The 133,751-nt window shown below is 36.7% G+C and overlaps 7 protein-coding genes and 3 long non-coding RNA genes across 18 annotated transcripts in view; 6 read left to right on the top strand and 4 right to left on the bottom strand.

Annotated features, from left to right (window-relative positions):
* The window catches only part of col4a3 (collagen, type IV, alpha 3), a 49,165-nt gene extending 25,895 nt beyond the window's left edge, over positions 1-23,270 (top strand). For 2 of the 3 annotated variants that reach the window (XM_058744970.1, XM_058744971.1), the window contains exons 6-52: positions 492-554; positions 644-697; positions 1,194-1,220; positions 1,336-1,410; positions 1,551-1,613; positions 1,699-1,734; positions 1,810-1,857; positions 2,023-2,097; positions 2,231-2,275; positions 2,408-2,470; positions 2,852-2,896; positions 3,056-3,109; positions 3,311-3,352; positions 3,559-3,640; positions 6,631-6,666; positions 7,693-7,857; positions 8,025-8,114; positions 8,374-8,469; positions 9,247-9,317; positions 9,481-9,669; positions 9,802-9,970; positions 10,123-10,215; positions 10,307-10,411; positions 11,041-11,135; positions 11,559-11,709; positions 11,871-11,984; positions 12,176-12,343; positions 12,481-12,570; positions 12,655-12,789; positions 13,867-13,965; positions 14,033-14,122; positions 14,220-14,359; positions 14,508-14,634; positions 14,742-14,822; positions 14,950-15,051; positions 15,136-15,183; positions 15,269-15,454; positions 15,737-15,867; positions 16,449-16,521; positions 16,639-16,710; positions 17,044-17,169; positions 17,254-17,352; positions 17,716-17,910; positions 18,062-18,239; positions 18,371-18,485; positions 20,214-20,386; positions 20,610-23,270. In XM_058744970.1, the coding sequence (XP_058600953.1) occupies positions 492-554; positions 644-697; positions 1,194-1,220; positions 1,336-1,410; positions 1,551-1,613; positions 1,699-1,734; positions 1,810-1,857; positions 2,023-2,097; positions 2,231-2,275; positions 2,408-2,470; positions 2,852-2,896; positions 3,056-3,109; positions 3,311-3,352; positions 3,559-3,640; positions 6,631-6,666; positions 7,693-7,857; positions 8,025-8,114; positions 8,374-8,469; positions 9,247-9,317; positions 9,481-9,669; positions 9,802-9,970; positions 10,123-10,215; positions 10,307-10,411; positions 11,041-11,135; positions 11,559-11,709; positions 11,871-11,984; positions 12,176-12,343; positions 12,481-12,570; positions 12,655-12,789; positions 13,867-13,965; positions 14,033-14,122; positions 14,220-14,359; positions 14,508-14,634; positions 14,742-14,822; positions 14,950-15,051; positions 15,136-15,183; positions 15,269-15,454; positions 15,737-15,867; positions 16,449-16,521; positions 16,639-16,710; positions 17,044-17,169; positions 17,254-17,352; positions 17,716-17,910; positions 18,062-18,239; positions 18,371-18,485; positions 20,214-20,386; positions 20,610-20,676 (4,641 nt within the window). In that variant the 3' untranslated portion in view covers positions 20,677-23,270. Of the gene's footprint in view, positions 1-491; positions 555-643; positions 707-1,193; positions 1,221-1,335; positions 1,411-1,550; positions 1,614-1,698; positions 1,735-1,809; positions 1,858-2,022; positions 2,098-2,230; positions 2,276-2,407; positions 2,471-2,851; positions 2,897-3,055; positions 3,110-3,310; positions 3,353-3,558; positions 3,641-6,630; positions 6,667-7,692; positions 7,858-8,024; positions 8,115-8,373; positions 8,470-9,246; positions 9,318-9,480; positions 9,670-9,801; positions 9,971-10,122; positions 10,216-10,306; positions 10,412-11,040; positions 11,136-11,558; positions 11,710-11,870; positions 11,985-12,175; positions 12,344-12,480; positions 12,571-12,654; positions 12,790-13,866; positions 13,966-14,032; positions 14,123-14,219; positions 14,360-14,507; positions 14,635-14,741; positions 14,823-14,949; positions 15,052-15,135; positions 15,184-15,268; positions 15,455-15,736; positions 15,868-16,448; positions 16,522-16,638; positions 16,711-17,043; positions 17,170-17,253; positions 17,353-17,715; positions 17,911-18,061; positions 18,240-18,370; positions 18,486-20,213; positions 20,387-20,609 lie in introns of those variants that run through there. The other variant, XM_058744972.1, reaches the window with a different exon arrangement.
* Positions 23,271-23,398: 128 nt separating this feature from the next.
* sst1.2 (somatostatin 1, tandem duplicate 2) lies at positions 23,399-26,918 on the top strand. The gene is made up of 2 exons (XM_058744978.1): positions 23,399-25,756; positions 26,643-26,918. Exons 1-2 carry the CDS (start codon positions 25,604-25,606, stop codon positions 26,850-26,852), a joined length of 363 nt encoding a protein of 120 aa, XP_058600961.1. The 5' UTR covers positions 23,399-25,603; the 3' UTR covers positions 26,853-26,918.
* A 14,614-nt stretch (positions 26,919-41,532) lies between these two features.
* sst1.1 (somatostatin 1, tandem duplicate 1) lies at positions 41,533-43,110 on the top strand. Its single transcript, XM_058745007.1, has 2 exons — positions 41,533-41,797; positions 42,618-43,110. Exons 1-2 carry the CDS (start codon positions 41,660-41,662, stop codon positions 42,822-42,824), a joined length of 345 nt encoding a protein of 114 aa, XP_058600990.1. The 5' UTR covers positions 41,533-41,659; the 3' UTR covers positions 42,825-43,110.
* Positions 43,111-48,257: 5,147 nt separating this feature from the next.
* LOC131520765 (uncharacterized) lies at positions 48,258-52,226 on the top strand. The gene is made up of 3 exons (XR_009266129.1): positions 48,258-48,582; positions 50,994-51,042; positions 51,766-52,226. It is a non-coding gene; the product is annotated as an uncharacterized LOC131520765 (long non-coding RNA).
* On the bottom strand, positions 50,209-56,547 carry LOC131520764 (uncharacterized). The gene is made up of 3 exons (XR_009266128.1): positions 56,238-56,547; positions 51,510-51,675; positions 50,209-51,191 (listed from the first exon to the last, which is right to left on the bottom strand). It is a non-coding gene; the product is annotated as an uncharacterized LOC131520764 (long non-coding RNA).
* On the top strand, positions 55,913-70,734 carry masp1 (MBL associated serine protease 1). Its single transcript, XM_058745232.1, is given in 15 exon segments — positions 55,913-55,930; positions 59,050-59,236; positions 59,929-60,151; positions 62,149-62,326; positions 62,412-62,543; positions 63,990-64,186; positions 64,639-64,786; positions 64,894-65,012; positions 65,127-65,205; positions 67,323-67,373; positions 67,376-67,441; positions 67,523-67,594; positions 67,902-67,973; positions 68,795-69,651; positions 69,653-70,734. Coding segments are annotated over 14 exon segments (2,247 nt in total). The 5' UTR covers positions 55,913-55,930; positions 59,050-59,222; the 3' UTR covers positions 69,692-70,734.
* A 392-nt stretch (positions 70,735-71,126) lies between these two features.
* ostn (osteocrin) lies at positions 71,127-77,640 on the bottom strand. The gene is made up of 5 exons (XM_058744758.1): positions 77,314-77,640; positions 75,346-75,444; positions 74,442-74,662; positions 71,660-71,775; positions 71,127-71,517 (listed from the first exon to the last, which is right to left on the bottom strand). The coding sequence occupies exons 2-4, from the start codon at positions 75,442-75,444 to the stop codon at positions 71,691-71,693; spliced, it is 405 nt and encodes a 134-aa protein (XP_058600741.1). The 5' UTR covers positions 77,314-77,640; the 3' UTR covers positions 71,127-71,517; positions 71,660-71,690.
* Positions 71,784-105,255, top strand: gmnc (geminin coiled-coil domain containing). Of its 4 annotated transcripts, none has more exons than XM_058744755.1 (9): positions 71,784-73,070; positions 75,310-75,397; positions 86,556-86,684; positions 89,409-89,477; positions 100,718-100,765; positions 101,886-102,057; positions 102,342-102,427; positions 102,526-102,642; positions 104,209-105,255. In XM_058744755.1, the coding sequence occupies exons 6-9, from the start codon at positions 101,892-101,894 to the stop codon at positions 105,007-105,009; spliced, it is 1,170 nt and encodes a 389-aa protein (XP_058600738.1). In that variant the 5' UTR covers positions 71,784-73,070; positions 75,310-75,397; positions 86,556-86,684; positions 89,409-89,477; positions 100,718-100,765; positions 101,886-101,891; the 3' UTR covers positions 105,010-105,255. The 4 variants fall into 4 exon arrangements, with proteins under 4 accessions (XP_058600738.1, XP_058600737.1, XP_058600739.1 ...); XM_058744754.1 differs by lacking the exon at positions 71,784-73,070 and adding an exon at positions 74,591-74,687; XM_058744756.1 differs by lacking the exons at positions 71,784-73,070; positions 100,718-100,765 and adding an exon at positions 74,591-74,687.
* Positions 105,256-112,131: 6,876 nt separating this feature from the next.
* si:dkey-23k10.2 (NACHT, LRR and PYD domains-containing protein 12) lies at positions 112,132-120,664 on the bottom strand. 4 transcript variants are annotated; one of them, XM_058745202.1, is made up of 14 exons: positions 120,602-120,646; positions 120,427-120,464; positions 119,542-119,596; positions 119,268-119,355; positions 118,938-119,036; positions 118,634-118,732; positions 116,417-118,210; positions 115,975-116,148; positions 115,492-115,665; positions 115,207-115,380; positions 114,932-115,105; positions 114,675-114,848; positions 114,203-114,376; positions 112,132-114,121 (listed from the first exon to the last, which is right to left on the bottom strand). In XM_058745202.1, exons 4-14 carry the CDS (start codon positions 119,294-119,296, stop codon positions 113,926-113,928), a joined length of 3,261 nt encoding a protein of 1,086 aa, XP_058601185.1. In that variant the 5' UTR covers positions 119,297-119,355; positions 119,542-119,596; positions 120,427-120,464; positions 120,602-120,646; the 3' UTR covers positions 112,132-113,925. The 4 variants fall into 4 exon arrangements, with proteins under 4 accessions (XP_058601185.1, XP_058601186.1, XP_058601184.1 ...); XM_058745203.1 differs by lacking the exon at positions 120,427-120,464 and having other exon boundaries at positions 120,602-120,664; XM_058745201.1 differs by having other exon boundaries at positions 119,542-120,633.
* A 2,315-nt stretch (positions 120,665-122,979) lies between these two features.
* On the bottom strand, positions 122,980-126,815 carry LOC131520741 (uncharacterized). The gene is made up of 3 exons (XR_009266121.1): positions 125,625-126,815; positions 124,977-125,114; positions 122,980-123,931 (listed from the first exon to the last, which is right to left on the bottom strand). It is a non-coding gene; the product is annotated as an uncharacterized LOC131520741 (long non-coding RNA).
* Positions 126,816-133,751: the final 6,936 nt, after the last annotated feature.

Raw genomic sequence — 133,751 nt, forward strand, 5'->3', positions numbered from 1 at the left:
TTAAAACCATAAAAAAAATCTAATTTCTCAAACAAAAAAAATCTCATTTTCATTTAGTTTAAATTGAAGTATTAAAATAACTAAAACTAAAAACTCAAAATTTAAATAAAATCCATATAGACATACATAAGAAAAATAAACATGACAAAAGCAACACATAATTACTAAAATTTTAACTAAAATACAATGAAAACAAAATATAAAAATAAAATCATAAAAAAAAAAAAAAAAAAATCTATAATAGTATATCATTGATACTAAAATAACACTAGAGTGTATCTGTTTATGTTCTATTTCTGGACATAATTCATAGCCAAAATGTTTAAAAGAGGAATTCAGATGCTACTTACTGTACATATCATACATTAGGTCTCATCATTACTTAATGTAAATACTTGTAAATACACATTTTTGTGACACCAACATTAGCTGCTTTGTCCAACAGACTCATTTAGAGATGCTCTTGTGAACATCATGTTTTCCTCTTTCAGGGGTTCCCTGGAAAAGAGGGGCCGAGGGGGCCTCATGGTCTCGCAGGATGCAATGGAACAAAGGTAATGCACAATTATTTTTTGTGAATAAATTGTAATTAATTGTTTAACCATATGAAAGGTCACTGTCATCCCTGACTTTCTTCTTTCAGGGTGAGCCTGGTGCCCCAGGTTTTATAGGGCCGATGGGAGCTCCTGGGTGGCAGGTGAGTTAAGTAAGCATATATAGTGAATTATTATACCGTATATATATTTGCATATATATATATATATATATATATATATATATATATATTTGCATATAATATAATATAATATATATATATATATATATATATATATATATATATATATATATATATATATATGCAATAAACAGAATGTTGTCAATATGAAAACTTCACATCTAAACTGAACATCACACATCAAATATTTTGAAACCTCAACATAAGTGGTGAACAAAGACAGTGGTAGTATGAACCTCTCATAAAATGCCATGGAATGATCACTAACATGCCATAGATGTTCCGTATTCATATTTTCTTTCAGTAAAGGTTAAAAATGTGGGTATTGTGGGAAATGGAAACACTGAATGCTCTTTTTTTTTCTCCTTTGGGACTTCTCCTGTGTGTGTCTGGATTTGAGCCTCACTCTGATTTAAGCTGTCAATTTAAACAGCAAACGTTTTGTTGTTGTTTTCAGGGAATGCCAGGAATCCAAGGACCTAAGGTGTGTTTTATTCAATCAACTTGAGTCCTTAATGTTAATAAGCTTAATTACATATTTTAAAAAATGCATTCACGTCAATGATAATATTAGGACCATAAAGAATTGTTATTTTTAGGGAGATAGCTATTACTTGCCACCCTCTGGACAAGAGAAAGGACTTCGTGGTTTTCCAGGCAGAGATGGAGATAAAGTAAGAGAATTCATTATGAGAATAAAGTAAAAAATGCGGATTGAAGATTTGGACAAGCACTTTATGGCTTATATTATGTATTTTGTTATATTCTGTGCCAATATTTTGACTGAGCTTTCTAATTGGTTGTGGATCTCCAGGGGTCACCGGGATTGCCAGGGTTACCAGGACCATTTGGACCAGAGGGGCCTAAAGGTTTTTCAGTAAGTCAATGTTTTTATATCTCATTCGTGATTAAGATTTCGATTATGTTATTGCCATATTGATTTAACTGTTTAATGCTTTTAGGGAATGGACGGCATCCCTGGACCACGAGGAGAGAAGGTTTGTTCTGGTTAGCTAATGGTAACATGTCAGGTCAGTGTAATGTGTACATCAAAATCTTTTTGTTACATATAGGGTCTAGAGGGTCGAAGCATGGTAATACCTGGACCCACAGGTCAAAAGGTCAGTATTATCAACTTTTGAGCTTTTGCTTTCTCCTACAAAACATGTCTGTGACCTACAGAAAATGAATGTACAAAGTAATCCATTTGATTTCAACTTTTTAATAATGGTCTCTTTAATCTGATTTTATGAACTCTTAAATGCATTACTGGGGCTCTGCTATAGGGGCAGAGGGGACCACCTGGTACACCTGGAAAAAAAGGCGTAAAGTTATTTGTAACAGGACCAAAGGAGCCTAAGGTAACATGCTCCTTAATTAAAAGTCATGCATTGTCATTTTTATGTGTTTTTGCCCAATATACCCTGTTGTACACTGTAATCCAAATGAATGAATTGTGAGTTTTGTGAAAAGTCACCCTCTTTTTGCTTTCAGGGTGACTCTGGGGATCCTGGAGACAGTGGATGTCCTGGCCCAAGTGTTAGTAGACAAACACTTTTTTTTTTTTTTTTTTAAGTTTGTTGTTGTTGTTACTGTTGTTTAAATTATTTAATTGGCATTGCTTTAAATGATGTGCAATCACTCACAAAGTCTAAATGCTGTATTCTGCAGGGTTTTCGTGGTCGTCCTGGTCCTAAGGGGAAGAAAGGGGAAATTGGGGAGCCTGGGGGTCCGGTAAATAACTAAACAAAGAGAGAGAGAGAGAGAGAGAGAGAGAACAAGTTCTCCCAATGTCCCAATGTTTGGCATAAAACGAGATTTTAAAAATATTTTATTTACTTGGCAACTAGTTTCACTGGCTTCAGTTACATTTATTTGGATGCCAAACATTCATTCATTCATATTATTTATTTATTTATTTTAATCTTGAAAAATAATTGCTTACAATTATTTTTTATTATACTGTTGTTTATGGTATATATAATATGGAAATATGTGTATCTATGTGTGTGTGTGTGTATGTATGTATGTATGTGTATATATACTGTATATATATGGATTTTTAGTATTATTATTTAGTTGTTGTTTTTTTTTAAATGAATGACTGATTTTCAGGGTAAACCCGGAAAGGATGGGCTGCCAGGAGAGTCAGGACCTAAGGTGAGCACAAAGCCCACTAGAAAAAAAGCCTACAGGTCACCAGGCAGTTTTTGGTTTAAACCATCATGTTCTTTAAATTGAATAATAAAGGTGAAGGAAAAAAGTATTTCGATGGAATGCAGTTTTTATGATAATGAGGTTTGTGTTTTGTCCTCCCAGGGAATCCCTGGAGAAAGAGGATATCCAGGAGTTACTGGAATAACAGGGGAAAAGGTATCTCTCTGTCTGTCTGTTGTTCAATCATGTGCTACATTCTATGTTCAGTGCTGTCTCACTTTGGCTCAAAGTGCCATTTTAAGTGCAATTGAATAGCACCCTCTTGTGGATGCTTTTTTCAGATGTAATCTCAATCTTGCTTTTGATTCATCATACTTGAATTCATTCATTCATCTGTTTCTTTGTGTGTGTCTTCAGGGTCTAAAGGGTGACCTCGGTTCCCCTGGTGTCCCTGGAGAGGTAGTGATATATTCACTTGGAAGTCATAAAATCTCCAAATGTTTAATCTCACTTCAATCACATCATGTTGCCAAAGGCTACACATATTATTCTATTTCATTAGCTGATGAAGTAATAATAAAATATGGCTCTATATATTTTAATAGGGAATTTATATTTTTGTAAATTACAGATGAAGTGTTATTCAAATTTGTTCTGTATTTTAGTTCATTGTAATAGATAATGGGATCAAAGGTCAAAAAGGTTTTCCTGGGCCTCCAGGACCTCCTGGTCTACGAGGTAGTGAAGGTTAGTAAACAAATTAACTACTTTCATGCACAAATAACAACCAACAAAAAACAGCTAAAATTATTTTCTTTCTTTTGTTAAGAACCACAAAACTGCTGTAAACACAATATTCATACACAAACCATGGCTTTGTTGACGTAGTTGTTGTATACTAGCATTTAGCAAGAATGCATTTATGTGATCAAAAGTGACAGTAAATACATGTATGTTACAAAATGAATGTTACAAAAGATTACTATTGCAAATAAATGCTGTTCTTTTGAACTTTCTATTCATTGAAGAATCCTGAACATAAGTGTTTCTACAACCAGAATTCCGGAAATGTTGGGACGTTTTTAAAATTTGAATAAAATGAAAACTAAAAGACTTTCAACTCACATGAGCCAATATTTTATTCAGAATAGAACATAGAGAACATAACAAATGTTTAAACTGAGACATTTTACACTTTTATCCACTAAATAAGCTCATTTCAAATTTGATACCTGCTACAGGTCTCAAAAAAAGTTGGCAGGGGGGCAACAAAGGGCTGAAAAAGCAAGTAATTTTGAAAAGATTCAGCTGGGAGAACATCTAGAAACTAATTAAGTTAATTGACATCAGGTCTGTAACATGATTAGCTATAAAAGGGATGTCTTAGAGTGGCAGAGTGTCACGGGACGGGCGAGAGATGAGGCGAGGACTCAAGTGCAGGAGAAAGTGGGTCTTTTTTTTTTTTTTTTTTTAAATAATAAAGAGAAACAAAAATGAACACAGGCAGGCAGGCAGGCAGGCAGGCAGGCAGGCAGGCAGGCAGGCAGAGAACTGCAGTACATGCAAACATACCCACATCTGACATTTAAACAACGAAACAGCACAGGAATGCAGACACCAGGAGAATAAACGAGGAGACAAACGAGGAGGACACAGGTGAAGTAACTGAAACGATAATGAGATAACAAGGAGGGCGGGGTCAGACAATAGACAGGAGAGCACATGGCACCAACAAACAACAAGCCATGTGCTTAAACAAACAAACAGTGACATCTGGTGGCCAACCAGGGCACACCGGCAGGGCCGTGACACAGAGTCTCTCAGAAGTAAAGATGGGTAGAGGCTCTCCATTCTGTGAAAGAGTGCGTACAAAGATTGTGGAATACTTTAAAAACAACGTTTCTCAACGTCAGATTACAAAGGCTTTGCAAATCTCATCATCTACAGTGCATAACATCATCAAAAGATTCAGAGAAACTGGATAAATCTCTGTGCGAAAGGGACAAGGCCGAAGACCTTTGTTGGATGCCTGTGGTCTTCGGGCCCTCAGACGACACTGCATCACTCATCGGCATGATTCTGTCATTGACATTACTAAATGGGCCCAGGAATACTTCCAGAAACCACTGTCGGTAAACACAATCCACCGTGCAGATGCCAACTAAAGCTCTATCATGCAAAAAGGAAGCCATATGTGAACATGGTCCAGAAGCGCCGTCGTGTCCTGTGGGCCAAGGCTAATTTAAAATGGACTGTTTCAAAGTGGAAAAGTGTTCTATGGTCAGACGAGTCCAAATTTGACATTCTTGTTGGAAATCACGGACAAAGGTGTCGTCCGAGCTAAAGCGGAGGGAGATTTTTCAGTGTGTTATCAGCGTTCAGTTCAAAAGCCAGCATCTCTGATGGTATGGGGGTCCATAAGTGCATACGGCATGGGCAGCTTGCATGTTTTGGAAGGCACTATGAATTCAGAAAGGTATATAAAGGTTTTAGAGCAACATATGCGCCCTTCCTGATGACGTCTACTTCAGAGAAGGCCTTGTGTATTTCAGCAGGACAATGCAAAACCACTGCAGCTATTACAACAGCATGGCTTCGTAGTAGAAGAGTTCGGGTGCTGAATTGGCCTGCCTGCAGTCCAGATATTTCACCTATAGAGAACATTTGGCAGATCATTAAACGAAAAATACGTCAAAGATGACCACAAACTCTTCAGCAGCTGCACTGTAAAAAGTGATAAGTTGACTTAACTTAAAAAAATTGAGGAAACCCGTTGCCTTAAAATGTTTAAGTAAATGATAATTTAAAAAAATAAGTGAAGTGAATTGTCAAGTTCACTTAACTTTTTTTTTTTTAATTATTATTTACTTAATAATTTTAAGGCAACAGGTTTCCTCAATTTTTTGAAGTTAAGTCAACTTATCACTTTTTACAGTGTGGAAACCTATATCAGGCAAAAATGGGACCAAATTCCAACACCAAAACTCCAGAAACTCATAACCTCGATGCCCAGACGTCTTCAAACTGTTTTGAAAAGAAGAGGAGATGCTACACCATGGTAAACATGCCCCTGTCCCAACTATTTTGAGATCTGTAGCAGGCATCAAATTTGAAATGAGCTCATTTTGTGCAAATTTTTTTAAAATTTCTCAGTTTAAACATTTGTTATATTATCTATGTTCTATTGTAAATAAAATATTGGCTCACGTGATTTGAAATTCTTCTAGTTTTCATTTTATTCAAATTTTAAAAAATGTCCCAACATTTCTGGAATTCGGGTTGTACATAAATATTAAGCAGCACAACTGTTTTGAACACTGATAATAATAAGACATGTTTCCTTTACAAATGTGCATATTAGAATGAATATGAATGGGAATATATGATTAGATTAGAAGGATCATGTGACATAATCACATCTGCTACGATTAGATTAGAAGGATCATGTGACACCGAAGCCTGGATTAATGACTGCTGAAAATTCAGCTTTGCCATCATAGGAATAAATTATATTTTATAAATATATTTCAATAGAAAACTGGTACTTTTAAATTGCAATAATATTTCACAATATTAATGTTTTACTGTATTTTTATCAAATAAATGCAGTCTTGTTAAGCACTTCCTTCAAAACAATTTTAAAATCTTACTAACCCTATACTTTTGAATAGTAGTGCATGTAATAAGTAATTATTTTTGTTTTATTGTTATCATTGATTTTTTTTTCTTTTCTAAAGGTTTCATCGGAATTCCTGGATATGCGGGTCCTCCAGGTAAATTATGTATCTGCATTTATTCCTCTATTTTTTGCACACACACAAATGCATATACAGTCATGGCCAAAAATATCGGAACCCTTGGTAAATATGATCAAAGAAGGCTGTGAAAATTAATCTGCATTGTTAATCCTTTTGATCTTTTATTTAAAAAATTCACAAAAATCTAACCTTTCATTGGATAATAAGAATTTAAAATGGGGGGAAATATCATTATGAAATAAATGGTTTCAAGAAAAATTCTCCTCGCTCATCCAAAAACAAACTCCAGCATATTCAGTTATCAGACACGACTGGAACTTCAAATGAGACTGGCTTCTATGGTCGGATGAAACTAAAAAATGAGCTTTTTAGCAGCAAACACTCAAGATGGGTTTGGTGAACACAGTGATAAAAAGTACCCCATGTGTACAATGAAATATACTGCTGTATTTTTGATGTTGTGGGCCTATATTTCTCCTGGAGGTCCTGGACTTCTTGTTTAGACACATGGCATCATGGATTCTATTAAATACCAACAAATAAAAAATCAATAAGTGACTGACTCTGTTAGAAATCTTATAACCCCAGGTGAAAAACAAGTACACTTCCATAATGTACTTAAAGTGCTCTATTTTCACGCACTAATTTTGTACTTGTATACTAAAAATGATCCTTTATTACTTCTTCTCAACTGTGTTATTTTGAGACACCATGAATATGAACTAGTCTAAAATGCACTTTTAACATACTATCTTTGTATTTAAAAAATTTATTTAGCTACCACTAGTAGTACACTTGAGTGTACTAGTGTATGAAAGTGGGTTCAAGTGTACTACAAGTGGTAACTAAATACATTAGTGCACGAAAATAGAGCACTTTAAGTTCATTATGGAAGTGCACTTGTTTTTCACAAAAGGATTAACAATGCAGATTAATTTTCACAGCCTTCTTTGATCATATTTACCAAGGGTTCCGATATTTTTGGCCATGACTGTACATACATAGAAAAACAAATACTCGCTCTTCACCCAAATATGTTAGGAGCCAGCATACCAGGACCTATTGGAAAACCAGGTCCCCCAGGGTTTAGAGGTGTGAAAGGGGAAAGAGGAGATCCTGCTCCTAACCGCACAGGGCCCAAAGGACAAGATGGCCCACCAGGGGAAAGAGGACCCCCTGGTGACCCTGGACCTCCAGGAATTCCAAGTAACTCTCCTTTGTTAAAATCCGCCATCTTTAATTTATTTTATTAACCAAGCAATACAATTTCAGTAAACAAGTATGATAAGCACAAGAAAAGGCACAGAAAATCACCTTAGTATAGCAGTTATGTGGATGATATAATTGTTTGTGCTCCTCTCCTGCATCCCCAGAAGCCAACGCCCGCCTGGGAGCAAAAGGGTTCAAGGGTGACAGAGGCCTAACAGGCCCTCAGGGTCTGCGTGGAGATCCTGGGATACCAGGTAAGTTTCACCTATGTCATGGCGTATGTTATGTTCCAGGTTAAATGGTTAAATTAAAATCAAGTTAAGCTTTATTTATTACCATAAAAATATTTAGATTCATCTTTTGTAATGTCCTTTCCTATAGAAATGATTATTAAGGCAATCGGCAGCATGCCACAAATGTTCCCCCTAAATAAAGTCTAAATTACCTAAATGCAAAAAACCAAAGAACATGCTATACACACACATAATGCTGTTGTCCGATATTTTAATATAGGCGAGCAAGGAGAGCTTTGCAAGCTGTGTGCTACTTCTTTTGATGAACCTGGACCTCCAGGACAACGTGGAGATTCAGGCAACCCCGGAGAGCCAGGTGAAGTCATCATTAGTTTGGCCAGAACACCTTAGCAACTTAACAGATTTTAAAACGCTAGGCATCATATACTTGCTGACTTTGTAAATAGTCGCAGAGGAAAAATGACTAAATGACTGAGGATCACACACTACCAGACTTTAAAGTTGTTCCGATCACAACAAACCCACGCAGAAACATGTGCCTTGTTGCTAGGAGATGTGTGACAAATGAAAACTATGTGTTCTAAAATCAGTTTGAAGAGTGAAGATTATAGATCTGTTTTGACACATCCAGTGAATTTTACAATTAGGAACACACAATTATTCAGGGCCTATAGTATGCTAATGTTATCAGCCCAAATTAGTAATTAATTGTATCAGTTGCGGTTTCACTTTATTTTGATGGTCCCTTTAACACATTCTATTGACTATAAGTAATGTTGCACCTACATTTCTACTAACTCTCATTAGAATGTTAGTAGTGTGTTAGTAGACTGGTAGGGTTAGGGTTAGATTAAGTTGACATGTTCCTGCAAAGTTATTTATAGTCAGTAGAATATCTGTTGGGTGACCAACACAATAAGGAGTTAGTAGATATGAAGCAGACAGTCTACTAATACTCTTATGAGAGTTTGTTGACATGTAGTTGCAACATTACTTAGTGTCAACAGAATGTTCAAAAGGGACCATCAAAATAAAGTGTTACCGATGTTGCAAATTGGATATTTAATTATAACACATTTTAGATCTGTTATTTTCAATAACAGACATCAACAAATTCAAATTCATTGTGCAGGTGTTGGAGGATATCCAGGCAATAAAGGATGCCAAGGATTCAAAGGTCCAGATGGTCCATCTGGTCCTCCGGTCAGTTTACCTGCATACAGCCACTTTACCCATTCATCATCCTCATTACTCAGCCAAAACTATAGTTTGTCCACTCCAATTATGCAGTTGGTATTTTAAAAAACAAATGCCTTCATATTCTCAAGAACAGTTGAATATGATGAAAAATAAAATGTTTGCACAGGGTAACTTAGGTCTTCCAGGACCTCCAGGGCCTCCAGGGCCCAAAGGAGACCATGAGATGAGGCATGTGTTTGGGGAGAAAGGCCAGAAAGGAAACTGTGGTGCAGAAGGACCACTGGGGATAAATGGGCAAGACGGCAGGCCGGGCACCCCTGGCTTCAAAGGACCACCAGGAGCAAAAGGAAATCCTGTTAGTACTTAGAACTTGTAACCATAACCTTTGAGAAAACTTCAATAAACCTTTGCTTAAATTTGTGTAACCAACTTTAAAGCCACAAATTTTGATGTTGACAGAATTCGAAACTTATGACTTATTTTCCAGAGTCCTCCAGGTCCTAAGGGCAACCAAGGAGATCCAGGGATTTGTGGGGAACTTGGCCGCCCAGGTCCAATGGGCAGCCAAGGGTCAATGGGTGTTGGGCGACCAGGGGCACCCGGAGAGAAAGGAAGTATGGGAGTAGTTGGCCGGCAAGGAAATCCCGGAGATTTAGGTATGAATTAAAAATATGAGATGTTACACCATAGTTTAACCCCAGGAACTAAGTGTAGAGTGTTGAGCAGTCTAAAGCTGATAGACTTCATCTAAACTTCACCTAACTGGAGAAGAGATTACAGGCTCAGATATTACAGTTGCGTCCCACAGGTGAGAGAGGTTCTCCAGGGCAAGTACGAATGACACCAGGAGACCCAGGTGACCCTGGACTGCCTGGTCCACCTGGTCAACAAGGACCTCCAGGTAGGCAGATGGGATAAAAGGCTTGGCAGATGATAAGTGGATTGAGAACAAGGTTTAAAATAAATAACAATTGTTTTAATGGCTGTTTTAGGTCATGATGGTTGTGGAGGACTTCAAGGATTACCAGGATTGAGTGGGTTAAAAGGAGAGAATGGACCGTCAATGCCAGGAGCTCCTGGATTTACTGGTCCCAAAGGTGGGTCATGTAAACCAATGCAATAAGCCTTCAGAAAAAAAGGTTATTTCTGATAAATGTGACCCTGGATGAAATGTCATAAATGTCAATTTTTTCAATATTGAGATTTATACATCATCTGAAAGCTGAATAAATAAACTTTCCGTTGATGTATGGTTTGTTAGGATCGGACAATATTTGGCTGAGATAACTATTTGAAAATCTGGAATCTGAGGGTGCAAAAAAATCTAAATATTGAGAAAAACGTCTTTAAAGTTGTCCAAATGAAGTTCTCAGCAATGCATATTACTAATCAAAAATGAAGTTTTGATATATGTATGGTAAGAAATTTACAAAATATCTTCATGGAACATGATCTTTACTTAATATCCTTATGATTTTTGGCATAAAAGAAAAATCGATAATTTTGACCCATACAATGTATTTTTGGCTATTGCTACAAATATACCCCAGCGACTTAAGACTGGTTTTGTGGTCCAGGGTCACAAATGTGGAATATGCATTCATTGGTTTTCAGATGTTAAATCATGGTTGTGCATCCAATTTTTGTCTTGGGTTTTTAATGTTGTGGATGGGTGACTTCAAATGATAGCACTCCTCTATGATTTCAATTTCTTTTACTGTTGCAGGTGATAAGGGTGTGAAAGGGAAACAAGGTCCACCTGGTTATGGAAGTGTAGGCCGTCCTGGACCTCCAGGACCACCAGGAAATCCAGGTCCAAAGGTCAGGGCGGTGATACCCATTGTTTCACACTGTTTTGTTACATGATATGTCATAACAAGCTATGTTTAAATATAAGCATGCATAAATGAGTTTTGAGAGCTATGGGAGAAATGGTCAATGAATAGGCCCTAATGCTTACATTTTGGCCTGTTCTCTATAGAAACCTCAGAAGACTTGGAATATAGTAGCAAATTGTATGGGTCACTTTAATTGAGTTTTATATAGCAGTTTTGTCTTTTTTTTTTGTCTCGACAGTCCCTACAACAGAAAGAAAGAAAGTTTAGCAACAAAAAGTATTAGCAACTTAGAAACAAAGTATTAATCATGGTTTTGGAAGTGAAATTAGCTGAAATTAATTATTTTACAATGCATGAGTACAGTTCTGCTTCATTAAAAGGGAGTAAATTTAAATTCCACCTGCAGGGTGAAATAACATTTGGCTCCCCGGGGCCCAAGGGTCGGCAGGGCTTGCCAGGAGATGAAGGGAGCCTTGGGCAACGAGGAGTTTCTGGCCCCCCTGGATTATCAGGATGCCCAGGTCAAAGAGGAAGAGATGGATCACCAGGAGAAAGTGGTTGGTGGATTCCATGCCAATGCACTTAATTTCTTAAGCACAGTCCTTGCCTATAAAATATGCAATATACACAACAAAAGTATACTGTTTCTTTTTTATTCCTTTCTCTCTCTGTGCATCTATTTATTAGTCCATCTCTCACCTGAAAACTGTGCACACAGGTGTGCGGGGTCTTGATGGTTTGCCTGGAGTGGCTGGTGTTCCTGGATGCTGTACGCCAGGAGCCAAAGGTGATGAAGGGCCCTTAGGCATTAAAGGGCTAGATGGACCCAATGGTAAGTAAATCCCACATTTAATGGCTAAAGCTACCATCAATATACCATGGTGTTGGTATGTGGGTGCTAAGGTGGTTTGAGTGGTTGTCTCGCTCATAGCAGGATGAGTTATATGCAAGATGAATTACTTGGGGCTAAGAATGAATTCAAATACCCATAATGATGTTCACTGTGACATATGTTGTCTTTAGGGATGCCAGGGCTGAAGGGGCCACAAGGTGAAACTGGACCACCTGGACAGGGTGTACCTGGTATAACAGGTGAGACTGGAATACCTGGAAAAATCGGAGATGCTGGTTTGGTTGGTATCCGGGGATCAAAAGGTTTCCAAGGTCGGGATGGTTCACCAGGCTTTCCAGGTAATTGACATCTAATTTTTTTTAACTTGGAGGCTGGTCAAACAATTAATGAATAGAGATACTATTTTGTAAAACACAGAAACCAATTTAAGCTGGTTTTCTCCAACAGGCTTAGTGTTCCCTTTGTTTTCCTTCAGGTACACGGGGAGATCAAGGAAATCCTGGAATGACTGGTCCACCTGGAGTAGATGGAAATCCTGGACCACCGGGATTCCCGGGACCCAAAGGTTCAAACACACACACATACAAATTCAGCAATGATTTTTGTTTAAGGTGCTTTTTATATTGGTGTGATGATGATCTCTCATCAGGTTTAATGGGAAGGAATGGAGTACCAGGAGATGTAGGAAACCCCGGGAATCCAGGAGACCATGGGGCCTGTGGTCTCAAGGGACTGCCATCAAATGTTATGAGTCCAGGGGATCCTGGTGACCCTGGCCTACCAGGTGACCCTTTCAACACCTGGTTTACACTTGAATATTCAACTTGAATATGCAAGCCGTTATGTCCATATAATTGACCTATCGGTAAGTCCCGCCCCCCTTAGTTACTGTACCTCCGACAAACAAAGGGAGTTGCTCACTGTCTTACAATGACAGCTGCAGTGTGAAAACCTTGTCCCACAATGTTTTTGCACAATTTTGGACACACAAGGCCACCAAATGGGAATTAAATATTCCATGGAGGGATTTATAAAATATTTAAAAATAAATACGGTTGGTAACTCGAAGGAGGGTTTACAGATCACAATACAAGCGGGAGAAGTCTCATATTACGGTCGGTCATCACGATCGCGGATGACAACATGCAGGATCAACACTGTTCATGTATCGCAGGGTACGATTAAATTAATGTACATTTAACTAGTTTAATATGGAGAGGCACTGAAATGTAGACCTTCATTTATGTGTTTTTGACCTACACTGTACAAGATGCGAGAACAGTCCGCTATTTAGGTTTGTACATTAGCATGGACTCACTAACTTTAACGTTAGCTAGTTTTAGCCAGAGATACCTTGCTAAAGCACAAGATAACATTAACGTTCCGCTTGAGCAGATGAAAATTGTAACTTAATGAGTGTATGACAACCAGAAAATGAACGTTTTTGTCTTCATTTGTATTGGGGTGAATACTTAGGGACATTTTGCTCTGTTTTGTTTGGATTCAGGAAATGTAATAAAATAAATTATATTGCCCATCCTCTCAGGATACCTGGAATCAGTGTTACAAGTACCCCAGGCACATCGTTTTTCCATTTTTGAAGCATAAACCCCATAAAACCGATGCGAGCTTCGGATCTTCCAATGTTTCTCTATGGCACTGAAACCTAAAGATGTCTGAGTTCCGCTCCCCGTGCAACTGATACTCGACTGCCATTGGCTAGTCTGCGTTCGAGGGGAGGGGCTTACCGATAGGTCAATTAGCTTGTCTGTTCCTCAATACAATTTCTGTAATCTCAACCCAGATGATGGAACTGAAAAACTTCACAGACATTATATGCAACATATTTAATACATTTTAGGTCTTCTTGGTTTACCTGGCGCTAAAGGGGAATTAGGACTCCCAGGCAATTATGGACAATGTGGGAAGAATGGAATTCCAGGCAGATCTGGTCCACCAGGTACAGATGCTGAAATCCAAAACTTTCTGTCCACATTAGAACACATCATAAATATTCTGTTTTTCAGGCCCTCCTGGTGACCCTGGCCAGAACGGACTTCCTGGAAATCGAGGTCCTGATGGATACTTTGGGGACCCAGGAGTTATGGGGTTTCCAGGCAAGTTCATACACACCCATGAATCTAAGCCTTGTTTCAACACCATGACGCTTCAGATGTCAGTCATTTCACATGTGCAAATGTGTTACTCTTGCAGGAGTAAAAGGCTTCAAAGGTTTACCTGGTGTTCGTGGGGGGACTGGGACTCCTGGTGTCCCAGGACCAAATGGACCAAAGGGGATCAAAGGTGAACCCAGCCCCCCTGGACCAGGGCCTCGAGGACAACCTGGTGAAAAAGTATCAATTTCCATAATTCAGTTCTTATTGGTGAAAAAAGTGACACTATCACTCTGTTTCAAACCTAGTGGGTTGCCTTGCTGACATCATAGGTACTTTCCTTAAGCCACTCACCCACTCTCTTGCTGTCTTTCTCTTATTCCAACAGGGTGAGCCAGGCTTTCCAGGGCGTAGAGGGGAAAAAGGTGACAAGGGTATATATGGGATGAGCGGTCCCACAGGTTTATCAGGGGCTCCTGGTGAAAGAGGCGAACCTGGAGTACCAGGAGTTCCAGGTATTTAATTTAGAAATGAATTCAATGCTCAAAAAAGTATCTTCATCCCATCACTTTCTCACAGGCACATGAAAGCCTGATTCTATTATCCAATGTCACATTGTCAGGACCCCCTGGAGCTCCGGGTGATGAAGGTTTAAATGGGTTTCCAGGTCCACCTGGATGTGAAGGACCCTGTGGTCCACCAGGTACAATCCCATTCTTGAATTATAAATGTAATGTAACGATCTCATTCTAGAGTTGTAAATGTAATGTAAGAATTCACTTCAGTGGTGCATTGTCTTTTTCCAGTAATGTTCTGTGTTGTTTCTTAAGGTGTTCCTGGTTCAGCTGGAGATCCTGGGCCTCCAGGACTTCGCGGAGACCAAGGCAAGGATGGCTTTCCTGGACCAGCAGGGGATAAAGGAGACAGAGGGCGTAAGATGTCACGCACAAACACACATATGCTCACGTGAAGGGATGTTCTTTTACTTATTAAACAATCTTGATTTTGTTTTTTAGCCCCGGCAATTGGAGCTCCTGGCCCACCTGGCATCAAGGGTGAGAAAGGTAAGTCCAAGAAAGGCCACCCTTCTAATATACAGATCTTAATCTATTAGCCGTGCTTACAGTATGTGTGTATGTTTAATTTCAGGTACTAAAGGCTGTTCTGGACCCCCAGGGCCATGTGGACCACCAGGACCCTATGGTCCAGCTGGAGATATTGGTCCTCCGGGCCATCTTGGGGAAATAGGGCCACGCGGGTTTCCAGGTCCATCTGGTGCCTGTATCAATGGTCCAAAAGGGGAGCAAGGACCTAATGGATCACCTGGCCTACAAGGTGATTAGCTTTCTTTGATTATTAGTGGTGGTTGCTAATTACTATTGCTCATACTTTTTGTTAGCATTTTTTAAAACCCTTTACCCTTTTATACTTGCTACAGACATTAATGATTTTGAAGCTTGTTGAGCAGAGGTGTGCCATTACTTTTCTAAGTGGTTCGATAAAGAAATGTAGAAAAAAACATAGGGACTTGTTCTTTTGAGCAACGACATAGCAACCTGCTATTAATTACTGATTACATGTCTTCTGTTCTGTTTCCGTGTGTATTTTTGAACATAGGACTCAGAGGACCACGTGGGCCTGCTGGTGACCCAGGTCCAGGCATAAAAGGAGATAAAGGCAACATCGGGCCCCAGGGACAAGTGGGATCACCTGGTTGTGCTGGTGACCGGGGACTTCCAGGGTTGCAAGTAAGTGGACACAGAAGGAGATAAATGCACACTCAACTTGGAGATCTCAATTTATTGATGTACTGTAGACTTTTATGAAGTTTTATGTTTTTAGATAAGTTTGCAGAACCATGGAGAAATATTCTGCAATAATGATTGCTGAGGAACCACCATTTTAAACTCAAAAGCATTTATAGTGATTGATATAAGATTTGAAAATGTGAATCAGTGTTATTAGTTTTTACTTTTATAGTTTCATTTTAATTTCAGTTTAAGTCTTGGTATTAGTTATTTGCTTTTGTAATTTTTTATATTTATATAATTTAGTTTTTTAATATGTATTTCTATGTAGCTTTATTTTTTAATTTTTAGTTTTGGTAATTTTAGTACTTCAACATATTTCTAATTTTTAAGAACAGGTTTTTCATGTTTCATTTATATTTTATTTTAATTTCAGCTTTATTTAAATTACCACAAACTATTTCTAATAGTTAAAATAGTTCAAGTTAAGAATAACAAGACTGATTCACATAGAATTTGTTGTTGAGTAAAATGTGGAGTTTGCTTGGTTGATCCAGTCATGAGAACTGTATTGTTTCCAGGGTAGAGATGGAGATCCTGGTTTCAAGGGTCCAAAAGGAAATATAGGGCCATTGGGTTCTACTGGGCCAGTCGGTAAGAAACCTGAATTAAATTTGAATTGATAAAGAAATCTTCAGTTAATGAAACAGATTGACTAGTAGATAAATATGTATTTTATTTAAAATTTGTTTTGCTATACTTGTATTGTAGGCCAAAAAGGACAATGTGGTCCAATTGGGCCTCCTGGATTAAAAGGTTGTAAAGGAACTCCTGGAACTAAAGGTTAGGTTTTAAATACTGGCATAATACAACTTTTATCATCATTTTAATAACAATTAAAAATTAAGTAATTGCAGAAACAGTCATGTCTTGTATATTATTTTATGAGGAAATCACAAAAACTTGCAGTCCTGAAATGTCCCAAAAGTGTAGATGCGTAAGCCACAGGAATACAGTAATATTGTGAAAATGAAAAAAGTCAATAAAAATGCAAATGTGAGATAAAAAACACAGCTTTACTGAGGAAACGACAAACATTTCAGTCACAACATGGCCTTCCCCAGTGCCTAATCATATTGTTTTATGAACATTTTCCCACTCTTTGTGAATATTTAGGGCCTAAAGGGTGTGATGTTGTGGCTCAGGTCATGACTCTCCCAGGAGACCCTGGTTTCCCTGGACAAGTCGGGGAAAAAGGAGAACCAGGAGAACAAGGATCTCAAGGGCTACGAGGTCCAGAAGGTACAATGCCACAAACACAATGCTCTAATTTTCTCTGAAGTTTTATAATTTCATCTTATATTTGCATAATTACCCACCTTTTAGGAACACAAGGTCAAAGGGGAAGCAGAGGTACAGATGGAGGTGCTGGACGAAAAGGGGCACCTGGACGAAAAGGAGACACTGGCCCAAAAGGAACAAAAGGTAAGTCTTAAAACTTAAGACACCTAGAGGGTTTTCTATTTGAACTATAGCTAATAATACACTATCATAAAATTAAAAATAAAAAAGTTTCGGATCTGTAACAGTTTTTTAAAGAAGTCTCTTGTGTTCAAATTTATTTGATCAAAAATACAGTAAAACAGTAATAATGTGAAATGTTTCTATTTTTGTACACTTTAAAATGTCACATGATCACTGTAATTTGCTGACCTGATGCTCAAAAACATTTCTTATTATTAGCACAGTTGAAACAGCTAAATATTTTTCTGAAACCTTGATACATTTGTTTACTGACTCCAAACTCCAAACAAATCATGTAAAAACAAACCTTGTTTGTCTCCTAAGGTTTTCCCGGTTTGTCAGGCGAAGTGGGTCCCAAGGGTTCACAAGGTCCATCTGGCACAAAAGATGGATTCCTTTTTACCAAGCATAGTCAGAAAACATCGTTACCAGCCTGTCCTCCTGGGTCAAAACATGTATACTTTGGATATTCGCTTCTCTTCATCAACGGCAATAACCGCGGACATGGACAAGACCTAGGCATGAAACACAGACAGAACATTCATACGACAACTCATGCACATACAGATGCACACAATGCAAATAGACATAGATGTGGGAACACATGTTTACATACACAACAGTTATGAGCGCAGATTTTCACAGTCTGTGTGCACTTGTGTGTTTGTAGGAACTGTGGGAAGCTGTTTGCAAATGTTCTCCACCATGCCTTTCCTGGTGTGCAATCCCAATGACACATGTTACTATGCCTTTCGAAATGATTACTCCTATTGGCTGGCTACAGACACACCGATGTCTCCCGACATGGGATTAATATCTGGTGGTTTGTTGGCTAATTATATCAGCAGGTAAATGTGGAGCCTGCGTTTCTTCAGTAGTGCTTGTATCATTTTGTTAATGAGGTGGTGTAAGTCAGTTTGTATTATTATCTGTGGAAAGATAATATAAGTTCAACTATCTTTCTTTCAATTCCTCAAAGGTGTTCAGTATGTGAGGCGCCAACTAATGTAATAGCAGTTCACAGCCAGACCATGGAAATCCCAGCGTGCCCTAGAGGATGGCTTCCACTATGGAAAGGTTACTCCTTTGTAATGGTAAGAGGCAGCTATTATTTACAAACCGTGTCAATAAAGACATCTTGATAGCTTGAAAGACATCTATATGGTAGTGTATTATTGAAAGCATTTAGCACCTTGAGTTCTTATGATCTATGAATGAATGAGGCATTTATATAGTGCTTTATCGTGTATTAACCCTGCTTAGCTTTATCAACCCTGCTTAGCTTCCATGGGCAACCGGTCTTGGGCTGCAGGGTGATATGGCTGTGGCCAATGCTAATACTATGCAGTATAGCTGTTGGGTGAAGTTCAGTATTAAAATGAAAATCAAAGCTTGTACTTCAAAAAAATGTTTCAGTATTTTTATAAATAGCAACAAGCATTTTTATCATGCTTTATTTTTGAAATATTGCAACAAAAATGGTTTGGGGTCATTTTGGTCACAATAAATTAGTCATTAGTGACAGTAAAGACTTTTCAAATAAATGCTGTCAACTTTCCATTCTTAAAAAAAAAAAAAAAAATCCACAAAAAATATTAAGCAGCACAGCTGTTTTCAGCATTGAGGATAATAAAAAATGTTTCATGAGCAGCAAATTGACATATTATGATAAGTTCTGATGGATCATTTGACACTGAAGCCTGGAGTAATGACTTCTGAAAATTCAGTTTTACCATCACAGGAATAAATTATATTTAAAAATATATTAAAACAGCAAACAGTTCATATTATTTAATAATATTGCTGTTTTACTGTATTTTTGATCAAATAAATGCAGCCTTGCTGAGCATGTAAATGGTAACACGTATACATTCACTGTATATGGGTCATTCTTCATTTGCGTTGGCAAGTGGTGTCCCTCTACTTTACAACAGTTTAAATAAACTTTAAATACCAATAAATCATAAAATGTTTGTATTCTGTAGGGTAAACACAATTTGTGCACTGTTACTAGTGACATTTTTATTTTAAAATACATATTTAATTGAGTTTGAGAGATTGCATTTGTAACAAAATATACATGTTCCCACCATACCTTAGAGAGGTATCATGGAATGTGATGGCAACAATATAACATTTTTAACAAAAATTAAGTGGTTATGTTGTGAATATAGATTTTATTGAACATGTACAATTTTATTAAATTGCTTTTAAAAATACATATTTTGTTATATTTAAGAAAAAAGTTGTTTCCCCCAAATTCATGTCTGTGGTGTTACAACAATGGATGTCGCCTCTTTAAGAAAAGGGAGAATTCAATTTGGACTACTTCCTGTGTGTAAAGGTCACTGCAGGTGCTGGATGATCTGAGATATGTATGGGGAGTACATTCTTTCTCATTAATTTTCTTAAAATTGACTACATTTCTGACAATTTCATATGTCGCACTTTATAAGTGTCTGTGGTGTTATGTTGATAACTTGCAGATCTGACACTCTTACAATCTTAATATTTTCAAAATGTCCCCTGATCTTGAAATCATCATGATGGCAGCCTCCATTTTACAAAAGTCAGAATTTAGGCTGATATTTCTGCAGTGTTACTGTCTTTCCTGGCAAAATGTTACTTCAATTATTGGTAACACCAAGTGTTTGATTAAAATTGTTGAAAAAAATAAAAAAATGGAAATGTTCTAAAGCTTCTATTTTAATAGATATAACATATTAAACTAATTTTAAATGCATAGCAATATATATAAACTGCCTCTCATTTGCCACCCCAATTGAAGAATGTAACTGTGCTTGTTCTGATTTATTCCTTAGCAAACGGGTGCAGGTGCAGAAGGTTCCGGGCAGCCGCTGATTTCTCCTGGATCCTGTCTGGAAGAATTCCGGAAGATTCCCTTCATAGAGTGTCATGGTCGTGGCACCTGCAACTTCTATCCTGATTCCTTCAGCTTCTGGCTTGCATCACTTGATCCTAGCAGAATGTTCAGGTACAAGAATTTTGAAGATTGAAAGTTTTACTTGAATCCGATTTGCCAATTTGATCTAGATGAAATAGAAGTAAATATTTTTCCCTTAAAAGGACAACTCTCTTCCAGTCTATCTTCACATTTCACTGCTTAAATCATAAACTAGAATTGATTTTAAAATAATACTGTTATATGAAATAAACAACTTTAGGAACCTTTATCCTTTTTTATTCTCATTCCTCAGTATTCCAATCCGCCAGACAGCAAGACAGCAAGACATCAGCCGCTGTCGGGTCTGTATGAAGCAGTAGTTTTTAAGTCAGAGCTAGGTGGCCTTAGTAAAAGACTTGAGCTATGAACTTCCATTCGCAGACTTGTGTAATGTCAGTAAGATCTGTTAAGTCAGCCCTCAAGTGCTTCACCTGAAACAACTGGATAAATAGTTCTGCCCCACGAGTGAGTGTCATTATGTTTGCTGTAGTCCAGTCCAGGAACAGTTCACTCAGAAACGAACATTTGCTAAAAAATATACTCGCACTCAGGCCAAGATGTAGATGAGTCTTAATCAGAACCAGATTTGGAGAAACCGGTCATTACATCACTTGCTCACCAATGGATCTTCTGCAGTGAATGGGTGCCGTCAGAATGAGAGTCCAAACAGCTGATAAAAACATCACAATAATCCACACCACTCCAGTCCACAAGCTGTGAAGTGATAAATTGCATGTTTGTAAGAAACAAATCCATCGCTTCTGGCCAAGATACAAGCCCATAATCCATAATAACACTTCCTTCAGTGAAACAGTCCATCTTTTGTTGACGTCTCACATCAACATTTGGTTAGTCAGTTGTTTTGCACCAAAAATACCTTCATAGTTTTCACTTTTAAATGGTGCTTGATCTGTGCATATTTCTGTCCTGATTCAGAAGAGACTTTTTTTTTTTTTCACTGGAGAAAGCAATATTATAGATAGAGGACTCATATTTCAGCTGAAAACAATGGTTTTCAATGGCCAGAATTGTGTGGATTACTTTTAGATTGAGATGTTTTTTTTATCAGCAGTTTGGACTCTCATTCTGACGGCACCCATTCACTGCAGATAAATAAGCAAACTCCTCTACATCCTAAATGTTGAAGGTGAGTACATTTTTAGAAAGTTTTCATTTTGGGATGAACTATTCCTTTAATGAGTGGAATGATACAGTTATGGGTGAAGCAGTTGTTTGTTTTTTAAACACTTTTCAGCCATTTCAGCATTCTTTGTTTTGGATTCGCTAAATCCAAGGTACCACTACCAGCCCAGTGTTTTTCACTTCCAAGAATTCTTCAGCATTCTTTTCTTTTTCTTTGACATGTCCAGCACTTATAAATGTGTTTTTCTCTCAAAATGACTCGTAACAGAATTTGGAGTGACTTCAGTTCAGCTACTTCTCATTACTAAACTATTTTTCATTTGTAGTTAATTAGGAATGACTTTTGTGTGTGGGAATAGCAATAGTAGGCCATTAGAAAATCCTGGCTAGATTCAAGTGAGCATTGAGAAACCGGCTCGGTGAATAATAATTTGAGCTCAGATTGCTCATATTGAGCATGAACTGTGTATAATTAATTTGGTATTTAAAACAGAAACAAAATAGTTCATCTATGCTCTAGTAATGCTACTGAAAAATAGTTTAGTAATTAAAGTTTAAATATTTTGTTCATTTTTGTCATTATTAATTGTTAACTAATACACTTGACGTTAATGTCTTCCTTAGTAACACTCTATAAACAAATATGTTAATGTTACTAATAATCAAATAGTAATAAATTGCAAAGAGTCTTCTGAATTCCCATATATATATATATATATATATATATATATATAAATCCTTTAAGTAATTCCCTAAATATCATGAATTAAAATTCAGTAGTTCCCTGCTTATGTATTTTGGATGTGGGTGCAATTGTCAGTGTAAGCCAGGTGTGCTTATCATTTGGACTATGATTTTCCGCTTTAGTATACAAATACTTTACTATAGATATACCTGCTATTAGGACTTTATTCAAGAAAGAATTAAAGTCTTGTTTCTTATTGTTCAAAACTGCTTGTCCAAAGCTGTTTTTGGTGCTGAGGTTTTGCAAATGTTATATAAGCTTGTTCATATTTAACGAGTTAATGGTGCTATTTGTTAGATTATGAAAAAGGAAAAGAAACTTGAGAAATGTTGAGACAGAGACAAAGTGTGTTTATGTGTAGTCATTATGTGAATTTACCAGACACTTATTATAGCATTGCATTAAGGAGCTTTCCCCATGACTCGTATTCAGTTGTAATCAATTGTATACTGTAAACAGGAATTGTAATGAATTATTACATGTAAAATCTTGTCAACGCCAAATCAACTGAGAAATTAGGAGTGTAGTCTTGACAACACTTCCTCTACATAAAAAAATGAAAACTGTCGTTATCGTGTCGTCACCTGCTTTATCGCAGATCTATTGCACTCAGTCAGGTGTATATTTCTGGTCTTTTTCTGTACTAAACGACATAAAGCTCACAAATAATGTGTTTTGTGCTTTCATAATTGCAACTAAAATCAAGATTGCACATGTTTAGTATAGAAATTAATGGTCTCTTTTTTGACTGCAGTGTTTAATAGCTCAAGAACGGTATAATAGAAAATCCTATAATGGTTTTTGTCAGAATAATAAAAAAAATGTGTATATTTTGAATATTTCTGTAGAAAATGTCTATGTATAGTATAAGATCCCAATAACATCTCAGTTCTCTTCTATACAGATTTTAATTGGCCAATTTTATTTTATTTTTTATACTCCATCAGGCCATAAATAAAGAATATTGTGTTTGGATGTGTAGTAACATTGCACTAATTGAATAAATAATCTTTTGGATGAAATGTATATATACTCATGTTTATTTATATATATTTCGACTATATAGGTTATTATATATAAATATTAAGGAAGTAACGGCACATATTTGTAGGCTACCAAACATTTACCGTAAAATAAAGTGTTGTTTTAATCACTGCATGTGCATAACTTATCTGCTTAATGCCATTTAAAACTCAGATTTTTCCCCTTAGGATGAGACAATATAGTTTAAATTGATATACTTTGATATTGGGAATACCAAAAAAAAATTATGAAAAATAATGAAGGACACAAAGTGAGTTGCTGCCGCATGTTTCAAGTTGTCTTAAACATGCTTTATAAGCACTACAAACTAAATCATAAACCTACCGCCCTACTGTTAAATGTGTGTGTCAAATGTTTAATATATGAATTCAAAATTTTATGTAACCTGGTGTTGAATAATTTGTTTGCCTTTCATAAGTCATGTCTGCTTAAGGCTGACCACAAGATGTCAGGCCAGAGTCTTTTTTGAATACCTAATGCAAAGTTTTTTTTTTTTTTCACTTTTGCTATGTAATTTTGAGTTTGGCTTTGAAAATTCTCTATAAACACTAGTTTATAAAATTAACTCTTTTTTTTCTAGTAGGTCGTGACCTCGTAACAACATCATTTAAAGCTTAAATTGAATGTGACATTACATGACTGCACATTCAAAAGCCCCAGTTTAACTTTTTCTTACTAAACGCTACAACCTGGGACTTAAAATAGTCAGAAATATAAATAAATTAACATTGGAAAAGTTTTTTGGAAGGCTGTCTGTAAAAATTAAGGTTCTTTATTGGCATCTCTGGTTCCATAAAGAACATCCATTGCACAAAAGGTTGTTAATAGTGGATAAAGGTTCCTTAAATTATTAAAATGTTCTTCATACTAAAAAAGAAAATGGTTATTTTAAGAACTGTTTACTGAAAGGTTATTTGGGAAACCAAAAATGGTTCTTCTATGGCATCACTGCGAAAACCACCTTTTGAAAGCTTTACTTTTCAATGCAAAACTCACTAGCAGAGTTTTGGATGGTTGGCAAGGCATTGTTATGCTGTTGCTAGGGTGTTCTGGTTGGTTGCAAAGTGGTTACTTACTAGCCAAAGTCAAAAAGGCCTACCGCCATCATATTCTTCAATTCTAATAGTTCTTCAGTGGCATTGCTGTGAAAACTTTTTGGAATCTTTATTTTCAAGACTGCAGATGGTTGCTTACTGGCCCATATTAAAAGAGCCCAATTCCTCTAAATTATATTCTGGTCTCAAAATATGGTTTGAGGGGTTTAAGAGCCATATAATCAAAAGTGATACTTGTCTTAGTATAATATGTCTTCTACTGAAAGGTTTACGTTATTTGTGACCCTGGACCACAAAACCAGTCTTAAGTCGCTGGGGTATATTTGTAGCAATAGCCAAAAATACATTGTATGGGTCAAAATTATAGATTTTTCTTTTATGCCAAAAATTATTAGGATATTAAGTAAAGATCATGTTCCATGAAGATATTTTGAAAATTTCTTACTGTAAATGTATCAAAACTTAATTTTTGATTAGTAATATGCATTGCTAAGAACTTCATTTGGACAACTTTAAAGATGTTTTTCTCAATATTTAGATTTTTTTTTTGCACCCTCAGATTCCAGATTTTCAAATAGTTGTATCTCGGCCAAATATTGTCCGATCCGAATTTAGAAAAATTGACACTTAAGACTGGTTTTGTCATCCAGGGTCACATTTGGGCTTTGTTTTCTAATCCATATCACAGCTGCACTATAACTTTCATCAATGCTTTGAAAGTTAATTCAGAATTCACTAATAATTAAATTCATTCATTTATCTCTACAGTGCAAATGGAAATGTTCCCAACAGCACAAACGCTTGTACTTCTTGAGTTAACACTTCAAGAAACACACATTAAACTCTTCATTCAGAATCAATTAAGTTTATAAAGGCTTTTATTCTTCGCTTCTGCCACGGTATGTGTGCTTCAGAGCAACGGAGACGCACACCCAGGCATTTCTCTGTTGTATTTGTTTTAGATTAGCTGAACAAACCTGAATCCATTCAGTCTAATGCTTTTATTGTAGCCCCCATTGTCAAGTTGCAATTCGTTCATTTGCGTTATCTAAATGAGAGTGTTTCCCATTAGTGTGGGACCAGAAGATTCTAAATGCTTTATGACATCACAATCCACTATCACCCAGCAACCTGGGCAGCTGTCAGTCAACCGTACGAGTGTAAGGACACTTTAAAAAGAGCGCTTAGAATTCCCGAGGGTCCAGAACCAGAACCACAGCTACAAAGAGACACTCCGTGAGCGGAAGAGAGAGGTTTGAGATGAGACTGTGTGAGCTGCAGTGTTATTTGGCCCTGTTGGGTCTGTCCCTTATGCTATGTGGCCGCAGTGCAAATTCACAGCTAGAACCGGACATGGACTTCCGTCATCGCAGACTTATGCAGAGAGCAAGAGCGATTGGACAGGCTACACAGGTGAGTCTCAAACTAACATTAACACAAAGTCTGAGGCCTGCATTTATCAGCTAGCATCTGGTTTTCCATTGTCTGCATGTTCAAGGCTGCCATGCATCGCAAACTCACATTCAACTAACTATATCGAATGATAGATAGTTCCTTCAAAATTGGTCATTTACTCACCCTCATATCATTCCAAACAGGTACAGACTGACTTTCTAATGCGGAACACAAAAGAAGCATTTCAACTGTTTCTGTCCATATGTTCAAAGTCAGTAGAGTCCAAAACAATGTTGGACCCCACTGATTTCAATGTATTGACAAAAAAAAAAAAAAAAAAAAATCTTCTTTTGTGTTCTGCAGAAGAAATAATGTTTAGAACGATATGAGGGTGAGTAAATAATGACAATTTCAGTACATTTTTGGGTGGACTATCCCTTTAAATAAAGCAACTACATGTATTTCAGGTTGCAGAAATGCTCAGTTTGTTTAATGCTCTAGTTCATTCTGCTTTTAATAGATGATTAAATCGGAAATAACTACAATCCACATCTAATTCTATAGGAAGACATCATTACTTCCAGTCCCTCTTTCTCTCTCACTCCCGTAGCCTACACACATTTCTAAATGACCCTCTGTTTTTCTCATTTACGTCTTGGCAAGTAAATGCATTATCTTTTACTATACAGGAACTCTGAGTTAATGGAATGCATTTAGTTCTAATCAAAACGCACATTGCCCAATAAATACAAAATGGCTTTTCTCCTTTAGCTTCGGTTACCTCATGTATACCTTGATTTTAGCGCACCATTAGCTTTACTAGACAGTGTTTATTCTTCAAATAAAAGGGGGGAAATTAACTGAAATACTGATCCCATTTTATATGTCTTAACATTTCTCTCAGGACTGGACTAAGAAAGATGTAGAGGAGCTCCTTTCCCTGCTTTCCATGCCTGAAATGGAGATGCGCGAGACTGATGTATCAACGGCAGGTGAAAACGAGGACCTGCGCGTGGAGCTAGAACGTTCGGCGGAAAGCTCGAACCACCTGCCCGCTCGGGAACGCAAAGCGGGATGCAAAAACTTCTACTGGAAGGGCTTCACTTCCTGCTGAGGCCCTCACTTGATATTGCCAATTAACACCTTGAATCTCTTGCTAAGCTAACTGCTGTGGTCAAACCACAAGTTAATTGGTTCTGTCAGTCAATCGATTGATTGTAAGTTAATACAATTCTAAATAAAGAATAAAAATAAAAATGAAAGAGCTTTTTGTTGTGAATGACATGATGGTGTATAGCCTACATTTAAAATGCTATCTATCCTTTGAACTACATTTGTGAGGCAACATTAGCATTAATGATATGTGTGTGTTTGTTTATGTGATGTCACAATGGTGATTAGTGGTAATAAACAAGCATTAAGGATCATTCCATTCTATTAAACATGATGAGAAGCACAACACACCAATATGATCAAGAATGACAAAGGAGAGAAAGATGGAAAACATTCTGTTTAGAATGTTTGTAGACGCCCCCGTCCACCTTTCCGCCATTAAAAGCCATGTGTCCTCATCTTCAGACGAGCATGCATGACTGACGGAACATCTATGAAGAGAACAAATAACTCACGCATCATTTGCACTCTCGCTCTCTCGCGCACACACTCCAGTTTGATGTGTTCTTCATTAGCGTGTTATTGCTGTGAAAACAGACACTGCTCCATGACTGGAGCTCCGTCCCTTGAGGCTCGCGCACGAACGCGCAGACAGGGTGGAAAAGGCTGTTAGTCAGTTGTAATTGTTATTTAATTATGGTCCTGAAAGCACCGCAAATATTTCGACACATCTGGACTGTTTGATTAGCAAGCTTGAGAAGAGACTTCGTCAGGCATTATGAACGGCTCTCTGCTGCTGTGTTTACAGAGTACACACTTTTTCACTGTGTGTGTGTGTGTGTGTGTGTGTGTGTGAGAGGTTTAGGCTACACATTATTCTTACACTCTGTCATTTTACCTATAGAAAATGACAAGCTTGCAGTAGAATAACCATATGGTATGTGGGTAGGCCTGTATGTGAGTGACATTTTCTATATTGTTTGAGCCACTGTAAAAAAGAAAAATGGGTGCATAAGGATTTTCTTTAAGAAAATCAAAACAATATCTCTAATATCTTTAATTTCTCCTAGTAAAAATGAGATTAAATGGAGAGCAAATGACACTTTTGTCTAACTATATACACACACACACACACACACACATATATATAAATATATATATATATATATATAGTTTCTAATTATATATTTTTTATTGAAAAGAGCTATAAGAGCTATAAAAGGGCAGTTATATTTTCATCTGGATAGGAAGGAAAGATTAGCAATAATCTCTCTCTCATGCACACATATACCCGCAGAAAGATTTTCCATGTTATTCCCTCATAATTCCCCTCATCCAGCTAAAACAAAACAAAACACAAATATCCCACAATCCCTCTGTTATGAGGACAACAATAGGCCCAACGCATGAATTGAGTGTATCTTCTCTGTCCACACAGCTTTAGCAAAGCCAGTGATGTGTCACACTCTCTGAACAAAAGACTCATTACTGTCTTTCACGATCCCCTCAGCATGCAAAAATAGGTGAAGGAAAACAGGCACACGGCCAATGTTATTTCAATTCATTGCAGTGCAGCTAATATATGGTATTTTGTTACTTAACTATTTTTTATTTTAGTCTGGTCAGATGGAGATACACTGGCGACTGTGTCTGCAGCTGTCAATCAAACCAATTAGTTATGCAACATTGAATGTAATGAGTCATCATGTCAGCTGGTCGATTTCTCTTTATCAGCTCTCGCTGCCTGCCCACAACCAACTGTTATTTCTCAGGGAGACATATTTAATTTTGTTTATGTTTAGTAAAAATATTTGCAAATGTTGCAAGGTGATGCTGCCAAACTGCTGTTAAAGGGCTAGTTCACCCTAAAATGAAAATTATGTCATTAATTACTCACCCTCATGTTGTTTCAAACCCATAAGACCTTCGCTCATCTTCAGAACACAAATTAAAATATTTTTGATGGAATCTGAGAGCTGTCTGACCCTCCCATAGACAGCAATGCAACTGAAATGTTCCCAAGCCCAGAAACGTAGCAAGGACATCAGTAAAATAATCCACGTGACATCAGGGGTTCAACCGTAATTTTACGAGGCTACGAGAATACTTTTTGTACTTTATTCAACAATTCGTCTCCGCATCACCCTAGTGCCATTTTGGAGAGTATCTGCTGGATGTAAACAATGTATGCTATTGTGTGTCAGCTGCGTCACGCCGGATACGTTGTATATTCCAAAATGGCGCTATAGGGTGATGCGGAGGAGACAAATTGTTGAATAAAATCGTTATTTTTTTCGTTTCAATAAATGAAGACTTTTATAATTAATAATAATTTTCTTTTAATAATTAATAATACTAATTAGTCATTTATTATTATATTAGTATTAGTTTATATTTTGTTATTTTTATAATTGCAATAATATGTATTATTATTTTTAATAAATAAGTCAATAAGTCGATTAGACAGTGGTAATAAAAAATATTAATAATAATAATTGTTAAAAAATAATAGAAGTTTAATTTATGCTCTCATTTAGATAAATATTTTGATAAATGTGTGTGAGCGAGTGTGATTACGTACATGTGCGTGGCCTTAACGGAATCATTAGTCTGTGAACGACACAGGCAATCATCAAAGAATTATTCAAACAACACAAATCACAATCACTCATCCATTTGAGAGACACAGCACGGCTTCCTAAACACAGTGGTGTGTGCGTTTGAGTGTTTATGTGTGTTTTGAGAAGACCAGCATGCTGTCTGCACACACTGAGCTGGTCCATTAGCCTTTGAGGCCTTAAACACTCCCTACAATTCATACCATTAAACTCCATTTAACATTCTTCCCACTGCTAGGCCACCTATCAAGCTCTCTCTAGCATGTGTGTGCGTTGTATATGGTTTCATAGGCTCTGATACTGATGGAAGCTGACTGAACTGATGAGAGACAGTGGCTTGGTCAGAGGTCTATTACATCACACCCTGGCAACTAACATCGAGAATACACAACTGAACTCATGCATGTGCACACACAAACAAACAGATTCTCTCAGGTCAAAACGTTTAAAGGGATAGTTCAAAAGACCAACAATTTTGTTATTATTTTCTGGTAGGCTAAATTATTTAAAATTAATCAATTTGGATAAATAAAGTTTTTTTCATACATATGTATATTAAAATATGGCTCGATACGGACATTTAATAAAAAAAATTAAAAAAAAGTTGTTTGTTTGTCAGTTTGTGAATCAATTTACACTGTATGGTTTTTATTCACTAAAAAGAATCTAAACTAAAAAGACTCATAGAGTAGGCTAATTTCGTAAATAGGACTCCACAGGTTGCGTTGTATGTTTTTGATTCACTAAAAAGAACCGGCTCATTAGAGTCATATGTTTGAGAATCAGACTACTACACTCATGTTGTGTTTATATGTGTAGCACTGTAGTCGGCGGGACAACTCAAAAAGAAAGTTGTTTTTTGTCATTATTCCTCGGTACACGGTCTTTTATGACATCACATTCAACGCAGACTGCGAACTCACATTCTAAACTCAGATAAAATATGATTAATTGGTGTGACGCTGAAGATTCATCAATGGGCAGCGGTACAGTTACACTACGTCGGAGCAGGAAACACTGGTTCGTGGCTTTTATCGTAATTGTTGCGTGTTTTATCTACATTACCGAAGAGACCTTCAATTAAGCATCTTATTTGAAAGTTTTCTACCGCAGCAAAGTTCTAATGAGGTCCTGTATCTACCAAAGTGTTCAGCACAAGCCAGTGAAAAGCATCGCCTCCTAGTTATTTTACACCGACATTAAATTAACTTCATTACCAGCACACTGCACCATCAGCAGGGAAAGAACATTAGAGAAATGAGCCAGCACAAATATGTCCACTTCTGCCTCCAAATCCCCATTTAAACTCGCTTAAAGTTCTACCTCCTCAGTGACTCATATAGAAAATTACTGTAGGATAAACCGAAGCCAGACTGTACACTCAACTGCCTCAGCTGTAGAACAGCAATATGTTTTCCTCCATCATTAAAACACTTTAGAGGACTCCTTTATTGTGTTGCAGTGTTTCTGTATAGACAAATTGGGTCAGTTGAGGGTCAGTAAGATATTTTTGACATGATCCAACCCACACAAATACAGAAAGAAAGAAAGAAATTAACCAGATGTGATGTGCTTTTTTCTATTTCTAATTAATTTGTGTATGCACAAGTTTTTGTCAGATGTCTTTTGCAGATATTTTGCTACTCTTGTGTTGCCAAGTGATGAGCTCACGTTTAAGTGATGACAACTGTTGTTTTCTCACACACTGATCTTGATACTTCTCTGATGCAGTTTTTATAAATATCGTGCTGGTGGGCGCATTTATGAAGATTAACATTATGAATGAATGCTTTGCTTTTGAACCACTATGATGCATCATAATGGTAATAGAATAACATATTTTTAATGCATAAAACTGAACTATTTTAAATGCATTTTTCTATATTTTCAGGAACTAGTTCACCCAAAAATGAAAATTTGCAAAAAATGTACTCACCCTGAGGCCATTCCAGATGTAGATGAGTTTGTTTCTTCATTGTTATGGATTATTGGACTGGTAATTTGGCCAGAAGTGGCAGTTTAAAATTAAAACACCTTACTGATGGATTTGTTTCTTACAGACATGCAGTTTTCCTCCTGTAGTTTTTCCACTAACAAGATGTTAATAAATGGATTGGAATCATGTTGATCTCTTGTGGATTATTGTGATGTTTTTATCAGCTGTTTGGACTTTCATTCTGACGGCACCCATTTACTGCAAAGGATTTATTTGTAAGCAAGTGATGTGATGCTAAATTTCTCCAAATCTATTCTGATGAAGAAGACGTCTTGGATGGTCTGAGGGTGAGTAAATATTCAGCAATTGTTTTTGTGTGTAAACTATGCATTTAATACTGCTTTGTGTAATCTTTTCAAATTTAAATATCTCAGTAAAGGCTATTATTTGTCACATGTAGTATTTTTATGATTTTAAGTTGGTGCTCTGAGGCCGTGGAATAATGTGTCTGGGTTCTTTTCATCATCTTCACACCAACAAATTAAACTCATTAAATCACAGATGCTTGAAGCAGACTTGATGATACATCCCTGTTAAAATATTCTGTTGTTAAATCATCATGTCCTATGGGAAAGCTAGTTTGGCTGTTTTAGAAAAGGAGTTATAGGAAGAGTGAGTGAGGGAGACCACCTGACCTTCATCCAGCAGATACTGTATTTTCTGTGATATGCCTGCAAACCATTGCAAATACAGTCTGAATAAGGTGTGTATCGCATCTCTCATTTCCATAAAGGTCAGACGTGTGTATACTACAGGCAGACAGATGCATTAACACAGACTGATAGGTCAGCAGGTGTCTGCACCGAGAGCCAGAGAAAGGCTAAGATATGAATGTATTTTAGATCTAGAATTGATTCCCTGTATCTGTGGTGGTCATGCTGTTTTGCAAAGTGTTTGGGAATGAAACCCTTGGATATAAGTCAAAACGTCTTTGGCGTGCCTGTTAAAGACCCCCAGTGCTGTAAAACGAGTTTTTAATGTTGTTTACATGTCTGTCTGGTGTTTTTGATATGCTTAAAGGCAAACCATGTGCAAATTCATCAGTCAACACCATTGTTGAGCATTTGCTCCGCAGAATACCAAAAAATGCGGTTTGAAACAGTTCCTGTTTCCTACTGTCACAAACCTGTAACCAATCATTAGTCATTAGTGAAGCGTTTCTGAGTTGATTTTGAGAAGGTAGCTGTCTAAGATGGTGAACAGGAACATGGTTTGTGTAAGCAACACATTATTATAGCTGTTTCATAACAGGCGAAAGGCTAATGATATCAATTACGCGTGCAACAATGTAGAGAGTGATACACAAAATGCATTATCATTCTGATACATTGACTTGTAAATGACGCTGTATAATTCGCTCTTCCTCTTCTTCTTTAGAATCACTTTATGGTTCAAACAAGCGTATATGGCTGAATTAATCCAATATCGCCATTTGCCATTGTGTAGCATTTACTATATATCTAAGTGAAAGTGGATGCACAAGGTCTGTACTAAATGAGGCAGGGATGTAGAGTTTAAAATGTCATTTTAAAGAGGTCATCGGATGCAAATTTCACCTTACAAGTTGTTTGAACATAAATGTGAGTTGGAAGCGTGTGTACACATCCATCCTATAATGATAAAAATCCACCCAGTGGTTTTTTTAAAATCCCTTTTCTCAAATCAGGCTGTTCTGAGATTCCTGTCAGAATGACATAGTTCTGTACAGGCCCCTCCCACGATAGTTGATTGACAAGGCTGTCTTACCTTAGACCCGCCCTCAGTGAGCTGTCTGCCATTATGTTGACTCCAGTGCAGGGGAGGACAAGATGTCTCCGATTAAGCGATTAAGGCGTTTTGTTGTTGGATGCAATAACAAATATAGCAGTCGTCATTTACTCCTGAAGACGCAGAGGATTAACATTACTTTCGTTTTGAATGGAATGCGCCAATCTACAATCTGCCTAAATGCGTCTATGTTCGCGCGAATCATTCGTGATCCAGTTTCATCTACACAAGAAGTGAGTATAAGCGTTTTTTATGAATCTTTGCAAATTGCCTTTCCTAATAATGTGCTAGTTAGCCAGTTTTGCAGCTTAAGTTTACAGTCTCCTTGTCACTCCACAGAAGAGAGGGACGGGGTCAGCAGAGCTCATTAGCATTTAAAGCAACATGGACTAAAATGATGAAGACAGAGCTGATTTTGACAGGGTAAAGAAGGTATTTTTTACTCTACCATTGAGAAATTTTAACCAAAGTATGTTATAGACTTTTCATTAAGACCCTAAAGAATCATATCAACTTGTGGAAAATGGGCATCCGATGACCCCTTTAAGGCATTAAGAAATTATGTTCATGGGAAAAACGTTTAAATATGTCATTTCGATTATCAACAATGAGTTTTAAGGGACAAAATTTGTGACTGCAAGAGGAATGCATAATGATATCACAATAAGATTTCATGCCTTTGCAATGCATTGTTCTAGAACCCTCAGAATGGAATATGAAAGTAAGTATGACTCACATTCAAATAAATATGTAAATCACAGAGGTGACCGTAGGAAGTGACATCATGGCAAACTGTGTCTGATTGTAGCGACAGCTTCAAAAGGAACTAAATAAATTAAGCAATTAAGAAGTGCATGTGACAAAAAACTGATAATGGCGTAATTTGTAAAACAAGCAAAGTAGTTTAGAGCTGTCGGCTGATTAGCATGAATTCTGCATATGCATGAATAGCTCCCAAACTGGTTACATTTTCATAATCCTGACACAGAAGAAAGAGATTTGATGTTATTTAAGCTGCATAAAAGAATCACAGCGGTTCAATTGCAGCCGATTCTTTGTTGCAAAAACGGAGATGAAAAGTTTGAAAGCAATTTATTTCGAGACGCACAGGAGATCATTTTGACCTGCTCAAAGACATTCATACACACACACACACACTTGAGAGAAAGCATGTTCTCTCCGTCTGAGTTGAAGAGTTGATTAGCAGTGTGAGGGTGGGTAGACGGGGTTCGGCGAGGCTGTGTTTAAATATCAATGCTGAATGATTCCACTGCCAGGTGCTCTTTTCTCTCGTCTTTGCCTGACTGCTCCATCACTAAATACCATTGATTCTGCTATTACACACACGGGGTGTAACGCTTCACAGAAGTACCATTTGTTTGAGAATGTGTGAGTATGTTTGCTAGAGCCTGATGAGAAATACAGTGAGTAATGTTGTATCATAGGGCAGGTGTCTGAAGCTCATGATTTCACAATGCATAGAACTGCAAAAATATTGACTCATGTTCTCCACATACTGGATGCAGTATATTATACAGAAAGCATTAACTTTATGAATGAAAGAGAGTGAAAGAGATATAGAATGCAATGTGATTGCATAGGATTTCATACAAAGTAAGTATTCTTCAAAGTCTGAAAAATAAAATGTTTCATAATGTTTGTGCATATATATATATATTTCTTTAAAAATATATATATTTACTACTGCTAGAAAATTATAAAATCTGGGTTAGGAACACGTCAACACTCTTAAATAGCCATTAAAAACAGGCTACATCCTTTATTTTTAAAGCAATTTTTATTTAAAAGCATTTCGGTAAGAGACAAAAGTTCCCCGAGCTGAAGAATCACCCTCATAAAGTGTGGGTTGCACATACATTTTTTTATGCTTAGACACTGGAATGTTCAATGTATGTTTCCAAAATGAAAACCTTTTTACATACAGTATGTAGACTTTAATGTGTTTACAAGTGGAATTCAAAGGTGGATTTTAGTGCATTTGTTATAAATGACATTGGTTAAATATTTAATGCCATTACATTTATCTAACAGTTGAAGCATTTACCTAATTTTGCATTCTGTTCTGATTCTGTGTGTCATAGATTTTCTCATATTTCATGCTTAATGAGCTTTGATTTTAATTAAATCAATCTAGGAGTGCAAATGATTTTACTTATGTTAGACTCTCTGGATTTCATTTATTAATAAAACTGCCATTAAAAAGCTCATTCTCAGATAAAGATTTTCTATCATTTACTAATAAATGAATGTTTTGCTCTGGGGTGCCTGAGCACTGAATCCGCTCACCTGTGCAGTTACCCTCACAAAGGTTCCAGTTTTTAAAGGATTTCTACAGGTTTGTAAGTATTTATGATTTTGTATGTATAGTTGTAAAGGAAGATGGCATTATATTGATGTTGGTATTGGGCATTTCATAGTGTATTCAAGCATACATGTGAGGAAAAAAAATGGGAGATAAAGGCCTAAAATTGCAAGTTGACCTTTAACATAATTAAAAGACTTCTGGGATTGTTTCCAATTTGAAAAATGTACGAACCACTCACATTTCTCATGCTTGATTCATTTAAACTTTGCTCATCTTTGTGTAATTTATTGAACTTAGCTGGCAGCTTATTAAAAATCTTTCGATGGGGACAGAGATGATAAGTATGGATAGTAAGAAATCAAAAAGAAAGATTTTATGATTTCATCAACCAATAGCAAGCACAGACAGAACACACCAACACAGTGGAACAGACTGGCCTTAATTTCATTTCAGTAAACATCAGAAGCTTATTTTTCATCAGAAGCTTAGTTTGCTGTTCTGTATAAATTACTTTTATTGCAGCTTTAGGATGTGATTCTATCATAAACATACTTGTGTAGACATACAATTGTCACCTCTTGGGTGTTTAAACAGTGAAAACATGGCACGGATATTGAGGGAGGGAACCAAGTCACAAAGTGTTAGAGATTTTAGCAATGGATTTATTTGGCATAGGCCTAAATACTGCATAGCAACACCCTAGCATCGCAACAGTTTTGCACAGGAAATCATCATTCACAATTTCTTATAAAATAATAAAATCTATTTGTCTAATTGCAGGGATGAATGAATTGCATTTATGTGTGTTTGTGGTGAATTTCCATGTGTTTGTTGTGAGAATGACAGGTTCTGTGTTCATTTATGCTGCTGTGCGCTTGTGTGTGGCTGCAAGTCATTTCACACTTTCATACACAAATTTCCACGCTTTATATGTGTGTGTGTGAACGCGAGAAAGAGAAAATGCCAGCGGAGGAGGACGAGCCTGCGAGGTGGACGAAGGGCAGGGTGAGTAATTCCTCCAAGTCTCTGACGAGCCCGAATCCTGACAGATGAATTTAAGAGCATGCAATTCACATCAAAGCGTTTATTCATCTGATCTGCATCTGTGTTGGCATCTCCCTCTCCCTTTATCTCCACCTTTCCTTCTCTGTATCTCTTTTCTTCTTTATCTAAATCCTAATGTAATGTGTATATATGTGTGTGTGTGTGTGTGTGTGTATGACAGTAATAAAAATATTTTCAATATTTATAATTAAAATATTTTTATTCAAAGATTTCATATATATATATATATATATATAATATATTCATATATATATATATATATACACAACAATATATTGTTGTTTTATAGTTTTATATTTCATAATTTTCATAATTTACTATTTATGTATATATTAAGCTATGAAGATACATTAAATCATCAATGAGATTTATTTTTACATTTTACATTTATACAATAAATATATTTATTTCATTACGTGTGCGATCTCTCTCTAACTCTGTCTGTTACTTCAGTTTTTCGTTATGATAACAAATTAGTCCACAAATAAATTAAAATGATGAATGATACACTGGAGTAAATATATTTATGGAAGGAAGGAAGAAGGTGGAGAAGCAGTTAAGGGAGGTGACAGGAAGTGAAGAAGAAAAAGGTTAAGGGAGGGATGTAAAACGAGAGGAAAGTAGATGTGATTAAACTTAAAATTAATGGAGCATACAATCCGCCATCCCCCAAACCCCACACATCCACCTTGACACATCCCATTTCCTCCTCTTCACACACACACACACACACACACACACACATCATCCTAAGCCAGATGGCCATAAAATACTTCATCATCACCTCCAACATGTGTGAATGTGTGTGTTGCACAGTGGGTTTGTGCTATATATGTATGTATAGGTGACATGACTTTGTTTTAAAGTATGATTTAAACAACCACTGCTGGACAAATGAATGGAAAGGTGTTTGTGGACAGGCCAGTCTGCCTCTTCGAGATGATGGACAGATGTGTCCAGATTGCTATGGCCACCTGGAGTGACACTAAGCACCTGACCCCATTTTGTATTTGTGTGTGTGTATGTGTGTGTGTGTTTGACAGAGGTTAATGACCTTTCCAGTACAACAGATGAGCCTTTGTAGCACCTCATCAGTCAAACACCTCAATGTTTCAAAAATTCCCAGTTTCCTGGAAAGTGTCACTCCATAAATTCCAATTAAAACTACAAGCTATTTAATTGAACACCATTATGCTTGGGTTGCTATGCAATTGCTACGTTGTTCTGAATAGTTTTTAACCTGTCGCTTTTCTGTAGTTCCATTTTGATCTATCACGTGGCATTTTCTGGAGATTTTTTTATTTGTTTATTTCTGGAGCACCCATTAGCAAAGATGTTTGGCTAGATGTGCTAGCCAATCAACTGCAATTGAGATGATTGGAAATGGGAATATATAGCTTTCCACTGGTTGCTCACTATAGCTCAAGTGAAAAGAGAAGACCCCTAACTCTCAGTGGTGTTTTGGTCAGTAGATATGGTGTTACATGCTGGCTTAACAATTGGGCTCCACAACAACATTTTCTATGAGTTGTTTTGTTGCACATTTTTCTCTAGCTCATTTTCTCTCGTTTAACCTGCCTGAAAGGAAAAGTTCACACACAAATTAGAATTTGATTTAAATTTACTCACCCTTAGGCCATCCAAGATGTAACTGAGTTTATGTCTTCAATAGAACAGATTTGGAGAAATGTATTATTATATCACTTGCTCACCAAGGGATCCACTGCAGTGAATGGGTGCCGTCAGAATGAGAGTCCAAACAGCTGATAAAAACATCACAAAGTAATCCACACGACTCCATCAATTAATGTCTTATGAAATTAAAGCTGCATGTTTGAAACAAATCCATCATTTAAGGCATTTTAAATTCAAACCGTTGCTTCTGGCCAAAATATGAGTCCATAATCCATTAATAACGTGTCTTCCAGTCAAATGTTGTCTCCTGTTGTCCTCTCACATCAAAATATTTGTTTAGAACTGTTTTGGACTGTTTTTGCTTGTAAACGGTGCTTGGTCTGTGCATATTTCTCTCTAGATCCAGACAAGATAAATTAAATTTTTCACCAGAGAAAGCAATATTATGGATAGAGGACTTGTATGTGCTAATAACAATGGTTTGAAGTTAAAAACGTCTTAATGAGGGATTTTGTTTCTTACAAACAGCTTTTTGCTTCACAGGACGTTATAATTAATGGACTGGATTCATGTGGATTATTGTGATGTTTTTATCAGCTGTTTGGACTCTCATTCTGACGGCACCCATTCACTGCAGAGGATCCACTGGTGAGCAAGTGATTTAATGCTACATTTCTCATCTATATCTTGGATGGCCTGAGGGTGAGTACATTTTCACTTTTGGGTGAAGTATTCCTAGAAAGGCCAAAGTGCAGGTTGCAACACCAAGTGAAAGCCGTTAGGTTTATCACACAGAGTCACATCACAAAGATTATCACATTTGTCTCAGGACAATTTACACTCGTAAGTTTAATAATTGATGTTAGGGGTTAAAAGCATGCATTAAGTGTGCCAACTGTTGCCTGAGTATGAGCAATCACCCTTAGCAAGCACCTTTAATTAACATTCCCAAACCTGAAGGCTGACTCACAATCAAACAAAAAAGTGACTGGGGAACCAGCTGACTGCTGTTTGAAACCCAGTTCTGATTAGCGATTAGTTTTATTAAATTAAAAATGAAAAATTCTTTGGTTTGTGTGGTTAATCAGAAAGGCCTTTTCTTGCTGCAGTGTAGGATTTCAGCCGCTCAATTTTAACTTCAATCAGCACATTCATTATAATGAGAAAAGGCCAACATCCGTTTTACAGAGAAAAGAGAAAATGAGATTGTAAACTGCCTTCAATAAACCGAAGCTTTAATTAAAACACTGCAGTTTTTTAAACCAATGGAGAGTGCTTGGTATAAGAATGTCTGTATTTGCAAGTGTTGAATTACTTAAACTTATTTGAATGCTTAAAATGCACGAATTTTGGCCAATGTCTGTTGTTTAATCATTTAAAATGTAACTTTTTGTGAAATCATTCTTTATTTAAAATAAATGCCACTTGGTTTACTCTAAAAAAAAAAAATGCAAATGCGTTTCATGGCCTTTGTGTTTAACTATGCGTGTGTCTGTGAATTTTTGCATGTACTGACAAGAATGTTGTGAATCTAAATCTCAAAACTTATTCATGAAAGTTTAGAAGGCTTATGCAGTTCGGTGGCCTCTGCCAAACTCTATAGCACTAATAGAAATCATTGCCATCAGCCATGTGTCTAAATATGTTTTTAGTCTCAAACGCCAAAGGCTACTGCGTGCGCTCGAAACACACATGACTGCAATTAGCATTGAAAATACAGGCTGTGAAAAATACTGTCGGTAAGGGTTAGTCTGAAATTAATTTGCTCTTAACAGCCTGTGCAGCGTGCTGGTGTGCGAAAATAGTAACTGCGTAAATAATGCTGCTTTGGATGCGTCTCAAGTCAACGGGTTCGCAGGCCATGAGCGGGTGCGACCGTCACACCGTCCCCAAAGGTTCAATGGAATTAGCGCGAGTTCTCCTCTAACACATCACGGATCAGAAGGCGCGCACGGCGTGGATCATGACTGGACATTACCATCAGTTAATCTGCGCTTGTATCTTGATTAGAAGAACGGAGGGGACCGAGAACCCCCACGGAGGGAAGAGGCAAACAGATCCACTATCCGTCCGGCCTGGGGAAAGCAGTAGGACACGAGGCTCTTCTCGGAAACCTTGACGTCAATGCGCACACGCACGAGGCGGTGTAAACCAAACCACCATCAATTAATGTCTTTGCCCTGGGCGAGTTACCAGAGAACCCACTTGAAACCAGCACTGGAATCGGCCCTAGAAATATGATTTCTTATTTTTTGTGAATCTTTTATGATTATAGCTATAGGCTAAACAGATAGGCTATACAGCACTAGTTATTTTTCAATTTAAATTAACAAAATGTAATATGTGCAACTTACATTATAGACACAGTATTTACAGTTTAGTATCATAAGTTACAAACAACAATACAATAGTGACGTTTTTGAACAAATCAGTTGTGTAAATGATTCAATGAAACACTATTTTAATATAATGTATAATGATATAATATCACTATTTTAATTTCTGAATGAATCAGGAGTTTGTTTTCATTCCTAAATGAATCAACAATTGCGAATGAATCGGTTGAAAAGTGATTCGATGATTCACTCTTTACGATTCACTAAAGTCACTTGTCGCCACCTTCTGGCGCAAATATATGTGCACAAATAATCACTTAAAAATCCCCACAGACTTGCTGTTAGATTCGAGGACCGGCTTTGTGCTGAATTCTGACCCCAGCCAGATTACTACCCCCCTAGTATTGGTAGGTTTAGGGTTAGGTGTGGGGGAGGGGTTAGGATAACACTGGAACTATAACTGTATAATTATCTTTATGTTCTGACGGCCTTTTTTCATAACCTGCAGAATATATTGTGAAATTATGCTCTCTCTCTTTCATTCATATTTGAGTCACAAACACAATAGTGAGGACTATAAAGGGTGCTAAACCCTTTACTTTTTTAATGGTATATTTCCCTTCCACTGAACTGTTTAAAAACTCTTATTAGGTATTTTTTTTATTGAGTTTTGTAAGTGATTTCAGATTTTACTATCCTTGTTGCGGGTATAGACTTGGTCAATATAGGCAAATTCTGACAAACACACACACAGAGACAAAATACAGTATGTGTGTGCAGGGTTGGAGTGACGATTGCAGGTTAAATCGATCATTAATTCCATTCACCTCCAGTAGGATTCACGCCCCTAATCGGTGTCATCTATGTCACTCAGTATCACTCGAGCGCACGCGGAGGAAACCCCCCTCGCCTTCTGACGTCAGGCGGATCGTTTAAAAGGCAACTTTGGAGGAATGAGCTGCAACAGAAGGAGCAAAGAGATAGAAGAGGCAACTTACAACTAGTGCAGCGCTACCCGACGCATCTCTCTTCTTTTAATTTCCCACCAAATCAATACTTTCAAAGATGCTCTCCACGCGTATCCAGTGCGCACTGGCTCTCCTGTCCCTTGCGCTCGCCGTCAGCAGCGTCTCAGCAGCACCGACAGACGCCAAACTCCGCCAACTTCTGCAGAGATCTCTCCTCAACCCGGCTGGAAAACAGGTAAACGAATGCATTCATAAATTACTAGTTTTGGTAATTTTTTATATGTTATATATGGCTTTAGATTGAGTTCTGACACGGTAGCAAACGAACTAAAACCACTGTCCATGGTGCTGAAATCGAAGCGTCTACATCTAGACTTAGAGACTTAGTTCTACACCTCATGGAGGATATATATAAAGGTCGTTTGAGCTTTCGTAATGTTGATTATCATTAATATAATCTCACGCAAACAAACTGATGATCAAGTAATCAGAAAAGGTAAAAATTTGTCTCATGGCAGAAAAAAAGAGAAAATATATCTAAGATATATAACAAGTGTTAAACATTTAAGACTATACATTTTTTGTTTACATATAAAACGGGAATAAAGTCAGATAACGAATGTCGGTTGTCAGTCCGACTTTAGTTAAAATATTTCTATGGAGCTAAAATATTAAAGTTGCAAACTTATGCTCTATTTAAGACAACGTTTAAAAAATAGATGTAAAACTAAATCAGTGCCTACATTTTTAGACAGTTATTCACTTTGTGCAAACGTTCATTTAGATTTTTCTTTCTTCACTTGAAAAATAATTCAACAGTCACTGGGGCGGTACGCTTTCAAAAGGTCCTAAAATGTACCTTTAAGGTATTAATATGTAACATTTAGGGGCAAATAAGATACACAGATGTAACTTTTAGCTTTCGCATCATAGGGTATACCAACCCAGTGACAGCGCTGAAGCTTTTTTTCTGAGAGTGTTCGTATTATCGAGCGTACCTTTGGCAACAAGTATGCAAACATACTAAAGTTTTGTTTCTCTCTCAATTTCTTCAGGAACTCGCCAGATACACACTTGCAGACTTGCTCTCAGACCTCGTGCAAGCAGAAAACGAGGCGCTGGAGCCCGAGGATCTGTCTCGCGCTGTGGAGAAAGATGAAGTGCGTCTGGAGCTCGAGCGCGCCGCCGGTCCCATGCTGGCACCTCGCGAGCGCAAAGCTGGATGCAAGAACTTCTTCTGGAAAACTTTCACATCGTGTTAATTTCTCACCGCGCACCGTTTCCTTTTGACTTATTCTTTTTTTACTTCTTCATATTTTCTTTTTCCCGTCTTTCACGTATTCTTCATCCTATCTAAAATGTATATAAGAAAATAAAAGCGATTATATTTGTCGTTTAACAACGATGATAGCTCTCACTGACTATGTTTTTCGAGGCTATTGATGTGTCATCGGAAAGAATGTTTTGCGGATGTGTGCGAATCTGCTTTTAATTGTACTTTAGCAGATATCCCTATTTTTAATTGTTTGTTTGAATAAAATCTATGTTTCAGAGCCAATGCATAATGCAGCTTTGTCCCACCAACTTAAACACATACAGACCTCTTTATACAACACTGATTTTTATGGTGTGTAAAAGCCAAAGGCATGGAAACACGTCCAAAGATAACAGAGGAAGGCCTCTTTCCATTAGAAGGAAGATATTTTTATACAGATATAATCAATAAATCTTTGCAATTACTTCACCAAACAGTTATGCAATGCTAAATATGAAAAGTGATGGCAGGTGTGAGCTTGGCAGCTTATCAATAAGGTGTAATTTAGTGGAGACCTGCACTGTGTGGAAATCTTTCAGAGCCATTTAAGAGCCAAAGTGAACGTGAAAGGAGAGAGAGACTCTATTTGGCTGGTGAATCACAGAGGCTCTTAATAACCTTTCGTTTTCAGCATTAAGAGATTCAGTTAAGAAAGCTCTCAAACAATTATGGGTTTGTGTGTGACTTCCTGCCAGCTGACAGGTCTTTTGCCCACTGTGTGTGTGTGTGTGTGTGTTATCTCCCTGTGCAGCCTGGTTTGAGGTTGAATACAGATTGTGAGATTGAAAGGGAGACCTGCCAACAGAACTGGGGACCGCCGTTCTATATTATGAACGTGTCATGTTCAGTGCTTTTTTCTTTTGACACATATATGGCCTCTGCTCTTACTGCCCTCATTCTTGGTATATGCAGTTACATTTAAAACACATCATTATCTCTGACATTTACAGAAAAAAAGGACATAGGAAGAAAGCAGGTGCAGTTCACTCGATGGTTGTTTTCCTGTCTCTTATTCTCCTGGTCCTTCATCCCTGACTGCACACATCTCTTTTAAATATATCTACAAAGAAAAAAATATATATTTATCAGTTTTATGTGTGTTTTGCAGTTGTGTAGTTTGTTTTACTTGTATATTAGTTTCCATGATGGTACTTGGGTAAAATCATGTCACCAATGGTAATAATTTTATCTTGCCACTCAGTATTATTTTTGCAATGCTGTAGCTTTTAGCTATGAAGCCTAGTAAACACAGTATATATATATATATATATATATATATATATAGTCTTATAATATAAATACTATAAAAATGTTATTTTCCATAAAATTGTCAGAAAACGTATACATGTTGTTATAAAAGATAATCATAGAAAATAAAATTTTATTAGCTTTAATTTCTCAACTTTGCACTTTTATTTCCACTATCTATTATATAAGGCCTACATTATATATAAATATAATATGTATTTAGTTTGTATATATGCAGATTATGAATATGGAGCGCAGCTTTCATCAAGCATAGCTGGGCAGAAATCTAGATAGATTATTTTCCATGAACTCATTCAGTTATGGTTTTATAAAAGAAAATCAAAAGAAAATTTTATTAGCTTATATTTCTTAACTTTGCATGTAAAGAAAGTTACTTACTTAATCCTCTTTGTCCCATGTGAGACATAAGGCCGTGTGTACAGAAAGTTGAGATGCTTGAAAAGTGTTTACATATTTTTTTAATTTATGCATTTAAATGCACATAGTATAAAATATATTTTTACATGTTTTTATAAATATTTCTATAATTTTTCCAAGTATAAATATTTCTATAATAGTAATAATAATGAATACTCCCTATGCTTACATTTACTGTACCAGTGAACGTGTGTGCATATGTATGTGTGTGTGGCATCAGCCTTCCTATTCTTTCATGGGGGTCCATATCCACCCACCCACGTATAATCTCTCTATTTCAAAAGACGTCAATACCTATACCACTCATACAAATACACAGAGACAAAAAATCCTTTTAAACGGTTCACATTTTCATGCCACACGTCACACCAATCTTGACATCTGCCTCAGAGCTTTTAAAGTGATTAGCAAGCCTTCAATGCACTTCAATACGACACTCCGCAGCATCTCCATTTATTACAGCTAATTAAAGACTTTAAAAGAAGTCTTAAGAGATTGTCGCATTTAATTCAATCTACAAGTGCCAATATTGCATCCTAAAGTGGCTAATTCCTTTTTGGGGGGGTTGTGTGAAAAGGTAGGCACATTTCCGGGGGCAACGGGTGGTGTCGGGTTGTTCTTTCTGCATGTTTGATATTTCCTGTGGTGTCATTAATAGCAAAAGAGCTCTGCTTAATGACACCACACTTTGACTTTCCGGAAGGAGCGAGGAGGGTATATGTTGGTGTGAGTGAGTGTGTGTTATTCCTGTATCGTTTATTACTGTGTATAGATGTGTGTGAGTTACGTTATCTTAGCATGAACCATGAAGACGTGTTGAAGATCTCCACAGAGAGAAACACACAACCATCTCGTTATCACATTGTTTAGCACATCATAAAATTGCAGTAGCCACAAGACTATGAAAAGACGTAGAATCTGACATTCTTCACACTGCTGGAGCTTCATATAATCACACAAGAGCAAAGTAAATATTCGTTTAATGACGTAATATGGCCCCAGGTCCATTAGCCCCCAGCGGTTGAAGCAGTTCTCCAAGAGCTTTAGATTAACTGATGTGTAAACAATGTGTTTTCATGATGCAGTTTGTTTTGCTGTAATTGTCCATATTTTGATTTTAAATCGCACCGTGTAATGTCTGTAATATGTGTGTGTTTTGATTTCATACTTGAGCGATGATGACAATGATTATTTTGAGTAAACAAAGACATTAGCATGTTCATTCATCCAATTTACTGTTTTCCCTGACTCTCTCACTAAACCAATTCCTTGTTTTGCTTACTTAACTTTGATTAAGTTGCTATAAAAACTAAATCTCCACATATCACGAAACGTGGTTGTAGTAAAGATAATTTCCACAAAGGACAGGAGAATAACCAGGAGAACGAAGTAGCATCAACATACACGTATTCCATTTAATGAACATTAAACCGAGACAAAGAACATATAGAAACTGAACAAACTGAATGTGATAAACTAATGAGAACAGGAAACAAACCAAGTAAGGACAAGCAGGAACTCAAACATGTGACAGATTGCTGCCCCCTCCTCCCAGAAGGCGCACCGCGCCATAACAGTACCATCGGGGAGGGTGGGGCGGGTGCAGGACTGGAACAGGGTGGAAACAAGGGGAGCCTCCAGGGTGGATCAGGAAGCCATGGCGGAGCTGGCCTTTCCAGAGGCCATGGCAGGTCGGGATACTCTGGGTATATAAGTATTCCCAGGGGCACATGTGCCGCGGACAGTGGGCTTGACTTCGCAGAACTCCCGTGCATACTCAACAAACAGGAGATCCAGGCGGGCTAGGGTGGAGAACAGATCGGCGACTTCCATACAGCGTGGAGGAGGAAAACAGGTAAACTAAAACTTTCAAAAACCGGGGAAAACAAAACGGGAAGGAACGCCACTTGCACTTCTGTTTATGGTCTCGGTTTCTGTTTTCACAACAAAAAACAGGAGAATAACCAGGGGCCTGATTCACAAAACATTCTTAAGAAGAAATTTCTTCTTAACTGCCATTTTCTTCTTATTTTTTAACTTAAGAAAAAAGTTAAGAATATTTTGTATTCCCAAAAATTCTTCTTAAGAATATTCTTATCTTTTTTCATAAGTTTGTTCTTAAGACAAAACTTCAGAAGAATTCAAATTCTTGAAAAGAATCTTCTTAAAAATCATCGTAAATAACTTCTTAAATTTAGGACAGCCCACAGTAAGAATTATTTAATAAATTGATTGGGTTATTTCAAATTAATTGTTATATTTAAGCATTACAACAATATTAGCTACATATAATACATAGTAGGACTATTAATAGGGATGTGCACGAGTTTTCTGAAGTGACAGCGATGACTGATAATGTAAACAATGATCGGTCATGAATGACTAGCCTATGTGTGACGCTACTTTTTTCTGACTTCAAAACTCAGTAGCAACTCTACAAAAACGAATCAGATAGGGAACTTTAATTGGCCGGTTTTATTTTAGCCTATAAATACGACATAATCTTTGGCAGTATGCAGCGCATATGAATGCGCAGTACGCGTTCGCTTTAGCAGCGCGGACACACAAACCGGAAGCGTTCACTCGGATGAGAGCGCAAAAGCACAGCACAAAAATGAATGAAACAGATCGCTGCAGCTTGAGACAGACAGACAGTTCAAAAACACGCCGCATTAAAAACGTGAAGCGCCATTCAAAGTCGCGACAAAAAGAGTGTGCGTGCTTATTATGATTATTATATGGTAATCTGCAGGAAGCGCAGTGAGTTTATCAGTGCATCATGTTTTCACTCAGATAACTGTCATTTTCTACTTAAGAAAAAAATTAAGATGTTCTTAAGAATATATTTGAGAACTTAAGATTTTTTTCAAGAATTGCACTTACGAACATTCTTACGAACTTCGTGGAATTTATCTTAAGAAATTTCTTAACTTATTTCTTAAGAAGATTTTCGTGAATCCGGCCCCAGGACAACAAAGTAGCATCAACATACATGTAATCCATTTAATGAACATTAAACCGAAACAAAGAACATACAGAAACTGAAGGCTTATAAAGACAGGGAAACCAAAGGAGCAAACGAGATGATTAATTAACTCAGGTGAACGGACTGAAAGTGATAAACTAATAATGAGAACAGGAAAAAAACCAAATAAGGACACATAGGAACTCAAACACGTGACACCGCAAAGTGGCGATTATAATTTCCAACTAGATATGTACATTTTTCGAAGAAAATGTGAGTTGTGCTTGCTGTGGAAAAACTGACACTATTGGATTGGGTGCAGAAGTGATTTTTTTTAAAGTAAAAGCCTGAAATAGTATTTTATTCCCATAATATTTAATTAAGAACTTAAAAAATTATATTTAAAAAAATTACAGTGTAAAATAATATGAAACATTTAACATTTTACAATCATTTTACACTTATTGGCTTTCAAAATATCTTTTTATTTTGCAGAAGAATGATTACCCTTTTTTTTGGTGAACTATTCCTTCAAGTGTTTTAAACCTTTAAACATGGCAAACTTTGTCAAATCCATTATTTCATGCCCTAAAGCACTCACCAGCATCTTATAAACAACTTTTTTCACACATGCATGCTAACACACATACACTCTTATTCTGAATCTATTTAACACTGTTCCTTCATGAGGGGTTTGTTCCCTGAAACGTGGGGAGGTTAATTCAGTTCCACCTTAAACTCAAAAGCATTCTCCAGATCTGCTCACATTCATGCATCCCGAAGCAGTTCCATGTCTCTTTTGGGGATTCAGAACTGATTCAAATTGGAGTTGGATCCCTCTCTTGAGAGCCAAAACTGCCAGTATCTGAGTAATTGGATGCAGGTGTGAAGATATAACGTCTTTATGGGGGAAAAACCAACGTAAGAGAGACCCCAAGAGGAAAACGTCCAAACTTAGAATTTAAAAAAGTCAGAAGCAAACTCAGAAAATGAGACACCGCTGTGTGAATGAGGAGAAAAGGCCTTTGGCTGTGCGAGTAATGGGGAGAAATACGTAAGTGTCATAGAGTGTTAAACTGGATTTCTCCATGCTTTAATAATGCGAACAGATAAGCATTGTCTCTCTCTCACAGACCACATGCAAATACACAAAGTGCAATCATGAGAATCTAAATCTATGATGGGTTAGTAATGATGTCTACAGAGAGCTGAAAACTCAATCAGAGCCTCAGCATGTGCGTGTGTGTGCATATTTGCATGTGTAGTCTTTGCAAATGCGACCAGGTCTGTCTGCCTGTGTTTTTCTCCATCATTAGCAGCTCTCAGGGGGGCAGTGGCCTGCGGGGTGTGTATGCTGATGACATAGCACCCCTTGCGCTTACTCCTAATGGCATACTTTCCTCATAACTCATTAAATCTCTCTTCCTCTCTGTGAAGGGAGTGTGAATGCATTTCTGTAAACTAGCCTTTGAAATCTCTATAACCTTTCATTCATTTTCAACCATAATGTACTTCTAAATGATCTTTGTGACACTTCACCCGCTTCACTCATAATCTTTAATGATTAGTCAGTGGGTAGCACCTTATTTTGGACAAGAATGAAAATGAGGCTGTGAGGGATTGAGGTACAGTGCGTTCAATGGATTGTACTTTTGTTTAACAACATATCGATTGTTCAACTGAGGAAACATTTTTGAGGAAAACAACTACGGACTTCAAATACAAAAACTCATAAAACAGTTTTGAACGTGTGCTGTGAAAATTGCGTGATATTGTAAATAGCTTACTACTGTCTATCCCTGATGCATCATCGTTTTCATCTGCATTAAATTCAATATGGCGTCTCTGACTAAGGTTTAGTGTTAAAGGAATAGTTCACCCAAAAATGAAAATTCTGTCATTAATTACTCACCCTCATGTTGTTCCAAACCCGTAAGACTTTTGTTCATATTCGGAACACAAATTAATATATTTTTGATGCATTCCGAGAGCTCTCTGAGCCTCCATATACAGCAAGGATCCTTACGATCAAGGCTCAGAAACGTAGCAAGGAGATCGTTAAAATAATCCATGTGACATCAGTGGTTCAACCTTAATGTTATAAAGCTACAAGAAGACTTTTTATGTGCAAAGAAAACAAAAATAACGACTTTATTCAACAATTTGTCTCTTCCGTGTTACCCTGGCGGCATTTTGCAGAGTATCACATACGTAAGCACCGTACACGGATACACTGTTTACGCTTTGATCTGAACGTAAACAACGTATCCGCGTACATACGTTTCATAAGTTGCTTACATATGCGATGCTTTTCAAAATGGCGCTATAGGGTGACGCAGAGGAGACAAATTGTTGAATCAAGTCGTTATTTTTGTTTTCTTTGCACACAAAAATTATTCTTGTAGCTTTATAACATTACGGTTGATCCACTGATGTCACATGGACTATTTTAACGATCTCCTTGCTACGTTTCTGAGCCTTGATCGTGTAAGGATCCTTGCTGTCTATGGGAGGGTCAGAGAGCTCTCGGAATGCATCAAAATATCTTCATTTGTGTTCCGACGATGAACAAAGGTCTTACGGGTTTGGAACGAGTAATTAATAACAGAATTTTCATTTTTGGGTGAACTATCCCTTTAATTTCACGGCAAAACAGTTATGAGGCCTAAATAAGAAAGATGGTAAAAGTTTGTGAAACAAGCTGAAGGTTTTGGATTCACTAAAAAGAATCAGCTCATAAGAGTCATTCATTTGAAAAATCAGGCTAAACTGGTTTCGGGAAACAGGAAACAGTGGTTGTGCCGTGTGTTTTGATTTACTAAAAGATTCAGCTTAGAAGAGTCATTTGTTCGGACTGCATTACTGGCAATGTATATTTTTGATTCACTAAATAGAACTAGCTCACAAGAGTCATTTGTTTGAAAAAATCAGGCTAAACTGGTTGTGCTGTTTGTTATGATTCATTAAAAGAATCAATTCATGAGAGTTATTTGTATGGGAATCCGACTGCATTAGTGGTGCTGTATTATTTTGATTCACTAAAAGAACTCAAGAGTCTTTCGTTTGGAATTCAGGGTCGCGCTGTGTTATACAATTCACCTAAAGAATTGGGCTACACTTGTCTTGCTGTATCTTGATTATATCGATTCACTAAACAGAACTGGCTAAAAGTAATTTGTTCATGAATTGGGTTGTGTTGTATAGCCTAGCCTTTATTTGTTTCCATGCAGCCCACGAGGACAACTTAGAAAGATGCTTCTTGGCACAATCTTTTCATTATATACAAAACATCCTATAAATTATAATTCACAGCTCGGGTAAAATATGATTTGTTTGGCAGAGGCACCAAAATACTACTGAATGCTACTGAAACTCTGTGACGTGGAGTTGCATCATAACTCAGTAATATCTGCTAAAAGCAACGTGATTGATGCTATAATAACTAATCTACTTTTCTTTCTACAGTATCTCTGTCCGGTCCATCTATGGTATTTCCCCATCACATCAAGACTTGGTAAGTCTTGTCAAATGAAACAAGTTCATTAGCTGTATTTACATATAATTTGCATAACCAATATCACAACTGACTTGAAAAGCATTGTGGGTAATAGACAGCAGCAGCGCCAGGCTGGAGATCCTCATTTCCACACAGTATGTGTTTAACTGATAAAGAGAAAAGAGGGATGGCTTTGGTGTGCGCTTAACTGATAAAAATTGAGATGATTTTTTTACGGGGTTTCACTGAAATAACGACTTCTCTATTTGCAGTAATCTGTTCTCTCGGAATCAATTACTGACGTAGCCAGTGAAACCCCTTTCTGACACAATATACATTAACACACACACAATTTAAGATGCAAAATCTTGAATACACAATTTTCCACCAATAAAAACCTATTGTTTTAGCATTCTGTATCACTTCTGTGGAATACCGGTACTGAATATAACATCAAATGCACATTGTTCAGCACACACACTTACTTGATCTCAATATATAAAGCCAATCAAAGACCAACAAGAGGCTTATCCTGGATCTGTCTGAAGATGATTGTCTCTGATCGCTACAGTGATGAGTGGGTCGGGGTTGCTGGTGAAAAGCATTATGGGAGTAGATAGAGATCAGGCAGGACGTGCCTCATGACTTTATCTGAAGGAACACAAGGATAAGATCATCAGATATTCTTTCTCCTAATACTTATCATCATCATCTTCCTCCATGCCTTTTTTTTCCCCAAAGCTTCGGACAGTGATGTGAGGTGCTGCTGTGTTTGACCTTGACAGGATTATGGATCCAGCAAAGAGGCTGAAGAGGGTAATGGAGGTGAACATCTCCACTGGGGCACACTGAGACTTTTATAAGCCAACCACACACAAACGACAAAGAGGGAAAACAGAAAACAGTTGTTGACTTCCAACTTTTGGTTGGTGAATGGTGTTCATCTCAGCTGGAAATGGCACGTTTTTCCCAATAAGCCTATTTTGGAAATATATTTAATAAAAAAAACATATTGAGAGTGATATGAAGAAGGGATTAAGCCTTGTATTATGTTGCAGGGCTGTTTGACCCGAACTGATTTTTTGGGGTTTTTGGAAATACTGGTAAAAAAAAAAGGTCAAATTCTCAATATTTTGTCACTTTTTCGTATTGAGGATCATGAACATGCACAAAAAGAAATCTATTTTATTTAAATTTATGTCAGTTTCTCAGCTATCCTAAGGGTGTTTTACTTATGTTAATCCATTTATGCTTTCATCTGAATAAGTTTACACTACATTGATGGTCTTCCTGCAGTACATGTATGTCAAAGGGATTGTTCACCCAAAAATGAAAATTCTGTCATTAATTACTCACCCTAATGTCGTTCCAAACCCAGAAGACCTTTGTTCATCTTCGGAACACAAATTAAGATATTTTGATGGAATCTGAGAGCTCTCTGACCCTCCATAGACAGCAATGATATTACCACGATCAACGCACAGAAACGTAGTAAGGATATTGATAAAATGGTCCATGTGACATCAGGGGTTCAACCGTAATTTTTACGAAGCTGCGAGAACACTTTTTGTGCGCAAAGAAAACAATAATAAAATAATTTATTCAGCAGTTCTTCTCCCCGAGTTACTGTTTTCTGTCATTTTGAAGAGTACCCCAGAACGTAATCAACGCAATGAGCCATTGTTTACGTTCAGCATGCACGCGCTGTCTACTGAACGTAAACAACGCTGATTATGTTCAGTGAAGCAAACTGCTGAATAAATTATGTTATTATTGTTTTCTTTGCGCACAAAAAGTATTCTCGTAGCTTCGTAAAAATTACAGTTGAATCCCTGATGTCACATGGACTATTTTACCGATCTCCTTGCTACATTTCTGTGCCTTGATCGTGGTAATACCATTGCTGTCTAAAGGAGGGTCAGAGAGCTCTCAGATTCCATCAAAAATATCTTAATTTGTGTTCCGAAGATGAACAAAGGTCTTACAGGTTTGGAACGACATGAGGGTGAGTAATTATTGACAGAATTTTCATTTTTGGGTGAACTAGCCCTTTAATTTTGCTTGGCATGATGATCAGCACTACTGTTTGAGCTTGAGGAAAGTACACAGAATAAGTGCTTTTCCACACTTCTTCTGTTCGCAATGTTAAATGTTTTTAAACTTAAAAAAAAAAAAACAGTTGCAATGCTGTTTGCATACAGTTTCTGACAAAATGTTTAAATGTAAATGTTAAATTCAGCTTTAAAAATCATATGGTCTCATGTTTTTTTAAAATAATTTTGTGTACTACCTGTTAATGTTAAAGGTTCACTGTTTTACATAATGTTTTCATATAGTATAATTTTTGGTCAATTATACTGAATCCAATTAGGATACCATAAAAACTGTACCCAGAATTTAAATGTAAATTAAGTAAATAAAAGACAGACAGAAAGAGAGCGACATTTACGTAAACAAGTGTTGGATGATGTCACATTCTCCTGAAGGGTGAAAAAGAGACAGACAAGGATAGGTGTGGAAGATAAATGATGGAAGAGGAAAAAGGTGGGAGGGGATGGAGGGTGAGGGATGAGGTTCCTCTGTTCAGTCTCCATTGTTGTGCTGTCTGTGTGAAGGAGGCCATTACCCTCACAAAGGAGACAAAGTCCCTTAATTCAGGCATTCAAGTAGACAATGCAGCCACTGCTGCAGGAGCCTGCTGATATAACGCCTCTTTAACCCTGAAGCCTCCCACACACACACACACACACACACACGTAATCAAAACATACACAAACATGCATGCATGCATATGCATATATACAAACTCTTACAAGCATATGCACACATGCACTTACAAACAAATCACATCGCCCACTCATATCATATTTATATATCATCATGTCTCAAACATTATCATTATTTGATTCCAGAATGTGTGCATTTGTGTGAGTAGGCTACCATATGCTAATCATCCATTTTGTCATCTTTATTATTTGAAGCCGTGGTAACGAATGTCTAAAACCAGATATTGAAAAACCCAGCATTTTCATCATGGCCATAAACAAAACCACCATCTTTCACAACAAAAAAGGTTTTTGTGATGAGAAACACTTTACCTGCGCTTTCATGGTCACTGACACATGCGTATACACAGATTGTGCTGAAAGATCTTCTGGCTGATAGTGTTTGACAGACCTTAATATGTGACTAATGTGTGATTCATTTTCATTTCATAAAGTCAGCCATGACTCAAAATGAGAAGAATATTGAGCAGAACTGTTTACTGTGTGTGTGTGTGTGTTTGCCTGCTATGGAGTAATTTATCTTGGATATTTATTGATTAAAGTATTAAGCTTCTGAGGGAAACAGGGTCAGTTTAATGTGTGGTAAGATTAAAGATCTGTAGACCTGCACACACACAGCTCATTAAATGCAATTAAACTTTAGCACTGTAATAAGAGTAATTATATTTCAATGGAGTTTGGAAATAAAGTTTTCAAAAAGTGCCCCATGTGGGACATGAAAGAGATAAAGTAATACAAAGGCATACACAAAATGAAAGGGAGGTGCGCATGTTTGCATAGTTGGAATTGCTCATTAAGTATGAATATTTTCAATATGGGAGGCTATTTTCGCAGTGGCTAAATGTGCATATACCTCTCCACTAGTAAATGGCAGTATGTAAATAAGTAAGATCATTCATGAAACAGTACATGAACAATACCCAGATTGTATTGTGTGCATGAAGTAGGGCCTACATTGTACACCTATCTGAGGGGCACGTTGTAACATGACAATAAGACAACTTAAAATGTGATCTGTTCTAATGAAAAAAAATATGCAAGACACTAAAATATTTTGTAAATAAAATACAATTCGCTTTTTCAAATTTTTCACCTGTTTCTCGTGGTTTCTCATTAAGATTCATAAAAGTAAGTAGTGAAAATTGCATCGCTAATTTCATAGAATTGCATAGTTTAATTGTTATTCGATCTACGTCATCAATGTTCGCGGCGGCCATGTTGTTGACATAGAAACCACGGCAACTGTCAGTCTGTCAATTGACAAGCTAGGCAGCTTCGGTATTATCCATGGTATTATCGCTGTATTTTTTTTAAACAGCGCGATGTGTGTTGTGTAATACACGGCTGTTCTAACAGCAGCAATAAGAACCCCGGAGTTAGTTTTTATGCGATACCGACTGTCAGAAAACGCGAAGGGAAGGAGACAGAGGAGTTGAGCCAGCGCAGGAGAGACTTGTGGCTAACGTTAGCTAGGATAAATAGGCTAAACTTTCAGCCAACTCCCCACAGCGAAGTCTGTTCCCATCATTTTACCACAGGTAACGTTAGGGATATAACGTTATGCCTCACAGAAAAGTCTGTTCCCATCATTTCATCACATGTAGGCTAACGTTACAGTTTTTACATAACTTAAAGTTACCTCACAGCAAAGTCTGTCCCCATAATTTTATCACATATGGTTAGCTGTAAGCAGTGGCTTAAACTGCTCTTTCAAATAGAGGAAGCTGCCATACATTGAGACAATTATTAAATTAGTATCAATAACTATATGAACATATAGGTCTGGCATTGATACTAGGTAGAGAATTAGTGCTTGTATGATACTGTGTTATTTTGTTATGCGGATATTGTATGAACGAGATAGTTATAAATATCCGGTTAAGTGACGGCTGGCAATAAGGACGGATCTTTACTTAAGGCTGTTGGGTCTATTTGATATGGGTCCACACCAATCAAGCTTATCTTCTCTTGATACCGACGAGATGAAGCCATTAGGCTAACTTACTTCTCCCCTCAACTCAAATCTAGGGGCGGGCAAATGTCATGTCAACAAAATGGCCGCGGTTAGTTACTTCAGGTGTTACAACGTTGCCCATCTGCTCAACTGGAATTTAAAACTGGTTAGTGTCTTCTGCTAGTTAGCGAAGCATTAAAGAATATCTAAACTGCTAAATACCAGATTGAAGATTGAAATAATAGCAGATTTGTGTCATTTTAAATGAACACTAAAAACTTAGATGAAAAATTTACTTAAGCCAGAAATGTACTTTTACTACGTTAAAATAAATGTTCGGCGATATCTTCAAATTACTTTAGAATTTTGGCGCACTTTTTTTTCTATGTAGTTTTGACATGGCAACCAGTAAGTACTGTAAATTTGGTTATGCTAGCATGTGTGGAAATATTTAAACCATGTGTGTTACTAACCTAGGGTGATCACACGTGCCATTTTTCCCGGACGTGTCCTGGCCAGGATTTCTATATTGCTTTAATTCAAAGTACCTCGAGAGCGTTTCAAAAGCATAAGGAACCGATGTCATACACCGATCCTAGATATCCAAGATCAGGGGTGTCAAACTCAGTTCCTGGAGGGCCGCAGCCCTGCAGAGTTTAGTTCCAACACGCATACCATGTAGTTTTCAAATAAGCCTGAAGGACTTGATTAGCTGGATCAGGTGTGTTTAATTAGGGTTGCATCTAATCTCTACAGTGCTCTGGCTGGCCCTCCAGGAACTGGGTTTGACACCCCTGTCCTAGATCCTATATTTTAGGAAATATAGAAATCCTGGCCAGGATACAGCCAGGAAAAATGGCACGTATGGTCACCCTATTACCCTGTGTTAGTTTGTGCCCTGTGCACCCCTATGAGAATTCAGGCACAGCTTCAACCTGTTGCCAATACTCTGCCCTTACAAAACATTACCATGGCAATTACTACTACATAGTTGCTACTACGACAAGATCATTATAAATTTAAGCCAATGTAAATAATATCACAAAATATCACTAAAAATTGTGCTACTTGCCTCTGTCACAGGCTCTTACTGTGGCCCGCGTATGTTAGCCAATCAGAGGACTTGATGTTGACTTTCTAATTGTGACATGAGTAGGGGCGGGGCTACATGTTTACCTATACAATTGCAGTATTTGGGGAAACCTGCTCTAGTTTAGCAGAAATCGCTTTAAAAATACGATCTCCTATATATAAAATAAGACCTAGTGTCTTATTTAACAACAGTGGTGGCTAATTACGTGCAAGTTACTTGGGAACTTCATGTAACGTTACGATCTGCTGTGTTTTGGTTAACGTAGTTTTGTGAGGCCTTACCTTGCGTTGAAAGTTAGCATTACTGGCCAACTTTAAACTTTGAAACTTTTTTCTCTTCTCTTACCTTGCCATGTTTCCTTTTTCATTTTTTTAAACCTTCATACAATTTTCTTATAAACATTTAAGAAAAGTAATCTCAGTGTGACTAGGAGTTCGCTCGTGAATATTCCTGAAGCGTCCAGTCACGTAAACTAATTAAAATTCATCAGTCAAGCAGTCAGCATATTAGGAGCAGAAAGGAGTTTGTCATCTGGCAGAAAGCGATCATGAGCTTGCAGAGGTGCCAACAGTTCCCTCTAGATGTCAAAAAGCTAATAGCACTCCATTCAATTCTATTGACTCTGTCACCTATCCACTGCAATTCCCAACGCAACCTTACAGTGGCAGCTGCCATTTAGAAGACATTGTTTATCCAGAGTAATAGTGCACTGATTCTATCCTCCTAAAGCACCTGGGGTTAAGTACCTTGCTTAAGGGCACATTGGTAGTAATGCTGGATTTTGTTCTAGTTACTCAGTTACCATGACCTGTAACTGGACCTTCACCCATTAACGATCTGGCAACACACAACTCAGTCATCTGCTTTTACAAAGTTCATATTTACAGTGATCATTTTACTCTTTGTCCCCTTTGCTATTTTGTGTTTTCGGTGTCTTTCACACACACTCATTGCTTTTCTAAAACAGCTCATTACCCACCTGTCGACTATAGCAGTGTTGTTCTTATAGTCCAATTACCTCTCTCTCTCGCTGTATCTCATACTGAGAGAGAAAACAGCAGGATATGGATCTTTCTGGAATTAAAGGACTTTTGGTTTAAACACATTAATCAGCTCCCATCACCCACAGTGATAACCCATTAGAAATCTGGATTGGACACACATACGTCGAGGCGACCTCAAACAAGGACAGGTGTTACCTAGTGGCCATTGAACACATTACACAAAATTAGAAAAAAATCAGTTATCAATCAGTGTGATTTGAGAGCTAACATATCATTGTCAGCTGTTATGGGGTAAATATGTGTGATGTTATTCCTACTGTATCTTGTCGGACAAGCATAATTGTGATCCTGGACCACAAAACCAGTCATAAGTCGCAAGGGTGTATTTGTAGCAATAACCAACAATACATTGTATGGGTCAAAATGATTTTTTTTAATGCCAAAAATCATTAGGATATTAAGTAAAGATCATGCTCCATTAAGATATTTTGTAAATTTCCTAATGTAAATATATAAAAACTTAATTTTTTATTAGTAATATGCATTGCTAAGGACTTAATTTGGACAACTTTAAAAGGCAATTTTCTCAATATTTTGATTTTTTTGCACCCTCAGATTCCAGATTTTCAAATAGTTGTACCTCGGCTAAATATTGTCCTATTTATTCAGCTTTCAGATGATGTGTAAATCTCAGTTTAAAAAAATAAAATAAAATAAAAATTACCCTTCTGGTCCAGGGTCACAAATATCTTAAAATCATATGAAATATGATTATAATATCATCTAAGTATGTCAAAATATGGCTTGAGGCTTTGTATGGCCTTGGAAATACAAAGTACTGGCCCCACAGGCCCAGTCTACTCTATGGGTCTTAGTTAGAATGTGAAACTAAGCATGATAAATATAAAAAATGATGAAGCTATAATCCAAATCCATTTCAGACAACATTTTAATTAATGTACATGCTGCTGCTACATGAAATGTTTGTTCATGTCCATATTATTTTGTGATCATAAAATCTGTAAAAATGTTTGGTTGCTTTTTATTTTTTTGTAATGCATACATATAATTTATCTTTCCATGATGTCTTTCTCTTTATGCAAATTGCTACTTGCAATGTTAAAAACACCATCCACGTGTTGTTATTATTGTTGTTTATATTGAAACGTAACGTCTCTTTTGTGCAAGTTACTAGCTGCGTGGGAAAACACAAACTTCCACCCCGCCCCGAGTCCCAACACACACACAGTCCGTGGGGGAGAGAACTCATTGTAAACAGTTGCAATGTTACGTGTGGAGGAAGACTAGAGTTCAGACGGGAATGCAGCACCTTTCCAACTTACAGAGGAATTTATAAAGTCATGGAGCTCACACGGTGAGAACTTTCTTTCACTTATTCAGTAGGCTAAGGTTCCACTTAAGTGGTCTGAGATGCATCGAATAATACCAGTCTGTTCTTATCATCAACAAACTTTTATTATAACCTGCTTGGAATCGATTTTTAACCATTACGTATTTAGTCCGCGTGGGAATGATTCCTTTTAGAGGGGTCAACAACATTTAAGAGAATTCCTGTCAGTAACTTTGCAGCTGAAATCTGTGATTTTTTTCGCCGATCTTTTCACGCCAACTATTTTAAGGTCAACTAAACGTTTTGTAATATACTTGGTATTGGTAGCTATATTAAAAAGGTGATAGATGATCAAGTGATAAATAATGACACCTACCTATTGTACCGTCCGATATAGAATCTAACGAAAAGCGTTTGCAACTTACGGTACTGTTGCTATGGTTACCACTTCACGCGAACGCTATTTATGTTCGCCTGCTGCGAATATTTAGAGAAATCTGAATAACTTGTAATCTAACATATCTTTAGTTACTAAGGCTTTGCTGAACACTATAATTATTCCCCCTCGACCTAACCCCCATTCTCAGATTTGTTACAGGAATGAATTCCACTGAATTAAACTCACTTAATGGAATATTTGACACATTTTGTTTAATCTTAATGTTTAAAATGTTGAATTTGATGTTGTGGTTTAAATAAAATGCCTTTATACACAGTGTCATTGTGATCTTGGCCCAGTGCGTATGGCCCTTGTGGACTCAAGTCATCCACCTAACAGACATGTATGGGACCATCAAGTCTCCAAACTTTCCTGAATCCTATCCGAAAGAGATAGATTTACAGTGGAATATAACTGTACCGGATGGATATCAAATCCGACTCTATTTTATGCACTTCGACATAGAGCCGTCATACTTATGTGAGTACGACTACTTGAAGGTAAGTCAATATTTACAAATGTTTCAATCTCCTTTTTAACAAACTCGCCTCTACTACTTCTTGTTTAAAAAAAAAAGTTACAAAAGGACATTAATCTTACCAGATTTGCAGAGGCAAGTACTGTCTAGAATTGATTTTAATCAGGTTAGATGCCATATTGAATTTAATGTGAGGCTGTGAGGGATGGACTTACAGTCTGTACAATGGCGCACACCGTATTGGTTGTTAATTGTGTAATTTTCACAACTTACAACTTTCAAAACTGTTTAATGGAGTCTTTGTCTACTGAAAGTTTTTTTCAGAAAGACATTTTCTCAGCTGAACAGTCAGTATGTTGTTAAACAACCGTACAATCCATTCCCTCATTACCTCGTTTTCATTCCTGTTAAAAATTAAATATGGCACTGCCCTGACTAAGGTCTATTGTGGTACTGTGGTGGTATCAGATTGTAAAACCATGGTACTGAATGATGATTATTATTATGATATTTTTATGGTACTCCAAGGGAATTGTTTTATGCCAACCAACACTAGAACCTTGGTAAATGTCTAAAAAAAAACCATAGTAGTACTTTGGCACATACATATGTTAGTGTTTCAAAAGTTTAAATGACCTCGTCTATCACCTTTTCTTGGTGTCAATTTCAAAAGCTCTTCGTTTCCGACAGTTAAAGAGCAGCTTGATTCGTCTAGACGCACTCCCAGGCCTTTTATTATAAGCATCTTATTTCCAGTCTCGGGATCTAGTTGTTTAAATGGGTAAGAATGGGTGAGAACAGTGTTTGACGGACAGGTCTGTGGCAGATGCCCTGGTACCCCGGGCAGATGGAGTTAACAGCATTTATTACACAGGAGCCAATGTGTTGCCCACACCACAGGGTGGCATATTCATATTCAAATACCCCCAGTGGGTGCCACAGCAACCTGCTATGGTAACAAGCCACGGCAGTGGACCAAAAACTGGGTGGCAGACAAAAAAAAAAAGGGCACAGAAAAAACTCAGACACAGATATGACCGTTGCAAACATACATGCATTTGGAGATTTAGTGTATAGGGTTTTCATGCATTCTGTGTGACATTGCAGCGAAATGCAGCTTGTCCTGAACTTGAACTCGTTTGTCGTTTTTATATGTGTTATTAACCTGCCTGTGAAACTATTTTGCTTGAGGTGTGGCTGGTGAAATAGCTGTGCAATTAGGATTCTTGCATTGGCATAAGCATGTCTCCCACACATATTTGATTTTAATTGCTGTATCTCTGTGTTGTCTGTGTTTGTGAGGATGTTTGTCTGTGCATTGTGCTCAGGAATTAATTGCCTACGGACATCTTTGGTAACCGTAGGTTACCCTCCGTTCACTGACACGGGTAAAGTAAACACTCAAGCTGGGAGCCAGATAAGAGACACGTTTAGGGCTGTTTGAGTGTATGTGTGTGTGTGTGTGTTTGTAGAAGCACAATGAGGACTTGGCTGTGGTCTCAGTCTGCGGTGTTTGTGTGTATGACTTTGGTTTGATTGACAGTTTGGCTGTCTGCTGAGTGTAATTGTGTTCATGTGCATGCCAGTTTTTGTGTTTGTGCAGATATTTCTTAAATTGAGGGTTTGCCAGCATTCTTTTGGGTAATTTGTGTGGGTACATCCAAAGCAAGAAGCTGGGAGTGTTTGAATTGTGTGGCTTTTTATATGTTCATGCAGGTATATTTAGAAAATGAGAACATTTTCAGTCCTCTGATTATGTCATTTATTCTCCCTCATGTTGTTCCAAATCAATCTGACTTACTTTCTTCTGAAGAAAAAGGGGAAATGTTGTGTAAAAAAGCGGCATGAACATTTTGTAAAATATCTCCTTTTGTTTATAACGAAAGAGACAAAGTTATACCAGTTTGAAACAACATGAAGGTGATTAAATTGTGATCAATTTCTTTCATGATTCTTTGATGAATAGAAAGTTCAAAAGAACAGCATTCATTTAAAATAGAAATCTGTTTGCTCACACAGGTATACTCAGACTCCGAAGAGCCGGCCGTGTTTTGTGGAAAAGAGAATACAGACACAGAACAGGTTCCTGCTGATAATGTCATCACGTCCCCTAGGAACGTGCTCAGTGTGGCGTTCCGTTCAGACTTTTCCAATGAGGAACGCTACTCTGGCTTTGAGGCTCACTTTAGTGCGGTTGGTGAGTGTTTGGAGTAACAAAACAATGCAAATTAATTTCAGTTTCCAACGTCCAGTTTGCTCATTCTCTTTTCTTCTTCTTGCAGATGTCGATGAATGCAGAGACAGAAATGATGAAGATCTTGTCTGTGATCATTTCTGTCACAACTACATCGGTGGCTTCTACTGTTCTTGTCGTTATGGGTTCCTGCTTCATTCTGACAACAGAACTTGCAAAGGTAACATTTCAAAATAGCAAAATTGCTACATTTTCTATATTTGATCAGAACAATCTCTTTTGTGTTATAGTTGGATTTTCCTCTATTGCAGTGATAGGCAACTTCGGTCTTGGAGGGGCGGTGTCCTGCAGAGTTTAGCTCCAACCCTAATCAAACACACCTGCCTGTAACTTTCTAGTGATCTTGAAGACATTGATTAGCTTCTTCAGGTGTGTTTGATTAGGGTTGGAGCTAAACTCTGCAGGTCACTGGCCCTCCAGGACCAAAGTTGCCTATCACTGCTCTAATGTAACAAACTTGCATGTTTGATACATTTTGTAATTCACGTCAACCTAGTGACCCACTTGTAACAAACATAACAGGCCGATGCCAAACAGCCCATTTTTACTAGAACAGAAGTTTGACCCATTTCATTTTCTCCTTGGTGCCGAAAGGTGGTCGAGTTTAAACGTTGTTTATATGTGGCTTGATTAGGAAAATCCTTTAAGTCTCCTAATACTCCTGAAAATGTTGGTTAGTCAGTTAAATTCAAGTCACAACTAAAGAGATCATTCCCTTTTCATGTGTGTGTGCATGACTCTGTCACCTAACGCGCTTATAAGTGTGCACTAGCTGTATACTTAGTTTTAACATCAGTTCAAAAACAGTTATATTTGATGAAAACCGAATGCAATATAGTTGTTCCTGTGGCTCAGTAGTAGAGCATTGCGTTAGCAGCGCAAAAGGTTGTGGGTTCAATTCCCAGGGAACACAAATACTGATAAAAAAAATGTGTAGCCTGAATGCACTTGTAAGTCGCTTTGGATAAAAGCGTCTGCTAAATGCATAAACATAAACATAAATATAGCTGTGTAGGTGGGCTCTTCTCAAACATTTGCTCTAAATTGCATAGATTTTTGTAATAAATCTTGTACCGTTGGATTATCCAGGATTAGTTGTTGGAAATGGAATTCCTAATTAGAAAGCCATACTTTAGGAAAAACCTTGCAGCAGGTTGTTTTGCGATTACATTGTGTAAGTCAAGTAAATACAAATGTACACATATTTATATAATGTTGCCTCACATAGAATTTTGCAATTTTATCATGATTTATGTTGCTGTAATGTGTTGTAGTGGTAGTTAAAGTGTGTGTTGGAGTGTGTCTGTTTTGTGTCTAGCCTTTGCCCCCTCCTCAGCTGATTGTAGCTAAGCACCAACGACTAAATATTTACATTGTGGTGGTCAGTGAAATGTGGATAAACTTGTGAACTTCAAACACCCGATTAGAACGGGAGCTATTACTGCAGCTTCCATGCATTTCAATGCAAGCATAATTCTTATGTTTGAGGGATTTTTAGTGTACAAGGACTTATTTAGTCATTTTATGATCGCTGTTAATGTGTTAATTTTGAATGCTATACTGAATGATAGTGAATTATATAAATGTGTGTTTGTAATCATTGCAGTGGAGTGTAATGAAAGCGTGTACACGGAGCGCTCTGGAGAGATCATCAGTGCTGATTTCCCTAAATCGTACCCAAAAAGCTCTGACTGCACGTACCGCATTGAGCTGGAGGAGGGTTTTCAAATCACTCTGGAGTTTGATGACACCTTTGACATTGAAGACCACCCTGAAGTCACCTGCCCCTACGACTTTATCAAAGTGAGAGTCCTACTGCAATTTTTTTAAATTAAACACATACACAGTTTAACCATCATTATACAACAATATTGACAGAACATTGCATTTGACAAATTCGAATCAAGTATTACAGCTTGTAATTAGTTAATATATTTAAATATAATTTGTTATATTATTAGTATAATATCTCACTTAACATGACATTTACCTCAGAAAAGCCATTCAATGGACATAGCTTGTTGATTAGCTAGAAAAAAAAAATTCTAGAGACGAGCATTTTGTTAAACATATGCACTATATTACATATTCATTGTACTTATACTTTTCATTTATAATTTTGTGCAGCAATTGCATCAACTGATTCAGTTTCAAAAAGCTTAGTTTTTCCCATCACTAATGATAAATATTGATAGATTTGGTTAAAAAAATAAAACATTAAAAAATTCATAACGATAATGGTGCTTTATCCACAGATTAATGCAGGAGACAAGGATTTTGGCCCATTTTGTGGTGAGCAGTCACCAGGGAAGATCCAGACAGGAAGTAACATAGTCAACATCCTGTTTCACAGTGACAGCACTGGAGAGAATCTTGGCTGGAAAGTCACGTACACCTCCACCGGTCAGAGACCGACCAATGCATATTACTACTAAAATTAATTACATCGTATTAATTACTTTTTGAGTATGGGACTACTGTGGCAGAGATGCAAATGTTGTTATCTTCAGGTTCTGAATGCTCTCCTCTTGCGGCGCCCCTTAATGGACACCTGGAGCCGCTGCAGTCTAACTACATCTTCAAAGATCACATTACGCTGACCTGTGACCCTGGATACTCGCTGAGACAGGTCAGGGAGAAGTCGCCATTCACTTCTGCTGATAAAGCCAGTGACTGATGCAAGTTAATTGAAACAATTCAGTACTGTTTTACATCACGCTAACACTCACATTCTCTCTTACAGCGTGATAAAGAATTTGAGCACTATCAGATTGAGTGTCAGAGGGATGGGAAATGGAGCAGTGATGTCCCGCTGTGTAAAAGTAAGTCTATTAACAGAGACTCTGTAATTCTGTTTTCCTCCTGTCTTTTTTTCTCACTTGCCCTTTCTCTCTCTTTTCTTCTTCTTCTTCTTGCTGCCGTCAGAGAAGGAATCTCAAAGGAGGCATCGTTCCCTTCCAAGCATTTTAACCAATCAGATACTGAGTTAAAATCTAAAGGGATTGGCTGGTAACCAGTCACCTTCCACTATGAACTACAACCGCCATAGTTTATTTCCATTACATTCATCAAATGTGACAATTTACGACATTTATATTGTTACAAAAGATTTTTTAACATTCTGTTCATCAAAGAATCTTGAAAACAAAAATGTATCACATATTAAGCAGCACAACTGTTTTCAGCATTGATAATAAAAATAAATGTTTCCAGATAAGCATATTAGAATGATTTCTGAAGGATCATGTGACGCTGAAGACGGGAGTAATGATGCTGAAAATTCAGCTTTGATTTGAACAATATTTCTGTTTTTACTGTATTATTTATCTAATAAATGCAGCTTTATTGCACATAAAAGACTAGGGCAGCTTTGTGTTTCTTTTTAATATTCCAAAGCATTCAGGTATTATTCTTCAGCCATATTTTAAGTATCTCATGACAAAGATGAATTTCATAAATCTCTATATTTTTACTAGGTTTGCTTACCAGTTTACAGCCAAGTTTAAGACTAGTCCTAGACTGAATGGAAATTTAGTTTGGGTTCGTTCAGGCCTACACTCTTAAAAATAAAGGTGCTTCACGATGCCATAGAAGAACCTTTTTGTCTAAATGATTCCATAAAGAACCTTTAACATCTGAAGAACCTTTCGGTTTCACAAAAGGTTCTTTGTGGCAAAAGAAGGTTCTTCAGATTATAAAAATGTAAGAAAGAGATACTTCTTTAAAGAACCTTTGAATGAATGGTTCTTTATTGAACCAAAAACGGTTCTTTTATGGCATCGCTGTGAAGAACCTTTTAAGCACCTTTATTTTTAAGAGTGTAGCCTTAATTTGTACCTGTGAATAACCTAAAATTACAACAATTGTTACTCAGAGTTTATTGTAGTTTGAGGTTTGGTTCTATTGTGAAAAAAGGCAAAAGTGCATTTAATAAAAAAAGATTGAATAGTTAAATAAATATCACTGTTTTTTTTCTCAGCTCAATTGTCTATGAGTATGGATTTTTAATAAGAACTAATTCTGATAAATTCACAGCAAATTGGAAAATAATGATCTGTCACTTTGTTTTGATGATAGATTTTATATCGGATTTTGTTGCTGCAGCTAATACAAGCTGTCTGTGCTAAACTTTATCAGTATTAGGTTTACATCCTCCATGCCTAAGTCTAGTTTTGTTGTTCTGACAGTGAAAGTGTGGTTGAGTTTATGTATCATATAATGTCTCCATCTACTGGTCATTAATGCTGTTTGATAAATAAGTCCCCTGAGCTGAAATAAACCAGTGAGTATGTACATGTATGGATGTGAACGTGATCTTTAGTCAAATATTTTTTTTGAATATATATTTATACATCCCTTAGTCAGTAGTACATATTCCTTTCACTATTTGGTTCATTTTGAGACAGAAATACATAAATGCAGTTTCAGACAGGACAGACTACAAAACTGCCTCACCTGTTGGGAATGGACAGCACATGTTGAAGAGTGGACACTTAATGTTTGGTATGATTGTGATCTTCACCATTTAAATGGTTTATTTGTTCATCACATTAAATCCCTTCCATCATGAATCCTCTCATAATACGCATGGAATGTCCTACTTTAAAATCATTTGAGAATTCCTATAATTATTTTTCTGTAATTTATGATTCATTCTTAACATCCCGTGAGTCACTGTTTTCATTTCATCCTGCTCAAATAAATCCAAACAATGCCAGACTTATATTGTGTCAAACCTGTAATTTTTTTGTAAAAAAAAAAAAAAAAAAATCATAATAATTTTACAATTAAAAGAACCTACACTTTTGAAGATTTTTAAAGAATCTCTTTATTAAATTTTAATAACAATAATATGAATCAAACCAAAATCATCATCCAAAGGATTAAAAAAATGACTAATAGCTTTGTGACTCAATTTCTTTCTCATTATCTCCTTTAGTGGTTGACTGTGGTCCAGTGGATGTAGTTCTGGGTGAGGTGATTTTTGAGAGCCCTGGAACAGTACTGCGTTTGGATCCAGAATCCAGTACAGCTGCAGAGACTCTCCCCAGGTCAACAGTGAGTATTTCACTGTCAGTCATTGACGCATTTAAGTCATATTAGATGTCACTGTGGATTTGACTCTGACTGGCCTTACAGACACTTACAGCTGTCATCAGGGTGGGGAATGGGTGAGTGAGGACGGGACGCCTCTGCCCACCTGTCTACCAGGTATGGTGTGCTACTGAGAGTCACTTATTTTAAAATCACTCTTGCATTAATTAATGTCTATTCAGTTATGTTTAGGTGTTTTATTATAAATATGAACAGGACTTCTTGCATTAATTAATGTCTATTCAGTTTTGTTTAGTTGTTTTATTATAAATATGAACAGGACTTCTTGCATTAATTAATGTCTATTCAGTTTTGTTTAGTTGTTTTATTATAATTATAAACAGGACTTCTTGTTCATAGTTTTAGCATGGTAAAACCTACATGACTACAGTATCTGCCATTGTTGTTTATGTATTTACTGTAGGAGATTTGGAAAGAACATTGAGTACCAATCCTGAATCTCAACTTCCTACTCCACTAGCAAGCACTCCTCTTGGTAAGACTCAAACTTCAAATGTAATGCTTTGGAAATGTTTTGCAGGACATCAGACCAAAAATCATTACGCAGTTCATAACTGACCTCAATGAACCTCGACTTGACTTGACTTTTATTTAGCAATAACACTTTTTATTTTTTATTTTTTTATATTTAAAATAAATTGTGTTCTTTTGAACTTTTTTCATCAAAGGATTCTGAAAAAATATTTAACAGTTTCCACAAACAATATTAATATTAAAATATTAGTTGATGTTAGAATGATTTCTGAACAAAAACTGACATTGACTTCTGAAAATTCAGCTTTGCCATGTCAAGAATAAAACTTTAAAATATATTAAAAAAAAACTGTCAATTCAAATTATTACTGTTTTTTTCTTTATTATTAATCAAATAAATGCAGCCTTCATGAGCATAAGATAATTTTTTCAAAAATATTTAAAAAATCTTACAGACCCTAAAATGTTAATATTATAATTTTTTTTAACATTGTTTAGACCAATTCATATTAAATACAACTGAAAAACATGCTGATTAATATAACTTAAAGTGTGTAAATTATAATAATGATTTATATATCTGTATAATAAAATTTCCCTTCACCAAAGCACAAAGTAACTATTTTCATCCAGTGATTCCATAATCTGTCAACTAAAAACGGTAATATGTCTAATAAAAGTTTAAATTTTACGAGCCTTGTCTTTTTTTTTTTTTTTTTTGGTTTGGGACCCTGTGTCTCTGTTTGCTTTAAGTTACTTTTACACTTGTATTTGTTTCTAAGATTGCATATCCGTGTTAACTTGCATAAGTTTTTGTTTCAGCATGTGGTGAGCAGTCACAGCTCTTCCCAGCCCAGCAGAAGCGAATCGTTGGTGGGAGAACAGCATCTCCTGGTCTGTTCCCCTGGCAGGTTCTGCTCTCAGTAGAGGACGTGTCCCGTGTCCCCGAGGACCGCTGGTTTGGCAGCGGCGCTCTTCTCTCCTCCACTTGGGTTCTCACAGCCGCTCACGTTCTCAGATCTCACCGCCGTGATCTTTCCGTCGTCCCTGTCGCTTCTGAACACATCCGAGTCCACTTGGGCCTCACAGACGTACGGGATAAGCACCTTGCCACCAATCGGTCTGTGGCAAAAGTCATCCTCCATCCTCAGTTTGATCCTCAAAACTATAACAATGACATTGCTCTGGTTAAACTCAGCCAGGAGGTGGTGCTGTCTGCATTAATACGACCCGTGTGTCTACCAAAGCCTGGTGTAAAAGGTCATGCCCTGTTGCCTCTGCCCAACACATTGGGTATAGTGGCTGGTTGGGGCATTAACACAGCCAATGTTTCTGCTTCCACCAGTGGCTTGACCTCAGATTTAGGCACCGTCTCCGAGCTGCTCCAGTATGTGAAACTCCCGGTTGTGCCCCAGGACGAATGTGAAGCTAGTTATGCATCACGCTCCGTCAACTACAACATCACTAGCAATATGTTCTGCGCTGGCTTCTACGAGGGCGGTCAGGACACCTGTTTGGGGGACAGTGGGGGAGCGTTTGTCACCCAGGATGCCCGCAGTGGGAGATGGGTGGCACAAGGACTGGTGTCCTGGGGCGGGCCAGAGGAGTGTGGCAGTCATAGGGTGTATGGGGTGTACACTCGGGTGGCAAACTACGTCCACTGGCTACACAGGCACATGGATGTGGACCGCTGATGGTGAGGAAGTTGGAAAAGTGTAGTGGAGCTGGAAGTCTCTCCTTATTTTTGTCATCTTATTTTATCTTTCTTAGCATTTTCCACAAACTAACTTAAAGCAAGGCAAGAATTACACCCAGAAGTGTTCACAATCTTAGGCTAACAGTTTGTGAATTTATTTGTAGTACAGATGGCACGAACTTGCGCTGGCCGCTTGTGTCAACTAGAAAGAACCATATATTCATCAAGACAATAGCATTTTACTCATCTCATTTTTGGCCCTCTGCTTGGATCTTTCATCCTTTTTCAACATCTGCTGTGGTTTAAAACTTATACTATACTCTCTTAAAATCGTATTACCCTTCAGTGCTGGTTAAGGTTTATAGCCTATGAAGACAGCATGTATTTTACACTACCGTTAAAGTTTGGGGTCAGTAAGTGTTTTAGGATTTAGCATTTTAAAACAAATTAATACTTTTATTCAGCAAGGATGCATTAAATTGATCAAAAGAGACAGTAAATTTCTATTTCCAATAAAAATAGAATGTTCATAAAAAAATCCTGAAGAAAAAAGATCACCGTTTCCATGAAAATAGTAAGCAACACAACCACTTTCAAGATTGATCATAATAAATGTTTCTTGAGCACCAAAATCAGCATATTAGAATGATTTTTGGAGGATCATGTGACACTGAAGACGAGCTGAAAATTTCGCTTCTCTATCACAGGAATAAATTACATTTTAAAATATATTCAAATAAAAAAGTTATTTTCAATTGTAATAATATTTCGCATTATTACTTTTTTACTGTATTTTTGCACAAATAAATGTAGCCATGGTATACATGTAAAACTCCTTTCAAAAACATTTAAAAAAATTACCTACCCCAAGTATTTTAATGACACCACATAAGCAAAAGATATAATATACATCTTTATATTTATGATGATATAAATCGTTTTATACACCTATCTCAGCACAAATGTAAAATGTTATACTTTTAGAAAAATGGTTACACTCCACTAGCCACTGAACATTTCTATAAAAAATGCACTGATATAGTTACATTGTTATGTTTGCACACATTGATGTAATATGAATGAAATAAATGTTTTAAGAAACCTGGTGCTTTACTTGCTTTATTTATCTAACGTTGTGAGATAGCTTTATTACAAGTATTTGTCTTTATCTGTCAACTTATTACCCACAAACTAAGGTTTCACTTTCATTGTCTTTCTATTCCCCAAGTAGGCTAAATATTTACTTGTACAGTAAAGTGTCTACACTTACAAGTACCTAACTACAAGGGTAACCAAATGGATCTAAACCAACCAGATATCAACAATCATAGACGTGTATATGTTCACTAATCAGCACCAGAATTAAGTTGCAATCTCATTTATTCTGTAAATATTTTAGCAGCTTGCATTAATAAGTTGAAATAAGACAGACAGATTGTAGATTTTCATTTGTTTTATTGTCAAGGCTGAACAGCCTCCAGTCAAAGTGAGAAAATGACAATAGTTATGTATATTACAGCAAGCGAGAAGTCGTGAGGCATTGGAGTAAATATTGAGATGTGCAATAATGGAAGCCATGAGCAGATTCCTCTCTGATTGGCTAATGCTTCTGACATCATAAGCAGAACTAATTTCATGAAAGCAATACAGTTTAGATGTTGAATTTATGCTGATGAGTCAGAACTGGAAATAAACCGTTTGATCAGATATTGAAGGTCTAAATCAGTAATCAATGAGAAAGAACAGCTCTGGAGCAGCGATGATTAAAAGTGTGTTGAGAACGCTGAGATCGTGAGTTGTGTTTGCTGGTGTGCTTATCATGCATATCATCTACCTGCGATATTACCCTCTGTGGAACAAAGAACAAACAAAATATATTATACTATAGGCTGAATATAATTTGCAGTATATTTAGTATGCTATTTTCATCTTACAATAAATTTAACGTAAAAGCTGCCAATAAACAAGGTGTTTCCGTTGATTTTACGTACCTGTTTGTTGGGGCGTGGTCAGAGGCGGAGTCTATCCTCGGCTGCTGGGAAGACGGCCTACGCCAATCCGGTCAATCGGAACGCTGACTCGTCGCCGCGGCAGCTCAACGACCTTCCTGCGGACATAACGCAAAGAAATCAGCCATTTCCTTTAGATTACTGTTAAATCAGTCACTCAATATCGTTTCCTTCACATACTGCCGAGTGAAAAGACATGCCAGTCTAAACGAAGCTAAGATGAGTATCATAATAGCATACTAACATACGACCCAAAAATGAAAATGTGTGGTTCAACCATAATTGTATAAAGCTACGAGAATACTTTTTTTTTTTTTATGCAAAGAAATTTTATTCAACAATTCTTCTCCTCTGCACCATTTTGGAGAGTATCACGGCACATGTAAACAACGCATGCGCTTGGTTCTGCTGACCTATAAGGCATGAGCTGCGCCTTGTTTACTTTAAGAGGAAAGCAAGCTCATGTGTCCTGAATGATACTCTCCAAAATGGCAGTGACGCAGAGGAGAATAATTGTTGAAAAAAAAAGTCGTTATTTTAGTTTTCTTTGCACGCAAAAAGTATTCTAGTAGCTTCCAAAAATTAGGGTTGAACCACTGATGTCACATGGACTATTTTGTCTATGTTCTTGGTACCTTTCTGGACCTTGATCGTGGTAGTACCCTTGCTGTCTATGGAGGGTCAGAAAGCTCCTGGATTTCATCAAAAATATCTTAATTTGTGTTTCGAAGATATGTGTTTGGAACGATATGAGGATGAGTAATTAATGACAGAATTTTCATTTTTGGGTGAACTATCCCTTTAAGAGCAGGCACGGCCATTTGTAACTTGAATGTGGCTTTCCTGTGTTATTTCACTTCCAGTTATTTTTAGCTGTGCAAAACAGCTCATTGTGCTGCTTGATATTGCAAACTGATATTTCTCATCATATTATTTTAATGTATTGTCATAATTCTAAACACACTGTTTTGTAGTGCAAATAGTTTTACCATTAACTGTGCTTTGTTATTCTTCTAGTTATTTATAGCGGCTAATGAATCCGAAGTCTCGCTTATTTACATAAAATAGCTTACTTGCATGTTGCAAAATAAGGTGGATAGAATGTACACTTAGCACATTTTACAAAATGTCTGTATACATAGAATACCTGGAATGACCTACTAACATTTTCTAAAATGTGTATTACAGAGAATACTGTATGAAAGACTATATCTCACAAAGCATGGAAAACTTGCAATGCACTCAACTTGACCTTTCATTTCCAAAGTGATGAATCAACTGAATTTTTGGCATGATCTTTGACTTCTTTTTTCATCAGAGTGACAATTAATAAAATAAAAAGTTACAAATTTGTAAACAACAATAATGAATGGATGACATACAACATGATAAGGTCAGTGATGCCACTGTAACATATAGTAACATATTGAAGTAAAAAAACAACAACAAAAAAAAAACACTCCATAAAAATATACCGTACCATAAATTAATGTACCGTTAATATGAAGTAATTTTCCATATTTACTTTTTTTCTTTTCTTTTTTTTACTGGCTTTAGGGTTGAAGGAAATGTCCATAAATGTAACAAAAATGTACTGGTAATTTCTGATATATGTTTTTTTCTTATACTGCAGGTTTTTTTGTTAAATTGAGTGTATACTGAAGTATTTATTGAGTAGGAGGCTAGTTTTCCAGTGCTACTAGTCATAGTCTATTAGTATTGCTACCTAGGGTCAGAGTTTTTTTTTTTTTTAAACCCACATTTGTTCTATGGTCATATCTCAATTTTTGTCCGGAAAACTCAAGATTTGGAAGAAGATCTGAAAGATTTCTTGAGAAAATGTAAAAGTCTAGTAACAAAATCTAACATTGGCTTTAAAGGTATCTTTACTTAGGATCCATGGAACAGTCACATAACTCCGCAGTGGTTTTCGTGAGCTTTCATGTGTTTATCAGGCTCATGACAGATGGATTCGTGTGTTGAGATTTGATAATGCATGGCGTGGTGCTTTCGCTGCTGTTCTTGGCTTCTGTCCTGATCTTATCAAGTGCTGAGAATCATTTAGATAGAACCTTGTCAGAGCCTCAGGCCATGCTGAGTAACACTGCATGTTCCGTCCAGCAGGGAGATCAAATCATTCACAGAGATAAAACAGTTTTGATCATTGACTGGAAGTCCGATGCTACAGTCATCAGCACAGTTGGACTGTCCGTTCCCGTAAATCAGCATCAGACACCTATTATGTCATACAAAACCTCAATCCACACCACAGTGACTCCACCCAAGAAATAGAAGTAACTTTAACTGTGGGGCTACAGACAAAACATTAATTGCACTTAGTGAACTGTAAAAGCACAAACAGACTCACACAAAGCTATCAAGCTGTGCACGACAGACTTCAGCCAATAAAAACTGTATATGTTCGAGCCATGGCCAGTCAAAGCTACCTATGGTTCATCATCTGTTCGGGATCATTAAATCAAAAGTGTGTTTTGTAGGTTTTTCAGGCTTTAGGCCAGAGCCGACAATAAAATTGCAGTGCAATGAGACGATATGACATATAAAAACAACCAAAAAAGAACCAAGGTATCAATTTAAAAACGTACAAATTTGAAAATATTAATTAATATTAAATTATTATTAATGAAATATTTTAATAATATTTTATTAGCTGTTTATATTGTTTCGCAGGCTAAGGGTGGAGTAATTTTTACTTCTCTTTTCCAAACTAAAAGAAGAGATTTTCCTTTTTCTCATTCCTTACCTCTGCTTGTTGCTTTTGGGATCCATGGTGCTGATTGACAGGCGGTCAAGAGGCGTGTTGGATCCAGGGAAGCTGCGTTTCCTCTTGGTCTCAATGACATCGTTTTCCAGTCGGACCAGCTGGTTGTGCAGGAGGAGTTTAGCGTTCACGGCTCCTGAGGTCTTCTGCTCGGTCTGGCCTCGCTGGACACTGCGGCCCTCCACGACAGATGGTTCCACATACTAGATTGGAACGGAAATGCACGGTGTAATGCAAATTATGTCATAATCAGTAACACCAGTTTTCAAATTTGTCAGAAAAAATCACAGATTTCCCATTAAAATACTATTTTAAGGTGGAAGACTGGTTTTACATGGGTTCTAGCTGGACCAAGCTTGATATTTATGGTCCCAAGTTCACTGGGTCCAGCTGATGGATATGGTTTTGACCTTTATCAAGCAAGTTATAGCTGGTTGACCACTTTGGGCTTGCAAAAAACAGCAGCTTGATCACCTTAGAGAGACCAACTCAAGACCATTTAAAATGCAATAATAAAGTTGGCTTATTTCCTATGAAGAAACGGGAAGAATGACAGACTGGGTGACCCAGTGGGTCAGTTCGCAGACAGGTAGCTCATGTTCATAAGGAGAGGGTGATGGTTGCCTCCTGCAGAGGCTCTCAAGGGGAATCCCCGCTGTATTTATAGAACACTCAGATGACAGTTTATCTCTCACTTGTACCAGTTAGTCTTATCATGTACGTTAAGTCTGTTTTTGTGTTTCTGAGGACCGGCAGAGTGAACTTCCTCACAAAATGCATAATATAACATTATTTTCTCTCTCTCTCTCTCTCTCTCTCTCTCTCTCTCCTTTCTCTCTCTCTTATACAGTTTGTATATTTATATATCAGAGAGACCTGGACTCACCTCTGACCTTTCTTGGGGTACATGAAGACTTTCCGCACTGCAGTGGAATAAGGTCAGTGTCAGCAGACCAGAGAGCAGCACACATCCACAGCCCAGCATCTACAATACAATTACAATACAATAAAAACTGTGATTATTGACAATCGAATAGCCTATTATAAAAAAAAAAAAAAAACATAAAATTGGAGTCTCTACTGCTCAGCAAAGCTGCTTTTATTTGATCGGTAATACTGTGAAATACTATTTCAATTTAAAATAGCTGTTTTCTATTTTAACATATTTTAAAATGTAATTTATGCCTGTGCTAGTAAAGCTGAATTTTTGGCAGCCATTACTCCTGTCTTCAGGTGTCACATGATCCTTCAGAAATCATTCTAATTTGGCGATTTGCTGTTCAAGAAACTTAATTTCAGTGATTACAGTTTTTATGTGTCTTTGCATTGTCAATTGAGTGTGTGCACACACACTTCAGCTTCAGCACCGTGTTGAATTACAGTGATACAGGGTGGTGTTTACATTCATCCAGACTCCATCTGTGAAAATACACTCTGACTGGGCGGTCCGGCAGCCGCGAGAGTGTGAGAATGCTTCTAACACACACCCTCTACACAAACACATGAACTCAGCCCAAACACACACTCTGACCTGCACCCCTACCTGTGTGTCCCCAAAACACACTCTCAACCACACTCACACAAAAACATCCTCGCGGCGGGACTGCGCGTTACTGTAGTTTTGCATCACTTGAGTAAATGTTTTATAGTGATGATCAGTTTATTTACAGTAAATATTTTATAAGAACACTATTGCCTTAGCTCTTTCATTTTTTAAAATTTATTTCTAAAACCACCTTATTTCGATTATGATGCTGCACTGAATCTTACATTTTGACTGCCGTCTGCTGGCAGATGTGTTAATTGCAACTATAGAAATGACATTCATCTTAGTGATATTTGTGACACTTTCTTTTAAACATTATTTATTTTTAAATTACTTATATAGAATATAAATGAAATATGTACAAAATCCAGTGACTGGTAAAAACCTCTACCACATCTAATTATAGTTTAATTCAACGTGTTACTTGCCATTTGTTTGAAAGTAATTGTAAAGTTATAAGTGAAAAATGTTTCTACAACAATAATTTTTTTCATGATAGAAAAATAGATAAATAAGATAAGATAAATAGATAGATAAGCTAAGATAAACAAAAATCAAAACAAAGCTAAATGTTATATTTGCGAAATTCTGACATTGAATCATGACACGTTATTAGTTTTGTATTTTTTTTTTAAGTAATTGTTCATTTTCATTTTTACAGATGTATGGCTCATTTTCTCACAAAATATGAACACCTGCCACAGTATTTCCTAGACATTTTTCAAAACTCTTGCAGGATTGCAGGGTATCTTTAAAAACTGCCCAGTAATGCATGTTCACCTATCATTTGACCCAGAGTGTCCCGTCCTTGGCATTTGAGGTCTCGTGTGCTGAGCACCGGACCAGATGCGGCCCCTCTCCTGCCCCACGACTGGGGAAATGCATTGTCCAGCAACATGGGCTAACTTTAGCATTTTCCGTCCCCAAAAATAAACAACTCGAGCCATCTCCCGTTGCCCACACACACTTCACTGGACACCCTGCTTGCGCACACACACACACTCGCTCTCTCAAAGACACTCTCAACGGTTCTCTGATACCAGACATGATTTCACACCTCTGTGTCACTATTGCAGCAATGCAACATCAACAGGATGTTTCCGAAACTGGTTCATCTGTAACCCTGGAGCTCAAACAAATTCACAGTTGCTTATCAAACAGCAGATTCTGTACCAACTAACCAGCATAATTCTACTGCGACTCCTAATAAACGTCTTCAAATACACCTGTCTGCTCACCTTTCCATCCAAACACACACTCACACACACTCAGGAACATGCAGGTTGGTCTTTCTCCAAGGCTCCTTACCCTTAATCTGATTCGGTTTCAGTCACACGGGGACGGACAGATGGACACTGTGCAGTTCCTGGAATTTCTCACGTTCTCTGCCTTTGCTGGTTCCTGCTGTTGTCTTTCCCGGTTTTATAGGCTCTCGCCGGGAATCTCCACTCCAATCGGTGGTCTCGATTGCTCTGACATCATTTCTGCAGGTTTTCCACTGTGGCTCGCCCTGAAGCCGCTCTCCCCAACTCTCTCATCCTCATTACGATTACAAACTAATAGCAACCCGAGGGAGCAGCTGGACACGTTTGAATGTGCGTGTCACTTCTGTCTCTTTCTGTCCTTCTTTCTTGGCCAAGAGTGCCTGGAAGGTCATCTTCTAACTGAGAACCTGCTGTGTTTCCACAAGTTTGAGAGAGAGTGTGTGTGTGTGTAGGTGGTTTATCTCTCTCTGGCATGCAGTCCTATCTCTTGTGTATAAACTACACTGTATCTGGCCACATGAGTGTGTGTGTGTGTATTGATGGTCGTTGATGACCTGCATCTTGTAATTCACTCAACTTTTCTCTCGGTCTGTGAAAGTTAGGTGGTGTTAGGTTGTAAAGAGTTCCCCAGCAGACTGCCTGTTCTTACACTATATTTATCTGCACACACAGAGCTCATCTCTCTTTACTCCCACTGTTAAATAAAGAGCAGACCGGGCAGGCCTGTCTACCACACCAAAATTTCCACAGAGACCCTATGATGATCCCTCTCTCTCTCTCTCTTTCTCACTCACTCCCTCACTAAGATGTTTTGGAAAATCAGAGGACACCAAAAAGGGGAAGCCAGGAGACGTGCATGTGTGCGTGTACAGATATGCAATCAGTGTCTTTGTCTGTGCCAGAGAAAAATTGTATTGCTCTTTCATCGCTCAAGAGAATCAATGGGGTTTGCGGTTAAGAATGTTACTCCAACAATTCCTTGGGAGAAATAAAAAATAGACAAAAATGTTAATTAGACAATAGACAAATCGACAACAATTATCATTCAACAGCAACTGACGACATAGATTAGAGAGCTAAAATGGGGTTTACATATCTCAGATTACTTGGTCTCGGTATAAAGTTGATGAAAAATTCTTGAGTTATATTGAAATCTCTTACTTTTGATTGCAGACTTTGAAGTCTTGGAAAATCTGAGTGAAAAATGCATGCGTTCATGCTGAAATCTTTGATGTTTGATTGCAGACTTTAAAATCTTGGAAAATCTGATCATTGTTTGAGACTTCTGAAGGATCTGAAGGAAACGTGAGATTATAGGGTCTTTCCTCAGAAGAAAAATCTGAGAAGCAGGAGACTTAAAGATGCGATGTAAAGGAAGTAGCAATAGGTCTCTTGTTCCATATTGTCACCCAAAATGGATTATCAAAAATGAAAAATAAATGATAGTGGTTGATAATTACATTGAGGCAGATCTTAATGCGATCTTAAAGTCGGGCAGAGGTTTAAGCAGACTAAATGACTGGAGGAGTCTAGCATATATCACTAGAGAAAAATTTGTTGCTTCACTGAAAGTTATGATATTTTAACTACAAGTTATGAGGCCAAGCTGAAAAACACATGCATGGGTGAATCATTCACAATAAAATCCATAACAAGGATTTAGAAAATAGAATTTTATTCTATACCAACTTTAAAGCAAATGTGTCCAGTTGATGTCCATCTAATCTCATTACTGTCTAGAAGAACCATAGTAGCAATTTCTCATTTGTGAATGAATCATTCTTTTGAATAAGATCGTTTCAGTGAATCGCTTGATCCAGTTCGCAAAACCTGAATGATTCACCAGTTCATTCACAAATCAGACTGAATCAGTTTTCAAACAAGAATTATCTTGTTTTCTTTAGTTAAAAACTTTTGTCTTATGGGCATGATAGAGAAAATGAACAAGATGAAGAGCAAACTCCATTATGTTATGAGAAAAGTGAGAGTAAGAGATTGAAAGAAAGAAACGGGATGAAATGAGAGAACGAGAGAGAGGAAACCTGTTTCTACACTTATTGAGATGTGGATCTGCAGTGTTCCGTTACCCAAAATCCTTAGGGTGAGGCCAGATCTGTGTGTATAGCGACCAGACTCAACACAACCCCATTTAACTATAATCAGACATGAAGATGTGTGTGTGCGTGAGATCGTATCTGTGTTTTTGATTGCTTATCTTCAAGTCCATCGGTTGGCAAGCTTCTCGCTGAGAATCTAACATCCAGGTGGATGTGAAATGAAGAACACCTCTTTAATTGCACGCATTTGCTGTTGCGTGTGTGCGTGCAACCGAATATCTCTGCCATTTAACGTTGTGTGGTGTCGGAAGCGTCTCCATGACGATGCTCTTTTAAAAGAGGAAGACCGTCATGTCTGGCCCGAGCTTTCAGGATCCCCATGCTCTCTTGAACATGATAGCTTTCACAGTGATCCAGGCGTCGCATGAGAGTGCAATGATTTGTGGAGTTTTGAAAGTACCCAAAATAAGATAATCTTTGGGTGCACCAATGTACACATGCATACATCAGTCTACATCTCAAGAACAATGACCAAAAATAAGAAAAATCGAAAAAATAATATGGTTGTTTCATATAATCAAATCTATAAACCAAACATAATCTATAAAGTTAGGATTTTGTTACGTTACATGTTTAGATTAATATATAAATTGTTTATTATTTTGATTATTTATAATGTTGATTATTTGCTTTAATTTTCCTCATTAATGAAAATGTACTAAAATGAATGAATATATGACAAAACACTGACTAAATATGAAGGATATTTTAATATATAAATATTAAATAAAAAAATTAATAAAAATTAATACTGGTGTACTTGTATTTGTGCACCAATAATGAAGACGCAATGGCCCATAATGAAACATTTCAATGAAAACACTGTTCATGAAAATTTGACAAGAAACAAGAGACAAAAAATCTATACTGCAAGATCTTAAGAAAATAGAGAAAAAATATGAAAGTTTTATTTAATTATAATCAAGTCAGGATTTTGTATAATATATAAATTATAAATAAGATTATATAAATTATGTAACATAATTAAGATTTGTCATCTGAAATTGCTATTTTGAAATTAAAATGAATGAATATGAAATGACAAAACATTCACTAAATACAAAGGATATTTTCATCAACACAAAAACTATGACTAAAACAATATTGTATATAATGTATATTGTTCATATGCATATTTTGTTCATATAATGAACATATAATACTGGAGTACATGCATAAATGTGTCACCATACAATAATGAAGACAAGATGGACCATAATGAAAAATGTAAATAAAAACATTTTAATGGTTTACTAAATATGCTAAATACATTGCATAAATGCACATAAAAATATTAATAAAAACATACTGTTGACCAAAATATGACAAGAAAAGTATAATATCTAGAAAAATCTAGAAAATATATGATTCTAGATTATGGCTTTATTTAATCATAAGCAATGAAGTCAGGATTTTGTTAAATGTTAATATGTTCAAATTATATAAAATGTCGTTTTGATTTTCTCATAATTCTCATTAAGTAAAATGTAATTTTCATCAACTGAAATGAATTGTTATTTTAGTAAGATTACAATAAATGAATATGACAAAGGATATTTTTCATCAAGACAAAAAACAATGACTAAAATGAAAAGAAATCAACCGTTATGCATCTTAGATTCATCATTTGTGAACTCAGTTTGACTTTTGTAGGTTCATGGTACATATGTGTGTAAGAAGACTCTCGTGTCGGCAGCGCGGCGCCCTGTCCCATCTCAATCTTGGCCCACATAGTGTCTATTCAGAGCGACGAAGGGTTTACTCACTGTGAAAACACACCTGGCCTAATAATGACACTACTAATACAACAATAATGTGGGAGTAATGTCAGAATAATGTCGGAAAAAACAGCCAATCCCTCTGCTCGTCATTAACGGGACCCTCTCCGATGGTGATGTCACCCATCCCACCTGCCGTAGCGAAGAAAGGACTTCCGTGCGCTCCAAGGAGACAGGGGTCATGGGGTCAACCACTTAGCGTTCGCGTGAATGGAAGGCTAAGTGTAGCCAAGCTAGTCACCGGAGTGACGTTCCCGCACACAAACACACTCACCTCACAGTAGCCCGAGCTGGAAAAAGTGAGCATGTGGCCGTGTAGTTACGTGCTACGCTAAGCGTGTAAAGGTGGCTTTCTCTCTCGGCTTCTGCCTCCCGGCTCTTCGCTGTGTTGTTTTAGTGGTCTGATCCTAATCTCCTTTGAAATGTCAATTTTCACGTAATCAAAACACCATCTATATTTAGTTTCCTGCAGGCAGGCCATTATGTTTTATGTGCTACGCTTGATAGCCTAGCCGGACACACTCATTCGGACATAACCTCAGCTTTAAAAACTATTAAGAGCTTGTCGTTTGGATGCACTCTGTAGCAAAGGTCTCAGCGGTATATTTGAGTCACTTTTGAGGCAATTTTTTTTAAAGTTCACTGTAATTGTGGCAACTGACAGGATGTTAGCGCTAATGCAACAAGCTAGTTTCTATGGTAATTCCGCCCATGTGTTTACAATCACAGAGGTTTTTTCCCCCTTGATTTCAATTGGTGTTTCAAAATTCCTGGATTGCATCTATGGGATTCTCTCTTAAAATATGCTCTGTGTTTTCCTGGCGATCCTTTAAAATACCGACGATAGCGGTGTGTGTGCGAAAGAGGTGGATTAAAAGAAGTGCGCAGCTGTGCAGAGCGACTCCGGGAGGGAAACCTGATCGGATGAGAAGTCCGGACAGAAGACGAAACAGGGTGCGAGGGTGCCGAAAATGAGAGAAAGAAGGCTCTTTTTTTTCAGTCCGCAGATACAGCGAGATAGTTTTCTCAGGCTGTTGTTTTAGCCACTGAGAGAAAAACCATGTGTGTGTTTTTCCATTTTTGTGTGAGAAGACCCTGAGAAGCAGAGAAATTCCCACTCTCTACTTAATACCTTTGTATGATGGGACTTGTCATTTGGCCGGCTGCAGGGTTCTGTGCACCTGTCCCAAGCTTAAGATACAAGAAAACGTCATGCTGTAGAGCAATGGTGCTCTTCTGGCGGCACGCATGTCTGTTCTGTAAGGGTCATGGATAGAAGAACAAAAACAACACTCGATGCAGAACAATAAAATGCAACTATAAACATGTGGAGAAAACACTTGTGTTTTTTTGTTTTGCGTAACTGAAACTCAAAGCATGCCAATATGGACAGGTTGTGTGGCATGACCTCCTCTTCGAAAAACATGAACAAAACTACACAAGGTAAAAGACAATACAACCCGGATTAAATATGGCTTCACTTGCAACAAGGGTAAACAGATTATGTCAATGACAATGCATTTAGTGATTTAGCAAAAAATAAATAAAAAAATAAATCCAAAGAACATTTAGAAAGTAAAAACTCAAAGTCAAATGAAATAGTTAAATTTCTTATTCATTGGGAATATTATTTTGAAAATATGCAATTATTTATTATTTATTTTTTGAAGGGAAAACTTTCATTTAGCATTAAATTGATCAAAAGTATAACAGTTAAGACTTTAAGAAAATGTATCATTTCCACAAAAATATTATGCAGCAAATACAGTTTTCATTGAAAATAATAATAAATGTTTCTTGAGCAGCAAATTAGCATATTAGAATAATTTCTGAAAGATCATGTGACACAGAAGACTGAGAAATTATGCTGAAAATTCATCTATGTCATCGTCAGAATAAATTACTTTTTAAAATATATTAAAATACAAAACAGTTGTTATAAATGCTAATAATATTTCACAATATTTTACTGTATTTTTGATTATGGTGAGCATAAGAGACTTCTTAAAAAACATTGAAATATATATATATATATATATATATATATATATATATATATATATATATATATATATATATATTATTTATTTATTTTTTGCATATTATTAGCCTTATGCAGAGAAATTGTAAATTGCATTGACTGATTTTAAGAACTTTTTTTACATTATTATTTGCTAGTTAAAAATACTAAAATCCAGCTCCCAAACAAACCAGTTGGTATAGAGATCCTTGAAAATAATAATAAATGACATTAGCATTGCACAAATACTGATGCATGTTTTGCTAACAGTTATAAGAAAGGAGAAAAGAGAAAGAACAGAATGAAGGATAAATGTGGTAAGAGTGTCAATAGTAAGACAGCATTTCAGGGGAATAGTCATATGACATTGCTAGAAAGGGAAAAAGAAGCAAGCGATTAGCGTGACACACTTTTTCCCAATCTGAGCTCATAATCACTTGCTCCAAACCACTGGGGACTGAGTCCACCTCACAGACAGAGAGAAACAGAACGAGAGAGTGAGAGAAATGATGATGACGCTCGTCACCCTGGAAACGGGCAGTGGTTACCCCAGTTTAAGGTAAACTTCCCGTCCACCCACCTCCCCACTCCATCTCTCTGCTTCTCTGGGAGGAAATTGGGGTTACGCTCTCACCAGAGGGCCAAATCTAAAGTTTCCCCACATTTATTCTGAGGGGACGAAAAGCCAGAGCAGTGCCTCGGGTTACGGCCCAGACTGAGAGAAAGACACACAGAGAGAGGTGAGGATGGAGTGAAGGGAGTCAAAGGGTGAAGACGGGAGAAAAAGAGGATGAAAAAAATCTGAGAATTGTTCAACAAAACATGTGCCATTTGTGTCATTTATATAAATATTAGCTGATGCCAACTTCACAATGTGTTCGTACAGATATTTTTCTAAAGAAAAAATACAGTGATTGTTTCTAGTCTTGAAGTCCTATACTTCCAAATTTTGATGGGGAAAAGTGTTCGAAAGTTTGGGGTATATGTAGATACATAAGTCTCTTATGTTCACTAAAGCGGCATTTATTTGATCAAAAATACTGTAAAAATAGTAATACTGTGAAATATTATTACATTGTAAAATAACTTTTATGTTTTAATGTATTTTAAAATTTTATTCATTTTTTTGTGATGCAAACCTGAACTTCAGTGTCACATGATCTTTTAGAAATCATTCTAATATTCCTATTTGATGCTCAAGAAATATTTCTTACTATTATCAATGTTGAAATCAGTTTATGCTGGAAACTTTTTTTTCAGGATTCTTTAATTAATGGAAAACAGCATTTATTTCAAATAGAAATATTTCGTAACAAATCAATTTAAAGGGTTAGTTCACCCAAAGATGAAAATTATCCCATGTTTTACTCACCCTCAAAGCATCCTAGGTTTATATAACTTTCTTCAGTTATCGGAAGTGAGAGAAAAGTGTTTTTATGACGTTTTAAATATGGATATTTTTCTTACAAAAATGCATCGATTCGCTACAAGAGGCCTTTATTCACCCCCCGGAGCCATGTGAGGCACGTTTTTATTATGGATGAATGCGCTTTATTTGACTACTTTTGGACTGTTGAATAAATACACCCACCTACTGCCATTCTAAAGCTTGGAAGAGCAAGGACAATTTTTAATATAACTCCGATTGGATTCGTCTGAAAGAAGAAAGTCATGTGCACCTATAGCATGCCTTGAGGGTGAGTAAAACATGGGCTAATTTTCTTTTTTGGGTGAACTAACCCTTTAATGCATCCTTGTCCAATAAAAGTATTAATTTCCTTTAAAAAAAAATCTGACAGAATGTTTCAAATCTTACAAAGGTCATTAATTTGAAAAGGCACTGTTTCATATGATGACCCTGGAATCAAGGAACGAGAAGAAGTGAATGAGAAGAGAGGGAGCTAAAGGTGCAGTCTGGGTCCTGAGGTTCGTCGAGCCGTTGAAGCATGTGATTGCGCTCATTGTTGAGTAAACATCGGCTGACAAGGAAAACAGTAATGCTTCCTCTTTCCCAGAAACCCACTAGGGCTCCTCAAAAACATTGAAGGGCCACAGTGTGTGGCTGCAGAGCCAATCAGATAACTCACAACGTGTGAGGGGAATTTTGAGTAGAATTTCAGGATAAAGATGTGCATATGATCGACGGTGGGCCTGAGAGTGAAGAGAAGAGTAATAAATAAAGTTTCCCACAAGAGTGATTAACAGTCAATATGATTATGATTATAGCGCTATTAGATTAGATTTTCTTTAGCAAATGTTGAAAAAGCAGTTTTGCCAATGTGACTGATTTGTACCCGTGCAAAGGCCAGTCAGGAGTTTATATATGTGTGTGTGTATTAGCGTATCTTAAATCAACATGTGCGTCAGCTTTAGATGGTCTATGAGCAGGCTTCCTGTTAGCTCTTTACTGGTGGAACTGATTTGCATTGCAAACAGTGAAAGGCCGCAGGGCAGCTCTCTGAATCACAGTCACAATCAGCTGTAAACAGCTTTACTGACACACGGTATAATTTATGAAGTGTGTTAAAGCCCTCAGCGCTGCCAATCATTCTCTCTGAGTCTCGCTCACACGCACACATGCCCACACAAACTTGGATGTAAAACACATTGCTGTTTCATTCAATACATCAATAAATGCTTTCTGTGGCAACTCCGTTATATACCTGTTTTATAGCAAATTCTAAAGATTTGGAGGTCACTTAAAATTCCAATTTAATAATGTAAAAAAAGAATACAAAATACAATAAAAATATTTTGTAAATCAGAATTAATGTCCTGTGGTATATTTGCTAATTACAAACCACTATGAGGCAATTAGGTTTATAAATATAGCCTAGACACACTGCAATTCATTCACCTTTCAGTTTAGAAAATGGCTTTTGGCGCCCTCTAGTGGTTACAAAGATAACACGGTTAGATATTTAGAGGATTGAAATTTGTCGAAATGTGTGAATTATTGTGGCAAACGTCAAATATCAAAAACTTTTTAAACAAACACTTTTTAAAATATACTTTACACTTATAGGTGTATAATAAAAGTGTTTTTATTAGGTCGACGTCCTGTAAAGATCATATTGTGCTTTTTTTGTTAGCCTGTTAATTTGTTCTTCTGAAACGTACAGTATATCACATTTATGTAAAAAAACAAAAATAAACAACAACACTCCAGCCTTCGAGATTAGGGGTTAAATTAGGGTTTTCCGATTCCCTAAAAACCCCCCATAATTCGTAACCTAAAATGTGGCAACATGACGAGAAAAGTATTCTCTTTCTATGATATTATAAGTTGACACAGTCTACCGATATAATATAATGTCTACTAAATTGCAACAAACATTTCTAAACAAATTTTATACTCTTGTTTTGTCAGGGTGTTGGATGCAGAACTTGTTTCCACCAGCAGATGGCGCCATATCACTGCTACCTCACACTAATGGCATTTCATTCATGTTATGTGAGTGTGTGTACGCCTGCATGTGTCAGGAACGCTTCCCATAAGGTTTGTAAAAGGCTTGTAATTTCTGGATTGGTTCCTTTTTCCTCCTTTGAATCTTTTTTTGTCCTTCTCTTTCTCATGTCACCCCTTCAGGCTTGGCCCCTGTCCAGATCTAACCCTTTTAAATCTGGCACACTTGGCGTCCAAGACACACAGAAACACACACAACAAATTTTAGGGTCCAAGCCCTAAAAACAAACATACACACAATTGCGACACACACACACACACAATGTTCGAATGGACATACTATTGTCCAAGTTTGCCTACACAATAACAAGAGTATGCTCACACTGAACCCCACAAATTTAATTTAGGACCTTTATGTCTACAAATATACCAATACAGTGTTTATATCTGGCTTCTTAATCAAGTTGAAACAATAATGGAGATTGAGCCACCATAATTGTATGAAACAGTCTTAAAACTATGCTATGCATTATTTTGAAACTTCTGCCTTACATATTATACAATTTCAAGCGTTCTTGTTGAAATTTTAGGCCTGGTTGTTTTGTTTTGAAGATGTTGCAAACTAGGACTTATGACAGACTGAAGGTTGCTCAACACTGTGAAGGTGCTCCAGTTGGGATGGTTGAGATTTGGACTGGTTTTGGGTCTCATTATGGACTGAAGAGTGGGTTATTTCTTGGGCTAATGGGGGTGCAGCTGGGTTCCATGCCAGGGCCCCCTCGAAGCAAGAAGTGCACAACAATCAGGAGCTCTGATTGGACAATAGGGTCATCATCCGAGCGACGCTGACAGCCGGCAAAGAGCCACACACACAAACTCCCTGTGTCCCGCTTTCTATGTACCTATCTTTCTTTCAGTCACGAACAGGGTTTATTTAACTTCACGATTCCCTAAGAATCAGTTTGCTAAAAAGTGACATATTAGGAGTATAAAAAACATTTGTTTTTGTTTTATATGTGTACAAAGCTTTAGGATTCACACACACAACTCTGGTAAAATGAAAGAAAAAAATGTAAATAAGAACTTTTGTGCAAGAAAACTCATGCAACTACACAAGTTGTGTGTTTGCATGTTCAGACAAAAGGGGTACAGACCCCCTCAAAAGACCCCCAAAAGTCTGAACTCTCTCAACTTTCTCCCCTCCCTTTCTACTTCCCAACACACGCATATAAAACTATAAATTGAGGTCACCTGAGGTCAGTAAAGCAGAATAGTTCTCTAAAAACACACAAAACAATCATAAATGCATATACATTAATGCAAAGCATTTCCTCATTCTTTGATTATATTATTAAATCAGTGTATTTACACTACCATTTGGCTTTTTTCAACTTTCACTCAGCAAGAATTTATAAAATTGAGAGTAAAAAAAGGTTCAGTTTCAAATAAATGCTATTCTATTTAATCTTCTATTTACCAAAGAATCCTAAAAATGTACTGTATCACTGTTTCCACAAAATATTAAGCAGGATCTTGTGGCACTGAAGACTGGAGTAATGGCTGCTCAAAATTCAGCTTTGTCATCAGGAATACATCATATTAGAAAACAGTTATTATAAATTGTAATATAACTGCACAATAGTACTGTTTTATTATATTTGATCAAATATTTGCAGCCTTGGTGAGAATAAGAAACTTTCAAAAACATTTAAAAATCTTACCGACTTGAAACTTTTGAACGGTAGAGTAAATGGCAAGAAAAAAAGTGCAACTTTTGTTTAACAGGGAGGATAACCTCAGCTTTCAAGACAAATATTAAAGGATGAATGATAGTTATTCACTCAGACTGAGCTGTAATTGTTCCAAGAATATAAATATATACATTCAAAAAAGAAACTTTAATTTGGTTATAGGAAAATACAAAAAATAAAGGTTTCAAAAGGGTGTTTTTGCATTGATGCCATATAGAATAACCTTTATTTTATAAGAGTGCAAAAAAAATATATATATTCCATGGTTAGAAAAGATGGTTAAGACTTATAATACCTCCCCCACTACATTTACTTGATCCTCCTCTCTAAATAAAAGATGCCACTTTAAACAGTCAAGACTTTCAATACCCATAAGTCATCTGAATTCTCAACAATTAGTCTGATATGTCATCTCGCGTTTAACCAAAGCCAGTTTACTAGGAAGTCTATTAAATGTAGAACCTTTTAAATCATCATTTAGACAACCTTTGAAACATTATTAATCCCACGCTTTATTCCAAACCCTTCACATCTCAAAACATTATTCTGTTATGTCAACAAATCAATGAAACGTATGATCCATAATAGGTGTAACCTAACTCTTGAGAGTTAGTTTCATATTTCAAACATCAGGGTGGAGTCCTCACAGAATCATAGAGGAGTCGTTGTTTAAAAGCACTTGTCGTTTACCTTTCATTAACTGTGGACGCCACGTGTGAAATCTCAGTTCCAGTTCTCCAGCATTGCATTTACACTCAAGACAAACGTTCAGAGGGTTCAGAGCTCTGAAAAAGATGGAGAAGAGAGAGAAAGAGAATCTGGCTGAGCCAAAAGGGATGCTGTTGGAAGATTAGAAAGATGAGACAGCGAAACCTTCATCCTCCCCCTGTCAAGACACATTCTGCATCATTTGTTTTGCTTTAATGTTCAGTGATCAGTTCAAGTGTGTGGGATTTACAAGCTATCAATTAAGTGATCATGTTTTCTCTAAGACTTTCAATACATGCAGTCTGAAATCTTTTGTGTCATGTCAGATTACCTGATTGTGGGATTTCTCTGTCATTAGGTCTAAGAGACACTCCCGGAGATCAGATAAATGGCAGGCGATCATCCCAAGTGCTGACGTCCCAAGACGGTGCGTATGGCCATTCAGGAAAAACAGACTCTTCAACAAGTTGCTCAAATGGCAAGGGTTGTTAAAAGGTTAACCTCAATAAAACGAACCTCTGAAGTAGTGCAAGTCCTCCCCATTAGGGTGAAAAGGTTATTCTTTAAAGTTGAAATAGTTTATGAAAAAAATCTAGATCTTGAGGGATTTGTAAAAGACAGCAATATGGCAGTTTGCAACTATATCATTTGTCACAAAATACACTCTTAAAAATAAAAATAAAGGTTCCATGAAGAATCTTAATATCCATGGTACCTTTCCATTCACCAAAAGGTTCTTAATAGTTAAAGAAGAGTCTTTATAGTAAAAAAAGAAAAGTTTTTCACACTAAGAAAATAATGGTCATACAGTGACCTCAAAAGTATTTGGACACTTAAGCCACATTTAAAAATACCATGCAACAAAATATCAAACCAAGTGAAATTTATTTTAAAGAACAGTAGCACGAGCACACTTTTAATTTGTGGACATTTTGGCACCAAAAACATTATATGTTGGCTCTATAATGTGCACTGGTAAAACTGATGTTTTAGATTTACTTAAAATATATATGCACCATTTTTGCATCACACTTTTTAAGTAAGCCCAACTTGGAACAATTTTACTTAAAATAAACAAGATAATCTTTGTTATATGAACTTAAATATTTGAGTTCACTCAACATTCTTTACTTAAAACATGCAACATGATATAATCTACTAAGTAATTTCAAGTTGTGTTAACTTAACATTTTAACTAATTTAAAATATAATTAATTGAGTTGAACTAAAATAACATTTGAACTTATTTTAGATCTTCAGTTATTGGTCTGTTTACTGCACTGCTACATCAGTCATGGTTTATACAATTTATTTAGCGCAGCACTGGGGAAAAAAAAAAACATGCTATTAAAGCATGGTTTACTTACAAAGATGCAAGTAAACAAATAGACATTGTGTTATCTTTTTAAGATAATACATCCACACAATATAATTATTATCCAAAATGAACACATAGACCTCAATACTTGGGACACAACACACAATGACGGTAACAATCAGTGGATAGTGTCTGAGTATGAATGGGTCATTTTTCAGTAGAAAATGAACTCCAGATGTCTCAAAACAGTAAGTTACTAAACCTAACAACAAAAGCAACCATAAAATAGTGTAAATACAACTCGAAAACAGTGAAAAAGTTTACCTTTTTAATTATTCATGCCCCAGTGCATGATGGGAAAAACAGGATCATAACTTAAATCCTTGTAAACATAAACAAGTAAAATATACTTATAAATTCAAACTTTAATTTCTACAAGCTTAAACTGAGTAATAATATAGAATTTACTTTTTTTGTTGATTTTACGAACTAAATTATTTAATAAAGAAATTACATTTGTTTTTATGTAGTATTTACTTCACCACAAAATCATTTTTCTCAGTGTGTGTTAGAAACTTAACATTCTAAAAAAAAACCTGTACAAATAGGGCACAACAAACTGTATAATTTGAAGCAATTATTCCATATTTATTTTTTACAGGTGTTTTACTAGTATTTTGAATTTTACACTTCATTGCATTGTGTTTTAGTGTTAACAGAAATGTCTGTAAAATTAATGGATAATGTCGTGTGTAATGAGCTGCTAGTATTTTTTTTCTGTTATTTTACGGATTAATTTTTTTACAGCGTTTTATGTGTTTGAATTATTGGTACATTCATTCAAATAATCATAAGCTTCTGCATGCTTATGTTTCTCTGTTGGCATGGTAATCTAACGGCTAGCTCGTTGCCTGACGGTTGCAACGACAAACTCATTGTCTTGTTCAGCATCACTCCATTCACACTAAACATTACAGTAAGCAACTGCTGCTTTCGTTTTCACGTTTCTTGTACCAAACTTTCACCTCTGTTGTTCTGACCTGATTTGTGGGCAGGTTTGAGAGTTCATAAGATTCTTTTTGGGATTAGAACAGTTGCTTGACTGTTATGAATCCCTACAGAGAACCAGGACTGCAGTCACAAAACAAAATAAATCAAGTGAATTAAGTGGTCTTGAAATGAATTCAGCTGTATGTACTTAATACAACCTACTCTCAGGATATACTGTAGGACATCAGAGTGCTTCAGTGAGGATGTATTTTTGAAGGATTCCATTGGCTTTTGGGTTATTGCACGTTTTGTACATCATATTAATATATATATATATATATATATATATATATACTTTATATATTAAATATTTAATACTTTTATGAATTTTGAACTTTACTATAATCATCAGAAGTAAAAAGTTAAAGTTTGGCTATACCACAGTTACATAACTTAAGTGTTATGACCGCTAAGCGTCCAAGAACTCTTTCAGTCTGTATTTAAAAAATAAAAAATCCCTAAAAGATTGGGTCCCATTTAGCCACTTGTTAGCAATCGCCTTTTTAAAGACAATTAAGTAAAAGCTTCAAAAGATCAAAAGGGATGTTGATGTGTTTTTACCCAAAAACCCATTAAAAAAACCCATTGACTTTAGGACAGTTGAACTGGAAGTGCTAAAATGCAAACATATTTCCTTGTTTTGGCCTACAAAAACACACTATTGCAGCTTATTCTCTGTAAGAATGTCCACTTTTTTGTTTTGTTTTTACGTTAATAGAAAAATTCATAACGGACTTTGTAGCTTCAGGCAACACACAATTCTGCTCGTGGGTATCTAGTTTAACTCTGAAGCCACTTACAAACTTTTGACAAATTACTCCCTTCCCAAAAGCACACGTCAACCTGGTTCCTTCATAACATGACAAACCATTTTGTGAGGCCAGTACAAATGAGGCCTTCAACACCTGCTAAACTCCAGTGTGTTTGCAGCTGAAGTGATATGAACTGAATGAATGATATCGCTCATTTTTCCAACCATTCAGTGTTCCCTCTGTTGTTTTTCAACATTCAGAACATTATGCTCCTTCATTTTTTTAGTATTATATCTTTGGCTGACCTACATCCACATATTTTTGACTAAACGCCCAGGCGAATGACCCTAGAAGGGGAACACCATAACCCGAACACACACACACACTGGCACACACCCTCAGTAGTGGATTAAAGACAAAGACATCACTCCGGTCGTGCTCTGCTGCCTATCAAGTCCTCCAGGAACTTTTCTATTCCTCACGCTCCGCTGCTCCTGTGGAACACTTTGTCTAGCAAAAATTTCAACCTGCAACCTTCTCTCTTAACTACATCACATGATCAGCCCAGCGGCCAATCAGAGGCCGAGGAGAGGATTAGGTCATGGTTAGGCGGCAGGCCCATTGTGTTCGAGGGGAACTGAGTGGGCGAGCGGAGGTGTTGTCGGGCGCTGGGTGACACCTGAGATCAGGTGTGTTCTCTGTGAAGTTTATGCTGTAGGTGCCAGACTGGGGGAAGGTATTAGGCATTCCACCATAATCTGTCTTTTCATTGATCATCTAATAGTTTCATTAGAATAAAGAGAAGAATTGAAACACAAGCACATAATCAGAGGCAGTGTACAGGGGCGGGTTGCGTTTCGGTAATGCTCACATTCCACACTTAAACACCCGGCCTACACACATCTATACCTGCCGGAAGCCAAGAGGGATAGAGTTATGCAAGAAAAGTGAAATGAGTTGGTAAAAGTGGGTTAGAAATGCATGTTTTGCATTTTGAGTCTAAAAAGTTGAAGGGTGTCCTGTATATTACCATTCAAAAGTTTGAGATCTGTAAGATTTTTATTATGTTTTTAGAAAGAAAGACGCATTTTATGCTCACCAAGACTGCATTTATTAAATCAGTAATATTGTGAAATATTATTACGATTTCAAATAACTGTTTTCTGTTAAAATATATTTTAAAATGTAATTTATTTCTATAATGCAAAGCAGAATTTTCAGCAGCCATTACTTCAGTCTTCAATGTCACATGATCCTTCAGAAATCATAATACGATGATTTATTGCTCAAGAAACATTTCTTATTATTATCAGTGTTAAAAACAGTGCTGCTTAATATTTTTCTTTGATTATTAGAAGATTCAAAAGAACACCATTTATAGTGAAATAATCTTTTGTAACATTATAAATGTCTTTAATGTCACTTTTAATCAATTTAATGCATTCTTGCATAATAAACGTATTAATTTCCGTTAAAAAAAGACTGACCCCAAGCTTTTTAACGGTCGTGGTGTATATCTTGTTTGAAATTAGTAATTTGACTCTTTAAGGCTAAATGTGTTTAATTGGAAGGCTTCAGCCTCATTGTCTGTATAATGTGTTTAACCTTTAATAAATGCATTGTACAAGTCAATATATTGCTCAGCACCAGCAAAACAAGTTTGTCGGCTGAAATGCATTTGTTACTCAGATAGACTGAAATCTCAGATTACAATTTATGAATCATTTTATTTCAGTTGCCAAAAGGCAGTTAATGTCTGCAAATGCGTCACAAGTTTGTGCAAGAGCTTTAGTCTATTATACCCTCAGAATATTGGGTATTATATTGCATTACTAGGGAAGCCTTAGTGGAATGTATTTATTTCCATGATAAAATGCACCAAGAACCAGAAAACAAATGTTAGAAAAAGTTAGAATCCATTACTCCTAATAAAAAGTAACAAATTAACTAAGTAAATGTTACATTGTTTCTTTTTATGTGGCATGACCTAATATACAGTATGTGATGCATCAGTTAACATCATGTAAAGTGAAAAGCTGTGTGTTTGTTAGAAGCAAATCCATCATTAAGGCATTTTAACTTTAAACCATTGCTTACAATTAAAATACAAGTCCATCCTCTGTTGTCCACTCAAAATCGAACCAATTATTTGTTTTAGGCTGTCTTCGCTTATAAACTTGATCTGCTTGATCTGTGCATATTTCTCTCCTGATTCAGATGAGACGACTTTTTCACTGGAGAAAGCATTATTATGGATAGAGGACTCTGAAGAGGACTACACTAGTCAACATTTGAAGTAGATCAAAAAGTGGATCTTTCATCAAAGTTGTCCTAAAACCAAAATGTTCTTGTTCCAAAGTGTTCTTGTTTTTTACATTTATGCGTAAATATTTGATATTTAAAATGTCTTAATGACAAATTTATTTTCAGAAAACTTTTCATTTTTTGGGTGAACTATTCCTTTAAGTCATCTCTGATGCAAACACACATATTCAAGTATTTCAGGTATTGTGGTATACATACAAAAAGTAACTTGTTACTTTACTTATTAATTTAAAAACTCAGCGATATGCAAATCCCATTTCTCCAGCACACAAGCAAGACTGCAAACTTTTATAAATCATCTTCTGAACTGGTTAAAACAACTAATCTGGCACCAACTTCTAAAATCTAGAAGTACTTCAAAATGGAGTGGACACACCACAGATGAAGTCAGGCCTGGCAAAGGGAACAGAGGGTGTACCATTAGACGGATGTTAGCGGGGCAAAGAGACGCTGCGGCACAGACACTGTCGGCGGTACTTTTATCTACATGGCGTCAGGTTCGGCCCGAGAGGGGGGCTGTGTGTATCCCGCCGAAACCAATATGGCTTTGCTCACTCCACACAAAAGGACCCCTGCTTAGGGCTGCCCTACATGTGCCTGTAGTGAGGGAAGGGGCGTTCGAGATCGGGCCGGAACATGGGCAGCCGCGGCAGGCGGAAAGAGAGCCCTGGGCTTAATTGGCAGCGTGTGCTTGGCTGGAGACCATTGTTCAGGTAAAAGAGGCTTAGCATCGCAGCACGCTAACAGCACACCGAGTCTGCTTTGACACGCGTATGGAGCGTAATCTCGATGGAAGGGGGCAATTTTCTCTGAGGGAGGGGGCTGGTAATAATGAGATGGTGGACCCCTGTGAAGAAGTCAAGGGCTCTGTTGACTTTGTTTTGACTTTACATTGATGTGTGATTCTCAGTTAATTGGCCCGTCAGTGTTCCAGAGGTCTGAGGACCCTTAGCTCAGAGGAAACAAGGCACTGCTCTTACTTACTGTACGGAGAGTTTTAGATCGAAACAGCACTTTAGAAACAAACTGATTTGCTGAACTCCATCACACTTGGAAGAATAATCACAAAAACACAAGTGAGGCCTCTTAAACATCTTAATTGTTTCTTCTAGACAGCAGTGATATTAAATGGAGGGCAAATAGAGACCGTTTCCTGTTTCTTAGTTTTTTCTTCTGTGGACAAATACCTAGTAATCTCAAATATATCTTATCTAGAGGTCATCTCAATAATGTCACACCAACACAAGAAAATAGACTAAAAACATTACATGACGACCAGTCCCAAAATCCCAAAGAACGAATATAGCCTAAAAAAGAGAAAAGACTAGCTTAAAGATATTTTACACAATAGTTTATCATTATAAAATAAACTAAAATATTCACTACTGTTTAAAAGTTTATGCTTAGTAAAATTTATGCTCAGTATTTATTTTTTATTTTTGGAAATTAATGGTTTTATTCAGCAAGAATGCATTACATTGATCAAACATGACAATAAAACAAATCGTAATGTTACCAAAATATTTAGTTTTTTATTTTAAATAAATGCTGTTCTTTTAAACTTTTAATTAATCAAAGGACCCTGAAAAAAAGTATCATGGTTTCCACAAAAATATGTAGCAGCACAACTGGTTCTTGAGCAAAACAAACAAACAAACAAACAAACAAACAAACAGCATAATAGAATGATTTCTGAAGGATCGTGTGACACTGAAGACTGGAATAATGGCTGCCTAAAATTCAGCTTTGCATCAGATTAATAAATTATATTTTACAATATTAAAATATTAAAATAGAAAAGTTCTTTTGAATTGTAATAATATTTCAAAATATAACTGTTTTTACAGCCATTATGCAGCCTTTGTGAACATATAAGTGATTTCTTTCAGAAATCATTTTAAAAAGTGACTAAATTTGCTCAGATTAGCAAACATACCAAAGTCTGCAATCAAAAGTCATAGATCTCATTATTTCTTATGGAATTCATCCAAGACTAGTTTTAGGAAAAACTTAACTTCAAACACTTCAAATTAACGTCAAATACTATGGTACATATACAAAACCTTTGGGTAACACTTTATTTTAAGGTGTCCTTGTTACACATGTTACATGTACTTACTATTATAATAACAATAAATTATGCATAGTTACATTCAAGTAACCCTCAGCCAAACCCTAATCCTAACCACAACCACATAAGTACATGTAGTTAATTAATATTACCCAGTACTTAAATGTATAATTATACTGTAACAAGGATGTGCCTTAAAATAAAGTGTAACCAAACTTTGTAATACCATGATATTCTTCCCTTGCACATTTTTAATAGCTTTTAATATTTTGGTGAGTTTCAAGACTCAGCCTTTATGTATAAGGGTCCCAACACTTACAAACAAATGCACACACAAACAAGCATTAAGCCTTTAACCAGTTTAGCGACCACTTAACATATCTAACAGGTTGCAAGTCCCCATGAGTCCAGTTTGTTGGCCAACAAATCCTGAGCAGCAGTGGCTGGTTATTAGAGCCCTCGGTGGGGAGCTGCACAGGAAAAAAGGGCCGGGGACCCAGAGACAGCTGGGCCGGGGGCAGAGGGGTTAGACGCCCAGGTATCTCCACCTGTACCGCCATCACCGACCCTGAGAGAAGGCAATTAATTCTCCAACTGCTGAAAGAGGGAGGGAGTGAGGGGTGTGTACAGGGGGGGGGTCAGATGGTGTGTGCGTGGATGGAAAGATCTGAATTATTATATGAGAGTTTAGTGAAGTGAATTTCAGTGCGTATCTGTTCAGTATAAACTTAAGGGTCTTTGATGTGTCTGATTGAGCCAGAATTGGTTTTGCATGCTAGGCTAAAGTCTTTTGATTTCTTAAGCCGCCTGACCCTCCTCTTCACTCCCACTGTCTGCAGTGTGTCAGCAGGGGTCATACACACCCACACACACTCTTTGCTCCTATACATGCACCTCTTATACATTAACATTCATTTAGCAGACACTTCTATCCAAAGCGACAGCAAACATTCACATCCACACATGTCTGGTTTGCTATCCTTGTGGGGACTCTCCATAGGCGTAATGCTTTTTCTACTGTACAGACCATATATATTCTATTGCCCTACACCAACCCTACACCTAAACCTACCCCTTACAGGAAACGTTCTGCATTTTTAGATTTTCAAAAAACTTAATTCTGTGTGATTTATTAGCTTGTTTACCCGTGAGGACCTCAATTTAGGTCCCCAACGTGACACGAGTCCCCATGAGTCTGTATGTATTCAGGTTTAAGTCCCCACCTGAATAGAAAAACAGGTATACAAACACACACACACACACACACACACACACACACATACTACAACCCTAAAAAAAGTGTTTTTTAAATGCTACATATTATGCTATATATTTTGTGAGACAAATGCTCAGAAAATATATACAATGATATACAATGACAATTTTCTTGTAGCTGGATGCTTTATGGGCTTTTATGCATGTATTTATGTTCATGTATTCAGAGCTTCATATTTTTACTAAATATCCTACATTATGCATCCATTTCCAGTGCATAAATCTTCCTTATAAGAATAATCCAAATGTATCCAAATGCATCCAAATGTAGAGAGAGAGATAGAGAGAAAAAACAGCATTTGGATTATTCTTATAACAAAAAAATGATGTTTTCTTTCTGACATGTAGTGGTCATTTTATTATAGTTTTTTCAAACATTCATTAGCCTTGTTAGCAGCGTAAGAAAAGCGTAAAGTGTTTTCTCATTCAGTCTGATACTTCAGCAAAGTTGATAGTTTAGCTCATCAGACATAATTCATGCAAAAAACAAACAAAAATAAGTTAGTGTTCATTCAAAAAAAAAAAAAACTTTCAGTCTGTTCTCAAACTGTCATATTCGCTCTTAGATTGGCAAGCAACCAAAAAACAATCTACAGAAACAGAGCTGTAAAATCAGACCTGTCAACAGACAGAACATCAGACCTGAAAATAATCAGCTCTGCCAGCAGACAGATTGATAAACAGTCAGAGCAGCTGACAGCAAAGGACAGAGGCTGTTTAATAGAGGTAGGAGGAGAGTGACAAACTGCCATTCATGTCATAATGAGGCACCTGACAACAGCTCCGCTCTTAATTACCCAAGCTGCCACCTCTGAGTTTAGTTAGCACATAGAGGGGTGCACCAGCACACACACGCATTTCACACTCCTCCAGAGCGGGCTTTCTTCAATAGACTCCCGCATATTCTGCCACACACTAATATATACTAATATATTCTGTGGTTTGTATTATAATTTTAGATATGCATTGACGAGTGCTCTTTCCAAGTCATGACTTCATTCAGGTGTACACTGATGTTACTTCATCAGTTTATAGGATATTTGACACCTCACAGTTCATGTCCTGAAGCAGCATTCATATGAAATATGATCAAAATGATCAACCGTTATTGTGATGCAGGTTCACTGCACTTACTGTACACTACCATTTAAAAGTTTGCGGTCTGTAAGATGATTTTGAAAGTTTCTAATGCTCACCAAGGGTGTATTTATTTGATCAAAATACAGTAATATTGTAAAATATTATTACAATTTAAAAGACCTGTTTTCTATATTAATATGGTTTGAAGTGTAATTTATTCCTGATTCAAAGCAGAATTTTCAGCATCATTACTCCAGTCTTCAGTGTCACATGATCCTTCAGAAATCATTCTGATTTGCTGCTCAAGAAACATTTTCTATTATTATCAAAGTTGAAAACAGTTAATAATTTTGTGGAAACCTTGATAGATATATATATATATATATATATATTTTTTTTTTTTTTTTTTTTTTTGATGAATAAAAGTAAAAAAACAAACAAAAACAACAACAACCCCCCCCCCTAAAATAGAAATCCTTAACATACTGAATTTCTTTACGGCCATTTTTGATTAATTTAATGCATTTAATTTAATTTAACCTTGTATAGATTTTGTTTGGAACTATATATGCATTGATTGCTCATGAAGTGTTTGCAGTTTAGGACTGTTTAGGAAAAGTTGCACATACAAAGATTAGTGCACAGTTCTGCAGAATCTGAGTTACTGGGTTTCTGTATCTCTGGCATCAGGTGAGAGCGGACAGAGAGAGTGAGTGAGACTGGACAGAGGTTTCTGATGAAATGACAGAGCTTTCAGCCCGTTTAATTGGCAGTTATAGTGTAGTGAAATAAACACTATCACCATATCCCTCCTCTCCTGCCTCCGCCTCCAGCTCCTTTCTACACACAGGCAAAGCTGCTCCCGAAACCTGCTCAAAGTCATTCTAAAACCCTGCAATTAGTGCCCACAGGCCCCTATACGTCTAAATGGGGACGTAACTAGACTTCTATTGTTTTTATATGAAGCTGATAACAATTACTATAGACATTGTAATTAACCAATTTTTCAATTAAACTGCCCATATCCAGTTCAATCACATCACACCATGTTTTAAAAGTATTTATCACTAGTTAATTTTGCATGCCCCCCCCCCCCCCCTCAAATCACATTTTGCAACCAAAATACACTGATTTATAAGGCTGAAATGAAGACCTCAGAGTTTAAAGCACAAAAATCTGGTCAATCAATTTCACTATTTATATAAATCTCAATATTCAGTATCATCAGCAAATCTATTTTTCTAGCCATAACTTCATTTGGTGATGTCTTTCCAATCAAGTGCAAAGTACACAAACCCACGTGAGCATTAAAATTATAATCTTTCAGCTCTTTGGAAAAAAACACAGGCTGACAGAAATGCTCAAAAGTATGTTAATGTGTCACTCTGTGGTATGCACCTTTCATTTAACTCTGTGAGAGGGGGTCATGAACATGTCCTTTAGCTCGTTTGGTTAAATTAATTCATCATGCTTCTAAACTATCAGTTGAGCAATTATACATTAACCCATTGGACAGCGCGCAGCAGCCAGATGCGCAGAGGAACCCTCTACCTCTCCATCCCAAAGCAATAAAACCGTGTATTAGTACAATCACGCCTCTTTTAAGGTGAACAAACCACGCGCACTGCCTTCTGCTCGAGCACTCGCTCATTGCGCATCTGAGATCCAACCGTTGAACGCGTCATTCTAAAACCCTCATCAATTTGACAGCTTCACACCGAATCAGGTTGCTGCTGCGCTCTGGAGAGCGAGTGTCAAAGCAGTTTGAATGAAGTTTTGCGCACATGCTTCTCTAGGTCTTTGGAGAGCTCGCACCTACCCGTGTGATCCTACCCCAAGAATTGGTAAGTGCTAATGATTATTTATTCACCTGTTAAATTTAAAACATTTTATAACTTGTGAATGCTCATGGTGCGCTGGCTTTACGCGCACCTGTGAAGTGGAGTTTTATTGGGTCTCCGAGTGCAATGTGCGAACATCTTGATGTTTAGATGTGTCTGATACATTGACAGTTTTTTGACATGCATAATAAGTACACAAAAGCAATGTCAGCGCTAATGATAAGCCATTAAAAGGAGAGTAGGTTGTTGCAGTCAGTGCAACACGTGGGTACTGTGGGACATAAACATGGAATGGATGTCAGTTTCAATAAATTATTGATAACGCGAGTTTTTGCAGTTGCACGTTTTCGTCAATAACATCCTTTTCCATTCATTTATCATGACAGAATAATTTGCCATTTCAATTGTTTAATGTTTTTTTTTTAAAGAAATTAAACTGGATTAATCAGTTAGCCTATTAAGCACATATTAAATAAAAAGATTAAATAAAAAATGCAAAGAACTGTTGTAACTTTGGCACCACTTGTTGAGTAAAGAGTGTAAAAACAATTAGCATAACCTATATGTTTCATCAGCGTTTTCAAACAACAGTTTAGCAACCATAGAAGTTAAATTAGTTAGTCAACGCGCTCTAGAAGTCAAGTTAGACTGAGTAACCATAGCAACAGTAGTGCACGTTGCTCGAGAGCTTTCCGCTAGGATCTGTAGGCTACTGATGCATGGACAAAACAAAAATACTGTCACTGTTTACGATTTACGAAACATTTTATATCGCAGGTAATAACACAAAAGTTATTTAAAAAGTTTAGATCCTCGGGGCGCCAGAAGACAAACTGATTGCGCAAGATGAACTTCAACAGATTTGAGAAATTGACATGTCATAACTCCATAAGCTGAATAGCTAAAACAGATATTTAATTTATTTTTTTTCAGTTCCTGAAGGAAAAGTTGCTTGCAAGACGTAATGAAGCAATTTATGTCACATAATGCCTAGTTTGAATGACTTTTTTGGTGTTTGTGTCTATTTTTAACGTGTTCATGACATGCTTAAATACTCAGTTTTTTCATTCAAAATAATACAATGTTAAATAACTGTCTCGCCCTGTTATTATGGATTTTGTAGAGCACCATGCTGTCCTGCCAAGATCTGAGCTTTGCAGGAGGGCAGCGCTACGACTACTCCGCCTCGACGTCAGCTGACTGTAGTGTTGACGTTTCCACAGCAACGCTCGTCTCCCTCTGGGACGCCGGTCCCCTGGACAACGCTGCCCGCCAGCACGAGCCGCCGCGGCGGGGTAAGTCCTGCAATATGCCGGGATCAGCGGCGCGAGAGGCTTCCCGCCTTGACAAACTGGAATTTTTCCATCTGGGATTTTTTCTTCACGTTTTGTTAAAGTAGCAATGGACTGTGGAGTATCTGGCCACCTCCAAAGTGTTAGTTCTTTTGGGCTCTTTCTTTTGTTTTTAAAAGTAGCCTATTTATTTCATTGATGTGTTTTTTCTTCTTCTTTATTTCACATTGCTAGACCATTACTAATCAGGATAATGACCTGTGTTTCAAATTTACTGTTTGTTTTAGATGCATTGCCTGTGTCTGAGCATGTACTGGGACATAGGTCCAACTGGCCTGATCAACTGTCACCTCAACTTCAACGAAATAAACAGGTATTTAAATAGTTCAGAAATAGATTATAATATAGTTATTACTCAACCAAAGTTGTCGACATATTGTTAATGATTGTGGTAACATTTTTCCCATAAAGCTCCAAGACACCCTTATGCAAAGAGAAGAAGAGCTGGCCAGACTGCAAGAAGAGAACAACAAGCTCAAAGAGTTTTTAAACTCATCATATGTGAAGTCTTTAGAGGAAAAAACTAAGGTAAGAAATCTCACAATCTATCTATCTGTCTGACAAGTGAAAATGGATGGATGGATGGACAGACATATCATACTACTTAAAGGGATAGTTCACCCAAACATGGAAATTCTGTCGTTCCAAACCCGTAAGACCTTCGTTCATCTTCGGAACACAAATTAAGATATTTTTGATGAAATCCGAGCTTTCTGACCCCCCATAGACAGCAATGCAACTGACACGTTTAAGGCCCAGAAAGGTAGTAAGTTAAAATAGTTCATGTGACATCAGTGGTTCAACTGTTTTTTTTTTACGAAACTACAAGAATACTTTTTTTTGCACAGAGAAAAAAAAAAGACTTTATTCAACAATTGTTTCTCTTCAGAGGAAAGCACACACATCCGCCATCATGGTATTATCATAACTGCGCATCGAAGACTGACAGGGAAGAGAGGAATTGTTGAATAAAGTCGCTATTTTTGTTTTCTCTGTGCACAAAAAGTATTCTTGTAGCTTCGTAAAAATTACAGTTGAACCACTGATGTCACATGGACTATTTTAACGATGTCCTTACTACTAGTGATGGGAAGTTCGGATCATTTTACCGACTCAGACCTTTGAATCTCGTTCAGCAAAATGAACAAATCTTTTTTCGAGTCATTTCATTCATTTTAGCAAAATATAATTAAAATGTTACGTGTTACTTCCCTAACACATCTACTACTTACGCAAACGTTGATCACACTACAAACAATACAAAACTATAATGCTATAAGAAACAGTAAAGATTCATTCATTGTTTACCTGGGTTTTTAGTCTATGATTAGCTCACCTCACCTCTTATCTGACAAGTCTTCGGGTTTGAGTCGTTCGTTCATCACGTGACAGCCTCATGAGCTTTAACCAATGCAGTCTGAGCCGGAAAGAGAATTGATTAGTTCATCTAATCAATCAACTAATGACTCGAAAAACCTGAAGACTCGAGAGATGAACTAATCAATTCTCTTTCCGGCTCAGACTGCATTGGTTAAGCTTATGGGGCTGTCACGTGATGAACGAATGACTCAAAAACCCGAAGATTCGAAACAGGTGAACTAATTCCAGTACAGAACTTATAGGATGTTGCGCATGCACAACTGAACGAATGACTCCCTGAGTCACATTAAAGATTCGTTCAAAATGAATGAATCGTTCAAGAACGACCCATCACTACTTACTACCTTTCTGGGCCTTGAATTTGTAGATGTATTGTTGTCTATGCAGGGTCAGAAAGCTCTCAGATTTCATCAAAAATATCTTAATTTGTGTTCCAAAGATGAATGAAGGTCTTATGAGTTTTGGAACAACATGAGGGTGAGTAATTAATGACAGAATTTGAATTTTTGGGTGAACTAATCCTTTAAGGGCCATTCACACCAAGGATGATAACTATACACTGACAGCCAATCAGAATCCACTATCATGCATTGGTGTGGATGCTAATATAGTTTTGTTCTGGGCGTGAACGGCCCTGTACTGTTGCTCATGTCAGGTCTTTCCTCAAAATACATTTATAATCAACTTTTACATTCTTGTTTCCACAAATTGCAGAAACTCCTTTCTAACTGCAAGGTTCCCGATGGTTCAAGACATCGAAAGAGAACAAATGGTGATTTCCGGAACCTGAGCCAGTTGCTTCATAACGGTGAGGGAAAGCGGACCTGCCGCAATCTCTCTTTGGAGTTCTGCTCTGCTGAAGATCTGGCGGCCACTCCACCTCTAGACTCATGGATACTAGAGACTCTAGGCCTGCAGGACGAGAACACCGTTGACCCAGAACACAGTTTCAACACCCCTTCTTTCAACTGTCCACTTCCTACAGAAGATCCTTACAGTACGACAAATGTAGATAATGCAGTCGGCTTCAGCCCTAATGCTGAGACACGCGGCGAATACAGCAGCATAGTAGACTCATCAAGCAACTGCAGTCTGGAAACCTCCAGTGGATACAGCACGTCTCAGAGCTTGGGTTCTGATTATTCAACCCTAGACCCCTCAGCTCTGTACACCATCACATCTACAGGGTCACTGGTCAGCTCTCCATCAGCAATGACCACCGCGCAACACTTCACACCCCCACGAGCCGCCTCCACTCCATATCGTCCCCAGGACGTAAGCCCTGGTCCATACTACAACACACCAGCCTGTGGTTCCTCCAGTCCACCAGGGGGCGACAGTCAACTTTTCTCCACACCTCGTATGTCCCGTAGCAGGACAGACTTGGCATTTAGCATGTCACTAAGTCCACAAAACAGTGTAAAGACGCACAGTTTCCCTCAAGGACAAGCTTTCACACGCAGAGACTCACAAGGGGGATGGAACTTCACCTGGGTTCCTAAACAATGTTCCTAGAGACATTTTTTAAGGATTTTGTTGGAAAAAAAACTGCCTTTTTTAGCCATTTTTGAGGATTGATAACCCAACTTGCCCCATATTTACAAGAAACACAACAACTCTTCACTTCTACGGGTTATATATTATATACATGTATTTTGATAGCTTTGTGATATTAAGTCATGAATTTGTATATAGTGTTTTTTATTCATTGTGATTGAAAGGGTTTTATATTAGATGCAGGATTATGACTGAATTCATTAAAATCACACTTTTTTCAAAATAAATGTTTTCTTTTTTAAAGTTTTTGGTACTTTCAAATTGTAAAAGAAAACATTAAGGTTCGTCCCTTGAATTAACATTTGTCACCACCTTGATGTTACAACGCTAATTAATACACAAACACAGCATATGTCACTAGTTTTAAGACACCTGGATCAAATACAGTTCGCATATGTCTTCTATAGAAAATAATAGCTCACCGTAACAGAATAATTGTCTCTTTAATTGTGAACTGATGCATTACAAGTATCAACGTTGTGAGTCCCAAATCTTCTCGTGCTACGGCGTTAGCACTAACCTGTCATTCCCACAGCTGTCCCGCTTTCCTTCCCTCCTTCCCCTATCACTTTCCCTCCCTCTGTTTCTCTTCGGTACGTCTTCTCCATTCTCCCGCCACTGTGAGACAAAAGAGAGGGCCGGCCGGTCTCGAGGGAGACTTCCTCCCCGATCCGCCCCGCAGGTCTGAGACCCCCATGGGGGTCTAACATGGGATACTTACACCCCTCTATCCCTCCCCTCTGCCCAGCCTCTTACTCTCTGCTCTGCCCTCAGGGAGCTGGGGACGGCAGGGAAAGTTTGGGCCTTGAGTTAGCCATGGAGAAGGTAGAGTGAGTGGTCTATCTCTAATGACACGGTTAAGCCCCCTGCAGATGGCCTCCAGATTGAGAGGTTGACAGGAAAGAGCACCTTGAGAGGTACAGGAGCCTGGAAAATAACGGATACAGGTGAAAGAACAACGAAAAGTAGATGATACATGGCTGGGGTTGACGAAAAGGGAATTTGGGAGGATGTGTTTAACAACCGACAGGTTGTGGGTAAAAGAATAACAATGACCTAATTTGTAAACTGCAATTCAATATTATGCATAAAACATACATATGTTTGCATATTTTGTCTTAGATTAAACAATTGCTTGCTCCCATTTAACCTCCCATTCAATACAAGTGTTTTGGACATTCAGTTCAATTGAAAATAGAGTGCTGCAGTGATCATATTTTATTTTATTTTATTTTTTTAGACCAAAACCCAGAAACAAGTTTGCATTTTAGCACTTGTGGTTCCATAATCTTGACGCCAATGTCTTTTTGTTTTTTGATTTTTGGTTAAATGCCAAAATAATTTTTGTGTAAAATTAACTGCAAGCTTAAGATATTTTCATGTTTTACTCTACAACATAAAATTAATCAGTAATGCTAACAAGTCTCTAAAAGGGACTAAAGAGGTTGTCAGGGACATTAAACAACATCCAAACAGGTACATTTTTGCATTTGTATTTTCATAATTCATGAAAATTGTATTTATTTATGAAGATTGCCATGATGAACAAAACGTGTAAGAATCATAAACTTTGGTTAGATTATTATCCGCAAATATTCAAAAGCCAATAGAAAAGTCCTATTGAGTTTTTGTTGAGGGAACCAGAGTGATGCTTACTTTCAGGTTGGCTCAGAAAATTTTGCATCACTCTATACAATGAAAGGGACACTACAAGCCAGCTGGTACTGATTGCCTATGGTCTTGGTACCTTCGCAGTCTGTTTGCCAAGATGGAGTGGATAAAGGTGTGTTCACATTTGGATGTAATCATTCCAGCATCCAGATATTGGAAACCAAAGGATGGTACATTTTTGAATGTTATACAGTATGCGGTTATGTGGGATCATTTCATTTCAACCTGCCTAAAAAAAAAAAAAAAAAAAAAGATAAAAAGAAACGTACATAAAAAGTATATCATCATGGGTAATTCTAGAGTGATTTTTAACAAATTCCTGAAAAAAGCCTCTGGTTTGGTTTGGTTCAGCTACCGACACAGACATCAGAAGACTACATCGGACAGTCAGGACTGCTGAGGGGATTATCGGTGCCCCTCTACCCAACCTCCAAGATCTTTATATCTCCAGAGTGAGGAAAAGGGCTAAGAAAGCCACTCTGGACCCCTCACACCCAGCTCACTCTCTCTTTGAACTGTTGCCCTCTGGCCAGCGCTACAGATCACTGAGCAACAAAACAGCCAGACACAAGAACAGTTTTTCCCCCCTGGCCATACCCCACCTTAACAGCACATAACACACCCCAGTGTACATCTGTAAATAACTCATTAAACCTTCATCTGTACATAGGACACATGCACATTCACAGTTCTGTCTATGGACATGTTTCTTTTCTGTATATTTTATTGTTATTACTATTGTTATTTATAATTTATTGTCTATTCTCTTCATTATTAGTGTTTTTTATTACCTTAATTTTTTATTACCTTAATTATATGGTGTCTGCACTATGTTTTTACTTTCTGTACTGGAAGCTCCAAAACAAATTCCTTGTGTGTGTAAACACACTTGTCAATAAAGCTCTTTCTGATTCTGATTCTGATTCTGGTTAACTAGGTAGACAGTGAGGTGTAACATTAACAGCATACCACTATAATATTCACACAAATACAGAAGAACAGGTGTTAAAATAAAAGACACTATATGACAAACCCTATACCTAAAAGAAAACTTTTGCATTTTTTTTTTAATCAAACAGAAAATATGTTATAAGTACAAGATCTAGCTGATCTCTGAGGGTAATTCAAACACACCCAAATTATAGTTAGGTTAACCACACACATGATGGCTATTAATGGTTATTCATTATCTGCAGTCTTCTAGCTGTTCCTTGCACCACTTCTATTATAACCAAGAACACATTTACACTTTATCAGCCATAATATAAAAAGTATTATGAGTATTAGTAAAAAAGTATTAGTATTACTACTTCAGATTATGCTGTCAAACTAATGGGTTTCCCTTTGGCTAACAGAATAGAACTAAACTTTTCTACAACTCCTGGGATCACAGCTCAATTTCAAATAGCTATCCGTGCTGGGGAAAGTTACTTTTAAAAGTAATGCATTACAATATTGCGTTACTCCGTAAAAAAAGTAACTAATTGCATTACTTAGCTGCTTTTTATGGAAAGTAATGTATTACATTACTTTTGCTTTACTTTTTGTCACCTGGGGTGGGTTTGCTTATTTGTTTTTTAATAGCAAAAAACTTTTTTTCACACCAAAAAATTAAATTAAGAAGCCTCCAGCTGAAGAAAATGCCTCTTCGTCTGCATGTCACTCCCATTTTCTCTCAACATGGGGACAGGAAAGGTGTCAATGAATCAATGGGAAAACAAAGTAACTGGCTTTACTTATTTGACAAAGTAATGCATATATTTCATTGTAAATTTAAAAGTAATGCATTACTTTACTAGTTAGGTTACTTGAAAAAAAAGTAATCTGATTACGCAACTCACGTTACTTGTAATGAGTTACCCCCAACACTATTGTGAGGCCAACTAATTCAGAAGCAACAGCTATGCTTATATGTTTGAGCATAAACAAATAATAAATCATACCTGTCTCTTTATAAAGTTGGTGTAGGTGTTAGACATTGGGAGAATATGCAAAAGAGATAAAGTTAACGTTTAAGCAGGCTGTGTGTGCCTCTCTAATTAAGGAAGCCCTGTTATCGTGATCTCTAATAGGCCTGAAGTAATACATCATGTATAAGGTAGAGAGAGTATGCCGGAATGCTGCTCTGCCCGGTGTAATAGTTAATGTGTTTCTATGGTTGTGAAGCTTGAGTAACTGTACACTGTAAACTATAGCTGCAGCTGCAAAATATCTTCAAATATTGCTGTGATTTATCCTTTTTTTCCCCCTTTCATTTTTCTCTCATTAACTTACTCTGAATACATTTCAAAATTTCCTCAGTAGATACGATCTTAGCTCACACACAACAGCTATACTCAGATTTGTGTGTTCCTGAGGGTTTAGAATCTTTGCTGTGTTTATAATGGAAGACTAGTTTACTTTTTACCGAGTACTGTGCTGTTAACACTGTATATTCATTATTTTTGTTTAATAGCAAGAAACACTGGTACATTGTGGGACCCAGTATTCGGTGCAGTGTGTTGTGATAAATACAACGCTGGTTTCAATGCATTCACAAAAGTAGTAAAAGTATTATGCTATTCTGAACATAGCCCTGGTTTAAAGTAAACTTCAATATATGAATATGACTATGTTCAAAATAGCATGCCACTCACTGAACACTACACAGCATATACTGTATGATGGCTGCTAAAACAGTAACATAAAAACAGTAGGCATTATTCCATAATAAATGCTGTCATGTGACCTTATCACATTAATTCAGTGAATGGCATCCTGTTATTATCTTACATATTAATTTTGCATATTTAATTACATTTTGCAAGAAAAAGTATTTTGGGGACAAGTAAAAGTTATTTTCAGTTATTGTTCAGTTATTTTTCAAATGTTTGATACATGGAAATGTGTATGTAAAGAGAAAGACATTTTATTTATTTATTGTATTGGAAGATGCATATTTTCTATGCTAAATGGAAGTTTCTGTCTTGTTTTGCCTCATTTGTTGTGTACTGATACACTGTGGATAAAAAAAAATACAAATATACTTAAGCATCGGAAATAATGTAACTAATATTTTAGTATGCTATTTGAAGTATAACAATTAAGTGTCCGGCTCACAACGCCACCTACTGGACACAGTAACACACACACACACACACACACACACACACACAACCAGCAAACTCTGAAATAAAGCGATCATCATTTTACGAGCTACAGAATAAAATGTCACTTTGATTAGGAGAAGTTCAGACAGGCGAGGAATTGTGAGAAAGAAAGACATTGCGTTGGTGGAAGATGGAGGCGTTTAAGTGACAACACAAAACACACAGAGGTGTAGCTGTAATATAATGAAACGCGCGGAGGGCAGTTAAACTATTGTGTGTTGGTGGGTGTATATAGGCTAGTGTTCCGCTCCGAGGATCGTGTTGCTGCTGTCGCGTGGCAAGTGTGTCTGACTGGAATGCGACGTGACCACATTACTTGACCCCTCATGCAGCTGAAGAGCTCACATCGCACCACATATTCGCAAATACAAACAATTAAATTCTTACAGCCACTAGGCCTATTGAATGGACAAATAAAATATAACATTTAAAAAGTAAGAAAGTGTCATTGTACAACAGAGGACTTTATCATTTTAGTCAATGATTGGCTGCAGAAAGACATTTGAAGCCTTGATCATCAGTCCTTAACCATTCAGCTGTCAATCAAATCGTTCATCCTTAACCGCAGCTTTGCACAACATGGAAGCTTATATCAACTATCCACCTTAAGAAAACACGGCACAGACCACACACTTTCATATATAGCCTATAGGGCCTGAAGATAAACTCACACTTGCACAAACAACACTTGTAACTCCGAATGCACCCAGTGAATATCCCTTAAAACACTTTTAAGACATGCTTACAAGCAGTGTTGGGGAAAGTTATTGCGTTATTACGTTACCTAGTTAAGCTACTTTTTATGGAAAGTAATGCGTTATGTTACGTTTGCATTATTTTTTAAAATCTGGGCTGGGCTTGCTGGGGTTTTTTTTTTATATATAAAATGTTCTTTTAAAAATGTAAAAGCCCTTTCACACCAAATGTGAAGTGAATGAGCCTCAGGCTGAAGGAAATGTAAATTCATGTCTGTACAGTAGAGGGCGCAGCTCAAACTAATTGCATGAAGAATATGACGCAAGAGAAAAAAACTATTCAACACTATTCAGCAATAACAAAAATGAAACACCAATGTGTCATTTTTGCTTATTAGGATGGTTGAATTGGATCATCAAAGGTAAGAAGCAAAAAGATGTTGGTTAAAAAAATGAGATTAAATACATAAATGATATTTGTCTTATTTAACATATTTGTTTAATATTCAGAGCTTGCATTTGAAGGTTTTTCTTCATTTTGAGGAATACTGAATCTGTTTTTGTTCAGGTAAAATGAGTAAATACATCGGTCTAGAACAGGGGTAGGCAACGTCGGTCCTGGAGTGCCGATGTCCTGCAGAGTTTAGCTTTCAACCCTGAAAAAACCCTCACCTGCCTGTAGCCCTAGTAATTCTGAAGACCTTGATTAGCTTGTTCAGGTGTGTTTGATTAGGGTCGGAGCTAAACTCTACAGGACAGCGGCATTCCAGGACCGACATTGCCTACCCCTGCTCTAGAACTACAGTAACATCATGTTCACACTGCACACACAACGCCTCTGCACTTACTTCTGGCTTCTCTCAACATGGCAACACGAGAGCTGTCAGTCACTACATGGGAAACAAAGTAACTGGTGTTACTTATTTGAAAAAGTAACTCAGATATTTCCTTCCAAATTAAAAAGTAATGCGTTACTTTTCTAGTTACTTGAAAAATAACTCATGTTACTTATAACCCCCAACACTGCTTACAAGTTTACTTAATCTGTCTACAAACTATTTCCATCAGTGTATTTACAAACATCACAGGAGGTCCTTTTTTTACCTCATGAACTGTTATGAACAAATGTCATTCCACTACATCTCAACTCTCATTTTCATTTTGTGCTGAAACTTCATTAAATTAATTTTTGGGTGAAAAAATTACTGAACCCTTTGTTTTGCTAATGCTAATTTCACAGATAGGATTTCATGTGTCCAGAATATATTACTTATACTTCTTAAATATTTTCACACTTTTGATTTATTGACAAAATTATTTCTTGTTTGGAAATAACAGTGATGTTACCTTGAAATTTACCTTCAAGTCTCGTGCATGCTGAATGAAGCATGATCTTCACTGGTGAATAAGAAATTTTGAAAACACTTTATTGCTGCAGACATGTTGGTCACAGTGGATGCTGTAATGCAGTAATACACAGTCTATATGATACACACACACACGTATATATATATATATATATATATATATATATATATATATAATATAATATAAATACACACACACACATTCAATACTTCAATATACATTTATAGGTCCTGATTAGCAGAGATGAGGAAACAGATGCAAACCAAGAGCCTCAGGAAAAAACACATTTTGAATAATCATTTTACTGAGCAATGATAAGGCATGCATTAATCTGAGTGTGTGTTTGTATGACGCTTCCCAGACTAACTTGACCAGTGCTCATGCTTAGATATTGCTTACCTATTATTAATATTCTGCAACAACAAATATATCTTTATCTATCTATCTATCTATCTATCTATCTATCTATCTATCTATCTATCTATCTATCCCACATGACCTTTGAACTTTACATTCCTTAACTCGCATCTGCTTAAGGTTGCCAACATGCACCTGTCATATACAACACATATGCATCCATACATGTAATAATAATATAACCTGCTCATCCTCAGATGTTTACACAGTTTATCCTGCTAATCCTTTGCAACCAATAAACATGGGAGTATGTGTCATCCTCAGTCATGTCTAACGTTAAACCTAGATTCAAATGACACAAATTTACTGAGATCTAAACCTAAATATCAGCATCATGAAAACAGATAAATGATTACTTATTGTATGGGGCTGTTGTCTTTGTTGTTGTCACGTTAGAGTGAAGTTGCACTTGCGTAAAATAGAATTAAATTTTAGAACTCTTACAGATTGATAAACAGCTCCCTCTAGTTGTCTCAAGCGATGTCTACACTGAAACACATTGGTTGTAAACAATTAGAAACCAGAAATTGCTGGGAATTTCACAAATCATTTAAATAAAGTAACACGTTGAATTAAACGTCCAATTTTAAAGTATAAAGTTTGGTATTATATATTATTATATATTTAATTATTTTTTGTGGACCAAAGTGGTAGGATATTTCCCAGAAGTAAATTCCTCTTCCGGCCTCTCCATTAACCTCCTGTAGACTGTTGGCAGTTTAATTTAAGCAGTCTTCAGTAGGTCCTTTCAATTTAGATTTTCCTGATTATGTGTTCGTTTTTTGAGGAAAAAAGGAAGAGGGGGAATGAAACTGCGCTGACAGCGTGCAGACACTAGGTGGCAGTAGTTACCGAATCACCGCAGCGTTCTGCAACGGGACTAAAAATGTACACATATTATTATTAAAAACGTATTTTAGGTTTGAAACGGGTGGAATTTTATACTGTTGAATGCTCGCCGGTTTCATAAGCAATTATTCAAAGCAATCCTTCCACTACATTTGCCAGCATGCAGGACAATAAGGGTCAGAACAACGCTCAGTTCAGTTCAGTGTCTGTGCAATCAAGTCAACCTACAACTTTGTATAAGCTACATTAATTTTAATACAATTGCATTCTGCACATATCAGTTTAGCTGTTACATAGAGAAATTAACAGACACAAAAGACAATTCATATTTTGAGAGAACCTTACAAAATTGCAAAAAAGTAAAAAAAAATAAAAAGTAAACAATCAAATTAGTTAATAAAATCAAATCAAAGTGCAATGGCATCTAGCTAGCTAGGAGGACTTAAATACAACTCATGGATATATTGTCCAGTTTGTTGCTTATGTCCTTGTGGCATGAAGATGTGGAAAACTGACAGAGGTGAGAGTCACTAGAGAACTACTACTAGGCTAACTCAATATTAAATAAAACTCAGTCTAAAGTACAAAGACTTAAAAAAGCTGGAGTGAAAGGTCTCATAATCAATCTCTTTACATTTTCATATATATATATATATATATATATAATGATAATTTCAGTGCAGAAGAATAAAAAAAAAAAAGTGTATTTCTTTAAATACTGGTCTCTAAAAATGATGGTGTCCATACTGTAGTTTTTGGAGTTTATAGTTGGGGTCATTCTTCATAGCAGAGAACTGCTGTATTCTTGAATCTCCTAGATTGTTCATGAACAGATCTAGTTCTCTGAGGTGTGAGGGGTTCGATCTCAAAGCTGATGCCAGAACAGCACAACCGTCATCTGTGAGATCACAATATTCAAAACTGCAAAGACAAATTGTGATTAAGGAGGATTGTTTCAGTCACCCTATCAGAGAAAATATAGAGCAAAAATAATGATCTTACCGCAGTATCTCGAGTTTGCAATCCGGCTTCTCCAGAGCGGTAGAGAGCATTCTTACCCATAAGCTTCTTAGTTTATTTTGAGAAAGATCCAGCTCTCTCAGGTGTGAAGGGTTTGATGTCAATGTTGAAGCCAGAGCAGCACAACCTTCCTCTGCAATTGTGCAATTCCTCAGTCTGTAGAGAGAGAGAGAGAGAGAGAGAGAGAAACAAATCTTAATGCTATTGTTGGTTTTTATACACATTGGGATTTTTTGGTAAAAATACATAAAGTTGTATCAAATAAACTAAATTCTCCTTAAAGCTCTCTTGTGATCTTGCTAAATAACATGATCATTAGATGTAGTAGGTATTTTCATTAAAGCACCACATTCGCACTTTATATACACTGTTAAAAAAGTTTAACATAAATTATGGCTCTGTCTGTGCTGATATGATGAATTGCATTTTCAGCATGATTTTGACTTTAACTTACCGCAAAACTTCCAATTTACAGTTTGGATCCTTCAAAGCATCAAAAAGTGCTTGCACACCTGAGTCACCTAGTTTATTCCAACCTAGATCCAGTTCTCTCAGATGGGAAGGGTTTGATTTCAAAGCTGAACCCAGAGCTGCACAGCCCTCATTAGTGAATTCACAATGGTCTAACCTGCTGAGAGAATTAAAATAATCTGTCTCTAGCTTTGAAACAAAGGACTTTTTTTTGACAAATGTGATGAGTGATGATCTTGCCTGAGCATCTCAAGATTACAGTCAGAATTCTCCAGATCAACACATAATGTCTGCAATCCAGTGTCTCCAAATTTATTTCCAGACAGATCCAGCTCTCTCAAGTGTGAGGGGTTTGATCTCAGAGCTGAAGCCAGAGCAGCACAACCTTCATCTGTGATACCACAATCCCTCAACCTGCAGAAAATATACAGCATACAGTATTCATTAAATGTATCTGTGTGTGTCAGTTATGACTCTCAATACATCTATTATTAGTTTCTGTGAGATAACCTTACCTCAATATCTCCAGTTTACAGTGAGGGTTCTCTAGTCCTTCAGCGAGATTCTTCATTCCTGAATCTCCTAATGTATTCCCAGACAGATTTAGCCCCATCAAATATGAGGGGTTTGATCTCAGAACTAAAGCCAGAGATGCACAACCATATCCTGTGATACGACAAAGTCTCATCCTGCAGAGGAAATGGCATCAGATCTAGGTTAATGGACACATATTTATGTATGGCAACAAAACAAAACTAAATGTCAAAATATGTTTTAGTATAATTTAGAAGTAATCTTACCACAATTTCTCAAGTTTACAGAGGGGATTCTGTAATTCAGCAGAAATAATCTTCAATCCGGAGTTAGTGAGTTTATTTCCAGACAGATCCAGCTCTTTTAGATGTGAGGGGTTTGATCTCAGGGCCAAAGCCAGACAATCACAACCCTTATCAGAAACATCACAAAACTCCAGTCTGCAAAAAAAAAAAAGAAAAAGAAAAAGAAAGACTTCTTCTCAATATCAGTTTTACAATAATTGTTTTTTTTTTCAGATGATATGCGGGCCTTGAAACAAGGTAAATTTACATGATTACTTGCCTATTAAGATCTTTCATAGATTGCACTTAACTGTGTATTTTGTCTTGTTAAGCACAAACTATATTTACTACTTCATTGTTATTTCATTTTTGCAATAAAGAAATTAGGTAAATAAACCAAATTTGTGAAAATGAAAAAAATAAAAAAAATGAGGAAAATAAAAAACAAAATGAAGAGAAACTTACTTCAGTGTTTCCAAACGACATTGAGGATTTTGCAGGCCATCACAGAGTAACCTAAGTCCTGAATCACTTACATTACTCTGAGCCAGGTTCAGCTCTCTCAGACATGAGGTTTTTGATGTAAGAACAGAAACTAAAGTGATATAGCTTCTTCTTGTTAGGTTATGATCACCAAGACTGCAAGAAAAAAACAATTCCCAGCATGTGCATGTATAGACATTATTGAGTAGATTAATTCTGGAATTACACAAATCTTTTAGATTATACTGTTTTAATTAAGATTAATTGAACTTCTAGATTAACTGTAATAACAATGCACAAAAATCTTGTGCATAACAACATGAGATAAATATAAAGACTAAAAAGGAAGACATTCCATTATATTATACTATATCAATTTTTTTATTATACATAAACTTTAACAATTATTATTGGCATGACATACTTTGCGGTTCTGGATGCTTTAAGCACTGGTTGTAGCCTTTGAAGACTTTCATCTGGCAAGACATGTGTCCAAACGTACTTCTTTAAATCAAACACATCTAGTTTTTGCCCTGAGGTCAGCAATACAAAGACCATAGCTGACCACTGTGAGGCTGTCAGTGTGGTCTTTTTTTCTGACCCTGATTTTAGGTAATGCTGGATTTCCTCCACTAGTGAATGATCGTTCAGTTCATTCAGGCAGTGGAACAGATTGATTGATTTCTCTGGAGGATTCTCTTTGATCTTCTGCTTTATGTAATTAACTATTCTCTCTTTGCTCTCAGAACTGTTTTCTGTCTGCGTCAGCAGGCCTCGTAAGAGAGTCTGATTGGACTCCAGTGAGAATCCCAGAAAGAAGCGAAGGAAAAGGTCCAGATGTCCACTTGTACTCTGCAGAGCTTTCTTTACAGCTCTCTGATAGAGGTCAGACATTGATATTGAACCTTGTATAACACAAGTCAGAACACTGGGTAGAAGACTAGGTTGGTCTATCATATTTATATTTTGATTCACAAATGAGAGGTACACATATAAAGCTGCAAGATGTTCCTGAACACTCAAATGAACAAAACAGTAGACTTTCCCCTGAAACAGCCCTGATTCTTCTCTGAAGATCTGAGTGCACAATCCTGAGTACACAGACGCTTCTTGTACGTCAATGCCACATTCTTTAAGATCTTCCTCGTAGAAGATCAGATTATGTTTCTCCAGCTGCTGAAAAGCTAGTTTACCCAGTTTGAGAACCATGTGTATATCTTTAATGTTCTTATCATAGGCCTTCTCATGCATAGTTCTCATTTGAATGATCAGGAAGTGTGTGTACATTTGAGTGAGAGTCTTGGGAATCTCGCCACTCTCTGTTTCTCTCAACATCTCCTCAAGAACAGTGGCTGAGATCCAGCAGAACACTGGGATGTGACACATGATGTAGAGGCTCCTTGATGACTTCAAGTGTGAGATGATTCTGTCGGACAGGACCTGATCACTGATTCTCTTCCTGAAGTATTCCTCCTTCTGAGGGTCATTGAAGCCTTGCACCTCTGTCACTCGATGGACACACTCAGAGGGAATGAGATCAGCTGCTGCTGGTCTGGAGGTGATCCAGATGAGAGCAGAGGGAAGCAGATTCCCAGCAATGAGGTTTGTCAGCAGCACGTCTACAGAGGCTGATTCAGTCACATCACACAACCTCACGTTTCTCTGAAAATCCAGAGACAGACGACACTCATCCAATCCATCGAAGATGAAAATGATTTTACTTTCATTTGAAGAAAATTCAAGTTGTTTTGTGCCCATGAAAAGTTGCAGAAGATCTTGAAGACTGAATGTTTGGTCCTTTATCAAATTGAGCTCTCTGAAAGGAAGTGGAAATATGAGGCGAATGTCCTGATTTGATTTCCCTTCAGCCCAGTCCAGAATGAACTTCTGCACAGAGACTGTTTTTCCAATGCCAGCGACTCCTTTAGTCAGCACAGTTCTGATGGGCTGTTTTTGTCCAGGTAAAAGTTTGAAGATGTCATTCAAGTTGATTGCCGTATTATCTGTTGTTCCTCTCCTGAATGCAGTTTCAATCCATCTGATATCATGTTCATTATTGATCTCTCCACATCCACCTTCTGTGATGTAGACCTCAGTGTAGATCTCGTTGAGAGGTATGAGGACACTCTGTCTTGATATCCCTTCACACAAACACTGAAATCTGCTCCTCAGATTTGATTGGACTGCTTCTCCAATTTTATCAAGGGGTGAGGCAGCACTGGAAAATAAATAATACATTTTATTATACATTTTAAACCACTAGCAGACCATTTAATCATTTAAATATATATTATTTAATTAAGGAGATTTTAATACTCATAAAATGTAAATTAATTACAAATAAACAGATTAAAAATGACTAAATACAATAACCAGCAAGATAGAGGAGCCTTATTTCCCACTCATGATATAACTAAAGACTCAAAAGTAATATAAATGAGGATTTAATCATGTTGATATTTTACCTAGATTCTTTTAAATCCAGTGGACAACTCACAGACTGATCACTCCTTATAGACTTTTGGTTGGGACATGAAGAGAATCTTCCCTCTTTTTTTAAAATGTATTGTTTTAAATGACATTGCATAAAACTAAAAACTGAAAAGTGATAGTGAGGAAAACCTAATTATTATTAGTGTACCTGGATTCTTTTAAATCCTCTGGATGACCCATTGACTGAGCACTCCTCATGGATGCATGGCTGGGACATGGAGATGCTGATCTTCCATGCTGCTTTGATCTGCAGTGAATCAGAAACAACATTAATAAAGTGGATTTAATAGTCACATCTGTGAAATAGTCACAAGCATGAGATATACATTCACAATTGTAAGACAGAATTGGGACTTCTTTTTTCTTTTTTAAAATCTTGATTTAAATGATGTTGCATAAAACTCAAAAGGGATAGAGAGGAAAACATTATTATTATTAATATAATAATTTACCTGGATTCTTTTAAATCCTCTGGATGACCCATTGACCGTTCACTCCTCATGGACTCATGGCTGGGGCATGGAGATGCTGATCTCCCTTGCTGCTCTGAGCTACAGTGAAACAGAGACATTACAACAATAATTCAGTGGATCTCCCTGTCATTCAGAACTAAGAGCTGCATAATGAACTAGGTGTAATTGTGAGAGAGAGAGTAGACATTAAAAAAATAAATGTGTAATTGAGGGATATAAAATATTTTGACTTTATTTTTGTTACATAATCCTAAAGACGGATAAAGTTTTTAAAACTAGTTAAAAGGGAGTTTGATTATGATCATTTACCTGGGCTTTTCAACCTTGAGTTGATCCATTGAAGGATGACTCCTAATGACCAGGTCTTGTTAAATCTGATCTCCCCTTCTGGATTGTGCTTCAGGAAAATAGAAATGTTGATTAGCTTTAGCTACCAGACTAAAGACTGAATATTACACGAAGTAAGAAACAAATTTGGCCATTACAATGTAGGCTATTAATTAAAAGTATTAATACAAAGTATTAATTGAGGGTTTACACCCACACAATAAGCCAAGCATTCATTCATTACTAGCTTACTTACTTGTGGGCCTCAGTATTCGGTCACATTTTCAGAACTCATTCCAGCTACAATGATTCTGCAAATAAACCAAATAAAAGTAATACTAACAAGTAAACCACATAGTCACAATATGGCCAGAAACCCAAATCATTCAACAGACTATACCAGCCTATATGAAACAACATAAAATAGCGACAAATGTAAGTAATGCAAAATACTGGACAGTAGTCACGTAGCCTACTGTAAACATTCAGATTCCTTTTTGTTTTTAAGCAAACTTATCTCTCAAAACAAGTGTTGTTTTTGTCAGAGTAAAAGGTAAAACATGTAGTCCAGCTAGTTATGTAGGCTACGTCATTGTATGTAGCCTATTTGTTTAGATAAACTGATACCGAGTCTTCATAACTGAAAGTAAAACAAAAATAAAGCAAATAAATAAATAATAATACAAATAATAACTCAATGATTGTCTTATTTCAGTATAGGCTATATAAACAACATTCAATTCACATCTAGCCTAATATGTTAGTCTGGCTGAACCAATTGCTTTTTGCAGGTTAAGGAAACAAAAGATGAAAATCAAATTCAAAACACCTTGATAAAAAAAAGTGACAAACGAATGTTTGATATCAAGCTAATAAAAAAACAGATATTTTCACCAATCCAGCCAAACTAACGCTTCTAACATTTATGCCTCTTCATTTACAGCTCTTCCATCATCACTCACCCTCACAAAGATCACGAGGATCCTTGACAAACCAGTTTCAGCTTTTTTTTTTTTTGTTAGGCAATGCAAGGCTTCTTATTAAACTACTTACAGTAGCCTATTAAACAATTTTTTTTTTATATACAGCTATTTGGCTTAAATTGGCCTGAAACAAATTACTCGGTATTTATTGCGCGTACCTGTTCAATCATGTTTGTTGTAAAGCACCTGTGATCACCTGCGAATTAAAGTCATTCAGTAAACATTTGGCGATATGAGATTAAGTAATAAGTAGCCAATTTCTTTGCGGTTTTCAGCTCGAAGAATTTCAAAACATTAACCAATACGTAGACTATACCAATAACCACGACCTACCTTTTATACTGACCCTCTTGTGCAACCTGAGTAGCTACAGAGTAGGCTACTGTAAATGTTTTCACTTTCTGATTTGCCTACGTCTTATCCAAACAACAAGTCAATGGGTGTACACAAGTACAAACAATTGCTACATTGCAAAAACACCTTGGGCCTCATTTATAAAATGTTGCGCAGAAACCGTCCTAACTTTGATCTTACGATCGTTTCTCAGAAATGCGTACGTGCGATTCATAGAACAGAAAACGAGCGTACGCGCCTGTTTCAGATGTGAAATCTATGAATTGCAAATTATCTTGAACTTGTGCGCAATTGAATGGTTTCAGCTCTCTGCCTTGTAAACGACTCCTAATTAATATCATTAACATATAAAATATCACCAATCATCATAATTTAGAACAGCGACCTGCAAGAACAGCTTACATTTGAAAAATTCTGCATTACTCCGACAATAAAAAGTGCGTACGTCTGCTCTGACCTTGACGTGACGCTAAGCACTTTTCCACGTCAAAGACCGTTTTTATAAATATGAGCGCTGGCGTGGATTTAAGCGTACGCACACTCTAAGATCAAATCTGTGCTTACACACGCTTTATAAATGAAGCCCCTTGTTTTCTCCTGGAAAGAAGATTAAGCTAAACATTTTCAGTTAGATTCACACAATTTGAATTGACAGCAAAACACATGGGGTTTCCCTAAAAAAACACATATTAATTTAAACATAAATATTTTAAATAAAGAAATGCTGAAATACACACGGATAACCTTTTAACCCCTTAACTGTCACCCCCATTTTTGAAAATTCACGAGAAAGTGCACTATACAAACTTAAATTATTATAATTCATGAACGCTTTTGAATACAGACCTAAGGTTGGTCTCTTTTTAAAGAAGACAATTAGCAGATTACTATAGAAGTTAAATCATTTAGTAAAATTAAAGTATTAAAAAGTTATAGAAGTTTAAATTTACTGTAAAAAAATTATTATACAATTTTTCTTTTATTTTATATAAAATAAATATTAAAAAAAAAATAGTTAAAAATCCAAAATTGCTATAAAATTAAAGCCATATGTGTACATAAGTTGTGTTCCAAATTTGAAGTTGATATAAAAAAAAATGAGGTTCATATGCAGTTTTGTTTAGGCGTTATACCAAAAACAGCCACTGGGTGCCATTCAAACTCCATTGAATTTTTTTTTTTTTTTTGATGCATTTCTGTCACAATTCTATCGATTTCTCTCTCAATCTTACATCTATAACAAAATAATCACCAAATATGGAATCTTGAGACTCAGACCTTTCCAACGATATGCATTTTGCCAAGATTATAAAAAGTTTTTATTCTAAAAGACCATAATATATTTTGTAATATGACACCCCCGCTAAGGGGGAGGAGACCGCTAAAACATTTTGAAGTACCATTTCTATGGTAACGCAATGTCCGATTTCAAAATGGTTTTCACAGGATGAATTTTGAGATTTTAAGCTTTCAAATGGTATATAACTTATGATGATTGATAAAACATGTGATAGGGAAAAAGGCAAGGAAATAAAGACTTTTTGTGACAAAGGTCAGAACTCCTGTTATGATATAGATTTATCGTAGACTCTTGGCGCACTCTTGTCATAAATGAATCTATTACTGTTCCTACATAATTTGTAACAACAAAAATGGTAATATATCTATTTAGGAGACTTAGACCTTTCCAATGATATATAGTTTGTCATGATTACATTAGGATTTAACTGTAATATACTGAAGTAAAGTTAGGCGTCCCGTATAGATTAATTACAAGTTGGAAAAAATTGCACATTGCAGCCTTATCAATTTGCAAAATCTAGAATATATTATATAATTACAATGTAAACTAAGCACAAAAACTTTATTAGGTTTAACTATATGCATTTTCATTATAAACAACTATATTGGGGTATAAAGGCATAACATAACATTAAATGGTAAAGATCATTTAACAGAGAGAATTGCAGAGAGAAGTGTTCTCCATTTAATGACATGTGGCCATCTGCTGGGAAAGAATCTCAAACACATTCAGAAAATAGTTCCATCACCTAATGTGTTGGACAGACTTTAAACCACCAAAACCAACAGATCACGTACATTAGAAAAAGTTGAATTGTGATAATGATTTATGAACTAAAGCATTGTTTATCAGTCCCTGGTACAGCTTTACTACAGCAACAAATCCACTGAGCAGCCCATCTGTCAGTTCTTAGTTGAACTCTCTTCAAATGCAACTTTAAAAAAAGAAAACATTCTTTATATTGACAATCTTATTTTCCTAGCACAGCATTTGTCAATTGGTTAATAAAGATTGAGTCAAAATAAATAAATAAATAAATACGATAAATGTGCGCTGCATCCAGTAGTTTGTGCGGAGAACGGAAGTTAAAGCACAGGACATGGAGGCACCAGTGCAATCAATTGCATTTTTTTCAATGGAAACAACTTACGCCATAATTTTTGCTCATAAAGGTAAGAGTAATGCATCATTCGGAATTGTAAAGGGTCTACTTTTATTTGTGTGCACTCACAATATTAAAAAAAAAAAACTTTTTATAAAATAAATAAAATAATTTTATAAAATAAAAAAAACAATGATGCGACGTCTCGTCTTGAACAGGAGCGCTTCAAAAGAGGAGACGGCGAGTCAGGATCATATTACATACCTCCCCAGTCTAGGGATGGGAAGGAGTAATAAAGAAAGTGGTGGAGGAATGGAGGGAGCTTTCCCCCTTCTACTGACTCACACGCCACACCAACTTCAATGCAAGACATTGCAATTTATTGAACACAGGGAAGCACACAGAGCTTCAGGAAGGGTCAAGGCCAACATAATAAACAAAACATACTAACTCCCAAAAGCAAACTACCTAATCTAACAAATAAAAAAATAAAATAAATAAAATACAAAATATTACACTATCTCCCTGGCTATCCTTAAACAGGAGAAAAAGGGTAGACAAAAATAAATGACAACCACTTCCCTACAGCATCCCACAAAGACAAAAAAAGAAGAAACAAAACAAATCTTGGTCTTACAGAAAAAGTACAAAACTCACATGTTAGGGTTAAATAAAACCTCCCACAAGAGGACTAAGAAGCTGTCACCACTTTTCATCAACAAAAACAAATTAACCACAAACACACAAGAAAAAGTCAGCAGAAGGCACTCTTGCTCCAAGCCTCCACACTCCAGACATCTCAGCTCTGCCTTTTAACTCCAAACAGTGGACCAATCAGGAGAGTGCAGTCATCAACGATGTCATCTACTAATTGAACTCCACCTCCATCTTCATCTTTGCGACACTGACACAGAAAACACTAGTTTATTAGTAAATAATTAAAATATCTCCTTACTATTTCCCCCCCGACACATTCATGGTAATTACTTTTGCTGGGGCTTTGCAGCAAGCTTCAGCCTATTGCGTGCATTTGAAGGCTGCACTGACGGCGCGCTCTCTCTGCTGCTGTGGGACTCTAAACTATTTTTTTTCATCACTAATTCATGGATGTCTAAAATATAAAAATAAGGAGAAGCCTAAAACAGGCCCGAGGCCCGGCCCGCGTCTGAACTATGAAGTGAAAATTGGCCCGATCGAAGCCCAGGGAATGCAGGGCTCTAGCGTTCCCCTCGGTAGAAATCACGTTTCCCCTCGTCCCCTAACCCCCAATCGTCGGTCCCTTAGAATCGTCCTAACGTTACTCCACCATCAGTTGGATAGATTTAGAATTATGTAACACTAAACAAATCATGTAACATGTAATTAATGTAATTGAAAAAATACATTTATAAAACAAGACAAAAATATTTTATGTTTTACTGCAATTTAATGTGCTAATTTTCCTGGTAAAGCATCAAATCTAATAACAATCCTCTGCATTACCTGCTGTTGTAATACTACTTTGATAGCAGACAATGGTGGCTCTCAGAACAACCACATTTATAACTAGCTTCTTAACTGAACTAATTTTTTATTATTATTTTTTTTAATACCAAGACATCAGACCAGTTAATTTACTTTTTTATTTGTAGCTTGAAGAACTTACTTCAGTGTCTCAAGTTTACACTGAGGATTTTTTAGACCGTCAGAGAAAAGCATCAAGCCTTGATCTCTTAGGTTATTTTCAGACAGATCCAGCTCTCTCAGATGTGAAGGGTTTGAATTTAGGTCCGAAGCCAGAGCGGCGCAGCTTTCGTGTGTGAGACCACACCGCCATAAACTGCGCCATACAGTTTTGCTTGCTCACATTCCAGCTCCAGGAATACAGTGCATGATACAGTATGTAAAAATGCTAATAACACTTTAGACACAGTTTAACTGTGGTAGTTTTGAGAACATGAAGGACTTACCACAATGTTTCTAGTTTGCAGTGAGGATTTCTCAGTCCAGCAGAAAGGAGCTACACACCTGAACTCTGCAGATTATTGAAGTTTAATACTGATGCCAGATCAGCACAGCAATTCTCTGACAGACTATAACAGCCAAGCCTGAAAAAAAAAAATTATGAAATTAAAATGAACTAATAAAATAAGAATGCTCATATAAACAATTATAAAACGGGAAATATTACAGAAAAACAGTATTATTTATTTGATTTTTATATGATCATCAGAGACTTGGATCATCAATATATACTAAAGATACTCTCAAACTGATTTATTAAAGTGTTGGTCCTTTAATATAACAAGGAAACAGAATGAATGAAGTCCTAGTCAAATACACATATCTGTATATGCAAATTCAAAACAAGGCCCTTTATGTACAAGAAAATATGTTTAGTCAAATCTAAGCACATATATACTTTTTACTAACTGAGCTCTAACGAGAGACCCAGAAGGAAGCGATGGAAGAGGCCTAGATGGCCATTCTTATTTTGCAATGCTGCTTCCACATGCCTCTCATAGATTGTGAAACATGCTGGGTACTGAATGTCATGTTTTAAGGACTGATATTCAGAGAGAACTAGGTTTTTCAAATTGAATGAAAACATCACATACACAGCTGCTAGATGTTCCTGAATGCTCAGATGAACAAAGCAGTAGACTTTCCTCTCACACAGACCAAACTCCACTCTGAAGATCTGAGCGCACAACCCCGACTACACTGATGCTTCTCTCACATCAATGCCACACTCTCTCAGATCTTCTTCATAGAAGATTGCATTGCCTTTCATAAGGTGCCTAAAAGCCAGTTTCCCCAGTTTGAGGATCATGTCTTCATCTTTCACTTTCATTTTAAAGGCCTTCTCATGCATAGTTCTCATCTGAATGATCAGGAAGTGTGTGTACATTTGAGTGAGAGTCTTGGGAATCTCTCCACTCTCTGTTTCTCTCAACATCTTCTCAAGAACAGTGGCTGAGATCCAGCAGAACACTGGGATGTGACACATGATGTAGAGGCTCCTTGATGACTTCAAGTGTGAGATGATTCTATTGGCCCAGACTCTGATCTTTGAATCTCTTCCTGAAATATTCCTCCTTCTGAGGGTCATTGAAGCCTCGTACCTCTGTCAGTCGATGGACACACTCAGAGGAGATGAGATCAGCTGCTGCTGGTCTGGAGGTGATCCAGATGAGAGCAGAGGGAGGCAGATTCCCCGCAATGAGGTTTGTCAGCAGCACGTCCAGAGACTGATTTTGTCACATCACACAACTTCACATTTCTCTGAAAATCCAGAGACAGATGACACTCATCCAAACCATCAAAGATGAAAATGATTTTACCTTCATTTGGAGAGATTTCAAGTTGTTTTGTGCCCATGTAAAGTTGAAAAGGATCTTGAAGATTGAATGTTTGGTTCTTCAATAAATTTAGCTCTCTAAAAGGAAGTGGAAATATGAGGTGGATGTCCTGATTCACTTTCCCTGAAGCCCAGTCAAGAATTAACTTCTGCACAGAGACTGTTTTTCCAATGCCAGCGACTCCTTTAGTCAGCACAGTTCTGATGGGTTGCTTTTGTCCAAGTAACGGTGTGAAAATATAATTCAGCTTGATTGGGATATCTTCTGTTGCAGCTTTCCTGGATGCTTTTTCAATCAATCGGACCTCATGCTCATCATTGATCTCTCCACCTCTGCCTTCTGTAGCTTAGTGTAGATCTCACTGAGAAGTGTTGGGTTTCCCTGCTTTTCTATTCCCTCACATAAACAGTGAAACATTGTATACAGGTCTGATATAAGTTTGTTGTGGACTTCAGCATGTTGACAGTCAGTGCTTCAACATAAGTTAGAAAACACACAAATTAGCAAGCACAAACAGATTTATACACATGCAGACATAGTTTTTAAGAAAGTTATTGTTAAAAAACTAATCAATGGTCAATTTTAATTTACATGTATTTATATGTGTGAATAACTGCACTCACGGAGTGCTGGCTTTATCCCATCACAACTCTTAAATTATATTCTTGCATGTGACCTGAGCACATTACAGACTTCAGTATATGGACAGTCATTACTATACACAGATCAAGCTTCAATATTAAAAGATTCCTTGGGTTTACATTATAGAAATGTTAATGAATCTTTATTGTGAAACACACCTGCACTGTAAAAAATGATATGATGAACAAGTCATGACAACTTATGTTTTAAAGTTACTTTAACTCATAAAAATAATTTAAGCAATTTCAACTTTTTTTTGTAAGTTATGCTAGATTCAACTTGATTTTTTAAGTCAGTTTAATGTTATTGAAATTCAAGGAGACCAATTTAATTCAGTGAACTTAACATTTTAAGTTCTAACTTACTGGCACACTGTAAAAAAAAAAGTTGAGCCAACTTAAAAGTTTGCTCGACTTATTTTTGTGCACTGTAAAACCCGACAAGTTAGGTTAACTCAAACTGTTTGAGTAAACTTATTGCCTTAAACCATTTAAGTTTTTAAAACTAACAATTATGAGTGCTCTGAACTTATTTCAGTTGAGTTCACTAAAATAAGATATACATTGCAATTAAGTGATTAATTGAGTAATAATTGAGCATTAGTGATGAACACTTGCTGTTAACAAACATAATCACTGAAGAAAAAGAAACACAAGAACAACTAACTTTAGTCACAGCCTTAGATGAAATCAACTGAAATAAAATACATTAAATCTCTCAAGATCTGATTAAACAACCCCACAAACAGCATCACCAGCTCCACTTATTAATAACCAGACTGACTTTATTTCTGTCAGACATCTACAGAAGATCTTATTGAGAATTAATAAGATGTTGAATAATATTGAGAATTAACTAAGGTTTAGATGTTGATTTATTGTTTCATTTGAAGTAACCATGTTAGAGATCAGTGTCTGCTTTAGTTGGGCTCTTGACCCTTGACTTCTGTTTTAGTTTTTTCTTCCCTCCTCTTTTTCTCTGGCTGTTGTAACCATGTGTTCCTGAAACATATTTGTTATAACTTGAAAGCCCAGTGAAATGATCAGTAGTTGGTTGTTATATGTTTATAATGACAATCATCTGTTAGCTAACTGATCTCATTGTGTGTCTAATCTCTGATTAAATGGATGTTGTATTGATTATAGTAAAAGTGATTCTAAGAGCCAGTGGTTCTGTGACAGTCAGTTAATAGAAACGACTTTCCAAACAGTTTGTCCACAAAACGTTTTAATCTATGGTAGCAACTAGACTCACACAGACATCAAGAATCAGCTTGTGAACCTCAACAATGGTGACCATTATGAAACAAGAAAAAAAAGAAAATTCATGCTGCAATGCATGCTGGGTACTAGCACAGTACAAAACTCATCCATGGATCCCAGCATGCATTGCTGCATGATTGTTTTTGTTTTGTTTTGTTTTTTTTAATGGTCACCATTGTTGAGGTACTTTTTTTTTTTTAACTTGACATGATTAGTTGAAACAACTAATACGGAAAAGTCCAATAAACTTACAGAGAGCAGTTCAGCGCCAGTCAGGATTTTACAAAGTGAGTTGAAATGACTTGTATTTGTAATTTGTATATACTTAAAAATTTAAGGCAACTACAAAACTTACGTTTTTAAGTTGAAATAGGTGGAAATTTTTTACAGTGTGTGTTCAGAGGTGTCTACACCCTTGAAGAACACTGGAAGCTCTATTGACAGACCACTGTTTATGGACACACAACTGGGCGCCGGTGAATCTGCTTTCTCTGATTGCATCGATCTGAAATACGACAAATTAATGACCGCTCTATTCAGAACACCTTTATCATATACAGTAATGCTCTTGTGTTCAGAGAAGACTTTATTGTTAAATACACTGTAGAAAAGTTGTAATTTTGAAGGACATTTTTCAAAAACATATATATCATTTTTTCTACTTCAAGCTTTCATGTTTAATTCAGTGTATTGCATGCTGTTTATTTGTAATTGTGAAATTTGAGTGAGAATTTTTTTCTTTTCAGTGTATGTACTTTTGAAAACAACAATAGTTATAGAACAGATTTCAAAGATTTACCTGTGTTTAGATATGTTCTTTTTTAGATTAGACTTTTATCAATATGCAATACCTGTGTTCAAAACTGACCACATCTGCCTTTAAATGTACACATTGGTTTGTCTATCTATCTGTCTGTACACATTGGTTTGCTACTTCCATTTTTTAAGTACCTGTGTTCTGAGTTTGCACTGGCAGCATCTCTACAACATGGTTTAAGTTTGCTTAACTCACACTCGACTAACTCCAAGACTGAAGGTGCGTGAAGTAATCTCAAAATATTATTGCTGCCTTAACTCGCTAGTGTGAAATTGAGAAAAATGACTTTAAAGTTTTTTACTTGTCCAGCCAAATTAATTATAGGTAGGACACTGGAAATTTGTCAATTAGATGTTTTAGTAATGAAAATGATCTACATAAAAAATTATGAGCTCAAACTTGATTTTTACCCCTCTTTTGAAGTTACTGTACTCTAGTACTACTGTACTCTGCAAAAAGTGAGAAGTCACACCAAGGCAAAAGGCAGTAACTTCCACATTATCAATATTTGGTTGCTGATCACCATTTACAAAATCGTTATACTGTAGTAACACCAGTATAAAATCTAGTGAACATATAGTAATGTGACTGTATTACTTTTTTTTTTTTTTTTGACTGTAACAATCAGTCTAAAAGTTAAACGTGAGTGGATACCGTTTTGCAACCAATTTATTTGCTATGCTCAGTAACGTAAAAGAATGCTAGACAGCATAATTGCTTTTATATTGACTTGATTGAAATAAACGACCTAAAAGAACGACTTGTGGATTGATGTGAATGCCAGCAAGCAGGAATAATGCTCAGGGCTGTGTTTCCCAAAAGCATTGTAAGCCTAAATTGATCGTAGCTCCATTGGTTTCAATGGGTCTACTATGTACTTAAGCTTAAGATGCTTTTGGGAAACGCAACCCAGAATGATTGTGAATTAAACATCTCCAACGACGTCCATCGCCATGGATTGATTTTATGAAGAAAAGGTAGGACATAGATTTACTTGCGAAACGGTTAGTACTGATTTTATGATTGATCATGCTACGGCATTTGAGTCCACACACGTCAACTAGAAGTGACAGCCTGGTGAATTCACGATTATGTATCGCTGCCAATATAATGTGTATTGTCAGTCTAAGTCGTCATTCACTTTAGGAAACAAGTTTCAGGTAAACAAGTCAGGACTGGATATACCAGAATACCAATAATTTTTGTCCTGAAGATAAAACTAAACCATTACCTATCTGTTTCTAGTTCTCAAAATAACAATAAAGTTTCCCTTCCTTCCCTCTTTTGCTATAGACACACACAAGCACATATACACAGGACTATACATAGGCTGCCTATACACACACACACACACATATGGGGCGATTTTAAAAGCAAATGCATGATGTCTGTGTATGCTGTTTTCAGGACACTCATTAAAGAGCTGGGATTGGAAGGCAAACTTACCCACCTACAAGCAGCAAAAAAAAAAAAAAAAAAAAAGGGAGAACCTAAAGAATATATACAAGGTATATTTTCACATGTCTCAATAAGGAGGTGTCAGTCCTGCTCCTGGAGGGCTACTGTCTAGTAAGTTCAGCCAGCTCCATCACACTTGCCAGGAAGTTTTTATTGATTCTCGTGACCTTGATAAGTTGGTTCAGGTTTGTTTAATTAGGGTTTGAGCTAAAATCTGCAGGGCTGTATCTGAAATTGCATAGTTCCCTTTTATATAGCAGTCAAAAAACATCAAATTATATCCATCTGCATATAATGTACATTTTACTGTCCTGTAAGGCCACGGGAGAGGATTTATAAATAGCAGTGACATGACACAACTGACGTTGGTCGGTCACATGACAATGACATGGCTAATGTAGTACGTTCAGATTACATTCATGCTATTCCCATTCATACCATATAGAACATACTTTTTTGGTGGTCACAAAGTAATTATTCATTCAAAATAAGCTACTACTCGAGAGTATGCAAATTCAGACACAGCCCAGGATAGTGGCCCTCGAGGAACAGGTTTGGACACCCCTACTGTTAGAAAGTTTATTAGAATGAGTGTGCTTCAACAATGCCTTGACGTGGTTCCTTGAATGGTTTCATGAGGCAAATTGGCTCCTTTAAGCAGGGGTAGCCACTATCTCCAAGGAGAAAAAAGCCAGGTGGAGGGTATGACCTTGAGACATATACAGGACTGTTTTTCAAGACCCTGGAATCATGCACAGACCCTGGGAAGCCAACAAATATGTCCAAAAACTTTGTTCTGGGTCACAAATTGCCTGGAGATTAATTAATGGGTAAAGTTTTCTATTAAAGTAGCACTGGCCTAAACCTTTTCCTGGAGCGCGTATTCTAATATGGCAGCCATCGATGGCTCCTGCTGCCCTCCTAAAAGCAGCATGCCTGCTTAACCTCTCGAAACCTTCGAAATCTCCTTCACTTCAGCTTCTGTTGGACACCTAATGACAACTGGAAGATGTTTGATTAGGGCATTACAGATGAAGTGGCATGCCCTATGTACAGTTGTCATTGGCACACTGAAAGCACGAGCAACAACTCTGTATGATGTTCCGCAGGCAAGCCAAAAGAGAAAGATCAGACATTCAATGGTAGTATATGGTAGTATAGTATATAATGGTAGTAAATAATTCAAGGCTTCCCTCTTTAAACGGAAATCTGGCTTGGTGTCCTTCTCAACGTCAAAGTATGCCTTCAGAATAGGCACAGTCCTGTTAATTCTTGTATATGATGCAGGATGTTGGGACCCACCCTGAAATAAGAGTACATATATTATTATTAATAATAATTATAATTATTATTATTATTATATAATAATAATTAAAAATTACTACTAATAATATGCTATTAATAATAATAATTTTTATTATTATAATCAGTTAATTTACAAAAAATGTTGGAGTTTTAATTCTATATATGTCTGTTGTTTATGTAATTCCACTCCCACTAACTGTAAATCTAACACTTTGAAAATCTGATATAAGGTGTCAATTGAATAAGTCCTGAAACTGAATTTTGTGACGCTCATATTTGAAGAGGTTGGGATTTGTTTTTCAAGTTGTTGTTATATAATCTATAAAGAAATAACATTTTACTTGTTTGTATATGGCCACTCAGACCGCAGACTCGTGAGATAATGGCCTTAACATAGCGCTGGATGGATCTAGTCTCCATCTCCGGCAAAGTCCCTTTTTTAAATAGTCTTTGATCTCATTTGGTACATTTCAGCGTATTACCTCAATTTACTCAGTCATTTCCCTCGAATTACCATATCATGATAAATTACTTAAAAATGACAACATTTATGACCAGATGCACATTTTTCCGAGAATACATTAAACAATTCTCACCCTGCTAAAAAACAAACAAACAATAGAAGCCCAATAGAAACCATCACAGAAATTCCAAAGGTTTCCATTAAAATACCATTATAAACAATTAGCTTTTTCCAGTAAAACCATTACAAAATTCCTTTTTGTAGTGTGTTTTGGGCATTTTTCCAATAGGATTTAATAGTAAATAAGACACAATTAGACAGTATTTGAATAAAATAATAACAATAAGAACAATAAGAATAAGAAACAATACCAAAACGGAAGTGAGCATCCCTATGCCCTACTCCCTTCTAAGGGCAGATCCCTTGAAGTGTGTTCTTTGAAGGGTGTAGACTAGAGCATTACTGTCTCCAATAAACGTTTGGAACTCCCTTGGCGAAGGGAATGACGGACAAAATGTTACATTGACAACGCTGCGCATGCGTGCAGCATTCAGGCTCCAACAGTTGTTGCAAATTAATATTTCTTCTTATTGTTATTATTTTATTCAAATACTGTCTAATTGTGTCTTATTTACTATTAAACGTTTTCAAACTAAACTTGCTTAAACTTGCTTACAATACAGTCTCATCATATTTCTATCACTGACGAAAATATTTTGTATTAGGCTACATGAAAATAAAGACAAATTTAATTAGCTTATTCTACTTAAGTTTGTATGTAAAGTCAAAATAAACCCCAACTGTGCCCTTCAAGTGTGCAAAAAAAGCCAACCTGAGCTGTGTCCGAAACCACTCCCTATCCACTATATAGTGCACTATATCGGGTGTCAGCCATTTTGTAGTGCTGGCCGAATTCTGAGTGAACGACTTCATTCCCTACATTCGTTCACTACTTTTTACCCAGAATGCATTCTGATTTCGAGTGTACAACCGATGTACACTCGCTGAAGCACTATTTCCCACAATCCAATGCGGAGAACCGACGAGCTGTTAGAGCAAGCGGGAGCGAGCGAGTTTGAACGAGAGATGCCGTTTAATTTGCAAAAATGATGAATTTGGTGGATTTTTAAAAATGTTCGTTGGTAGTGTATTCATTCTGATGTCAAATTAACGGTCGCCTGAGGGCGCTCTACGGTCATCTTATTTGAGTGCAAAAATGCTGCTCGGGAGAGTTTCAAGATAATACAAACAATAAATACATACAATTATTAATATGTGCTAATGTGAGTTTATTTTTGTTGACAATATTTTAATAGTATTTAATGATTATGACCATATTACAGAACAAATGAATAATATACCATCAATGAAACCACAAAGCTGATTACAATAGTCATTTTAAGTGTTATTGCTATTAATATTATTTTCTAAAATGA

The sequence above is a fragment of the Onychostoma macrolepis genome, chromosome 15 (assembly GCF_012432095.1).
Source record: "Onychostoma macrolepis isolate SWU-2019 chromosome 15, ASM1243209v1, whole genome shotgun sequence".
In the NCBI taxonomy this organism is placed as follows: Eukaryota; Metazoa; Chordata; class Actinopteri; order Cypriniformes; family Cyprinidae; genus Onychostoma; species Onychostoma macrolepis.

Bases quoted from the DNA above. Each gene is read 5' to 3' on its own strand.
- sst1.2 (XM_058744978.1), top strand. From the start codon at position 25,604: ATGAGACTGTGTGAGCTGCAGTGTTATTTGGCCCTGTTGGGTCTGTCC. The intron at 25,757-26,642 runs GTGAGTCTCAAA...CATTTCTCTCAG, and splicing joins CGATTGGACAGGCTACACAG to GACTGGACTAAGAAAGATGT.
- sst1.1 (XM_058745007.1), top strand. From the start codon at position 41,660: ATGCTCTCCACGCGTATCCAGTGCGCACTGGCTCTCCTGTCCCTTGCG. The intron at 41,798-42,617 runs GTAAACGAATGC...CAATTTCTTCAG, and splicing joins TCAACCCGGCTGGAAAACAG to GAACTCGCCAGATACACACT.
- ostn (XM_058744758.1), bottom strand. From the start codon at position 75,444: ATGCTGGGCTGTGGATGTGTGCTGCTCTCTGGTCTGCTGACACTGACC. The intron at 74,663-75,345 runs GTGAGTCCAGGT...GTTCCAATCTAG, and splicing joins TACCCCAAGAAAGGTCAGAG to TATGTGGAACCATCTGTCGT. The intron at 71,776-74,441 runs GTAAGGAATGAG...TTATGTCCGCAG, and splicing joins CCCAAAAGCAACAAGCAGAG to GAAGGTCGTTGAGCTGCCGC.
- si:dkey-23k10.2 (XM_058745203.1), bottom strand. From the start codon at position 119,296: ATGGATCAACTCAAGGTTGAAAAGCCCAG. The intron at 118,211-118,633 runs GTACACTAATAA...TTTATTTTCCAG, and splicing joins GAGGATTTAAAAGAATCCAG to TGCTGCCTCACCCCTTGATA. The intron at 115,666-115,974 runs GTAAGTTTCTCT...TTTTTTTTGCAG, and splicing joins TGTCGTTTGGAAACACTGAA to ACTGGAGTTTTGTGATGTTT.
- gmnc (XM_058744755.1), top strand. From the start codon at position 101,892: ATGCTGTCCTGCCAAGATCTGAGCTTTGCAGGAGGGCAGCGCTACGAC. The intron at 102,058-102,341 runs GTAAGTCCTGCA...TGTTTGTTTTAG, and splicing joins GCACGAGCCGCCGCGGCGGG to ATGCATTGCCTGTGTCTGAG. The intron at 102,643-104,208 runs GTAAGAAATCTC...CACAAATTGCAG, and splicing joins CTTTAGAGGAAAAAACTAAG to AAACTCCTTTCTAACTGCAA.